This window comes from Mizuhopecten yessoensis, unplaced genomic scaffold (assembly GCF_002113885.1).
Source record: "Mizuhopecten yessoensis strain PY_sf001 unplaced genomic scaffold, ASM211388v2 scaffold8233, whole genome shotgun sequence".
Taxonomy (NCBI): Eukaryota; Metazoa; Mollusca; class Bivalvia; order Pectinida; family Pectinidae; genus Mizuhopecten; species Mizuhopecten yessoensis.
Genome location: NW_018407445.1, coordinates 145853 through 290031, shown reverse-complemented (window position 1 = coordinate 290031; position 144179 = coordinate 145853). Strand labels below are relative to the sequence as shown.

General features: G+C 36.8%; 7 protein-coding genes across 15 annotated transcripts in view; 3 read left to right on the top strand and 4 right to left on the bottom strand.

The window, feature by feature from the left end:
• Positions 1 to 5261, top strand: part of LOC110455492 — a 26735-nt gene extending 21474 nt beyond the window's left edge. For all 7 annotated transcript variants that reach the window (XM_021505660.1, XM_021505659.1, XM_021505662.1 and 4 more), the window contains one exon: positions 2294 to 5261. In XM_021505660.1, the coding sequence (XP_021361335.1) occupies positions 2512 to 4458 (1947 nt within the window). In that variant the 5' untranslated portion in view covers positions 2294 to 2511 and the 3' untranslated portion in view covers positions 4459 to 5261. The remainder of the gene's footprint in view (positions 1 to 2293) is intronic.
• A 17909-nt stretch (positions 5262 to 23170) lies between these two features.
• LOC110455500 (deleted in lung and esophageal cancer protein 1-like) lies at positions 23171 to 52356 on the bottom strand. 2 transcript variants are annotated; one of them, XM_021505671.1, is made up of 38 exons: positions 52213 to 52356; positions 49453 to 49671; positions 48868 to 49021; positions 48564 to 48674; positions 48228 to 48427; positions 47523 to 47740; positions 46864 to 46945; positions 46496 to 46583; positions 46209 to 46382; positions 45599 to 45732; positions 44913 to 45096; positions 44484 to 44646; positions 44057 to 44243; positions 42915 to 43101; positions 42468 to 42607; positions 41941 to 42034; positions 41251 to 41381; positions 40764 to 40922; positions 40371 to 40513; positions 39742 to 39895; positions 39429 to 39539; positions 38856 to 38986; positions 38504 to 38686; positions 38001 to 38080; positions 37656 to 37807; positions 36662 to 36768; positions 36186 to 36256; positions 35925 to 36056; positions 34623 to 34640; positions 33146 to 33375; positions 32624 to 32743; positions 32037 to 32131; positions 30292 to 30370; positions 29142 to 29330; positions 28650 to 28796; positions 28326 to 28479; positions 24667 to 24790; positions 23171 to 24102 (listed from the first exon to the last, which is right to left on the bottom strand). In XM_021505671.1, exons 2-38 carry the CDS (start codon positions 49666 to 49668, stop codon positions 23979 to 23981), a joined length of 5166 nt encoding a protein of 1721 aa, XP_021361346.1. In that variant the 5' UTR covers positions 49669 to 49671; positions 52213 to 52356; the 3' UTR covers positions 23171 to 23978. The 2 variants fall into 2 exon arrangements, with proteins under 2 accessions (XP_021361346.1, XP_021361347.1); XM_021505672.1 differs by lacking the exon at positions 34623 to 34640.
• A 6708-nt stretch (positions 52357 to 59064) lies between these two features.
• Positions 59065 to 66288, bottom strand: LOC110455493 (ras-related protein Rab-30-like). Its single transcript, XM_021505664.1, has 5 exons — positions 66143 to 66288; positions 64745 to 64852; positions 63926 to 64009; positions 60843 to 61026; positions 59065 to 59838 (listed from the first exon to the last, which is right to left on the bottom strand). The coding sequence occupies exons 2-5, from the start codon at positions 64829 to 64831 to the stop codon at positions 59585 to 59587; spliced, it is 609 nt and encodes a 202-aa protein (XP_021361339.1). The 5' UTR covers positions 64832 to 64852; positions 66143 to 66288; the 3' UTR covers positions 59065 to 59584.
• A 272-nt stretch (positions 66289 to 66560) lies between these two features.
• LOC110455499 lies at positions 66561 to 92960 on the top strand. 2 transcript variants are annotated; one of them, XM_021505670.1, is made up of 15 exons: positions 66561 to 66871; positions 74580 to 74708; positions 80122 to 80304; positions 81477 to 81665; positions 82010 to 83649; positions 84145 to 86474; positions 86962 to 87018; positions 87802 to 87998; positions 88157 to 88224; positions 88636 to 88819; positions 89232 to 89274; positions 89726 to 89868; positions 90177 to 90269; positions 90641 to 90676; positions 90971 to 92960. In XM_021505670.1, the coding sequence occupies exons 1-15, from the start codon at positions 66719 to 66721 to the stop codon at positions 91331 to 91333; spliced, it is 5808 nt and encodes a 1935-aa protein (XP_021361345.1). In that variant the 5' UTR covers positions 66561 to 66718; the 3' UTR covers positions 91334 to 92960. The 2 variants fall into 2 exon arrangements, with proteins under 2 accessions (XP_021361345.1, XP_021361344.1); XM_021505669.1 differs by having other exon boundaries at positions 81477 to 81677.
• A 15677-nt stretch (positions 92961 to 108637) lies between these two features.
• On the bottom strand, positions 108638 to 112528 carry LOC110455502 (ras-related protein Rab-33B-like). The gene is made up of 2 exons (XM_021505674.1): positions 112082 to 112528; positions 108638 to 109309 (listed from the first exon to the last, which is right to left on the bottom strand). Exons 1-2 carry the CDS (start codon positions 112328 to 112330, stop codon positions 108806 to 108808), a joined length of 753 nt encoding a protein of 250 aa, XP_021361349.1. The 5' UTR covers positions 112331 to 112528; the 3' UTR covers positions 108638 to 108805.
• A 187-nt stretch (positions 112529 to 112715) lies between these two features.
• LOC110455501 (N-alpha-acetyltransferase 15, NatA auxiliary subunit-like) lies at positions 112716 to 135691 on the top strand. Its single transcript, XM_021505673.1, has 22 exons — positions 112716 to 112893; positions 116402 to 116486; positions 117109 to 117213; positions 117618 to 117706; positions 117943 to 118011; positions 119249 to 119383; positions 119753 to 119900; positions 120133 to 120252; positions 121742 to 121837; positions 122268 to 122374; positions 123085 to 123157; positions 123626 to 123795; positions 125573 to 125725; positions 126279 to 126407; positions 126702 to 126851; positions 127506 to 127569; positions 127913 to 128100; positions 128387 to 128495; positions 128927 to 129025; positions 130595 to 130738; positions 131158 to 131261; positions 131583 to 135691. The coding sequence occupies exons 1-22, from the start codon at positions 112837 to 112839 to the stop codon at positions 131751 to 131753; spliced, it is 2565 nt and encodes an 854-aa protein (XP_021361348.1). The 5' UTR covers positions 112716 to 112836; the 3' UTR covers positions 131754 to 135691.
• A 2550-nt stretch (positions 135692 to 138241) lies between these two features.
• LOC110455515 (malate synthase-like) overlaps positions 138242 to 144179 on the bottom strand; it is a 37515-nt gene continuing 31577 nt past the window's right edge. Inside the window, exons 8-15 of the mRNA XM_021505694.1 lie at positions 143621 to 143680; positions 142685 to 142841; positions 142291 to 142492; positions 141455 to 141533; positions 140832 to 140924; positions 139462 to 139534; positions 138914 to 138981; positions 138242 to 138731 (exon numbers count right to left, since the gene is read on the bottom strand). Coding sequence (XP_021361369.1) covers positions 138447 to 138731; positions 138914 to 138981; positions 139462 to 139534; positions 140832 to 140924; positions 141455 to 141533; positions 142291 to 142492; positions 142685 to 142841; positions 143621 to 143680 — 1017 coding nt within the window. The 3' untranslated portion in view covers positions 138242 to 138446. The remainder of the gene's footprint in view (positions 138732 to 138913; positions 138982 to 139461; positions 139535 to 140831; positions 140925 to 141454; positions 141534 to 142290; positions 142493 to 142684; positions 142842 to 143620; positions 143681 to 144179) is intronic.

Sequence of the window (144179 nt, the reverse complement as noted above, 5' to 3'; positions counted from 1 at the left end):
ATCATTGATATTAAGATTAGTTAGCGAGTCTTTCCTTGATCAGCAATAGTTAAAGATTTTAATAACAAGCAGGCTGCTAGTACTGTACCTGGTATAATAACTGTAAAAAACATACTTATTTGAGGTAAAATAAATGTATCCTGTTCAATTTTTTCAATATTATTCATCTACTGCCACGTGTCATCACAATTCTTTACAAAGAAAATGGAATATTTCTCTGATTGAAGTAGACAAAAGTTGTTAATAATAATATGCATTACACTACCATCTACATCATTTTGAAACAGACTATAACCGAGTTGTTATTAGGTGTGAAAATGGAAATGTTCGCTAGTTGAGACTAGGTTATTCAAACTAGTGAATTATGCAAAGCTTATGCTTTTTCATTCACAAAGAACTGCCATCTTGTTTTTACGTTCCTTTAACACTGATATATGCTGTACCTGTCATTGTCATTTGGGTTCTAGTATGTTAATGATGCATGCCGTATACAATATATATTAACTTCAAGATTGCGTCATGCGTCATGCGTCATGCTCATCATCTTTAGATATATATCACTCGTATATGGTCCGCCCGTCTCCCGTCCTTAAACAATCTTGTTATCGCTATTTCCTAAATTGTACTCATTGGTTCTTTCTAAAATCTCAATTATTGGTGCAGGGTTCATTTTAAGACTGACCGGAAAACAAGATGGCAGTTATTATTAGATTTCCTTTGTGAATGAAAATTCATTAGCTTTGCATAATTCACTAGTTTGAATATATTGTTCTGAGATATAAGTAAGCTACTTGATTGACAGAACCATATGACTGCCAGGAATTTTGTTTATCAATATGCATTTCTTTTTTAGTAAAGAGCTCAAATGAGAACCTAACTTTAAAGGACGTTGTTAAACACAGTTTAAAGAATTTTTAACCAAAAGTTACCACAAGATGCATTAACTGCTTACACGACTATCAATCCAGAAAATCAGAGAAAAGAAATGAAAGAGATCACACCTACATAGACCTAATGGAGATCTTACAAACGGTGGGCACAAAGATACCTCTTGGATATCTTGTATTTAATTTTATGTCTTTTAGGTAACATTACTATCTTTGAAGTACATTTAGGATGAAGATGAAACACTTTCTGTATATTATTAATATGTCAGTGTTCCTGCACAAGTGCAAGTACGTTTAAACGATTAAAAATCAAATTCATAATGAGATCTCCTTTTACTATAGAGCTGACAACAGTTTCCGTATCGGCTGTTAATTAATTGCAAGGAAACAGAAATATAATTCGCTCACAAAGCCATATACACCACTGAAAGGTTAAGTGATATGTGTGACTTTGTGATTCTTCATGTTACCTTGACCTTGGTCGCACAGAAATTATCTTTTATTACCCCCCCCCCCCTCCCCGAAGTTAGGGGGGTATACTGGAATCAGCTTGTCTGTCCGTCCTTCCGTCTCTCTGTCTGTCCGTAGAAAAAGTTAGTCCGGACAACTCCCTCTAAAAATAATGGCCAATTTCAACGAAACTTTTCAGATATGATAACTACCACCTGAAATTGTGCATCCAGGTATTGTTTTTTTAATTCTGACCCTTTCTCACGAAGTAATGGCCCTTTGTTGAAAAAAATCCTGAAACTTTTTGTCCGGACAACTCCTTTTAAAGTTATGGATCAATTTCAACGAAAGTTTCCAGATATGATAACTACCACCTGCAGTTGTGCATCCAGATATTATTTTTTAATTCTGAACTTTTTTTTTTACAAAGTTATAGCCCTTTGTTGAAAAATCCATATTCCTAAAAACGACAAAAAAAGAGGAGTATCTTCTCGATTTCATTGAAAAGAGTGCTTTACTTTCCCAATGCTTGTAGGAACAGGCTAGTGTAAAATCTAATTCGAAAAAAACCATCGTCTTCACCATCCAACACAAACGTTTATTCACATATAACACGTATATTCTAGAGAAACCAATTACAAACACCATATATATAAGTACTGGACATTGCGATCATTGAACCAATCAAAGTAGTACTCTCATCGGCGAAAAAAAGTACCACAAAGATAACGAAACACAAAACAACTCCACATGCATATTTATTTTTAATAATAACACATATTCTCTTTGAAATTTATAAAATATTATTTTATAATTGATTGCCTAAAAATCAAGAACTTTACCTCAAATAATCATCGGCCCAATCGAGTTATTGGCGTCTAATGATGTTACTAAGGTTAGTGTTGGTCTGTCAGTGGTCTTTTGTATCTAACAGCATTTTTTGGTGTTTTTTTCAGGAACTCTTGGATGAGTTAACCGGCATGTAGTCTCCGAGACATGGCAGATCTATACATTATAAATTAGACCAACAACCTATTGTTACGAAATATCTGTAAAGGGAGAAAGATCGCATTGCATAACGACTGTCCATGGAGAGACATCTTTGTCCAAAACAAGATGCAAGACAAAATGAGGTAGCTCGGACACCGTACTTCCAACGTCGTCAGGACTCATCATGACTATGTCCATGTGCTCCAAGCTTGTGAGGTATTTTAAAGTCAACAAGAAGTCGATCGTAGTAGTGTTTCTTGTGTCGTTACTACTTTTCGCCAACTTTAGGTACAACCAGCCGTCTAAGTTTCGATTCAGTCATACCAATGTGAATGGCGTGTGTACTCTGCCAGATATAGACCCGTTTGACGAAGAGATCATGAAACTGAACTGGCATCCACATCCGGTAGTGTGTGACGATAGTCTTTCATTTGTGTATATAGATAGGAAAGGCTTTATTCAGTTAAACACTACAACATTAAGTTTTAAACAATTATCGAAATCGGATATAGACTGCACTTACCAACAGGTGGAACGCCAAGGCGATGATGAAGTTATCTTGAAACCGGAAGTACATATTCTTGAACCAGAATACATTAATTGTGATTTTGTTGTGGCCAGGTGTCGTGACCAGGCTGGGAATGTGATATACGAAGGTTTACTTATGAACACGGATTACCGTACAGTGCTTCATTCCAAGAAAATCCATAACGAAACTCAAGATCAATTAAGTGTATTAATTCTGGGAATAGATTCGGTGTCAAGAAATGCGGCTTTGCGTAAACTGCCTAAAACAATGAAGTACGTTCAGGATGTTTTAGGAGGTCTGTCATTTAAGGGTTATACAAAAGTTGGGGAGAATACGTTTCCAAATATGGTGCCTCTGTTGACTGGAAGAAAGGCAGATCCGCGGGAATTGTCGCATGTTGGTCAGCGTTACTTTGATGACTACCCGCTTATTTTCCACAACTTTTCCAGGGCGGGTTACGCGACCCTATATGCGGAGGACTGGCCAGCATTCTCCACGTTTAACTACGCAGCCAAAGGATTCAATGCGCAGCCGAGTGATCACTACATACGCCCATTGTATCTCGCTATGAAAAACCTTCAGCCCGTGACAACGTCGTTAGACCAGGTACTCCTCTACCTCGAGGACAAGGACATTCAATTAAAATATTCATCTTTGTGCTTTAGAAACCGACTTAAACATCACATGTTTCTCGAATATTTCAAAAGATTTATTGATGTTTATAGAAACAAAGCAAAGTTTGCTTTTACATGGATAAACGAAATAAGTCACGATTATGCTAATTTTCTCGAAATAGGCGATCAAGATTTTGTGGATTTTTTAACCTGGCTTAAAAAGGACGGTCATTTAGACAACACTGTTTTGTTGTTGATGAGTGATCACGGGAGCAGGTCTGATACGGTCAGAAATACAGTAGCAGGACGAATAGAGGTTCGAATGCCACTTCTGACGATAGTACTTCCGGAGCATTTTAAACAGCAACACCCTGACCTCGCGGAAACGATGATTCAGAACACAAAGGTCATAACAACGCCATTTGACGTTTACGCATTAATGGATGACATAGCACAGAAAAGATTTGACAATCGGGTGCAGTTAACAACAGATGGTAAACTTCCAAGAGGAATAAGTCTTTTTCGAAAAATACCAAAAGAGCGAACTTGTGCAGACGCAAGTATCCACGAGTTTTTCTGTGCTTGTTTTACCAGCATTCCTGTTAATAGAACTAGCAGACTCGTGCTACAAATAGCACGTGCCAGCATCACTAAAATTAACCTCATGTTGTCTGTTGTGAAAAACAAATGTGCTGAGTTGAGTTTGACCAAGATTGAAGACGCTCAATTAATTGAATCAAATTTCAAACGTGTTGAAGAAATGGAGGAATTCACTCTGAGAAATGTCTTTTTCAAACCCGTCAAAGACAGAAGAAAGTATCTGGTATTATTCAAAGCTTCACCAAGTGATGCTTTGTTTGAAGTGACTGCGAGTGTAGAGAACAATGAGGTAACAAAGCTAGGAGAAATCAATAGAACAAATAGGTACGGTAAACAGTCCCAATGTATCGTGGACCCTGTGTTACGGAATTATTGCCTCTGTATTTAAAAGGATATTCCAATCGTGTCTGCCATCATTTAATTGACCGGAAAAGCTGTGGTATAAAACGTTCATTATTCTTCCGTCCGTCCATCACATTTCTCTTTATAATTGACTCGAGAAGGATACTTAGATCCTAACCAGGGTTTATAGTGTGAAAATAGGTGTATCTGGTGCGTTGATTGTTACATCATTCATTTGTTATACGCATGTTCATATAGGGCAGCAATCTCCGTGTTTTTAACATTTGTATATGGAACTTACAGTTGCTAAGTACCTCAGGTGAGAGTAACACGTTTAGTGTATACTTTTGGTATGGAAAAGATCATTTATGTACAGGGTTTCTATATGACCTCATAAAATGTATGTACAGGGTTTCTGTATGACGTCATAAATTATATAGACGTCATAGTAAGGTATACCTCGAACGTCTGTGGTCATGCGAGAGCTAATGTATGACTTTACCTGACGAATAGCAATGAAGCCATACGTGTATGTTACAGTAACAGTATATTTTTATACTACAAACATAGCGTTTTACTTCGATCTGGTATTTTTACATTAATATTTTGTCATAAGTATCATGTATAAGCAGCACAACGAGATATACTGTGTTCTTAAACTATTTAATGACAGATTTTGAATCCATTTAATATGAAACATTCCATAAATACAGCTTGATATGAATGTTTAACTTATTCAAAAGAAAATGTGCAAGTAATCATCCAATCCGCCGTGGTCAAGTGTTGTTAAGTTTTGGACTTTTACATAATTAAACATGGCTATCCTTGTGTCTGATTGGCTAAAAACTCCATTCAGGTCTCTGTTATGAAATAATCCAGTCATAGTTCAGGATAATCGCCATGTTCCTGCCCCGGTACATCAAAGTGTGTGGTGTTGAAGGGATTGACCAGTCGAATAAAAGCCAAGCCTCTCCTCACTAAGTTGTAGATAGTGGTATCTGTGGATGGATACATAGTTTGAATTGTGCTTCAGCTTGTTAGCTTTAAGCATTTGGTGAATCCCTTTGTTAATATTTAATATGTACAAGGAGGTTCCACGTCGTGTGACCGTTAACATGTTTATATAATTTGATTAAGTAGATTTTTAAAGAAAACAAGTTTGAGCGGGTTTTTTCTGATACAGTTAACGACAGATAGATAAGCGTGATGAACAAAAGTTAAGAGTTGTGGAACTTTTTTGTTCATGACATTGTTTTACAATAGACAAGTTAGGACGCGTAGGAATATCACATTTTGTTATGAGTTTGCAAATTGATAAAAATAATACCTGCAGTTTGGTTACAGCTCTAAACACAAATTACATGTTACAATACTTTGTACTGTTTTGGTAAATTTTTCAATCTAAATTAAATTTTCTGAGTGTTCTAAAAGTTGACTTCATGCAGGTTTTAACATCCACTACGATACCTCATCGCGGAGAAATGTCTGTAATAGAGGGACAACACGTTAATGGGCGCCAATCGTTAAGCGCCACGCTCCGTCGCTTGTTATTTTAAACATTCAAAGTGTGTAAAAGATATAACAATCAGTTAATTAATACGTATGTTTAACAAATCTTTTTTTAAAAGCTTTATTTAACCAATACTTCGGTCATTTAATGACTGTTTGAGAGTTAAACATGTCATACAGTATAATTAGAATTGATGTTTGTACTGTAAGAATTAATTGATGATTATGCATATATAAGAAAAAAGTGCTGATGTTTTTTTTACCATAATTAGGGCTTTTCACCAACAGTACGGTAGCATATAACCTCTGCTCTAACACGAATCACAGGTATTATATGTATAGCGTGTACGGTAGCATATATCTTTCGTGCACCTGAAAAAGATATTTGACAATTTAGATGTAAAAATGCTTCACGTGCCTTACGTAGTGTTTCATTCTGGCTTCTGTCCTAAATACTAGAAAAAAAAATGTGTTTGCTAAGTTAGGGATATTTGTATAAGTACATACAATGCTGCTAATTCTCTACATGTGTATATAATACCACAAACTTAGCCATACATACTTGAGTCGAACTCATACGCATTGTTGTTAACGCTCTGACATTCCCAGGAAAAATATACAACGTCTTTTTCTGTGATACAGATCATCTCAATGCTTTTACTTGAAGGCCATGCACCCATTACCCTGAACATGGACAAACACGTATATCAGAGGATACATTTGGTACCAAGTCTCGTCTTTTCACACTTAAACATTTTCACATCATGCTCAGGGATTTACCCAGAATTAATCTATTCAGAATATGCTGTTTTATCGTGTAAATATTAATGTCTGTATGTATATTTTTATTCGCTGTAACTTGTACTTGAACTCACTATTTCAAGGAAAACTTCATCTCATTGGCGCTTAATAGACTTATTCCTTTAAGGGGAACATTCTTAGTTTTATAATTCGTAGTCTTGCTCAAGTCCATGATATTTTTCAGGAATGGCAGGGGTTGGGAAGAATTATTCTTAGAAATAATCTGTCATCTTAGCCAGTTATATTGATCATTTCTTTTATCAGTCAAAGCGTGTTTATTGCCAACAACCTATTAACTTGCACTACGTAACCACCCTCTACGATCTCTTCCTCATCTGTGACAGGTGACGCCTATACATTCCCTCTTTTACCTGTACTAGGTGGCTACTTCTACAAACGTTCCAAGGTGCTTACATATACAATCTCCCTGTTACTGTACAACATCTCCATTACTTGGTACAATGTCAATATAACCTGTACTATGTGACCCCTGACCTGTACAAACTCATTATAGCATGTACTAGATGACCTCTGACCTATATAATCTCTTTATAACATGTACTAGGTGACCCCTGACCTGTACAAACTCATTATAACATATACTATGTGACCCCTGACCTGTACAAACTCATTATAACATATACTATGTGACCCCTGACCTGTACAAACTCATTATAACATGTACTAGGTGACCCCTGACTTATATAAACTCTTTATAACATGTACTAGGTGACCCAAGACCTATTTAAACTCGTTATAACCTGTACTAGGTGACCCCTGACCTGTACAAACTCATTATAACATGTACTAGATGACTCCTGGCCTGTACAGAATGTTTACTACCTGACTACTAGGTGACCCCTGGCCTGTACAGAATGTTTACTACCTGACTACTAGGTGACCCATTACCTGTACAATCCCTCCATTACCCACGCTAGGTGAGTCCTAATCCGCTAAATATGACCATGCCTGCAGTCTCCAAAATTCTGATCGGTTGCCTGTAATTGGTCTATAAAGAGGCGAGCGATCAGAATTTAGGAGGCTGCGATTATGGTCAGTTTTAGCGGACTAGGTGAATCCTTACCTGCCTTAACTCTTTATTACTTGTGCTAAGCTCCCCCCTATCTGTACCACTCTCCGTTACATGGTGCTATATTGCTTAACCTGTATTGGCAATTGATCTTATTCTTTTGAAGGTGTTAATTTCCCAGTTAATAGACGTGAAATATATCGTTTAATATGTATGTGCCTTACAATGCAACTAGTTATCAATATGCTAATATTTGTGTAATAATGTTTTTGTGTATGAATAGAGTTTCGAAAATTATATTTCAGCAGTGTGCCTTAATGAAAAAGCTTGCCTTCAAAATTACATGATATTGTTCTTTTCTATGGTTCATGAAATTATTAAATAACATCAGGCCTATGAGTACTGTGGTACATGTTAACATACCACACATTATCGGATAGCTAGGGATATATTGCTGATAAATAATTCATTGGTCGTATGAGGGTGTCATTGTACGTACGTACATGCATGAAAGGGGCTTATTTCATTTTGATTTATGAGAAATGTTTCTTTTTATCCGAAATCGAAATTGCAAGGCTAAATCTAATTCACGGCCTCGATGTTTGATACGAGCTAATGCATGCTAACTCCGAGTCCTGACTGTCGCGATGACGTAAACCCCATACACATACCGATGTAAAACTTGTTTTAAAGTTTATTCAAAGCATTTTCTTTGGGAGAAATACACGCTGTTAACGGTCCTACGTCTGTAAACACTTTGTAGACCACGATTAAATAACGAATTTTTAAAATGCGAAATTTGCATAGCGTTTTCACGGAAGCCGACATCGTCTTAAACTTTAGCTACGACATACCACAACTCGTGGCTAGGTATTTCCCAGATTCACCTGACTAAAGAAAATAAAACACACAGTGGTACATGCTTTCTGTAGGTCCACATGAAAGGCCATCCTCGGTTCAAGGAGAAAATTGCACTTATTGTGATTTCCACCTGGTAAATTTTGAATAGGGTATTTCATTACAATTCATGAAGAAATGTAAACAAGGTATGTGTATTTAAAGGAATAGAACTTATTTCAGTGGAAATAATAAAAGATTTACTATTTTATGAGATGAACGATTTTAGCAGTTCCTAGCTCCTGAGTTTTTTTTGTCTAAAAATATGAAATGTTCACTTTATAAGACTTTTTTATTATTATATAACAATGCTTTTGTTCCATTATGACCTCATTACCTATTAAGTAAAACCAAACATTGTTGCAGGAACAGAAACATGGCTAAACTGGCACGTGATCTTATAAATAGTTGCCATCTCACATTATAAGCCTGATCTAAAAGGACGAAAGCATTCCCCGATCTCTCTACTTCAACTACCAAATACGTATCAGAACATAACCAGAATTTAAAACAAATGATGAATCTCTTTGAATTAGCTTCGAAATATCAACACTCCTATGAATAATCTCACAGTGGCTACATCGTATAGACCATATTCAGACAAAGGACCCACATTTACCTACCTTGAAAACTCCATGAATAGGAAACCGCAATATCACAATAGTATTTATAGTGGAGACTTCAATCGTCCATACCTAGACTGGACAATAGGCAACACTACCCGGAAACTCAAATTATATCCCTATATCAAACGACAGACAAATCTACAAATGTACAAGATAATACATTCTTGACCTGGCTCCCACAAACCAAAATCCATTATCAACAAATATAGCGATACCAAACGTTGTTTTATAGTATTGTTTGATAATTCTGTGCCTTAAATCGCTATAAAATTGACAAATCAAGGCATAATGGAACTCTCCTCTATATCTCTCAAATTACATCAGGTACAAAGCCTGGTTCTGTGCATGACGTTAAATGATATCGTCCTATTTCTGAAATATCGTCCTAAATCATGATAGACACGAACATTCCTATCAAGAAAGGAATTCACTACCGGAAGTCGAACGATTTTCTTTCTGTAATAAAATACAGAAAAAGTACTATAAACGCACGTTGTTGCACGCCATCCTTACCATCAATGGAGGATATACATATCAGATTGGTGAGACATGGGATTGTGGTGCTTTATGAAAAGCCTCGACACAGCGTTGTTTGTGACGGGCCACTAACAATCTCCTGCTGTTTCGGTACAATAAGAAAATTAGAAAGTTTCCTGTTGAAGATTATAATTATTTCACTGGGAGATCAGCTCTCAGAGTTTTCTCATATTTCCGCAAGTGTTTTGTATCGGTGGAAAAAAATATGATCGTCAAAATATATACATCCGGCAAATCTTTACCGGGAAACATAAATATGTGTTGATGTTAAGTCATATTTCTTTATTTATTTGATAAACTTCTAAAGAGCTTGGTTGTTAATTTGATGGCTTGTCTTTTACAGCTGTTACAGATCCTTCTAGTATTCGTCATAAATAACGTCGTTTTTCAGAGCATGCGTTTAATGTATTGGTTAGCCAAAACGTTTAATGTATGCTAACTGGTTAGCCCAAACGTTTAATGTCGCTACCTTTTTAGTCCAAACGTTTAATATCTGCTAACTGGTTAGCCCAAATGTTTAATGCCTGCTAACTGGTTAGCCCAAACGTTTAATGTCTGCTAACTGGTAAGCCCAAATGTTTAATGTTTGCTTACTGGTTAGCCCAAATGTTTAATTTCTGCTTACTGGTTAGCCAAAACGTTTAATGTCAGCTTACTGGTTAGCCCAAATGTTTAATGTCTGCTAACTGGTAAGCCCAAACGTTTAATGTCTGCTAACTCGTTAGCCCAAACGTTTAATGCCTGCTAACTGGTTAGCCCAAATGTTTAGAACTGGTTAAAACTTCTAGCTGTGTTATTTTGTTAGAGTTCAAGCAAAGGCGCAGCTGTCGTTTCAAATTATCCACTATCTAAATTACCGATTTTCTGAACATTGTAATATTCATGTTCAGGGGCTACATGGCTGAACTAGACCATTCCTGTGTAATTACTGCATAGGGAAGTTCGATCCATACACGGAAACGGAAGTTTTAGAGCATGCAACAATACAGATCTTTGGTATTGGACGAAACAACAGGAAAGTTACAGTAACAATCAAAGCTGCTTCCTTCCTGGTGTAAATAAACTTGTATTTGATGCAGATAGTACTACAGGTAGTGTAGTTTATTTGAAACAAGAGCAAATAGTGGAGCATTATTCTACCGGCCTCACAGATGCCATTCTTATCATTACCATGTATTGATATCCTAACGCAGCACAGGGACGTGCAATCTCGGTGTAGTATAATTCTACAGTTTTAATGGTTATGTGTAAATGGAAGTGTCAATTTATGATAAAGTTATCACCGCTGAATGCATTACTCAAAATTGCACATGGCATTACGAATTCAATAGTTTCACCGCAAGATACATTACAGAAAATTGATACCACACATGTTATTAAACAAGATTCTAACCCATTTACACGTTGTTGGCAACTACCAGCGTTTAACAACAAATAACCGTATGTTGTGGTAAGCATGTATGTCGTGTGACAGGTACATCTATGTGACAATAGAGAGGAAACGGACAAAATTAGGAAAAACTACACGAAACTGAACCGACGTGTAAGTACCGTATTGTCGTTGTTCAGATCATACAAAAGTATAGAGAAGTATTCAAGGAAGATCCTTATGCAAATTTGTAAGAAAGTATCAAGATATGCAAGGAATAATTAAACGATTATACATCACCTCTCAATCGTCCCGCTCCACAACTTTAAGTCGCAAGATATATTACCATACCATAAGTTTATTACTCGTAACCAGCGTGTTGCCAGTTATTACTCTCTTTTTTTTTTTTATTAAAAAAGCCAATTCCACCTGTTATGCTATCATAATGCCTACGATAATTTCAAATGCCCATTCCCATGCGAATATTTATAATATATATATTTATCTAATTGGGTCCCTGATATGTTATTGTAATGACGAATTGCGAACACTTTGTAAGAATCTCCGAGTTTGATTTTCAGACGCTGTAGTAGTCGACGTGTTCCAGTCTATTTTAAGGAGACTGGTTTTTATATGCTTGGCTGTAATCCTTGGTGCGAGCTCCGGAAATAATCTGGAGTCATATGTTTGCTTTGCAATTCAAAGCTTATCATTTTGTAATACACGCGCCTTACTGGCTGGATTTCCGTTATTCCTTTGATTGTAAAGTGACTAAATGGTAAGATCACGACTCTACGTCCATCACCATTGCTTCGGAAGCAATTGTAGTATTGCATGTTTCAAAAAGCTTCATGTATAGCGATGAGTCTTAGATGAGCATCGTAAGCCCTACAACGCCCCTTGAATTGTTATAAATTTTACTCTTTAGTTCCTTGAGGTAACTTGATGCAAGTGTATCAACATTATAAAAACATAAGGAGATTTCCCCATCTATAGTTCTATACGGTTGAAATCAGTATCATCTGGTAACTCTGACCTCCTACTTCGCGAGTCGATGTCATACCATTAGTCTACTAGTATTGACGCATCTGCAGGGTTGGTTGCAACAGGTCCATGGACATACATATTTGTACTGGGTAATCAAAATCAATCATTTGAAATGTATAAAACTGATACGGGTGTGTTTATATATAAAACCTCGGTAGCGGTCAATCACGTGATGACCAACCATTAAGTCGCCGTAATATTTGTACCTTCTTGGAACTTGAAAATCAGGAAAATTCAGGTTTGACTAGCGTGTAAACGCTTAATATAAGGTTTCCGTATTTTAAACTCGATTTTCAGCCGACAGCTTTAGGTAGAGTTTATGAAAAATATGACATAAATGGATTCACCTTCTAGCTTAAAGCTATTGGAGAGAGCTTACTTAAGGGCTCGGAATCGACGTCTGGCAAAAAGTCCCCCGCCCTAAAAGCACAGGCTATTATTGATATGACGACCTGGTAAAAATCTACATATGTATCGGGAAACATCAAATATTGCCATAAGAACGTTATATTGGTGGGTTGGTGTCACATTTTTTCAAATATTACGGATTTAAACTATAAGACCTGGGGTAGTAAATCGGAACGCCATATGAACAACTTGAAACAACTTGTGGAAGGTCCACGATAAGGATTAAAAAAGACGAATAATTCATATCACATGATGTTTCTCTTTGCCAACACTGCCACTGGAGATGCGCTTAGAATCAATCGATACCACTTAGAATTATACAAATCCTGGAGTAAAAACACCAATCTTTAGATTCAAGACACCATGTATTTGCTGAAGATGGTGCTAACAACAACATATTTCAGCTTATTGGCACCATCTATCAACATAGCCCGAGTTTCGTCAGGCCCCGACACCAGGCTCATACATACATACATACATACATACATACATACGAGTTTGATAAACATTACCAGCTTTTTCAAATCCCCATACCTCGCTCGAATACATCATAAAGGGTAATGCAAGTGAATCGAATAGTTTGAGTTGCTAATCAACTGGTAATGGATTATTTCTAATTTTACTATAAAGTGCATATAAAGCCTATTTTGCTTGTTCAGACATTTTTTTTCTGACGTTGCTAAATTGACCATTGTAACTGATTAGTACTCCTAAGTACAAAACTTTAACTGTTAAAAGTAAATGTATATGCTTTTTTACTTTCTCTTTTCTCAAAGATTACAATTTTAGTTTTTTTAGCTCACCTGGTCCGAAGGACCATAGTGAGCTTATGCCGTAGCGCAACGTCCGTCGTCCGTCGTCTTCGTCGTCGTCCGTCGTCCGTCGTCTTCGTCGTCGTCCGTCGTCCGTCGTCAACTTTTTCTTTAAAACCTATCTCCTCCTAAACGCCAAAGAGGATTTCAACCAAATTTAGTCTGAAGCATCACTAGGGAAGGGCAATCATTTCTTAAATAAATGAGGTTGGTTCGACCCCTGAGGCCAGGGGGCGGGGCCCTGAAGCCCTTAAAACGCATCTCCTTATAGACACCAGAGAGAATTTATGCGGAACAACCGGTTTGACCGTTTATAAATGTAACAATTTCGGGTATAAATCCTAGCGGACCTGCAAATGTTTAAGCAGGCCTTGCAAGGCTTTGTCAAGGCTCGCCTGAAAGCAGCAGCAGATTACTAGGTCCGACCTTATTTAATAAACGTGAACAACTGTGGTCCGACCGGTTTGGCCGTTTAAACGAAAACGGACCTGGTGCCCACAACTGTTAAATATGTTCTTTGTTACATTTAACGTTGACCTTGATTTCAAGAGCTTGTAGCTGTAACAGGGGTCATTGTGAGATATTTGTCCTTGTCCACAATATCAATATTATTAATTATTTTATATAGTTGTATAACATCTGCTCGTTTCTTCCGGTGTAACATGAGAAAGTGACCGGCGTAAAAAACCTACCCGGGGTCCAAATTTCACGTAGAAATCTTACCCGGGCATCTGTAGAAAACAGACCCATAATCGTTGAAAAATGACCCGAAATCCAGTTCAGATTTCTTTGGAATTATTTTTTTGTAACATTATGTAAATTTGAAATTGTACCTATAATCTTGTCCAGTCAGATCCAACGTATGTAAAAATACGAATTTTCGCCCAGAATGCTTAGTTTTATTCCAGGATGATCCAGGGAGCTGTCCGAATCCAAATATTTGGAAGTTATGTCTAAATACCGGTATATTGTTCGGGTTACACACACACAACTTCACATACCCTCACACACAACTCCTCCCCCGAAAACAAAATAGGAGCGCTCTGGTACGATCTGGGGCACATTGTTGGTGTATAATGATGCTTTACTATTGAATCAATTTTATGTATTATTCACTCGTTCTCAATAGAAAAACATATGAATCAGTTAAAACAAATTCCAGTATGAACAAGAGGCCCATGGGCCTTAACGGTCACCTGAGTCCTAGAGTATTTATTTTTGTTGCTGAAATATGTACCAATTTGAGTAAAAAATAGTTAAGTATAATGTTAACTTAACTTTGTCAGGACCATGAGCTGATTATTCCTAGACCGAAGTTTGAAATAGGTATTTACAAAATAGCGGCCATGGCAGCCAAATTTTATTTCTGATTGACCCGAAAAATAACAACACTTTGTCAGGACCATGATTCGAACATTCCTACAAAGTTTCAGTTCAATCAGCCAAGTAGAACTTTACTTTAAGTTTGAAATAGTTTTTCAAAATGGCGGCCGTGGCGGCCATATTGGATTTCTGATTGACCTGAAAAATAACAACACTTTGTCAGGACCATGAGTAGATCATTCCTACCATCTTTCAGTTCAATCGGCCCAGCAGAACTTGACTTTAAGTTTGAAATAGTTTTTCAAAATGGCGGCCGTGGCGGCCATATTGGATTTCTGATTGACCTGAAAAATAACAACACTTTGTCAGGACCATGAGTTGATCATTCCTACCAACTTTCAGTTCAATCGGCCCAGCAGAACTTGACTTTAAGTTTGAAATAGGTTTTCAAAATGGCGGCCGTGGCGGCCATATTGGATTTCTGATCGACCCGAAAAATAACAACACTTTGTCAGGACCATGAGGCGATCATTCCTACCAACTTTCAGTTCAATCGGCCCAGCAGAACTTGACTTTAAGTTTGAAATAGTTTTTCAAAATGGCGGTCGTGGCGGCCATATTGGATTTCTGATCGACCCGAAAAATAACAACACTTTGTCAGGACCATGAGGCGATCATTCCTATTATATGGCCTCTATAACGAACCTTACAAGAATTAAGGGTCATAATATGGAAGCGAACTTTGTGTAGTGTTTGAAATATAGATTTTCAGTTGAAAGGATGATATGTAATATGTTCTTATGATTTTTGCCTCAGCCTATTTATTTTTATTCCATTAAGCGAGTGGGTTCAGATTTTAAATATCCTGTACACCGTCAAATCTAAGATGGAATAAAAAAAAATATTATTTTCCTGCATATAGATACATGGTTTGACAATACGGCACTTCGTAATTATGTCACAGCGCGGGACCCCACGAATATGTACAGCGCGGGACCCCACGAATATGTACAGCCCGGGCCGGCGATTGTGTAACACTTGCTTTGTGCAAAAATAACATGCGAGAATGCAATAAAGCATCCGATCATTTTTTTGGCGCTATATCAAGGTTTGAGACTAGACATAGAACAAATGGAAGTCACGACAGAGGAAATAAGAGCATATCTGAAGAGAGGAAAATATCCTAAAAAGATGAAGAAGTCTGAAACGAAAATACGAAATCTAGGAGAAACTGCAGAACGTTCTGTTTGTAAGGCGAAGATCAAAAGTTATTCGAAAAGGTGAAAGGCAAACTTTTGAGAGTAGTTAGCAGGAAGGAAGATATATCTTACATCATTCGTGACGTGCACGTGGAACGTTGTTGATTTCTCACCCATAATATTGCCCGTTGCCATGAGTACGAACACTGGAATTGATTTTGGGGGATTGTGGTACAAACTTCAAACTTGTTGGAACTTGAATTTTTAGCTCACCCGGACCGAAGGACCATTGTGAGCTTATACCATACCGCAGCGTCCGTCGTCCGTCCGTCCGTCAACATTTCCTTTAAAAAGCCACTAGTCGGTTTGGCCTCCCTGGGTGCAAAGGGACGGGGGACAATAGGGTCAATAGAGGTAAAACCTTTGAAATCCTTCTTTTACCGTAAGGGATAAAAGGATTTCATCCCAATTTGGTCTGGAGCATCCTTGGGTCAAGGGGATTCAATTTTGTATAAACGGTGGGTGTTCCTCCCCCTTGGGCGGGCAGATGGTCGGGCCAAATAGGGGAAATAGAGGTTAACCCTTTGAAATCCTTCTTCTACCATAGGGATTAAGTGAATTCATCCCAATTCAGCCTGGAGCTTCCTTTGGTCAAGGGCACTAAATTTTGTATAAACGATGGGTNCCCCCCCCCCCCCCCCCCTCGGAGGCAGAGGGGTGGGGCCCCATAGTAGAAATAGAGGTGAAACCTTTGAAATCCTTCTTCTACCACAGGGATTTAGAGATTTCGTCCCAATTTGGTCGGAGCATCCTTGGACAAAGGGTACTCAATCTTGTTAAAATGGTGGGTTTGGACCCCATGGGTGGAGAGGGGCGGGCCCCAATAGAGGGGAAATAGAGGTAAAATCATTAAAACCCTACTTCTTCCGTAGGGATAAGGGGTTTTTATTCTTATTTGGTCTCGAGCATCCTTAGGCAAAAAGGACTTGATCTTGTATAGACGGTGGGTGGGGACCCTTTGGGTGCAGAGGGGCGGGGCTCAAAAGGGAAATTGAGGTTTTAATCTTTAAAATCCTTCTACTAATGTACCATTTGAGGGATTTTATCCGAATTTGGCCTGGAGTATCCTTAGGCAAAGGGGTCTTACTTTTGTATAGATGATGGGTGTGGCCCCTTTGGGTGCAGTGTTGTGTGGCTCAATGGGGGGAATTTGAGGTTTTGAGGGGGGNNNGGGGGGGGGCGTCCTTAAATAACCATAGCTGTTGATGGATGTTAAACAATACTAAACCAAACCAAACCAACACTATTCTCCCCTTTTTTCAAACCCCAACCACGTTCTTTGACTACCTTGAACGGTGAGGGTCAACGGCACCAATTTGTATTAGGACGAGGACAAGTGATAACGATAGTGCCGTCGCTGGGGCTCGAACCCGCGACCCTTGGCTCTCCAGCCCAAAGCTAAAGGGAAATTCCCTACAACTGACGCTTGTAGTCACTGATGATATTCGATGTTAAGTTTCCGAACAGATCTAAATCATGGACTATCATTTGCCCAGTCATTTTAGACTACACTAATTTCTGTTCTGGTTGATGGACCACAATAAAAGTTGTTTAATTGAATATAGCAATCGTGTTCTTGAAGATGGGGGAAATGACATCATCTTCCGCAAAATGGCTGCTGCAGACTGGCTTCTGATTAGTCGAAATGTATGCATTGTCCAATATCCCTATATAAAAGTGTGCAGTGTCACTACGAACACTACTGCAACCTGCGTTGATTTTTTTATTTGACAATGTGTCCTTGTTAGGTCGGGTCCTGATTGGTCGTCATTTATATATTAACCGATGTTATAAATTTGGTATGTAGATGTATTATGTAGGGTTGTCAACGGTTAGCCGGTTACTCGGGCTAAAGATCACGAACCGGTTACCAAAATCCTTAACCGAAAAGTCGGACATTTACTTACCCCTTTTGGGAGCCCCATGTTTCCCTGGCTTAGACTTACAAACTATCTGCATTTGTATAGATGCGACCAAAATAGGGAAGTTTTGTAATAAACACCGTGTCCAGGGATTGCATGGTAGTGTTAATTTTGTACTCTAATTTAAATACTGACAAAGAGATGTCGACAATACCATAAAAAAATCTAAACAGATTTTAAAAGGAAGCCAGAATACAAATCAACTGTCTGAGATAGAACGCGCCTTTACATGCGAGATGTAAAAATAATCAGAACAGTACACACTTAAATAAGCAAGCATGTCTTAAAACGTTTGTCAAGCAAATTTTGTTCTAAAGAATAATATTACCGCATATGATTTCGAGTACAGATAACTGTAATTGAATCCGTCTTACTGCAATCCGACATCCGTTGTCCATGACATATAATTACTGAGGTAACATGCAACTATTTCCCGTGTAAACCTCGAAATACACGAGTAAACTATCATGCTGATCAATATATACATGTATGTTTGTGGTGTAAATACGTTTTAGATAGAACATTTTCCAAACATATAATGTATTTGTTGCTGTTTATTATTTGACTACCAAATTGACCGATTAACCAGTTGCTCGATCGGTAGAAGAGTAACCGGTGACAAAAATAAGACCGGTTTGACAACCCTAGTATTATGGCATTGCGATAATTTTCTGATCCGTCACTTGGGACTACTTGGTTAGCGTCGGCACCTTATGGTGTAACGGTTCCTGTTACAAGTAGATATTGTTAAACTTTATAATAAAAAAAGGAAATGATTTCCAGAGCAATGATTTCACATCTGCTTTAGTAAGTTCATGTTGTGTAAAAATCCGTGTCCTTTGTTTCTTTGGCCAAAGGAGGTGTCCTTTGTTAGATATGACTTGCATATTATTTTATATACCGTATATCTCGGCAAATTGTCTTTTGAAAACGTCTCTATGTTTAGGATACTTAGTGGATTTAAAAGCATATGAATAATGGATAAATAGATAAATACAGGTACTGCCATCAAAAGAAGTGGTAGCATATGTGTTAATTCTCTAATAATAATAAATAATATACAATATATAAAAGTAGTTATAATTGTGAAACAAAAAACAAAGGCTAACTATCGGTTTTATACATTAAGCAAGCAGATAATCATCGCAATGTGCACATAAATGAATAAACAAAGGGTGGTATTTACATGACGTCTTTGCAAAGAACCAAAAATGCAGACATGAAGAGGTGAGTTTTGATGTTTATCCTGAATTATTTGACCTTCTAATAGCAGATGGTAAGCTGTTCCACAACGTGGCCGAAGGATCAAGGTGAGCTTATGTCATACCGTGTGATGGTATGTGGTAAGTGTGATTATATTGGTGTGTGGTATGTGGTAAGTATGATTGTATTGGTGTGTGGTATGTGTGATGGTATGTGTGTTTGTATTGGTGTGTGATGGTATGTGGTATGTGTGATGGTATGTGGTAAGTGTGATTGTATTGGTGTGTGGTATGTATGATGGTATGTGGTAAGTGTGTTTGTATTGGTGTGTGGTATGTGGTAAGTGTTTGTATTGGTGTGTGGTATGTGTGATGGTATGTGGTAAGTGTTTGTATTGGTGTGTGGTATGTGTGATGGTATGTGGTAAGTGTTTGTATTGGTGTGTGGTATGTGTGTTGGTATGTGGTAAGTGTGTTTGTATTGGTGTGTGGTATGTGTGATGGTATGTGGTAAGTGTGATTGTATTGGTGTGTGGTATGTGTGATGGTTTGTGGTAAGTGTGTTTGTATTGGTGTGTGGTATGTGTGATGGTATGTGGTAAGTGTGTTTGTATTGGTGTATGGAATGATAATATGGTATTTTATGGGTTTTGGTATGTGGTGGAGGTTGTGGTAGGTGTGGCATGACTGTGGTAATGTCTGGTTTGTTGTGGTGTGTGGCATGCATTGGTATGTCGTTGAGGTTGTGGTGTGTGTGGCATTACTATGTGGTAGTGTCTGGTTTGTAGTGGTGTGTGGTATGTATTGGTATATGGTCGAGTTTGTGGTTTGTGTGGCATGACTATGTGATAGCGTCTGGTTTGTTGTGGTTTATTGTGGTATGTGGTATGCATTGGTATGTGGTATGCATTGGTATGTGGTCGAGTTTGTGGTGTGTGTGGCATGACTTTGTGGTAGTGTCTGGTTTATTGTGGTATGTGGTATGCATTGGGATGTGGTCGAGTTTGTGGTGTGTGTGGCATGACTAGGTGGTAGTGTCTGGTTTATTGTGGTGTGTGGTATGTATTGGTATGTGGGCGAGTTTGTGGTTTGTGATGCATGACTCTGTGGTAGTGTCTGGTTTGTTTTGGTGTGTGGTATGCTTTGGTATATGGTCGAGGTTGTGGTGTGTGTGGCATGACTTTGTGGTAGTGTCTAGTTTGTAGTGGTGTGAGGTGTGTGGTCGAGGTTGTGGTGTGTGTGGCATAACTATGTGGTGTGTGGTATGCATTGGTATGTGGTTGAGTTTGTGGTGTGTGTGGCATGACTATGTGGTAGTGTCTGGTTTGTTTTGGTGTGTGGTATGTATTGGTATGTGGTCAAGTTTGTGGTTTGTGATGCATGACTCTGTGGTAGTGTCTGGTTTGTTGTGGTGTGTGGTATGCATTGGTATGTGGTTGAGTTTGTGGTGTGTGTGGCATGACTATGTGGTACTGTCTGGTTTGTTTTGGGGTGTGGTATGTATTGGGATGTGGTCAAGTTTGTGGTTTGTGTGGCATGACTATGTGGTAGTGTCTAGTTTGTGGTGGTGTGTGGTCGAGGTTGTGGTGTGTGTGGCATGACTATGTGGTGTGTGGTATGCATTGGTATGTGGTCCAGGTTGTGGTGTGTGTGTGGCATAACTATGTGGTAGTGTCTGGTTTGTGGTTGTGTGTGGTATGTGGTCAAGGTTGTGGTGTGCGTGGCATAACTATGTGGTAGTGTCTGGTTTGTTTTGGTGTGTGGTATGCATTGGTATGTGGTCGAGTTTGTGATGCATGACTATGTGGCAGTGTCTCGATTGTTGTGGTGTGTGGTATGTGGTCAAGTTTGTGGTAGTGTGGCATGACTATGATGTGGTGTGTGGTATGTGGTCGAGGTTGTGGTGTGTGTGGCATAACTATGTGGTAGTGTCTGGTTTGTTGTTGTGGTGTGTGGTATGCATTGGTATGTGGTCGTGGTTGTGGTGTGTGTGGCATGACTATGTGGTAGTGTCTGGTTTGTGGGGGTGTGTGGTATGCATTGGTATGTAGTCGAGGTTGTTGTGTGTGTGGCATGACTATGTGGTAGTGTCTGGTTTGTGGGGGTGTGTGGTATGCATTGGTATGTAGTCGAGGTTGTTGTGTGTGTGGCATGACTATGTGGTAGTGTCTGGGTTGTGGTGGTGTGTGGTATGCATTGGTATGTAGTCGTGGTTGTGGTGTGTGTGTGGCATGGCTATGTGGTTGTGTCTGGTTTGTGGTGGTGTGTGGTATGCATTGGTATGTAGTAGTGTCTGGTTTGTGGTCGAGGTTGTGGTGTGTGTGGCATGACTATGTGGTTGTGTCTGGTTTGTGGTCGAGTTTGTGGTGTGTGTGGCATGGATATGTGGTAGTGTCTGGTTTGTGGTGGTGTGTGGTATGCATTGGTATGTAGTCGAGGTTGGGGTGTGTGTGTGGCATGGCTATGTGGTTGTGTCTTGTTTGTGGTCGAGTTTGTGGTGTGTGTGGCATGGCTATGTGGTAGTGTCTGGTTTGTGGGGGGGTGTGGTATATGCATTGGTATGTGGTAGGGTCTGGTTTGTGGTGGTGTGTGGCATGCATGGTTTGTGGTCGAGGTTGTGGTGTGTGTGGCATGGCTATGTGGTAGTGTCTGGTGTGTGGTGGTGTGTGGCATGCATGGTATGTGGTCGAGGGTGTGGTGTGTGTGTGGCATGGCTATGTGGTTGTGTCTGGTTTGTGGTCGAGTTTGTAGTGTGTGTGGCATGGCTATGTGGTAGTGTCTGGTTTGTGGTGGGGTGTGGTATATGCATTGGTATGTGGTAGTGTCTGGTTTGTGGTGGGGTGTGGTATATGCATTGGTATGTGGTAGTGTCTGGTTTGTGGTGGGGTGTGGCATGCATGGTATGTGGTCGAGGTTGTGGTGTGGGTGGCATGACTATGTGGTAGTGTCTGGTTTGTGGTCGAGTTTGTGGTGTGTGTGGCATGGCTATGTGGTTTTGTCTGGTTTGTGGTCGAGTTTGTGGTGTGTGTGGCATGGATATGTGGTAGTGTCTGGTTTGTGGTGGTGTGTGGCATGCATGGTTTGTGGTCGAGGTTGTGGTGTGTGTGGCATGGCTATGTGGTAGTGTCTGGTGTGTGGTGGTGTGTGGTATATGCATTGGTATGTGGTAGTGTCTGGTTTGGGGTGGTGTGTGGCATGCATGGTGTGTGGTCGAGGTTGTGGTGTGTGTGGCATAACTATGTGGTAGTGTCTGGGTTGTTGTTGTGGTGTGTGGTATGCATTGGTATGTGGTCGAGGTTGTGGTGTGTGGGTGGCATGGCTATGTGGTTGTGTCTGGTTTGTGGTGGTGTGTGGTATGCATTGGTATGTAGTCGTGGTTGTGGTGTGTGTGTGGCATGGCTATGTGGTTGTGTCTTGTTTGTGGTCGAGTTTGTGGTGTGTGTGGCATGGCTATGTGGTTTTGTCTGGTTTGTGGTCGAGTTTGTGGTGTGTGTGGCATGGATATGTGGTAGTGTCTGGTTTGTGGTGGTGTGTGGTATGCATTGGTATGTGGTAGTGTCTGGTTTGTGGTGGTCTGTGGCATGCATGGTATGTGGTCGAGGTTGTGGGGTGTGTGGCATGACTATGTGGTGGTGTCTGGTTTGTGGTCGAGTTTGTGGTGTGTTTGGCATGGCTATGTGGTAGTGTCTGGTTTGTGGTGGTGTGTGTTATATGCATTGGTATGTGGTAGTGTCTGGTTTGTGGTGGTGTGTGTCATGCATGGTATGTGGTCGAGGTTGTGGTGTGTGTGGCATGACTATGTAGTAGTGTCTGGTTTGTGGTGGTTTGTGGTATGTGGTTTGTGGCTTTTATTGGTGTGTGTTATATTTGGTGATGTTAGTTGTGGCAATCAATCACATCAGCACTATCTATTGAAACTGACAACTGGACAACTATATCGTCTTATAAAAACATGTCAAAAACAAGGTACAATGGGCCCGAATCACTCGCCTGTTTTTTGTTTTATTTTCTAATATATGTAAGGATACTCATCCCTCAACATTCAAGCACTTTGTCCATATTGATTAAAAGTAAAATATAATAAAAACAAATTTAGTAATGTTGCTTTATTGGAAAGCATACAAACAAAATACTCTTATAGTTCATCCAATCACCTGAAATTGGTCAACATAAAATGGGGAAAACAAAATAGGATATGATGAGAGACCATTCGACTGATGAACATATATGGGTGAGATCAGCTCTCTTCTACACTGTTAATCACTTTATTTTTAAAATATTCTGCGACCTATACCTGTAGGTCTTATTCACTATACTTTAATTCACAGTGGAGGATGCTATTTCAATATTTATAGTTAATATCTATGGAATTAATAATGAAGATTTCCAGTAATTCCTGATAGCTATCCTATCAAGTGATTTCCAGTAATTCCTGATAGCTATCCTATCAAGTGATTTCCAGTGATTCCTGATAGCTATCCTATCAAGTGATTTCCAGTAATTCCTGATAGCTATCCTATCAAGTGATTTCCAGTAATTCCTGATAGCTATCCTATCAAGTGATTTCCAGTAGTTAATTTCAAGCGACAAAAGAGTGTCAAATGCACAAGGTCATCCATAGATGCTGAAAACGCTTTTTAAATATCTTGTATGTCAAAAAAGGTATAAAATATTTTGGACGGATGTGAATAAAATTCTACTTCTCACATTTAAACCAAAACTTAACATGAATAATGTCAATTCATGAAAATCAAAGTTATCAAAAAACAACGTCAAAGTCATCTTGTATCACAGTACATCCTATCAATAATAGCACAGGCTAAATCATACGTTAAGAATGGCCTCAAAACGGCCATCATACGATCCTTGACCCTTGATGGCCAGTCTCTGGGGCGTTTCTCCCAGCACGCCTTTGAAAACAAACATAGCCTCATAGTATTCTGCATGTCTGCAATTAAACAAAATAGAAATATTAAAGATAGGTTTATAATCCCTACTTACAATAGATACCAGAAATAATCACATATCAACATGGGCATATGATTACGGGTAAGACTATTCCCACACATTTATCAGGTTCATTCCATTTTTAGGTAGGTATTAGCATCGCCAGGATCAACTTAGGATTCAGAGGTGCCAGTTAGTATAACAGTAGAGGCCCGAGGTATATAAACAGTGTGAGAGGAAATAGTTACTACAAACCCCTGTGTGATGAAGACAAGGAAATATCAAGCCTCTGGATAGAATCTTTGATGTCAACAACTCGACACAGCCTCATTCTGGACTACAACACTTGGCTATTTAACTGATCTTCCTTTGTCTATATCACACAGGGGTGATGCATCCTATCGCTATTATCCCTAATATTCACTAATACTGGTTACAATTTGCTTCTTATTCCATTCCATTTGAGGGAAGGTGCAGTGTGAATTTATAAATCTAGCTACGTTAAATTGATTCTGAAATATTTGTAGAGGAAATTACAGGTGAATGTGCAGCTGCCATTACTTACTTTGCAGTGAAGAAAACATGGAGGAGAGTCTTGCTGTCACTGATATGGGTGATGTGTGCCTCTAGCTGGCCACTAGAGGGTGTAATCAGGAATGTGTCCTGACTGCAACCAGGCAACATGGATTCTGTAATATATAATTTCTAAAGTAAAGGGAAATTCAATGTCTTTTCATGAAAGTTATCAACCTCAAGATTTCAACAAAATTCTGTGTATAGAATTTTTTTTTATTGAGACATTATCCTAACAATTAATCAAGTGTGAGTGTCAGGCAAACAGAAAACTGTCAACAGGTAAATATACATTGCTATTATACATATTAAGAACCAGCATATTTAAACAGAACCAAGTAATTCTAGCAACTGTTCAATAAGTCAATCTTTTTGCTTTTTTGTCACACAACATACCTGTCTCTACGGTCCAGATCACACAACATACCTGTCTCTACGGTCCAGATCACACAACATACCTGTCTCTATAGTCCAGATCACACAACATACCTGTCTCTACAGTCCAGATCACACAACATACCTGTCTCTACAGTCCAGATCACACAACATACCTGTCTCTACAGTCCAGATCACACAACATACCTGTCTCTACAGTCCAGATCACACAACATACCTGTCTCTACAGTCCAGATCACACAACATACCTGTCTCTACAGTCCAGATCACACAACATACCTGTCTCTACAGTCCAGATCACACAACATACCTGTCTCTACAGTCCAGATCACACAACATACCTGTCTCTACAGTCCAGATCACACAACATACCTGTCTCTACAGTCCAGATCACACAACATACCTGTCTCTACAGTCCAGATCACACAACATACCTGTCTCTACAGTCCAGATCACACAACATACCTGTCTCTACAGTCCAGATCACACAACATACCTGTCTCTACAGTCCAGATCACACAACATACCTGTCTCTACAGTCCAGATCACACAACATACCTGTCTCTACAGTCCAGATCACACAACATACCTGTCTCTACAGTCCAGATCACACAACATACCTGTCTCTACAGTCCAGATCACACAACATACCTGTCTCTACAGTCCAGATCACACAACATACCTGTCTCTACAGTCCAGATCACACAACATACCTGTCTCTACAGTCCAGATCACACAACATACCTGTCTCTACAGTCCAGATCACACAACATACCTGTCTCTACAGTCCAGATCACACAACATACCTGTCTCTACAGTCCAGATCACACAACATACCTGTCTCTACAGTCCAGATCACACAACATACCTGTCTCTACAGTCCAGATCACACAACATACCTGTCTCTACAGTCCAGATCACACAACATACCTGTCTCTACAGTCCAGATCACACAACATACCTGTCTCTACAGTCCAGATCACACAACATACCTGTCTCTACAGTCCAGATCACACAACATACCTGTCTCTACAGTCCAGATCACACAACATACCTGTCTCTACAGTCCAGATCACACAACATACCTGTCTCTACAGTCCAGATCACACAACATACCTGTCTCTACAGTCCAGATCACACAACATACCTGTCTCTACAGTCCAGATCACACAACATACCTGTCTCTACAGTCCAGATCACACAACATACCTGTCTCTACGGTCCAGATCACACAACATACCTGTCTCTACAGTCCAGATCACACAACATACCTGTCTCTACAGTCCAGATCACACAACATACCTGTCTCTACAGTCCAGATCACACAACATACCTGTCTCTACAGTCCAGATCACACAACATACCTGTCTCTACAGTCCAGATCACACAACATACCTGTCTCTACAGTCCAGATCACACAACATACCTGTCTCTACAGTCCAGATCACACAACATACCTGTCTCTACAGTCCAGATCACACAACATACCTGTCTCTACAGTCCAGATCACACAACATACCTGTCTCTACAGTCCAGATCACACAACATACCTGTCTCTACAGTCCAGATCACACAACATACCTGTCTCTACAGTCCAGATCACACAACATACCTGTCTCTACAGTCCAGATCACACAACATACCTGTCTCTACAGTCCAGATCACACAACATACCTGTCTCTACAGTCCAGATCACACAACATACCTGTCTCTACAGTCCAGATCACACAACATACCTGTCTCTACAGTCCAGATCACACAACATACCTGTCTCTACAGTCCAGATCACACAACATACCTGTCTCTACAGTCCAGATCACACAACATACCTGTCTCTACAGTCCAGATCACACAACATACCTGTCTCTACAGTCCAGATCACACAACATACCTGTCTCTACAGTCCAGATCACACAACATACCTGTCTCTACAGTCCAGATCACACAACATACCTGTCTCTACAGTCCAGATCACACAACATACCTGTCTCTACAGTCCAGATCACACAACATACCTGTCTCTACAGTCCAGATCACACAACATACCTGTCTCTACAGTCCAGATCACACAACATACCTGTCTCTACAGTCCAGATCACACAACATACCTGTCTCTACAGTCCAGATCACACAACATACCTGTCTCTACAGTCCAGATCACACAACATACCTGTCTCTACAGTCCAGATCACACAACATACCTGTCTCTACAGTCCAGATCACACAACATACCTGTCTCTACAGTCCAGATCACACAACATACCTGTCTCTACAGTCCAGATCACACAACATACCTGTCTCTACAGTCCAGATCACACAACATACCTGTCTCTACAGTCCAGATCACACAACATACCTGTCTCTACAGTCCAGATCACACAACATACCTGTCTCTACAGTCCAGATCACACAACATACCTGTCTCTACGGTCCAGATCACACAACATACCTGTCTCTACAGTCCAGATCACACAACATACCTGTCTCTACGATCCAGATCACATATCATACCAGTCTCTACGGTCCAGATCACACAACATACCTGACTTTACAGTCCAGATCACACAACATACCTGTCTCTACGGTCCAGATCACTAAACATACCTGTCTCTATGGTCCAGATCACACAACATACCTGTCTCTACGGTCCAGATCACACAACATACCTGTCTCTACGGTCCAGATCAGACAACATACCTTTCTCTACAGTCCAGATCAGACAACATACCTTTCTCTACAGTCCAGATCACACAACATACCTGTTTCTACAGTCCAGATCACACAACATACCTGTCTCTACAGTCCAGATCACACAACATACCTGTCTCTATAGTCCAGATCACACAACACCCCTGTCTCTACAGTCCAGATCACACAACATCCCTGTCTCTACAGTCCAGATCACACAACATCCCTGTCTCTACGATCCAGATCACATATCATACCAGTCTCTACGGTCCAGATCACACAACATCCCTGTCTCTACAGTCCAAATCACATATCATACCAGTCTCTACGGTCCAGATCACACAACATACCTGTCTCTACGGTCCAGATCACACAACATCCCTGTCTCTACAGTCCAGATCACACAACATACCTGTCTCTACGATCCAGATCACATATCATACCAGTCTCTACGGTCCAGATCACACAACATACCTGTCTCTAGAGTCCAGATCACACAACATACCTGTCTCTACAGTCCAGATCACACAACATACATGTCTCTATAGTCCAGATCACACAACATACCTGTCTCTACGGTCCAGAAGCTGTGTGATGCTGTCACGTTGGAGATGAGAAGCTGGAGTTCCCGCTGTTGACCAACAAGACAGGTCCCAAAGTCGAGCTCTTGCTTGGACAGCTGTATTTGAGGCACAGACAGGGTAGCATAGAGAGGTACTTTCTGTACAGATACAAAATACAGCACTGTAGTATTCAATCAGAACAGCTAATGCATTGTATAAAGTGATCAATAGTGAAAAGCATACATTGTTTCTATCTAATCAGTTAGCAGAATGGCTCATTTGGCCAATGATTATAAACTATCAATATATGAATTTGTAGATAGCTTACCTGTACTGCAGAGTTGTTAAATTCAACCGTTAGGTGGTCGTTGATCTCAATCTTCTGGTTTCTCGTTACTTCGTCTGATTCACCATTTTCCTCTGTTTCCTCTCCAAGATCAAGGAGGTCAGTGGATGTTTGGAAAGCGACCTTTACCTACAAAACGTTCACAGAACACTTAGTGATTAACTACATATCACGGATAACAAAAGGCCCATCAAGCCTGAATTGCTTACCTGGCCTGTTATTACCTAGTATTTAATCATACTTGCATATTAATATTTGACTTTTTTTATGAAAAACAACGGTAGAATTCTTTATTTTGAATTACCTACAGTGAAACAGGGATCCTTACAACAGTATACTGGGTCCGTAAGAGTTACTCACCTAAATGAAATACATTGTACCTAAGTGCCTATTGTTAATCAACCTCAGAAACCTTGAAGTAATACATGGAGTCTCTAGGGCATTACACACCAGTGTTACTGAGAAATCACTAACCAACAAGTTGTGTTGGGGCCGTAAGGTCTGCATCTCAGTCTCCTGGATGGATGTGGCACCAGCGCGGTTGGTGGAGGGGTTGAGGTCCACCAGTACAAACGGAGGCTTGGTAATGAGTTTAAAGGTGAGGGGCGTTTCTGTGTGGTTGGCCAGGACAGCACTACATACCTTGGAGCTCTCCTCTTTTGTCTGAAGATGCAAAATAACAAAGTCAAAGACAAATATTCACAATGTCATATATTATATCACCACTTATTATCCCATTCAAATACAATGTAGGTCACTCAGGTATCCCAGAAAGTTTCATTGTAATTGGTCACACATATTTGGAAAATTTGTCTTGAAAGGAATTTAATATAGATATCAGACGCCTAAGTACATGATGTTCTGAGTATGCGTATAAAGTGTCGTTGAAATCAGCTTAATAGTTTCAGAGGAGTTGTCGAGAAAGACGAAGAAGCTGACTCCAGTACACTTCCCACACTCCGCTAACTTTGTTGCAGGGGGTATAATAATCGTTCATAATCTATAACTTTTCGAAGAATTTTTGGGACAACATCTGATAAAGAAATCCTTAAAGAACCACTACAGTACGGAAGATTTCTGGAAAAGTTACTTTCATAAATTTAGCGTCCATACGGCAAGTTCATACACAAAAATGTTGTAATTTATTTTGATCTCCTGATATCACACAGAGAAGTTCTTAATTACAACTTATGCTATCACATACAGAATTATCATTATAACACTGGGGTATCTTGAAATACTCTGTAAATCTTAAAGTTGTTACTTGCTCTACAGGTACATGTACTTTATTGCAATGTGCTTTATTGAAGTTTGACTGTCTAATAAAATACCAGCAGCTCCCTACTCACTTAGCTGGAGAGAACTTCTCTTTATTTCAGTCGGTTAAGCATCATACTAGTAAGCCAGAGGTCCAGGTTTGATCCCAATAGGAGCATTAAATACATTGACCTTTACTACATTGTTACCCACATCTGGACCTTTGCTATTTCCCTTGTAACAACTGGGGATGGGCTCTTTCCTAGGTGGAGATAATGTAATGACTTCAGTCTGGGAAAATATAAGCAACTTTCTGCCAACTTGGATTGGGACAATTGTGGGACAAAGTGTCAGACCTGCTACATACCCTGCCCCCTTCCAGGAGGAGATCACTCATGGCTGATCGGTACCTCATGCCCTCTTCATCGGTAGGCTCAATATTCAGTCTGAAGCACAATTACAACAGTTATATTTGATGTCTCAAATACACATATCACATTTAAACCCAATATCTCAAATACACGTACCACATTTAAACCCGATGTCTCAAATACACGTACCACATTTAAACCCGATATCTCAAATACACATACCACATTTAAACCTGATATCTCAAATACACGTACTACATTTAAACCTGATGTCTCAAATACACATACCACATTTAAACCTGATATCTCAAATAGACGTACTATATTTAAACCTGATATCTCAAATACACGAACCACATTTAAACCCGATATCTCAAATACACGTACCACATTTAAACCCGATATCTCAAATACACGTACCACATTTAAACCTGATGTCTCAAATACACATACTACATTTAAACCTGATGTCTCAAATACACGAACCACATTTAAACCTGGTATCTCAAATACACGTACCACATTTAAACCTGATGTCTCAAATACACATACTACATTTTAACCTGATGTCTCAAATACACTTACCACATTTAAACCTGATATCTCAAATACACGTACCACATTTAAACCTGATGTCTCAAATACACATACCACATTTAAACCTGATGTCTCAAATACACGTACCACATTTAAACCTGATGTCTCAAATACACATACTACATTTAAACCTGATGTCTCAAATACACGAACCACATTTAAACCTGGTATCTCAAATACACGTACCACATTTAAACCTGATGTCTCAAATACACATACCACATTTAAACCTGATGTCTCAAATACACATACCACATTTAAACCTGATGTCTCAAATACACATACCACATTTAAACCTGATGTCTCAAATACACATACCACATTTAAACCTGATGTCTCAAATACACATACCACATTTAAACCTGATGTCTCAAATACACATACCACATTTAAACCTGATGTCTCAAATACACATACCACATTTAAACCTGATGTCTCAAATACACATACCACATTTAAACCTGATGTCTCAAATACACATACCACATTTAAACCTGACATCTCAAATACACATACCACATTTAAATCTGATATCTCAAATACACGTACCACATTTAAACCTGATGTCTCAAATACACATACCACATTTAAACCTGACATCTCAAATACACATACCACATTTAAATCTGATATCTCAAATACACGTACCACATTTAAACCTGATGTCTCAAATACACATACCACATTTAAACCTGACATCTCAAATACACGTACCACATTTAAACCTGATGTCTCAAATACACATACCACATGTAAACCTGATGTCTCAAATACACATACCACATGTAAACCCGATGTCTCAAATACACGAACCACATTTAAACCTGATGTTTGAAATACACATACCACATTTAAACCTGATTTCTCAAATACTGCTTTTATTCTTAATGTCTCAAATACTAAATTGACATCCAACCTCAAATACCACTTTTATACAGATATACATTGATCTTGAAGTGATCTTTTTGTTCCCCTGACAGTTATTTTGTAAATATTGAAATGTATCATTTTGTTATATCCAAAGTGTACATGTACATCAAACTGTATTAAATAAGGTCTGGGAAACGTCCACATAATCAAGTTTTACTGTATTTGTTTGTGAAATAAACTGGAACACTTTGAAATGTTTTCTGGCTCGACTTACAGTGCTGGTTTGAGGTGAGCAGTCATGTCAAGTCTCAGATTGGACATGTTATAACCCTGGAGACGACTCACTTTGTTTTCTGTACATGCTTTATTCTGAAATACAAAAATATATATTTATTAAGGTACAGAGTTAATAATTTTACTTTTAAAAAAAGGTCAATATACCTTTTGTAACAACAGTAACTTCTACTTATTATCAATACCAATCAAATAATTTCCACATTTTTTTCCCCAAAAAAATCTTATCACATCGAAAAATTTATGATAAACTAAAAATTATGAAACCAAATTAATGGATATTAAGAAAAGGATTTTTTATTTTTGAATTTTTAATTCTTCTCTTCTAGAGATTAGATTACCAGTTTTCAGTTGCAGTTTAGACTTCCTGTATGTTATTTATTCAGCTTGACCTCAATCACTAAAGGTAGATAGGCAAATTATTTTCATATTACTGCATTTCTCTTTGCCCTGGAGGGGTTAACTCAGAATAAAATCTTGGAATCTTCCAGAAAATTTGGGTGACTATCAGTCTATGTTTAAAAGTTTGGATTCCTGCAATATTACCCTATTCCTAGGAGAACTCACATTGTCCAGGCTCATGAATCCCATAGCGTATCCAGTGCAGTCCGTTTCCTCAGACACCTGGCCTGTTGGGAATGGGGTAAAGTTAACACTGACACTGGCATTTCCTCTAGCTGGAATCATCTAAATTCAAAGACAAATGTTCGTTTCAGCATTGTACATGTCAGCCACCCGTGAAATTTCTCAACAATGAAAAATAGCATAAAAAGTAAGTTTTCTTATACATGTAGTATCACTTCATTCCATACAATATTCAATTTTCGGTTTGTACTGGTGTTGTATATGCATGGAAAGATGAACTACTTAATATTGAAAAGAAAGTGTTATCAAACGTACCTGTTGGACTAGCCTGGAAGAATTATCATATCAGTTTTTTTAGATATCTCAAATGGTTGAAAATGTTTGAATGCAAACTAGAATTAGAGCTATTCTTGAATTAACAAACTTAGATTGATGAGGGAACTATAAATATAGGATATTAATTCAATCAATCAATGGATTCTGTTGATACATAAATAAACATACCATTTGTTTGTTTTTGATATTGTATGGAGATTCACAGGGAACACCTTCATGTGAGCGGACAAAAACTGACGCAAACTTCATGAGGGGTTCTATAGGGACTGGCTCTACAACTGGGGCTGCAGGTGCTGTAGGTGTGCTGATCACTCGAGTTACCTCCCTTGTCAGAGGAGGCAGGGTGTCGGGAGAATTGGGTATAAACTCTGTAGGCATCCTCTTTGGCATCTCGGGCACTGGGGAGACATCATATGACGTCATGAAATCATTGACAGCATTAATACATTCGGTACTTGGATACCATGTAACAATCTTACTAGTAAGGCTTTGGTTTCAAACACTTGTAACACTCATTTAAATGATTTTTTTCCTTAACCCTTTCAACAATGTAGACCACAATGGACTTATCCAGATTAATGCATGGTAGAGTTTACTAAAGTTACATAGGGGTGAAAGGGTTAACTTAAATTTCACCGCACAGAGAATACATAACTGAAATTAAGGAAAGTTACTTGATAATGTTTTTTTATCAACATCATTAAAGTAACCCACAGTCTTTATTTATCCAAGATACAAATATAAACATTTACTATGAACATTTTAAATGACATCCATTTTTTAAACATTCACTGTAAAAAAAAATACATTGTTTATAAAACAAAGAAAAGAACAATTTAAAGAATAATTATACTCTGTCCACTATATTGGAGGGAGTTGTTTATTAACAAAACCTATTAAGATTATATTGATAACATATCTTATTCACTTATTTTACTTTTTTTTTCAATAATGAGTAAATAACATGGCGATAACTTCAAACATAAAGTCTGACATTTTCATCCCTGTAATAAATCAAAAATGTTTCCTGGTGGGAGAAACATAGGGGGAGATATTCAATGTAAGCTATCGGAACAAAAATAAAGTAACAAGTAAGGGCTGTTGGCCGCATGCAGTTAGTGAAGAAAGTAACGGTAAAAGGTAAGTTTAGTGTTATAGGACGGTCATCACAGGTGTATACATGCTGTCAAATCAGGGTGGCCATCTTGTAGCCATCTAAAATGGCCACTTATGGAAACAAAGCATACATTACCTATTCTTGAAACTTGAACAAATTCATTGTTGACCAATTGTTTTCGAATGGAATAATATTATTCATGCAAAAGTATTGATGTTAGTGAAAAAGGCTGGAAGGACTAAAATAACATGCAGTGCCATGGGAGAGATGGGCTGTTACTTATTTGGTTGTACATGCAGTGTCAAGGGAGAGATAGACTGTTACTTATTTGGTTGTACATGCAGTGTCAAGGGAGAGATGGACTGTTACTTATTTGGTTTTACATGCAGTAAATAAAAGGTAGACAAAGGTGAAAACAACTTTCATGATTAATCACATCAAATAGAGTGATACAAGTGTGAGATATATTTTCTACAGTGAGGAACATGTAAAATAGAATAAAAAAAACTCCAGTATGGGCATTCTTACCAACAGTTTGCTTCTCATCTACAGAGTAATAGGTTCATACACAAGTTACCATATATAAATTCATACCTAGTCTGGTTTCCTGATATATACCTAACTTGGTATGTGGTGTAGTGTTATAGCTAACCACGTGCACGGTGTAGGTTTGTCATACAGACATGTACAGGTCAGTTGATAATATGTGTCTGAACTGACTTATGGATCACAATAAACAGTTACATTAAAGTAGAAACTTTATACACAAAATTAATGGTAAAACTGCTGTGAACAAATGTTCTCTATGGGATACAGATAATTCAATTATGAAGATATTTTTTCATGAGCTGTTTGTACAAACTACATCCAGTAATGAGTGCAATTAATGAAAGCAATACATAAAATTAGCTATAATTATTAACTTTTCCTGAACTGAATACCAGACTACCTAATAAACAGTGAAATTATAATTTATATACTCATTTCTTGCAGTACACAGTAAAGTACAACAAATACATATGTACATTGTAAATGTATCATTACAAAGAAGTTACAAGGGATCATTTCGTGCAATATTTGTCCAAATTACATGGTGCATTTAGGAAACTAAACTAGGAAAAGCCCATAGGGCCTGTGTTATTCACCTGGAAATTTAAGCGTGAAATAATTGGTAGAAATGTTTATCAAGGTAATTTATTTGATCAAAATTAACTGCCCTTCTTCTCAGCAAGATACAAAACACCAGAACTCAAGGCCTCAAAGTTCATGAACTTGCTTTTAATGGTTTTAATGCAACTGACTCCTGTGACCTTGCATGTTCATAAAGGAAATACAGTTGAACATATATTTGGCATTTTTTTCCCTAAGCAAGCTACAGGCCAAATATCATGACTCTAGGCTTCAGGGTTTGTAAGAATATGTTGTCTGAAGGTTTTTGATCTTGAATTTGGGTTAAATGTGTTTATTTGAACAAACTTGATTGCCCTTCATCTAAGCAAGTTGTGGCCAAATACCATTACTCTAAACCTTATAGATTTGTAGAAGAATTTGTTTGAAGTTTTTACCATATATCATCCCGACCTTGAAAATGAGAAAAGGTCGATCATTCAATTAAACAAACTTGGTAGCCCTCCACCACAGAAAGCAATAATATTCCAAATATCATGACAATGCCTTACAGATCTGACGAAGTTGCTAAAGAGAAGTTGACCCAGTATAACCTGCCAATTAAACACAAGCTCACAGGCACTTAATTCATGGCATTTAATGGAGCTAAACCAAAACTCTCTGGAGATGATAGAGCTCATTATAATGCTTCTTTTTACTTACTTTTCCATGGTGGAATGACTTCCTTGCCATTTTCATCACGTTTAGGAAAGGCATCACCAAAGCCCACAATGAAATCCAGTAATTTTGTGTCGTCCTCCTCCAAGTTAAATAACTGCCAATCAAGGCGGATATCTGAAAGGACACAAATTCTGAATCATACGTTTGAAATGACACGAAAATCTGAGAAAGAGGTATCACTTGAGATAAACTGCTACTCAGTATTGACTATATTTCTATGGACAGTTTAGGATAACTCCTTACCCAGTGGACTAGTGTTGTTGATTCTCATGGTGCGACTAGTGGCGGCCACTCCTGATACGTGTGTCCCAAACCTGAGAAAAACATCATTTCAAATAAAATTCAAAAATTAAATGGCAGATCAATGTATTCATGAAATTATGTGTTTAATATATGTTAATTATATATAACTAGCTCTATGATAAATCTTTTAATATTATCAAGCTTTTAATTTGGATATGATTTATTAGTAGCACAGCAAGCTGAAGAAATTCTTGCGTACGTGCAAAATGGGTGTGGGATTGTTCAAAATTGTTAAAATAGTCCTAGGAATGAAGGAAAATAGATTTCCATTCCAATAAAAAATTAAATACACCAGAAAATTTCGGACAAATCTTGATACTGACAAACCAACATGATGATCACTGTCCTCTTGTCTCGTAGTAAATTTAAACTGGGGAACTATCCTATAGAAGAGAGTGTTACACCCTATCTCTTACCTCACGATGGGCTTTTGGTCCGGTTTCGCCGCCGTCATCTGGAAGCTAAGTGGACATCCGACAACGTTCATCTTGACCGGTATGGCTGACACCTCCAGGTCTCCAATCTAAATCAAATGTACCAGTAAGTGAATTAGCCTGTTTATGTAATACTAAATTTGTTCTTATCTTGCATCAGTAAAACTATTTGAAATTTCTAGGATGTCAACTTGTTTTATAGTTTATAGTTTAAAGTTTACAGTTTATAGTTTATAGTTCAAAAGTTTATAGTTTATAGTTTACCGATTATAGTTTGTCAACTTGTTTTATAGTATATAGTTTATAGTTTACAGTTTATAGTTTATAGTTTACAGTTTATAATATATAGTTTACAGTTTATAGTATATAGTTTAGTTTATAGTTTACAGTTTATAGTTTATAGTTTACAGTTTATAGTTTACAGTTGATAGTTTATAGTTTACAGTTTATAGTTTATAGTTTACAGTTTATAATTTATAGTTTACAGTTTATAGTATATAGTTTATAGTTTATAGTTTATAGGATATAGTTTACAGTTTATAGTATATAGTTTACAGTTTATAGTTTACAGTTTACAGTTTATAGTTTATAGTTTACAGTTTATAGTTTATAGTTTACAGTTTATAGTTTACAGTTTATAGTTTATAGTGTTTAGTTTATAGTTTTGCATAAACCATTTTTGAGGCATGATATTTCTAGATGGCAAATTTATTTTTCTCCGACTTAGTGAGAAGTTTAAACTTTTTGACAATTTTGTGAGTTTTAATTGGACAAATGATACAAATGAAGGATTCATTACAAGAGCACCTGTGGAAGGTAACTCCATATCAGGTCATGCTGTTGTCTTGATTGATCTCAAAAAAGTATTAAGTGACATCACACCAACAATACAAACTGCCATATGATATTTCAGACAATTGGGCTTTGTTGCCTCCTTCTGTTCACATTTTAACAAATAATCTGGTAGTGTACATACTTTACACATTAAGTTGTCAGTATAGAGGCCCCACATATCAGAGTAAGCTCCGAGCTCTATAATCTGCTCCCCGAATGGCTGTAAAACCCCAGATGCAGGGGTGGGCACGAAAGAGGCACCAAGGCCTAGTGATAGCATAGCTTTACATAAATCTGAAAAAGTAACACAAAATTACTACATGTACTATTACAAATATTTCATCAAATGTCATTGAAATAATATGCACATTCAAAATTGAAAAGATATTTTCATGAGTAAAATTTTTAAATAACAATCCTTACTGTCTTGTCTGAAGTAAGTTCTAAGTAAATTCTATTTGTAAGATGCCATTATAGGGACACTCACCCTGCTGTGCCTTAGACTGTGTCTTACTGAGAGGATCTGCCAGGTTGGGTGTCCGACTCAACATCACCCTCCTCTGCTGGCTATCAGGACAAAATAGTGTTAGATATACATTTTTAGAATACAACTTAACACTGGGCACATAAGAATTAATCACTGCCTCAGATTACAGCTAATGGGGGTAAGGATTGAAGAAGCCCTCAGCTCACCACTCATTTGACATAAATATCACCTATTTAAACATATTTAATAACAAATTTAACTGCTTTTCAACAAAGTAATTTTTCTTTACTGCATCAATCAGAAAAGACAGAGCCATTCGAGGATAAGAATCTTAACAGATTGTCTAAACATTTATAGTTTGTTATACAATGTAATGAAAATCTATTTCCTGTTTCCTTTGAATTTGAATCTCTTGCCAACACAAAGATGTAAAATTATTAGCTAGTGGTAGAGCAGTCATCACCCAGTACAAAACTGCTGTATCAAAAGAAAGTGTCTGGTACCTCCTTGAGGTGTTGGGATCCTTGTTGCCCGGTGGGGTTGGTGGCTTGGCCATGAAGTGTTCCATGTGGAGACTGTATGGGGCTGTGATCCCAGACAAATTCTGGATGTGTAGGTAGACTTTAGGTGTAGAACCAAGGTCCACCTTCTCCTCAAAGTCCAGGCAAACATCTTCAAAGTACTCACTGAAATATGTTAACATTCATTATCAGAAAAACGTCTGTAAATGAAACTTTTAAAATAATCAATTGGAAATTCTAAACACTTTCCCAACTGAATAAATCATGTCTGTCGAGTATGATGTTTACAGGTATATTAGGTTTAACAGCCCTGTCATTGCTAGAAACAGCCTACCTTGATAGTTGTCCCAAGGCTGAGGTCTTGTAAGTGACAGATAGACCTTTAGCATCACAGAACAAACCCAAAAACAATAGCTGTTCCATCCCGGCTACTTCACAGGGTATCCGGACATCCGAGATCTCTCCCTGTAGTTCAGGACAAAATTACCAGTTAGATTCCCAGTATATATAGTGTGTAACACATTCATAATATGAACCCATTTTCAGCCAGACAATGACTTTGTGTCCGACACCTTTTCCTATATACTCTCTTAAGATATTCTCATTTACAGATCAAGCTCTTCATGGAGGTTATCAGGGACAGTGTAAACATAAAACAATAAAAATTATAATTCTACATATTGCAATCAACATATACAGATTAATATGCCACCAAATATTGAATTGCAGAATTCACATGTGTTTACTTTTAATCCAAATGTAAGGGCCACTCCTTTAAAGTTTATCTGAATGAATTACTGAATGAAATTGTCATTGTGTATTTAGAGTTTTGGTCTCAGGACGGAGTCTAACAATACTCTTAGGATGGAGTCTACTCAAAACTTTCAGGATAGAAATAGGTTGTTACCTCTCTGTTGGCAATGAAGCGGATATCTATGGACCTTTCCTCCCGTGGTGCCAGCTCACCACACTGGGGGTCAAGCTCCACCACACAGTCTTCAGCATGACCTCCCTGGATCTGAAAGGAAATAAGTCAAGATAATTGAAGAAGTTTGTCAATGGAGATGATGGTATCCCGATAAATCTGTCCTAATGAAATATATACTGAGAAGTACAGTACAAGTGTATATGTATGCTTTATAATGCTGCTGTCATCACAAACCAGTCAACAGTCTGCTAAATAGTATGAATTGCTACCTATGTAACAAAAACTGAGTTACCTTTCCCCATGAGAAGGAGGTGGGTATCAGTGTCTGGTTGATGATGGTGGCCTGACAGAGTACTGGTACTCCTTTGTATACATCGTCCATACACACTTCACAGGAAGCTAGACACACCCGCGGCTCCTGTACCTCGGCAGTGGCACCAATGTTACTGAAACACAACAGCTAGGTCTTCAACACTACTACTATTCATATCTTAAAGCCATCTACATTTCATGTCTAATCTTTGTGATCCTTGTTAAACTGCAAATCTATAAATATTAATATAACATTTGTGTCTTACAAGAGTTATTTTCACCTGTGTTAAATTTGCCTTTCCATTTTTTCAGAATTTAAATGCTGTAAATATTTGACATTTTCTTTCAATGTTGTGTTCTGTTGAATTCATTTTGGTTCAAGAGCAAGAAAGCTTCCTGGTAAACACTTCCTGTTTTACGAAAGTCATCTACACAATGATTCATACATATATACAAAGTATATTTAAAGATATTGTTCTCTAAGCACCAACAAATTTTATCACAAACCAACATATCAAATCAAATTATACTGAATTTACTGCAGAACCAATAAGAGAGAAGAATGAAAATGTATGAATCCCTATATATCCTTGACTCTTCTATCCTTACCACTCACTGCCATCCACCACTTGGACGGTAAACACACGCTTGATGGTCTTCACCGCTGTTGGTATCAACTCTATGGAGATTGTCTTTTGCTCCAGGGGAGACAACTCCCCACTGGCCGGAGTGAAAACAAATTCACTGGGATCCTGATGGAATAGTTAGAAAAATGATTTGATGATTACCTATCCCAAGCATTGGACATTTTTATTAACAATCATGAGGTTGAGGATTGAGTGGGGTAAACTGTATAGTGCTAAAAATACAAAGGTAAGAAATGTACCCACTCAACTCAACCCTTAATCGTTCTTCAGCAAATGACCCATGAACTTGGAAAAGGACATTTTTTTATAAGCCAGACAAAAATCAAATTCAAAGCATCGTCAATGTGACACATACATCACCGTTGTCCAGGTCAATGAATTCCGGACTATCATGGATACTCCACTTGGTAATGATTTGTGCCAGGTTTGTCAGTGTGATCTGCTTGGTGGCCTGACTACCCAGACAAACAAGGCCGAAGCTGACATCTGGCTCCTCGATCATCAGTTCTGGACCCTGCACAAAAAATGATTAAATGGTCAGTTGGTCACCTCGGATCTTTATCAACTACATTTTCCTTAACCCTTTCACTACTGTTGACTCTAATAGACTCGTCCCAATCAATGCATGGTAGAGTCTACTAATGTTACATAAGGGTGAAAAGGTTAACTGCTCTCAAGGGCCTGTTAACCATCAATCTTTATACATCTTCAGAACATTGAAAGCTGTGAAAGTCTTTTGAACAATAAGCTCTTTGCCTACTAATTTTCTTCAAAATTTAACAACAAAATGTGGTCAAATGGTTTTTGTTCCACATAGCCATCTTTATCTTTTTCCCATTTACCTTAAACTCAGCTTCCACATGGAGATGGAGGGGCTCAGTCATGTTCATCACGTGACAGTAGAGGGTATGGTTGATCTTGCCTGGCATGGCCCCAGTGATACCCAGCTCCAGGTCCATGGCCATCCCAGGATCTGTGGTGACAGGGAAACCATTGCTTACCAATACCATAACAGAAACACTTCAGTACATACAAGGCTTGTCTTTACCAGACAACAAGTTTGTACTTGAAGGGGTAATTAAGATGAAGAATAAATAAGGTGGATGGAGACATAAATGTAATGACAGATACTTGGAAATATACACAAGATTGTAAATACATGTACATGAAATGGACAAATTTAACAATTGAGATAGACCATCATGCTATCATGTAAACAGCACGTGTATGCCTACAGGAAAACTTTTATTTGAAAAAAAAATGACAACAGCATCACTCCATTGAAACTTAGCATCCATTTGTTCCCCAAAAATGACAACAGCATCACTCCATTGAAACTTAGCATCCATTTGTTCCCCTTCACAGCATATTCTGGTGTAGATTTTTGTGGACATTTTGTCTGTTACATCAAAGATATCCATCATTGTGAACATTTGTTTTGATTACAATTAGATTGATGTTTAAGCATTGATTGTTTAGACTGTGATCTACAGGATGTGAAAGCTAGATGTGATATCACTTGTCTCTCTTACCTAGTTCACCAAACGGTGGCTCCATCTCCAGTATATAGCCCTCGCTGTATGGCTGCCATTGGAAGGTGATTGTAGAGCGACTGTGATTGGCCATCTAAATGAGATCACTATAGTCATGATCCCCATTCTAATTCAAGTATCAAAATACTTCCACAGTCAACATCGACAAGATCATCAGCCTAGCACAAGTGTCTGAACAATGCCATATTTGACATTACTTAATGTTCCTTATTCTAGCAGAAGAATCTCAAAAGTTTACATATAACCTGGTAAAGTATGACAATTAGCACATATACCAGGTAGTGTGAAATATTCTGGATATACTGATTTAACACAACACAATAAGGAATGCTTTAATGAAGATAAATTATTAAAGTGATATTAGTGAATTTAGGTTACATAGAAAATTACTGCTTCCAATATTTCCTATTCCTGTACATTACCAAAATGGTTCTGAATCACAATATGCTGATATATGAATATCTTTGCAAAATTATCAACTAGCTAGTGTAGGGTTAAGTACATACTGTTACTCTTTTCTTGATGGTGGTCTCCATAAGGCTGCGACCCGGGACGAACACAGCGTAGGGGTGAAGCACCACATTCAAGGGCACACTGTTACCTTTGACCTCTATCTCCATAGCAGTAAGGTCCCGCAGTCGTCTCACTATGAAAACAAACCAGACTTTGTTAACTTGTTACTTTATACAGCCTTGACTTTGTGCAGTTTCATTCTTCACGTTTAATTGGAATAATGTATTATGTAGTGTTGAATTTTTCATTTAAAAGTTGTTAGGTGTGCGGTGTAACTTGACTAGAAATGTTCCCTGTCGTGGTGAACTTTACAGATTCACTTCACCTTGGAAATTACAAAATAAGCACTGTACATCAGTAAGCTAGAAAAATCATAATAAGTCAGATTTTTTGTAGAAACAGTTGATTTTTATCTGTGGCCTTGACCTTAGGTCACTTACCACCACTTGACGGAGGAAAGATTTCTGTGGGTTCTTCTTCCTCATCTTCCTCATCCCCGCTATCACTGAGGTTTGACTTCTCACGGAGGGCGCGTCTATCCCGATTACGAAGTTTGGCCGAATCTCCTTCCTCATACTGAGGGATCTGCTTCAGTATCATGTGTAAAACACTGTGGAACTCATTCACCTGGAAAACAAAACACCAATCACATGACAACGGTGAACACAATGTACAATGTCTTCCTCCCTCAGTTCAAAAGCAGAGCTCCCTCACTCCCTACTACATATGTATCATAACTTTCCTGTGGTGGTGTCGACGTGTGGTAGTAATTGTACATAGTAATCCCCCAATGACTACGGTGGTGGTTAAGGTGGTAGGGGGAGTGTCAGGAAGGTCTGTGTTATCACCTCAATATTGAGGGTTCTCCTTCAAAGGAAGAACTTCTAGTACATATATACATGACACCTGTAACTTTGCCTAGGTAAACTAACACCCCCTTACACTTACCTATATAGAATATCTGTCTAGAGAGACATTTGATCACTTACAAAGCTTGATATCCATTCTTAAGATAACATATCCATCAATTAAGGAGCCTTGTATGTAAAAAACCCCATTTTCCTGTCCCTCTCATAGTTAACAAATAATTATTTGATACATCTACCATGTCAACAACAATAATTACAATCTTCTTATTTACCAAGGAATAATTTCATTCTTTGAAACATATCTACTCCAGTGGATCAGAATATAGTATTGTTTCATAAACTCAGCAATCACAAGTTGGATTGTTTCACATTAATATGGCAGTGTTCTTTCATTTTACCTGGGTTTCAGTTTTCATTGAAAGTGAACTTTTAACACAGGATGGAAGGAACACCCAGGCAAATTTAGCCCTGCATGCTACAGAGCAGGAGGTACAGACCGGGAGTGTGTACCAGTAACACCAGTAGATGCGTCAATAGTTGTCGTAGAATAATGATATGACGTTGACAACGGTGAGGTGAGTGAAGATAAGAAGTTGATAAAATATGCAAGTAAATCTGGTATCAAACAACATCTATATCCCTGACTAATGTAGACCCTTCTGTAAAATACGTAGTGCATCATCCTGACTTTAGTAGATTTAGGGGACAATTACCAATGGTGGTGCGAACGTGACACGGAACTCAATGTCTCCGGCTGGTGGTAGATTGCCTGTTGGAGGATGTACACTGAACACGGAGTCAACATCCTGGGCACGTACGACCTTTTTCTGTCCTTCAAGGTCAACCTCTTCCTTCATCTCAGGCTTGTAAATCATCCACTGGAATGGCATCTGTACGTTTCTATTGAGTAAAAAGTTGTTCTATGGTTTACAGCAAGCACAGTAAATTAACATATACATTTTGGTTATTTATATAATGTGTTCAAATTACATATATACATACAGTGTATAGATTTCAACTTAAATTATGTAATTGATTTAATTTAAGACATCATAATGTTTTATCAAGACAATGAGCCAGTAACTTTAAAGTTTAAAAGTTGAATCACTAGAATCACTATACACAATGAAAGTCACGTACGTGCAATTTTTCACCACAACTGTACGATCTGTGTATGTGAAAGGGTTTAGGTCATCAAATCGTATCATGTGTTCTGCAGTATTGTCAGTCATCTCTCCGGGAGCGATGTTGCCTTCTCCTCGCTCCACCAAGGTAAGATCCACGCCAGCCCTCTGAGCGACACCTATACAAGACATCACAATTAACATTTAGATAAAATCTTATTCCCTTGTATAATGACCATATTTGAGTTTAAGTATTCAAAGATCATGAAAGCTCCAGGCTTATAACTTATACCTTCTTTACCACTCAAGACAGGAGGAGAAAAACTGTATTTGAACATAAACACAACATAAGTCATAAAAGATGATATTTTCAGGAGTAAGGAAGAGGCAACTGTCTTCTATTATTACATATATTTCTTTGTTCGTTTGTCAATGAAATCTTTACCTTTAATGGTGAAGTGTTTGACATGACAATTGTCACAGACAAGAGTGACATCCTGGCTGTAACTCTTCACAGATGGAGGCGTGAAAATAATTTCAATCACCCCACTCTCCCCCTTCATCAATTCCAGAACAGATGGACGAATCTCAAAGGGCTGAATATGTACACTTCCATTCCTGACAACTGACTGTTGCACAACAAAATAATAATGGTATTAACATATAAAGTGTACACAGATGATTTAAAACATAGTAATGGATGGTGGCCATATTAAGATATCTCTCTTTAGTAACAATTACATTGCATTTCGAAATTTTCAAACAATACAAACTTTTACCGAGTAACTTTTACAATGTTAAAATTACTGGATGAGACTCAGAAAAAGAAATTAACTAGACATCACCAGTTAGGGAACCCTTTTCTCTCGTAAGTATATCTGAAAGCCTATAGAAAACATACCTCCAATATCAAACATGTCAAAGATTGCAAAGAATTACAATATAATGATAGCAACTACAGTAATAATGGTGTGACACATTATTGTTATTGCTTCAAGAATTTAAAGTAAAAGAGTGAGTTTGACAGTCATAAATATGGGTAATACAAATTTCTTTACAAATCTGGTGCCATATTGACCAATGAAACCTTATTTAAACTTAATGTTGGATGAAAGTCCTAGTCACATATACCTTGAAGTTGGTAGCTGGCCACAAAGATCTGGGCAGTATACAGAATCGGCCATTGCCACCAACGTTCTTCACAATGAACTGTACAACATGGCAGCCTCCGACCAGACAGTATCCTACGTCCAGGACTGGTGGCACTGTTACAAGGAAATACATCAAACATCTATAATATTATATAACAACTTGATCCTTGAAACTAATGCCTTTAACAATTACTGCTTTGAGTTATAAAAGCCAAATACTGAACACCTAGTGTCATTTCTATCATCATTAAATGAGTTGTCAGTCCTAATTAGCTAGAAATTCATACAGGTTTCTTATGTCATGAAGACTCAAACCAAAATTTCTTCGTTAAGGTCACAACAAGTTGTAGATATTTCAGATGAAATATGAACACCGCCCCCCCCCCCCCCCCCCCCCCCCCCCCCCCCCCCCCCCCTAGTTTATTTCATTGTTAACTGTTTACAGATACTTACATGTTATATAACGGGTGCCTGTAGTGGAAAGAGGTTGGAACTGGGCATGTACTAGATATTTACATGTTATATTTGGAGGCTGTCTGCGAACCTGTAGGGGAACTGAGATAGGGACAGGGTCTGTACTAGATACTTACATGTCAATCTTGGAGGCTGTCTGCGACCTTGTAGGGGGACAGAGATAGAGTTAGAAGACAGAGTCTGGACCTTTATCTCATCATCAAAGTCCCTGAGTGCGTCTGGTGCAAACCTGATTGCATAGTGACAACTCATCCCTGGGGCTACCAGGCCATGCTCGCCTGGGAACTGACCTGGAAAACAAAAATGTCAATGCATCAAGAGTTTTTCTAATGCTGTACAAGATAAACATAGGCTACAGCACTGTTGTTCACAATTCACAGAAAACTTTATAAAACAGACCTACCCAGTCCAACAGAGAAGAATTGTGTGGTTGTTGGTAGAATGGTACACTGCCTCATCACAGCCGACACGTTCTTCAGCTCCAATGTCAACTAAAACACAAACACATGCATGTTTTACAAAGGCAGGCATTGTTCTCAAGGTATACTGTTACTGCAGATTTTCCCACTTAGACAAAATTCCCAGCTGTTGAAATTGTTAACATCAAAATTCCTTTAGATACGACTGGTAAAACTATGCAAGCATATTGTTTGATTTAAGATGAAGTAGTGCAGGATATATCCGCATAAACCTGACCAACTTGGTAGTCAGAGAATTTAACCATCGGTGTAGAAACATTACAGCGTCATCTACAACTGTCCTATCACTTACCTCATAAACCTGACCAACTTTGTAGTCAGAGAATTTAACTATTGGTGGGGACACCAAGAATACAACAGATGGTTCCTTTGGTCTGAAATTTACAAAAAGATTAAAAAATAAAATTCATGCATTAATACGTCATATAAAGAATGTATTACAGGGGCTGGACCCCTGAGATAGGGGCTGGTGTAAATACTTGTATAAAGGTTGATAAAAAAATACAGCCTTACCTGATAGCTTATCAGTAACTGAGGCTGTTTCGCATCTCAATATAATTTGTTTACGATTAACTTGACATCATAAAATTCAGTAGAACATGTGTGCGTAATGCCCAGGTGAATGGTGAAAAGGTATTTTACATCTATCCAAAAATGCAAGTCAATTTTCCCTTTTCTATACATGTATGCATGTTTATACTACAATTCCTACTTATGCAAATATAGCAAAGCCAATATACCTCAGGAGTCTGGTACTTTCAGAATAAAGTGATCAAAGTTACTTTAATGGTAAGCTGTACTAGCTATGAGATTAAGACCAAAATTAATAATAGACCTTAATAGTATACATTGTGCATGTGGTAAGTCATTAAATCACTATCAGAGTGAAAATATTAGTAAATTAATTAAATGTGTTGATAAAACCAACCAGTATCAAGGAGCAGTACTTACCTCCCGGTATCAGGTTTACTTTGTATGCCGAATTCCTTTGGTTTTGGACGTGATGGCATTACAAGAGATTTTCCACCAGGTGGTGCCGATGGTGGTACAAATCTTGGATTACGCATATAATTCACACGTGCCTGAAGATTTGCAAGGTCTTTTCTATCAACTTCCCGCTGAGCCTCACTCATGTGGATTTTCCATCCCCCTCTCTTCGGAAACAAATCCTAAAAATATGAAATTTAGCTTAACATTGGAAAGTTACATTTTCCTCATACCCTCCAGCAGTCTCAGTCACTACCGGTATTTAGTGTTACAAGGAGTTTGTTTATAATAATCCTCATTCTCTTTTCAAAGATTTTAAGGAGCTCATAATAATTAAAACGTTTAGCAATGGTTTTGAAGAAATTAGAAACTGAAAAAACAGACAGCGAAAAGAAAACTGAATTGACTATTTTCCTTCTGAATTGTCCATAAACTATATCTCAATTCATGTGTGCGAAAGAATAAAAAAAAAAGTCAGATGCATATTGCTACCTCTCATAAATATATAAAGCGCATTAGAAATTTTAATTACATGTACCTCTGGTAAGAAAAGTTATTCAAAACCTTCAACTCCTTTTTATTTCTTTTAAAAAATCTGTTTTGAAAAAATCAATCACAAGATGCCTAGGAACTAAGTGATTCAGTGTATTAAAACACCCTTGAACTGACCGATTCTGTGATAGAGGAGGCAGCCTCAGACTCCAGAATTTCCTGCTCCACATTGATACTGTCCGACACATAACTTTGGTGGACAAGATCAGTTCGACTGTTAAAGATAAGTGGCTGGGGTGTTTCCTCTTCCTGGTCAAAGGGACGAGTCCGTTGCTGCGATGACACAGTCTCACGTGCATAGCTTGGCACTTTAGGACCTGATAAAAGCAATAGCAATAGTTAATTGACTGTCTTCAAATTTGCATCAAGTTCTTACAAACACATCTGTGTTAATATATGTGTATATCTTGATAGAGACATATCCTGTCTGTAAATATATGTGTAAAAACATACCATGTGGTAGAGGCACTGTTAATTGTTCCTCTGTGGCGTAATCCTCTGGGGACAGCAGTTTGTGTTTCTTCAACAAATCAGAGTCAATGCAGGATCGGAAATAAGAACGACCTGAAAAAGTAATGTTTCTTTTGTTTTTCATTAAGTTTCTTTAAAAAAACAATACATTACTCGTTAGAGTCTGAAGTCTTTTGAAAATAAGGAATACTGAAGAAAAACTGGATGCGATGACCAACGGAAAGTGAAGTTATCTTAGCAGTCGTTGGTACGTGACTTATATAGGGTTATGTTTGCCCTGACTTACCAGGTGGAAGTCCCAGCTCCGAGTAGTTGTCACAGCTCTTTGTGACTCTGTTGAGCTGGCGCTCATCTGCTGACATGGCTCTGGCCTGTGCTTGCATGATGTGACGCTCAAGTTTAGAAGCTTCTTCTAAACGTCGCTGCCGCTCCTCAAATACCTAAACAGAACAGAAAAGTTGATAAAATTGAAAACAAATATATTTTGAAGTCACATTGTTATTATATATATGACATATTATATCATCTATCATTCTGAGTAATAAAGAGGGCGTAATTAATAGGAATTTGTTCATTGTCTGACATTATATAGCAATATATTTTTACCAATCAAATATTTGCCTCTCACTGGTACAGTAAAACCTGTATATATGCTTATAGTGTTAACTTATCCCTTCATAGTGAGAATAAGCATATATGTATAGTGTGTTGTGTACAGTTTTAATATTATTGTAGAAAGAATAAATCTGACTTCATTAAGAAGGTGACATTAAACTGTGGTGAAAATTGTCTGGTATACAACTGCTTATAAATATTTAGCACAAGGTTTGACGTTCTACCAGGTAATTGATCTAAAAACACCACAGCTTACTTTTTGCAGCGCTTCCACATAACGTTCATGGTAAGGATCATCGCCATGTTTTGAAACACCCAGATTTGCTACAGTATCTGCCCCAATGGCGTCCCTAGTGTACAGTTCCCGAAAAGTCTTTGCTAGTATATGGCGGACATCTTGTGATTTTCCTGTGGATGGCCGCTGGAGGAACATGGGAGGTTCCTCCCCTCGCTGCACTGGCTGTGTCTTCATTTTCTGTGTTAATTTAAAAAAAGGGATGGTTTACAACACCTAGGAAAGTTAGAAAATCACCAAAAATTAAATAAGATTAATAAAAGCCACCACAAATTAAAACATCCGATATCTTATATCAGAAACATGATACTCTATATAAATTGTAGATAAACTGTATCTGGACATGGGTGATGCAATACAGATGTTACGGCAGTAACAGATCACTTTCGTAATATAAAATCATATAGACCAGAACAGAATTCTACATGTTGCTCAAGCTACCAACTGAATTGAACAGAACTGAACAGTGTTAGAGGTTAACACAGTGAGATGCTTTTGACAGGCACCATGTCGCAGTCGGCAAAATCATACTGGATAGAAAAAGGACAACCAGCGGTCTCTTATACATGTGGGAGTACCAACTGTTGAACTGATCATGTTTACGATTTTCACCAGTTTTGTATCAACTCGGCAAAGATCTTCCTTAACATTTCTCCATTTTCTGATTATTTATTTGCTCTGAAGACAACACAATCCTTTTACAGCAAACATGGATTTGCCCCGAGTTCCCCTTGGCCCTGACACAAGACTTTCTTTACAGATAGTTGGCTGGTGCCAATATCTATCTGTCAAAGTATCTAAGTTTGTCTGATTAAACTCGGGCTAGGTTAAACCCAGCCTTGGGAAAATGTAGCAAAGATGCAGGAATGCAACCTCATTGAAAATACTATGATTACCTTAAGTGTAGACTCATTCAAAAGCACGTCAGATAAACCAAGAGAGTCTGATTCCTGTGGCAATTGCTATTATTGCCAGGACTCTGACATAGCCTTATTAGCTTGTTGCATAGGGTATTTGATTTGATGCACATGAAATAATATCTCCCCCCCCCCCCCCCCCCCCCCCCCCCCCCCCCCTACTCTCTCTAGCTGTTGTATTTATGTCATTATTTAAGGAATGATTTTTATTTTTTCAACATTTATGAGGTCATAACAACAATGGGTTTTTGGTCATATTTTAAATGAATCGCTAACGCGATTCATTCAATATGTCGATAAACCCATTGTTGTTATGACCTCATAAATGTTGAAAAAATAAATATCATTCCTTATATTTACATTGACGAATCCTTTCAGTGGATCGATATCACAACGAATAAAACAAATAAACAGGGTTTGTTCCTGCTTATACACGGGTGCAACGCAGTGGCGAGAACAGTGTTTTTTCGCGGGGAAATGTGACACTATCGTGAGAGATCTTAGCAACCGTCCACAACAATAACACAACAAAATGTAGTTCCATATTCAATGTTTATTTGTAGCACAGGACACGTGAATACGTGGATATTTCACAAAGCACAGTTCAATAATGTTTTAAGTTGTAAGAATTAAGCATCTAGGTCGGTCGTTCCGAGTGAGTAGTTTTTGTAGTGGATTACTACGCAGTGTGATCAGGATACTATCAGTTCCCACGTGCTGAGATTCTATGAACACCTGTGTTATGCGGTTATGAATGTAATTTTTGTCAATGGGTCTAAGCATACAGAATGTAAATATTAAAAGATATAAGCATTTGTGTTCATCTGATGAATATGATGATGATTCGTTGTGGATGATGATGATGATGATGATGATGAAATGTTATGTTGTTGATGATGAAAGATGATGGTAGATAATGTTGAGGATGATCATACATGGTTGATGATGGTGATGATGGTGATGATGTCGATAAATGATAGGCAGTGATGATGATGATCACATATTGTAGAGGATGCCGATCAATATGTTATTGATGAGGATTTGAGATGATAGTTTATGATCATAATGACAATCATACAGTGTGGAGGATGATGATGTATTGTTGATGAGGATGTAAGATGATGATGTATGATGATGGTGATCATAAGTTGATGATAGTGTTTAATGATGATGATGACACCAACAATATGTCGCTATTGATGATGATGACAGTGATGTGATGACGATGATGTAAGAGTAGGGTGTATGATGATATTCATATATTATGGATGATGATGATGATGCTGATGATGATGATGATGATGATGATGATGATATCAGGTGAAGGATGATGACAGTGTTATTTTAAAACGTGTAGATGCGAGTGTGAGAGAACGTGCTATTTTTTTGTATATGTAAAAAACACTTATGAAAAATAAACAACACAATCCTTTCACAGCAAACATGGGTTGGCCCCGAGTTCCCCTTGGCCCTGACACAAGACTTTCTTTACAGATAGTTGGCTGGTGCCAATATCTATCTGTCAAAGTATCTAAGTTTGTCTGAGCAAACTTGGGCTAGGTTAAACCCAACATTGGGAAAATGTAGCAAAGATGCAGGAATGCAACCTCATTGAAAATACCATGATTACCTTAAGTGTAGACTCATTCAAAAGCACGTCAGATAAACCAAGAGAGTCCGATTCCTGTGGATAATCACAGGATAACGTGAATAGTCTGAATGGAAGCAAAATTTAAAGATCCTGTATATCAGCTAAAGTGCTTTGAAAAGCACGACGAATAAATCATTTCATGTAACAACTTACCTTATTGAGATAAATATCCTTCCCGAGTCGCCGAGTCTGTATTATGTATACTAACAGTTATATGGTTAAAACCAAATTATTTGCTTTTACACCGACGCCATTTTTGTTTCGGTGTTGCTAAGTTTAATTTACCTCCGACAGTAAAGAGCTCCGAAAAAAGTCTGGATACGAAAATCCGAGAGAAAAAACCCTGCCACAAATTGGGTAAATCATGAATTTTGTTTCATTTTTTACAGTAAAAAGGTACCTATGAACAACTACACTAGTTTTAGAATGGAATAACATTGAACGTTAATGACTTTTCGATTTTGACTTGAACAGGTGCTCCAAGGGAGGTAACCGTTGAACCAGATGGAAATAGGTCTGTTCAAAAACGCAACGGGACAGCCGCCCAGGGAGCACATTGGCAACACTATATCCCCCTCCCCCATTTTATGACCGGGACAATAATAAAAATTAATTGAAAATAATTTGTGACTTTGATATTAATAATGTGTCAATGAGTTTTATTAATAATTCTTTTAATAACGAGGAAAGATGTTTAAAGTCACAGACAATTTTTTTTTTTAACTTTTACTGCTATATAGTCTACAGATAATAATTGTAGTGTAAAGAAAGAATAAAAAGATTAAAGCAGAGTCTATGTTCTTTATTTTAATATTAATATGACATAAAACAAATCTCAATATCTGATAGTGCAAAGCAAACAAATTCAACGCATATTTCTGTCAATAAATCTTGGTACTCATACTCGGATGAATTAAAACTTCTATTGGATGAACTGAAATCAGATTTCTTTTTCTTTTCGTTGTTTTATTTGCTACCTGTGATCTTTACATATGTATAATATTCTACACAAGCACAGTTTAGTTGGTCCTATCTTTTTGTTTTCAGATTTTACTTACTTCATGAAAAAAATATGAAAAAAAGAAAGTTTTTTTTTATATAATAAAAGCTCTAATGAGTCTAATAAAAGTTCCATCAATCTGATTATAGAGGATATCAAGATCAGAAAAAAAGAACTAGTAATAATTACCATAACATTAAATGTTTATTGGTACTCGTGTGTTTTTATCCCATAAACTCTGTAACTTACATACATAAAACAACATGCTTTTATAGGAAGAGTTTAAAAATAATTGAAATAAAAAAATCCAGAAACATGCATGCTAACTTTTCCTGTTTTCTGTGGTGTCAGTTTTTTAAATCAAAACTCAATAAATTATGTATATTGCTCAAATTCAGTTAATTCAGTGTATTTTAAGTACAAGGAATTAGAATGACAATATCAGAGTTATTGCAAAAAAAAACAAAAAACTTTTTTTTTTTTAAGGAATTTAAGTCGATTTTAGAAAGTGTCACACAGTCTTTCCCAACGAAAATTGAAAGATTTGAAAAAAAATAATCTTATAAATAATTATCTCCACAATACCTCACTCATTACAGTAGGATAAAAAATAAGGATCTGAGTTTCAAAATTGTTTGCTTGATTGCAAACATGCTTGTATTTCTCGATAATAAATATCTGGGACTACAAGGAAGAAGATTGAAATAAACATGAAAAAATATAAAAACAAAATGTTAAAAGGTACATATTCACATAAAAAAATCAGAAAACCATGTTACAAATAACAGAGAGAAAATGGAGTATTGAGTATTCTGGAGGGAGTTATTGCCGGTTATATAAAGAACACAGAGTTCACCGACGAGGTACAGAAATGATACCTACTTTCCTGTTTAAATACCTTGGTATACAGACAATTCTGAAGGCTGTTGTGTCACCTGACACAGGATTCATATCATTACCAGTTAAAACTTATTCATGACAATTATTTTCTTACTCATAAAATTTGTATGGATTTCATGTGATACTTATGTAATTATTTCATATTTAAACACAAAGGAATGAAAAAGAAATCAATCATCAGTCAAAAACATTCAGTTTGACCTTCATCAAACCATACTGACCATGTATAGCAAATAATAAAAACAATCAACATGTCTGAAAGACAATATCTTCACAATAGCAAGGAGTTAATCTTAGCTGTGAAGACATAGACTAGAGAATACTTGTATATAGCAATACAAACCAATGAGACAGAGGTCTCTCATTTTATAGGATAATCTATATCTTAATGAGTCTATTGGTATGGAAGGTACAACAATAGCAATGATAGTTCTGGTTATCAATGCAACAGTTTATGTTCAAGTATGACTAGATTGTACACAATAATTATGATAATTTAAAACAAATAAAACAATATGGAACCATTCTCAACATCCATCCGTTACTTTGGAGGCAGTATGACAGAGGAACAGTGGCACTGAAATTGAACCTCATTTTTATCTGCATGATCCCACTTGAAGATGTTGATGTAGCAAGGAGCAGATAACACCTTACAACATAAAGCACAATTGCTCTAAGGTAAAGGGAATGGCTGCAGCAGAGAACATCGCAGAGATGAGACCATTTAGAGTTCCAGTTCAAGGCTAAAACAACAAAAAGGGTGGGGTGGGGGTGTTATGTCTTAGAGTTACCTCCCTTGTCAAGGTATTCATTTCTCATTTTGATGCTCTTCAATTATATTTTCTTGATAGCAACATGGGTTAAGCTTAGGATCAGCAGTGGATAAGTCCCAAGTTTGACCCATGCAGTATTAATTCTCACATTTCAAACTGCTATAATTCTGTAGAATGAATCAAAAGATGTGGAATACTTCTGTAGAAAATAACTTTAAATATTATATAATAGTAATTATGGCATTAGGCGGTTACTTATTTTTAAATCAAAGTCATCCTACAATGAATGTATAAGTCCCCAGTTTGACCCATGCAGTATTAATTCTCACATTTCAAACTGCTATAATTCTATAGAACGAATCAAAAGATGTGGAATACTTCTGTAAAATAACTTTAAATATTATATAATAGTAATTATGGCATTAGGCGGTTACTTATTTTTAAATCAAAGTCATCCTACAATGAATATATATAAGTCCCCAGTTTGACCCATGCAGTATTAATTCTCACATTTCAAACTGCTATAATTCTATAGAACGAATCAAAAGATGTGGAATACTTCTGTAGAAAATAACTTAAAAATATTTTATAATAGTGATTATGACATCAGGTAGTTACTTTTTTTTAAATTGAAGTCATCCTGCAATGAATGTATAAATAGTTCTTTGGAACTAATAACATAATAATGAAACACAATAAAAATACTAACTATCATAACATGTGTCATTATTTCAAATTTGAAAACAATGATACAGTTTTAGAACAGATAACAAATACCATCAAGGTATGGCTGAAAAATTGAACACTTTAAGGATGGCTGATAACTGAACACACTGAACAGCTAACAATTTGAACGCCTTTTGAAAGACATCTCTACAACAAATTAAAAGCTTACCTTTTTGAAAAGGTAAAGTATTAATACTTCTTTACTGCCATACTCATTGATAAGAACATGTACAGCAAATATATTTATTAGTTTACAATAAAAACTCGTCATTCAATTTGGGTACATTTTGGAACGTCTGTTGTTTTTAGGTATATACTATTCTCAAAATTCCAGGGTTTATGCTCAATCGAACGCAGGGGTAAGCTATTTGACTGGTTTCAGGTAAAAATCTTGCCAATCACTATGCTGTTACCTAGTTTTAAAAAATTACAAAAGATTAGCACATGACTTTAAAGCCGGTCAATTTTACCTATATGGTGCTGTGCAATTTTTTTGATGTACATCTAGGGATAAAATTTATCTATTTATGTCATCCACAAGGAAGCACATACAAAGCCATCAATTTCATCTGAAAATATTCCAAGGGAGCAGAGAATGTCAGAGAGCACAACCCTTGGAATTCCAAGGATGTTATATACATACCAATCAATTTCAATAACGCAAATTGATCAAAAAGCAGTAGTTCCTCCCTTACACACATACACCAAGTACTATTGCTGACCTCTGCAATGCACAATCTCAAACATCGTTCTACATATAGATGCACATTTAGACTTCACAAACAGTGACCAGTCGCTGGTTAGGATCCCTGTGCTACATAACTGTAAACACATACACAACCAAACTATGTATCTGATCAACACCCACTCTTGTACCAGTAGCCCTAAATCAAACCATTCCCAATTCTACGACATATTTCCACTATGAAGTCATATGCACCATACAGAAGGTTATTTTTATGAGAATTTATTTCAGTTATCTGGCAGATCTACATATTAAATTGCCAATAGATAAATAATTATCGACTACTTCAATTTAAATGCAGCAGAAATGGTTATCACCTGTTTATTCAACATGGTTATGCAACCTTACCACCAAAATAACAACTAATGGCATAATATTACATATTTGTTTCATAAAATCTGAATCTCAACATTTTCCAACTTTAGTTTGATGTTGAAATAAAGAAAAATTTGATCCCAAATATTTCTAGCCATAGAGTACATGTAAATCCCAATTCACAATGCCCTTTAAATGAACAACTAACAAATTGTTCAATGGATTACATCAGAATTATAAACAAGAGGCCCATGGGCCTTAACGGTCACCTGAGTCCTACAGTATTTATTTTTGTTGTTGAAATATGTACCAATTTGAGTAAAAAATAGTTAAGTATAATGTTAACTTAACTTTGTCAGGACCATGAGCTGATCTTTCTTGGACCGTTTTTAAGTGAGATCGGCCTATTAGAACTTGTTTTTAAGTTTGAAATAGGTATTTACAAAATAGCGGCCATGGCAGCCTAATTGTATTTCTGATTGACCCGAAAAATAACAACACTTTGTCAGGACCATGATTCGATCATTCCTACAAAGTTTCAGTTCAATCGGCCAAGTAGAACTTTACTTTAAGTTTGAAATAGTTTTTCAAAATGGCGGCCGTGGTGGCCATATTGGATTTCTGATCGACCCGAAAAATAACAACACTTTGTCAGGACCATGAGTCGATCATTCCTACAAACTTTCAGTTCAATCGGCCCAGCAGAACTTGACTTTAAGTTTGAAATAGGTTTTCAAAATGGCGGCCGTGGCGGCCATATTGGATTTCTGATCGACCCGAAAAATAACAACACTTTGTCAGGACCATGAGGCGATCATTCCTACCAACTTTCAGTTCAATCGGCCCAGCAGAACTTGACTTTAAGTTTGAAATGTAAAATGTTAACGGACGACGGACGACGGACGACGACGGACGAAAACGGATAGCAATAGGTCACTTGAGCTAAAGCTCAGGTGACCTAAAAAGGAAAACGAAAAACACAGATGAATAAAGTACAACCATAGCTAACACACTACGTCTGTCTAATTACCTGTGTAACACTACACCTGTCACATTACCTGTGTAACACCACACCTGCCCTGTTACCTGTGGAACACCACACACCTGTCATATAACCTGTGTAACACCACACCTGTCACATTACCTGTGTAACACCACACACCTGTCATATAACCTGTGTAACACCACACCTGTCCTGTTAACTGTGTAACACTACACCTGTCACATTACCTGTGTAACACCACACACCTGTTTAACACCACACCTATCACATTACTTGTGTAACACCACACCTGCCATGTAACCTGTGTAACACCACACCTGTCCTGTTACCTGTGTAACACTACACCTGTCACATTACCTGTGTAACACCACACACCTGTTTAACACCACACCTATCACATTACCTGTGTAACACCACACCTGTCACATTACCTGTGTAACAACACACCTGTCCTGTGACCTGTGTAACACTACACCTGTCACATTACCTGTGTAACACCACACACCTGTTTAACACCACACCTATCACATTACCTGTGTAACACCACACCTGTCACATTACCTGTGTAACAACACACCTGTCCTGTGACCTGTGTAACACTACACCTGTCACATTACCTGTGTAACACCACACACCTGTTTAACACCACACCTATCACATTACCTGTGTAACACCACACCTGAGACATGTTACCTGTGTAACGCGACACCTAGGTATGTTTTGACCTGGTATTCTTAATCCCAAACAAAGCTGCATTGTTATTTATCAAATAGAAATTTTGTATCACTTTCAGGAAGACACATGTATATGGCACAAATAACTTTTTGTCCTAGACTGAGAATAGCATTCTCAAAATTAAATGTGTTGTCAATATAAAATCAATAACTGAAAACCTTTTACATAAATATGACATCTTAAACTAACTAAGAGACGAGCCAATATTAGAACTCACCAGGCCCAAAATTAAACAAATGGAGGGAAACCAGTGACAGAACTAACTGATACCAGATCAAAAATCAAGGTTTAAAGTTTTAAACCCATGTCCAAGAGAAAATATCTGTTGTGTGGACAACTGAATTTGGACTTTAAAAGTCTAAATCTGTTTCATTTTCCCATTTTCAGGGGATCTTATACATTTTGTATAAATTTACATATATATGTCATTGAACAAATCAAGATTTTCACTTAAAATAATTCTCATTACATCTACTAAAATAACAAAATATTTGGCAATTTTTTTAAAACAATAAAAATGTAAACATTGAAATAAATGCAAATGGTAGACATGTTCCACTAAACTCATAGTCGTGCAATGGATTTATTTTTCATTTTTCACTTCATGCAAAGAAGCTTTGTATTGGTAACTTGCAAAATGATATAAAAACACAATTGAAATACCATGTACACATAGAAGAAAACTAATAGAAATGCTTTACAACAAACATGTGCTAATGATCTAAGAAGGGTACTAGGTAAAAAATATTTTGAAAAGATGCAAAACATTTGATAAATTAAAAATCAATAATACTGATAAAATCATTTAAAACAAATACCATTGTATAATTTGTATTCTATGATACTGTGTGTGTTTTATTGAAAAACTTTTATTTTGAAACATTATCTCTAGTGTTTTACTTATTCTTCAAAGGTCATAACAGGAATTTAACCAGCTCCTGCATCTCCTGAAGTTCCCATCAATAAATTTGCATAAAACTGCAGACAAAATGGATTTAATTCACGTAAATAAAATAATCTACAAGCACTGAATCACATGAAGTGCTTGCTACAATATTACAATGGCAACAAACGTTTCTCTGATGCTGGATCTCCAAACATCCGATGATGAAGAGAAATATTGGACAGCACTAAAGCTGATTACATAGACATGTGTACAGCTCAGACAACCAATACCTGCTGTTTAGTCTACTTCATGTAGACCCTTGACACTGATATGAGTGATATCTATACACTACAGCAGGATAAAGGGTCTATATGAATAAGACTATCAAACATTCAAAAATTCTGCTGAAGCAACCAATTTCTTAAGTCATTGAACAGGACTGTCAAAACTTTAAGCAGCCTGAACAGTTGGAGATATTTGTGGTGTTGTCGGCGTTGAAGTCGACTGGTTTGTCTATCTCCAGTTCCTGTTGTTTTGCCTGGGCAGTCAGCCGATGTGCAATATCAAAAAACAGTTTATCAACATTGTCAGCCTCTTTTGCAGATGTCTCCAAGAACTTCATCTCGTAACGATTTGCAAACTGCTGACCAATGGATTGTGGGATTTCAACTTGGTTGATCTGATCAATTTTGTTTCCTGTAAAAATGAAAGAAGTATAGAGTGGAATTAAAATCAAATATCACTTGGCTTTTTCATTTAATCTGAATGAACATTATCAAGATGGATGTGTCTTGATCAACATGGTGTTTCTTTGTCCTGAGAAGCTGCTCTGATGGGGTTCCAATGACGCCTCCTCCAGAACTAAAAATTACAGTGTAGAAACTTCATTTTTATTTACAGAAACAGTGATCTTGGCTTTTGACCTTCAGACCCTCATGTAAGATAAGAAGGTACTGTAGAGGAAACTACATGTAGATCATATGTACTGAAACCAATTTTCTATTTATAATAATGACCCTTGACCTTCAGTACTGAAAAGCATTATCAAGCAAGCACTTTCAGAGAGGAAGCAATGTTTCAAGTTTCGGGTTGATTGGTCCAAGGGAAGTTGAATTGTTGTATGAAAACAGTAGCAGTGACCTTCACTTTTTGACCTGAAAAGCAACCTCAAACAAGCACTTTTGGTAAAAAAGCGCTGTATGAAGTTTGAATTTAAATTTGATGAGTCCACAAGAACTCAAGTTACTAAGCAGAACTTTGTTTTCTACTTATATAAACACTGGAACTTTGGACCTTTGAACCTGAAAAGCAATCCTAGACATGTAATTTTGGTGAATAAGCACCATTTAATTTTCATGTTTGAAGGGCCCACAAAACCTTTAAGCTACTGTTTCAAGATTGGAGGTAGGAAAATTGAATGTGAGTCATTACAATATTCTGTCCATTATCAATTGGTAATAATCATCAATATAGATGGCTTATCGAAATATTCATTTTATTTGAAACTATCAATAAAATTATATGCAAGACAAGTCTCCTTTTGCCAACAACTTTAGGACAAGAAACAAGCTCTGATGCATATCAAATTTTAATACATGTATAATTTACAGAGAAGTATGCTGGTACCACGTTCAACAGGGTATTCAAGAGAACTTAGATATAAAATGCAGGAGAGTATGTAAGTTTTCAATAATACTGACCAACAAGATAGCTAAAGACTTGGGTACTGGCATATTTCTCTATCTCCTCTATCCACATTGGAAGACTGTCAAAGGACTGTTGGCAGCAGACGTCATACACCAGTATCAGGGCATTAGCCGAGTGGTAGTAACTCTGTGTGATGGAGCGGAACCGTTCCTGGCCTGCTGTATCCCAGATCTGCAGCTGTAATAGAAATATATACTGTAGCTGTGTCTGATAAAGTGGAATCATATCTGGCCCACTGTATCCCAATAAAACTGCTGTAACCTGTAGCCATGAAAAATAGAGTGGAACCAATTCTTTAAAGAGTGGTACTGATTCTGTAATAGAGTGGAACTGTTTCTTTGAGAGAGTGGAACCATTACTGTGAGATTGGATTCTGTGAAAGTTAAACTGATTCTGTATTGTGGAACCATTTCTGTGATAGAGTGGAATTGTTTCTGTGAAAGTTAAACTAATTCTGTGATAGAGTGGAACCGTTTTTGTGAGAGTTGTACTGATTCTGTGATAGAATGGAATCGTTTCTGTGAGAGTAGAACCAATTCTGTGATAGAGTGGAACTGTTTCTGTGATAGAGTGGAACCGTTTCTGTGAGAGTTATACCGATTCTGTGATAGAGTGGAACCATTTCTGTGATAGAGTGGAATCGTTTCTGTGAAAGTTAAACTGATTCTGTAATAGAGTGGAACCGTTTCTGTGATAGAGTGGAACCGTTACTGTGAGAGTTGTACTGATTCTGTGATAGAATGGAATCGTTTCTGTGAGAGTAGAACCAATTCTGTGATAGAGTGGAACTGTTTCTGTGATAGAGTGGAACCGTTTCTGTGAGAGTTATACCGATTCTGTGATAGAGCTGGTGGAACCGTTACTGTGAGAGTTGTACTGATTCTGTGATAGAATGGAATTGTTTCTGTGAGAGTAGAACCAATTCTGTGATAGAGTGGAACTGTTTCTGTGATAGAGTGGAACCATTTCTGTGAGAGTTATACCGATTCTGTGATAGAGCTGGTGGAACCGTTTTTGTGAGAGTTGTACGGATTCTGTGATAGAATGGAATTGTTTCTGTGAGAGTAGAACCAATTCTGTGATAGAGTGGAACTGTTTCTGTGATAGAGTGGAACCATTTCTGTGAGAGTTATACCGATTCTGTGATAGAGCTGGTGGAACCGTTACTGTGAGAGTGGACCCAATTCTGTGATAGAGTGGAACTGTTTCTGTGAGAGTTGTACTGATTCTGTGATAGAATGGAATCGTTTCTATGAGAGTAGAACCAATTCTGTGATAGAGTGGAATCGTTTCTGTGAGAGTGGTACCGTTTCTGTAATAGAATGGAACTGTTTATGTAATAGAGTGGAATTGTTTCTCTGATAGAGTGGAACCAATTTTGCAATAGAGTGGAACTGTTTTTGTAATAGAGTGGAACTATTTCTGTAATAGAGTGTAGCCAATTTTGTGATATAGTGGAACTGTTCCAGTGATAGGGTGTAACCAAGTTTGTGATAGAGTGGTACCGTTTATGTAATAGAGTGAAATTATTCTGTGATACATGCAGGTGGACCCATTTCTGATGTAATATATGCAAAATTTATCATTTATAGTCAAATAAGCTGAGTTCAGCTGGGATTCAACTTAAATCCTGCTACATCTATTATTTATATATCTGCAGAATGATTCCATACATCCAAAAACTGATTTTCAAGTTAGGAATATATTGAAATACATACTAGTCTGTAAATATCTTAATCTTGTGTAAAGAAAACTACTTCACATTATAGTCTTGTTAAATTTTGTTAATAGATGAATTGATATTTGAGGTGTGTTGTAGATTTCATAGTGTTAGGATTCTAGGTATTACATGTATTGACATATTGACAAAATGTGAATATTACTTCAAAAATCCTGATAGGTATTATATACATGTTCTGTCTCACTGTCCAATATACTGTGTCATGTAAAAATATAAGGGATATTTTATTTTGAAGGAACAATCGTTCAGAGGGTCAACTCTAGTTACATAAACAGAAGTACTGTTGTATTGAGAAGTTCATGTTGGAGGATTGAAATATACCTAGCTAGGCGAGGCCTGAGCTGTTTTGGTAAATGACAAGGGAGGTAATTTCATGAGATGTCAGCTAATAGCCTATATACAGATCAGAAACTTCAGCAATATATAGCTATCGAACATCTCATGCATGCTGCAGGACAGATGTGAGGATCTGAGCATGAGTAGTTAAATGGTAAGGGGGATAACCCACTATGGTATCAGCTAATAGCCTTACGGATCAGAGAAAGCTTCAGTGGTAATGCTATCGGAAGATTAGCAGAGGTTTCACCTGATTCCAAGCATAGCCCATGTACTACGGCTCAGTCAAGATTCAGGGGCAGTACCAGGTACGCGTTTGAACTGGTTTCAGCATCCGCATCTGATTACCCTTATGCCTTGCACTTGGCATTATGGGTTAAAGTACTAATAAAAAGTCTTATATAAACTGTAGGATAATGCAACCATTGGCAGTTTACTAGTCCTGCATTGATAACTGAGCTTGTTTTAAGGTGTCCCTATCTAAAGTGATGTAGCACCTGTAACAGTCTGAGCTCCATTTATTAAGTGGTCTTCCATGTGGTTGTTTGCACATGCTGTAGCTGCACCTTACCTGACCACTGTAAAGTTCTGAGTTCACACCTATCACCTCTAATACATGTTTGATAGAGTGTATGAAAAAGGTCTGAGATAAGGGTATGGCGCCCACTTTGTCCGTGATGATTAATGGGCTGATCGGTACTGCAGAACCTCTTGCACACAGAAAGGCTGACATGGCTGAAACAGGACAAGTGTGGGTGTTGTTTTTAAAGAGGATGAGTGGGACCCCTCTTCTACCTTGATCTGTCTTTGATGTTTTAAGTTGCAATAAAACAAAATCCCCATCCATCGACACATCCTCGTAAGAAAGGTTATAATCCGAAATAAACAAGAATGTCATTATTCACTAGTTAGTATGAGTACACAGTAATACACACAAGAAAAGCATTATTTTAAAACTTGGTGTATACATGTACGATCAAAATGAAATGACTTCCTCACCTTGACCTTCTCCCCATCTACTTCTACTGTTTTGATCATGAAATCCACTCCGATGGTTGCTCCTTGGCCAGGGGGAAATAAGCCCTGAAAGACGTGACAATCTTTAGTAAATTTGAGACATTCGACAGCAGGCAACATGCTCTAAAAGCGAGGACAAATATCCACTAAATTGGAAACATTATAGTCAACTGATAACAAACCAAGAAAATGATGACAAACTTAAGGTAAATATGACACACTGGCCAATGGGGGGAACTGGCTTTTAAAAGGATAACAAACTATGAGTAAACTAGAGAAGTTGGTCATGAAGGACAAACCACAGGGTTCATTTTTAGTGTGCATTCTTGGTAGAAACAACCTACAGGCAAATCATACACCACACGGAGTTGAATAGTGGCCACAATATGAGAGTTAGACATTTATAACATACAGTAAAACACAACACTATAAACAATTGTTGCATTGTTTGCTTACAACAATGAGTTTGCCTTTACAGTGACAGTGTTATATATATAGTGCAGTGAAATAAATGTTTGCCTTTACAGTGAGTGTTATATATATAGTGCAGTGAAATAAATGTTTGCCTTTACAGTGAGTGTTATATATATAGTGCAGTGAAATAAATGTTTGCCTTTACAGTGACAGTGTTATATATATAGTGCAGTAAAATAAATGTTTGCCTTTACAGTGACAGTGTTATATATATAGTGCAGTGAATCCTTTGTGATTCATTATGATTTTTTTACTGTACTAAAACTATTCAAATTGCTCAGTTAAAACATATATTACTTACATGAGAGTTTTGACTGAATTATTTACCTGAGTGAATCTGCGGACAAGACAAGTCTTTCCAACACCCGCCTCCCCAATAAGAACCACCTTGAATAGGTATTTATAGTCCTCCATTGTGTTGCTTAATGGAAATACCTGGAAAATAAATAAACCAACAGGATAAAATTTACAAAAGAAAACAAAATCCATATACATTAGTTCAGTTCATTGAAGTATCAATGAATTGTTATAAAGGTCTCAACTTAACAACTAAATTTGGGCTAAATTTTCAATGTCACAATTGAATGCTTTTTTTTGGTCATTTTTCTCTACAATTGTTCTCAAATTAATTAGAAACTGCAGAGGTTGTTTGCAGAGAGTTCAGGAGTCATATGTATTAGAAGAAGCTTATGAATCTTGATGCTTTTCTTGATATGGAATTTTCCTTTAGCCAAGTCATGATCAGAGTGGCAGACTGGCGATGGGAAGCTGCAGGTTTGATTCCTGGTGAAGCACACTACTCTCCTTCCTAGCCCAAGTTTCCTCTGGCCCTAACACCAGACCTAGACATTTTGACATATAGATGTCTGGTGTGGGGCCATAGCGCACTGCTATATGAAAACGTGGAATTCTCAGACACCGTTTGGAATTGGGGAGTGACTAATCAACAAAAAAAGAACAATAAATTCTGTTTTCGGTCCGGATGGATCAGTACAACTTGTTGATTTTTTGACCTAAAAAAAATTGGCATTCGCTCAGGTGGGAAATTTCGAAAATCGAAAATTAAGGACTCTTCTGACTGAATTTACAAGCTATTGGTGATAATATGAGCTGATTTGGATCAATAAATAATCGATTTATCGATATATGTTGTGTCATAGTAGATTATTGATGTCAACACCTCATAACTCTCTGACACAAAACGGTGTCGGAGAATTCCATTTTCATATGATATAGCAGTGTGGTCTGGCCCCACACCAGACATCTATGTGTCAAAATGTCTATGTCTGATGTTTTCCTCTGGCCTCTTCCCATTTCAAATGCTGTCGGTGGTCCTCCCTTCGTACCTGAGGTTCCCTTTAGCTCAATCACAAGAGCAGAGGAATTTTATGACTGGTTTATAAATTATTTAAACGGCGCGTGTTGTATGATTTTTTTCTCTATAACGATTGTACAGGAATGATCACATCATCATCTCGTTATTAAATGCAGAATATAGGTAGCATCCTAATGCTAATGTGTTCAAAACAGTGATTGTGAAACAAACGGTAAAATTATTGGATTGGATGTATGCGTTCTGCCCTCAACCCCCACACAATGGCCACTCTCCCCTTACCGGTTGGAATGGAAGTGGTTGATATTCTTGGGGTCTTGGCATGGGAGGGGGTCCCTATAATCTATTTCATGTTCAAACAAGGGGGTATAGACAGTATTTAAGTAAATCACCTGTATGTTGCAAGTCTGTTCGTTATGATTTCAACATGACTTCTTTTTCCTCACTTTCAATATTTTACAGTGTCTTTGGTCGATGGATAATGGATCTCAGCATTGCTCAATAACATGACAGGGAAAATTATCATCCACCCGGAAGTAAATATTATGCGTTCGGATGTTCTTTGACTTTATCCGTCGATTATTGCTGCGCTTCATATTACGGAGTTTATATTAACACAAACACAAATTAAAGCCACACATTTTTATTTGAAAATAGCGTAAAATATCGGAAAATCAATCGAAAGTAAAATGAACGGAATCGTGAAGAAATAAAATATTTTATTAAATATTTTAAACGCACGGACACTTTTTCCGAGAGATGAACCGAAGACGTTGATTCGTCAAAGGCTAACCAATCAAAAGTCATGTTACAAATATTGACGTCATCGCCTCAATTCTCGCCATTTGCAATGTACAGGGAAGAGAGAGGAAATACGGAACAGCAAACGGTTCCCAAATTATGAACATTATGGGCGTGTGATCATATCATTTATGTGAAAAGTGACTTTTTGTAATTCGTAAGTCAAGATGGAGAACGAAGTTATCAACGACTACCAGTCATCCCTTGTGGATCTGACGTGCAACAGCAAGCCATTGATCAACATGCTGACCATGCTGGCGGAAGAAAACGAGCAATATGCGACGCACATTGTTGAAGTGATCGAAACGCATATAAATCAGGTCTTCTATTATTTTTTGATCTCTTATACCACGATTATAAAAATATTTTAGTCGATTCGGTAATGTCAAACAATGTGTATTTAGAGTATCATCGTTCTCCTTGTTCACCCTTGTCTAGTCACGTGACCTCTCACGAGAACGTTATTAACAGCTGTTCATAAAATAACAATTTAGTTTTAGTCGTTCTGCTGTTTATAACAGCCTTTTAAATTGTAACTTTTATGTTTCTTAATTGTAACTTTTATGTTTATTCTAGATTATTATTCAGATTCCATCCCGATTTTATTTGCAGGCAATATGATGTAACGTTTATGAGACCATATCTTTAGCATTGTATGTTTATTGTGTACAAACTGCTGATATATGAATAAAAATGACGTAGTAGTGTCTGTATTTTGTTGAAAGTGACAACACAACAACAGTGCTTAATCTGTAGCAGTATTGAAAGGTTTATTAAGAATCCCAACGACTGAATATGTACGGGCCCTAGAATGGTTAACCGATTTTGCTATTAGGGTACAAAGTAATGTTCGGTTAGCAATTCAAGGTGACTTTTTAAATGGAAGTAAATATTTCTCGATGTTCTTTGTCAAAATGTGTCTTTGACTGCTGTTTGATTGACAAGAACAGCACTCATTTACAGACTAAATGTACCAATAAAATGCAGTGCCATCCGTAAAAACATTGCATTCATCAACATCTGTTGAACTCCCTGTAACCTATCGTTCAAAGCAGATCTGATTGCAAATGCAGACAAAATTATATATAACATGCAGAAATGAAACTATCAATGGTAATTAAAACACTTGTGAAGTACAGATTAGGCAGCTGGGTTTCCTTATTGACGAACTTTCCACAGGAAACTAATATAAGATGATTACAGGATAAGTGACATTTTCAACTTCATATACGAGACATAAGTATTCGGTTGCATATGTTAAAGATATATCAAATGACAATCTAAACAAAGGACAATCAGTATGTGTAATTTAGGATAAAAATCACTTTGATACCTAGTTGTAGAATCTACGGTTACCCAGCTGCCAAAATTTCTGTTTTCCATATAGAGGTTCTATACTAAAAAGTTGAAACCCTTGATTAAAGTAATAATCAAAACAGCACTTGCCCTTACACTGTCCAAATGATTTAATTGACATGAAACAGATGTGTTGTTATGCCTGTACGGTACAACACCCAACATGTCCAACAGCTGGAATTCAGTTACTTTCGATTGCAATTGTATAAAAAGAAAGTAGCTTCAACTCATTCACCCCTGAAATTTCATAAGGAACTTTTCCAGCCAATGAATTGGAGTTAAAATGTCTCTTCAGGGGTTATGGTGAATGAGTTGAACAATTTCATTTAAGAGGCTGTTGTATTATTTTGTCCAAGTGTAGATAAAAAGGATTTGTGCAAACTTGAGTGCTTACTAATTCTCCACTTGTGCTTTTGAAAGTCTGATGTTTCCAATTCCAGTTTTTCACTTCCTTCCCTTTTGGTTGGTTGATTGATTTTTCCAAAAACATGCACAAAGTTGAAAATGTGTCTCCACACTTATGATAGTAAGTTTTCCAGATTACAGTAATTTACTACAGATTTAATCCACCCTACCACCCTGAATGTTTGTGATGTAAAATCACTGATAAAGGTTAGACTGAAAAATGAAAGTAAGTGTAGCACAGACAATTAGCCTGACAACATGCACTAAAAGTCAAATCTTTTTAAAATCGAAAAAAAAAATTATGAATTAAATTGAAAGCAAACAAATCATATTAAGTATATCTCGACCACAGTCATCCATTAAGTCTTGACTGCTGACTGTAAAGTTGTTCCTACAAGGTCTGGGATTCATCTAGGATTTGGGGATTTAAAAAAAAAAAAAAATTAGGTGAATTTCCAGGTCTAATGTGTTCACTTGCACAGGCGCTGTATAACGCCTCCTCCACATTAGACCAAATAAAAAAATGTTGGTTTCCTGTTACCCTACCTTTTCTTTGTGCAATTTGAGCACTTCAAGTGAAAATCACTCCCATATAAAACTTAAAAACAAATGAAAAAAATATATTACTTTCAGACAGTCAGCTTCTTACCAAAGTGTGTTCAGGCATGTTACAGGAAACAAATATGAGTTTTTGTTGGGCCTTAGAATTTGCAAGTGAAATGTCTAAATAGCCTTCATTCTAACTTCAGCCACCATCTTTTCTGAGGGGTTTGTCTTTTATTCAAAAGGGGAAATAAGTTGGTTTACTAACCATTTTGGCAGAAAATTATATGCAATGTAGGCTTAGATTTATTCCTGAAGTTATCGTAAAAGACTTGTTCCAGAATTCTCATACTTGTTAAATAAATTGTAACCATTCTTCATATTAATGAAATGTTTGGTTTCACGGTTTGCAGCTGAATTAACAAAGGCAAAGCTCGTGTTCGAAATACGGGACAATTCACAATTCACAATGAACTAATGGACATTATCTAGTGCAGTAGTCTTACTACTAGTATATTTGAAGTATGGAACTATGAATTATAAAATCACACCTGGGTCAAACATGTAAAAAAAATAAGAAAACATATTGTATATAATTTCTGTCTGTGCGGACTGCTGGATATCATGGCCAATGTTCTCAAAACTAAGCTGAAAATCAACAATTTCAGATTTCGAAAATCATTTTGCAAAACAAAAATGAAAATCTATATTCAGGATAAGTCGACTCTAATAGTTTTTGGAGTTTAGAGGAATCCACATTGGTGACTTGCGTTGCAGAGATTGAATCAGGTAACTGATCCAAAGGGCCAGTTTAGTAAAAGTCCACTGGCACTGTTTGAAGTGTACTGGTCCCGATAATGAGGGCTGCAGGCCCAAGCGAGCTCAAAAAGCACTTGATACTCTTCTAATCATGCCCCCCCCCCCCAGAAATTTCCGGAAAACCACAGACCAGTGGACCAGCAGCTAACTCCATCCCTGTGTTGGTAATACCTGAAACTCTTGTATTATCAATACTGAATGGGATTTTGCAATACAAAATGATTCTTAACAGAACAGGAAGGGCTACATCCTAGGATCTGTAAATTAAATGCGTTGTGGTATTCCTGTAACAAATGTTCCAACTTTTCATGCTACCATTATGACTGGCATGTACTTGTGAAAACATTACTGGTTAAACATGTTTATGTTTTCTCACATGTTGAATGATTATGCTAACAGAACTACTGCAGTGTAATTTATATGCTGATGTTCCTTATTGAAAATGCTTCCTTTGAAGAACAAGAAGGTATGAAAAGAAGGTTTTCTGGAGATGGTGAAGACGGGATGCTATGGCGAAGACTGGTGAAGACCAAATCTATGCAGCAGTAGTGACAGGGTGACCAGAGCTGTGACAGGGTCTAGTGTTGAGGTGGTGGTGGTGAAGACGGGCCAGTCCATGATGTTCATTCCTGTCGACCTTTGATATCATTACTCATTTTATTGTTTCTTTTTATATTGAATGTATATATGGTCTGGTGGTGTATCCATGGAGCACTGCCCAGGCTTCAGTTCTCTGCAGTAGTTCTGACTGGCATGTCATCCTATTAAATAAGTTAAAAATATCATAATGTGACTAATGGAACTCGTGTATTTTCACAGTAAAAAACATTTTTGAAATCATTTATGCATACTCAGTGTCTATATTCTCTGCAAAACATCTTGGAACCTCTGACATTGGGATAAAAACTTTGTATCTGTTGAAGAATATTTACTCAATACCAATGTGCCCTCCATTGGGAATGTAATTCATTATAAAGAAAAACAACTATACTTTAAATTACAGCATCTAAAAGGCAGGTGTAATATTAGAAAAAACAAAAATGACATGAAATATTTGATTGGCATTGTACAGAATTATACACATACTTTTATAACGATGCAGCAACAGCTAAAATGGTGTGTTTCGATACATAATGGATAAAAATGACAGAGTTTGGTTCTTAGCAATTGCCCAGTAAATTAAAAAATTGAGCTACCGGGTATACTACGGAGTACTCAAATTAACTAGCTAAGTGGCATGACATGCTTTTAATATCAAACAATGGCAAAGTGGAATTGTCCTCTATAAAAGTAATGAATATTAGAAATTATATGCTGATTTATTCGGGAAATCCAAACATTGTATCATTCCCCTCCTACAACAGAATTTCATACTCTAAAACCCAAACAATTTTGGGCTAAGGACTGGAACCTGGCAAGACTACTTCCTCCTTTTCACACAAGCTACTGATAATCTCCGGTTGTAGTGCTGCTGGTTATAAGAGTCAAACCCTTAAATTGATGTCAGAGTAGCAAAAAAACTTGTGACTAATGTTTAGGAAGACATTAACTGTTTCTATATTATTCAATCGGAATTTTTTACAAGTCTCGTGTTACTTTTGAAACAATAAGACGTTCTAGTTGAATTGTTAATGCTGAATACCAAAATCAAGCAATTTTTAATGCCGTATGCATAAATCAAGCAAACAATTAACCTAAAAATCGATTGCAATGCAACTCCTTAACTAGGGGTTGCCGAGTGCAGTCATGTATGATGCGTCTTACAAGTTGCAAAAAAAACAACTAAAATTTGAAATACCAAGATCATGACCTTGCACAAGTCATGTTCAGTCATTCACAATATAAAGCGTGTTTATACAGCAACGTATGTATTAGTGCTTTTCATGGACTAGCGCTGTACATGCATACAACAGATCATTGATTTGATATAAGGAACATGTGCAAGAAAGCAGTCATCATGGATTGGCTATTCAAACAGATTCCGCATGTCGGTGGTTATTGCAATTTTTGACATCACAGTATTTTAGCCTTTAAGTTTGCAGTTGTGAAATTCAGTTTGAGGAAGAAGAAAAAAATGCTTGAATTATAATGCTTCTCCTTTATTTCAAATAATTTTGGAAGGAAAAACTAATGATATTTTGTGAATGGAATTTATATTTAACTGCTTTGATGTCTAAAAGATGCAAAAAACAACAACACTGGTCATGATGGAAAAACTGTAAACTAAAAATTTGCCCCATGAAGTTGTTGCCCTGGAAAATATGCTCGCATAACCTCATCAGTGATGCTGTATTTGGGTATGTCGAATTTGCTCACGCGATAAAGCGCAAAAGTTGTATACAACTATTCTGGACACACATATCAAAGTTTCCAGTATTTCCCAGCCCCGTGGCCGAAATGACTTTTAATAGTGTAAATACAATTTGAAAATAAAGATTTTTTGATGGATCATTTGTCAGAGTTTGATCTTTAGTGTCATTCAGTTATGGCCATCAAATTCAGCATGAATTGGAATGTGGTTGCAGAGTTTCAATTATATCTAATAATATTTGGTACATAAATAAACTGTATCAACATTTTCTCTGTTCATTTGCTCACTGTCTGATGTGCAACTTACGAAAATTTGTAGGGTATATTACAAGATATTTAATGCAACCATTTCAAGTTCATGACTGGCATTTCATTCATTAAAAGTTGTGAAGGTGCATGGTATATTTTCCTTGTCGTTCAAATACATTTTGATTTGAATTGTATTGCGTATACCTAAACCATTCTTCTGCACAAACAAATCAATCACATTTGGTCAATTTCTAAAAAATAAAATAGAATTTATTGATGTAACAGACACTACTTTGATGAAGAAACCTTCATTTCATGCCTGCAGAATTATTTGAGAACTTGGAAAAACCATGCAGTTTAACACATTCATGTAACTTGTATCATTTAATCAGATGTGGTGTATTCATTCTCCAAAATCATTTTAACTAAAGTTTAAAACCGTTTGTTCAGTAATACAGGGGCCCAGTTGCTCAAAAGGTGATTATTAGCTTAATCACAGTTTAACAAAAAATTTCAACCTTAATAATTTTGTTGATATACAAGGTAAAATCTCACAATTTTGCATGTAAATTCACTCTGCTAGATATTTGATATCTGGAAAGTTGTAACTAACTCAATGATTGTGTCTGAAACATACACAAACATTAAAATTTGCGCTTATCACCTTTTGAACAACTGAATCGAAAAATGTTCATGAGTAGGATTATTTAATTTCAATCAATATCTTAATCTGCATCCAGTATGCTGTATGAATGAATACATTATAGCGACATTTGATGATTCAAGTTTGACTCGCCTTCACAGGGGAAAGGTGGAGGCATTGATCTCATACTTGCACTATATGCTGCAGGAGATTGGGGGAACTATCAAACTGATGTACATTCCAAAGATGCAAATGTTAAGAAGTGGCGGATTTCTTAGTGATGCATTATTATCATACAAACTGATTTAATTTGGAAATATTAATGATAGTCCTAGAATAAACCTAGTCTCTTCAGTAAATACAAAAGTTAATATGACACACTTTGGAAGTATCAAGTTAAAATAAGACGTCCATGAAACTTTTCAAATCGTTTGAGCACAGAGTTAAATGAAATTAAGTTTTTGTGCCGAGATATTGTGCTGAAATAAATGAAATGCTTGATGGACATACAAAATTGAACATCTTGTGTATCCAGTGTGTACAGCAGACTTTAGACATGTTGACCTTACAAGACAGGTTGACCATTAACAATGAAATGAACAGACATGACAAAAACAATTAAAGCAGGGATGTGAAATTTCATTTGCTTCTCATTCTGGATTTGTAAATTTTATGCAAGAGCTTTTGAATAATAAAATTGTCTGAACAAATTTAGTAAATTGTGCAACAATGTAATTGTACATCCCTGCTATGTTGTGAAATATGATCAGGAGATCAACTAGTATATATGGGGACAATAGAATAAGATTTGGCTACTGTTTGGGGGTGGGGGAGAAAAACGTAATTGATATATTTAAAAAAAAAAAGATTTTGAGAGGAAATAAAAACTGTAAGACACGAGTCTGGATTGATCTCTTGATAACAGCATTCAGAATAAACATTGCTAGACATGACCTGACTGTCCTGTGTATGTATGACTGGAATTATATACCAAGTGTTGATAGATAATCCATTGGATTTACTAGTTCAGATTTGTTCAGGCTAAACAAGTGTACATACCGGTACTATCAAAGGATCCTATATCTGCAAATTCGAGACGATTTTGTCAAATATACCGGTATTTGACAAAGGTCATTATAATTATTTTTAGGTGATTGGTTTTCTCTTAATATGTGTTGGTTGTACCGATACTTTCTTTCAATTCATTTGGGGGGGGGGGGAGAATACATCACTTGTCTTTTCCAAATTGATCGGGAATGTGCCAAAGTTAAATATCCCAATTTTTGAAGTAATTAGTTTTTGAGAAGGGTGTCGCATATATATATATATGCAATTCCATAATAATAAAAGTCATCGGTAGTACCTATAGTGAGAAGTGTTGTGTTCAAGCTTTGGTAAGTATGAGGAATACTGATTTCAAATGGATCAATTTATAAAGCAGATAATTTCAAATCTTGGTCTTGTACAATCTGCATCAATATATCTGATGGCCTTCAATAAGGATGTACCATTTTAAGAATTTTCTACATGTACTCGCCAACACTTACGAAATGGGAATGCTGATTCCAGGGTATTGTTTGTTGTTAAATTTGTGTACTGGATGTGTTTTCTCGTTTCAGATATTCATGGCCTGGCCTGTTCACATATGGGGAAATGATCAACGGTTGTCAGCTATTCTTCATGTTTCTTTTTTGTATTAACAGGCGAGTGAAAAGAAGAAGCTGCCTTCACTGTATCTAATAGACTCCATTGTCAAGAATTTGCCCAAGACAACGTACCCAAGTCTTTTCTCTCACAACATTGTCTCAGTGTTCTGTGGCATGTTTGAAAAGGTTAGCATCCAGTGTCTTCCGTATCATAGACAACTTGTATAGATGGTTGTGTATGTCGATTAATTATTTAGTCTTAGTGCCAGAGTGTATTAATGAATCTGGAAAAGAATGAGTGAATAGATTGAAACTTTCAGTTAATAGATGTGATGAGAATATTCTGCCCAACAAATCTCTTTACATATTTATAGCAACAATCTACCTTACATCTTTGTGGTGTGCTATGAAGACTTACCATCCTATTAACCATTTTAATTATATCTAAGAATCTTGTTACCATTGCTTACCTTTTTGTGTACCTTTCAAATATGGTCATCAATTAACTAAGTTAAGTTCCATTCACCATTCATGTAAGCAGTATCTTGTGCTGAAATCTTTCGAAAATGAGGTGTTACTTGTTGATTGGTATTAATGATCCCAGTGTAGTAGAGATTGTGTGATATCTTGTTTTCGTGACTGATGTATGGTATGATGTGAAGTGAAGAACAATAATGGTACGTGTATAAGTGAAGAGGCTATTTCAGTGACTTAACTTGATCGATTAGGGGTGTGGAAGTGTAACTAAGTCTAGCAGTTAATGCATTTGACTGGAATGAAGATAAGGTTGCAAGTTTATTAGATCCTTTTACATTTTACATGTTAATAATTTATATTGAATGGTATGAGAAAAGAAATTGTTCTGCTGAAAATAAAATAAAAGTTATAAACATAAAATAAATTCAGCTTTGTAAATTAATTTTGCAAGCAAGGTATACAGCAGAAACAGTTTAGACAGCAAGTAGTTACAAAAATCTAGCATGACTACATCATGAGCATGTATGCTATACCATGTTGCACCATTGCTATAAATTACTTTGGCATCTTGAGAGAATAAAATAATGGATAATCTATCAGTATGTAGGAGTGTAGTCATAGCAGTTGCTANGGGGGGGAAGGAATATCCATGGACATTGTGAAACATTTTCTGTGAGCTGCTTAAAGTTTGCTGTAATAAGATGTGTAATTAATGATTGTTGAAAAGAGATTGCAAACCTGCAACTTCTGTTTGTGTTTCTCATATTTGTTTAATATTGGAGAGTAGAATATTCTACTTGTAGTTTAAAAAAAGGATTTCTTAATTAAAAACCAGAATAAACTATACAGCCATGGATGGATTTATAAATATGTTACTTATATATAAAATCTAGCAATTTACAAAAACAACGTTTAAGACTTTGTTCGGATGATTTGCCGCTATTCTGCTGACTGCTGGGAAAATGTTTGCTTTGACAAACAATCTTATAATGTTATTTTGATAAAAAAAAAAATCATCTTACACTTCCATTCATTATACCCAAGATTTGCAGATGAAGCTTTTAATTGTATCCTGAACTTATTGATCTCAAAATTAATGTTATACACATTATTAATAAGCAATCTGGGTAAGAGCTGTTTAATACCGAAAGAACTGATATAGTGATGAGCAAGTCCCCAGTTGGTATTTTGCATATCTATCATCAAGTCAACGTTAATATTATCGATAATGGTTACAACATGTTCCTGGTCACAGAAGATGATATTGAGAACTAGGACGGGAAAACACTGCTGTACAAAGTAAAGGGAGATCTCATTTATAAAGGAAACCTGCTTTGCATTTGTTATTCTTAAAAAAATGGTAATGATAATTATTATTGAGCAAGCCCTCCAAGTATAATATGACTTCAAGTTGAAAATAAATTAGACTGATGCTTGGAATACTCCTGCAGAATTAAAAAAAAAATAACATGGTTGAACATGTGTTTCGCGGTCATTGTCCCTTCCTCACATTTCAAAGTGACGATGGAGCTAGTACGTCTGTCAACTTCGTAATTAATTGACTTTGTGAAAGATAATGTTGATATGGAATAAATTTAACAATTTAATTTATTGTTTGATATACAACTTCATCTGAGACTGATATGGAATTAGTAAAGGAGTTAATTTTTATTGAAGTTTAATTGATAAAATAAAAAATAGATAAATGGATGTCCACTGTCGGTTGGTAAATTTGATATTATCCTTGCAAAACAGCACACTGTACTAAATTTGTGTTTCACAGAGTAAAATTCACATCTATTATAATTTACATGTACAGGATCTCCAGAACACATTTTCTGAACTTAGTGTATTTCCAGAAGATGGGAAGTGATACATGTCCGGAAAATATATTAAATTATCACTTTTCTTGTGAGCATTTTTGTTCACTTTGTTTTACCGTATATAAGGTATTTTCTGTGAGTATTTGCATTTCCCTTACTTTTGCAAGATGATAAAATAGTGCAAGTTAGACTGAACTTTTGATCATCTACACTCTTGTGCAATATCATGGACAAGTAATTATAAAACCTGAAGATTCAAAATTGGTAATCTGATTTCTGAACAAATCAAGGAAATGTTGATCACAAATAAATACCTTATATATGGTACCCTGGACTTACTGTTAAAGGCTATGAATCCTGACGATAATATGAAAACCATATACCCTGAACTTAAAAACGCAGAAGGTGGATGGTTCATACAAAGGATCTCTAATGCCAAAATATAACAGAAGTTAATGCTTTGAGTTCGTGAAGTATTAAGCCGTCTGACTAAAATTTCAAAGGATGCATTATTTTCAAGGAGCTTCATTACTAACATCCAAGAGCAAGCTGTGGAACTTTTTTCTCATGCGGATATTCAATTTGTTGACCAGTGTACTTTGCAATGTTTTGATTCTGGTCTATAAGGAAGACATTTCCTTGGGAGAAGAAATGACCAGAGGGGATACAAGTTTTAGATCACTGGTGGTATATTATATTGTAGTAAACATATCTGTACAATGTTCCTTCTTGCAGCCTTCCTCATGAGTTTCAAATCGTGAAATCTGTCTTTTTTTCACATCATCTACTCCTATTCATTTTTGAAGCTTTTGAAAGACATCTAAACACAATCATATTAACCACTCAAAAAGCCCCCCATAGCACATGACCTATAAATGGATACCATTCTTCAGTTCATGACCTTTAATAATTACATACACAATTTGGAGCAAGGCCCCGGATACTTGAGATATTGACTCGATATACACCATTTTACAGTACACAGCCATACAACACTATTTTTAGTGCAAGAATTTTCTGGTAATTACCTTGCTGAAGCAATATACACTTTACAACAAAATGCTTAATGTCCTTATGACAAAACTCAAATCACGACCAAAAATAGAAAGACTTCAGATATTTACTTAAGTTCATGACAGTATGCCTACAGCACAACATTCTTTATGTTCGAAGACTTCAGATGTATGACTAAAATATCAACGCCCTTCTGTCCATGTCATGAACACACCAGATCTTGACTTGTACAATGCTGTTCGGTTCATGGCCTTACAGCTTAACACATCAGGTTTTACTTGTACATTCTACTAACCTGGTCATTGCCTTAAAACACGACACTCCTCTGCAGTTTGTATCCATATTACATAACTCTTCAGGTCTTTACTTAGACTTAAATAGATTTTTTTTGTTCATGCAAAATAGTTGGTGATTAGACCTATAACACAACACTAGGTCTTGCACAATACAACAAATAATGTAGGTCATAGCAATACAATAGATCTCTGCAATTAATACAAACAAAACACTTGTGGTGTTATAGTATGTCACAAAATGCACTAATAAATAAACTTAATGTTCGAGAGTCGGTTATAGTTTACATCACATGCCCTTGATATACTTCCAGAGGGCTGAAATTCATGAAATTGCAGTACAGTATGTATTTAGTTCCTGACTTTGTATGCAATACTTAATCATCCAATTGCACAAACAAATTGGGTCTAGTCCTCAAGGACTTTATAGATTTGCCAATATGTTCACAGATTTTGATCAAATTTCATGTGTTAGTCGAGTATGAGAATGCCAAATTCACTTTTCAGGATGCCAAGGTCATCGTTACCTTTTTCCAAAAAAATCTTTTTCATTGCATAAAGTGGCTACATTTCTGAACAGATTTTGATGAAACTTCATATTATTGGTCAAGTATGAGATTTTGTGTTAGTTGGATTATTTTTAATGGATTTTTATTAAACTTCTTTCATAGTTCAGTATGAATATTCATGGGAAAGTTGGCATTCAAAGGTGCAAAATTCAATGTTAAGATTTCTATTTACAGCCAATCTTTCTCATCCCAGTAACAGCTTCATTTCTGTGTTTTGATCAAACTTGGTACACATTTAGTTGATGTCAAGGCCAAGGGGTTACTGATAAAGAAAGTCTTTCAAAAACCCTCCACTAGAAAAAGCTCATCTACATCTGCATTTCTTAAATAGAATGACATTCATCATCTGAAAATAACGTTGTTGGAGAGATCTATGACTTGGGCACAGTTGCTTAAGGTTTGTGTTCTCTCATTACTGACTAGTGTTTGTGAGGGAATTTGTATCACTTGCAATGCTTGGTTAAGTTCAGTTTATATTCTATCAGCACCCTTGCTTGGAAGATTTAGCATCTTTAAACATAATTCCAGGGTCCTATTGTGATTTTGCAGTATATACCACAAAAGTCGGTCTAAAACTACTTAGTGCCGAACAGTTAATGAGCTTTCAGCACAAGTTTTATGATAACCTGTAACCTGTTGCTATTGGTAATTTCAAACTTGTATAATACATGGTATTAGTAGAATATATGTTGGAAAGTAAATTCATTGAGTCGAATATAGCTACTAAAATGTGGTTTCAGCTCTGTACTGTTGCTTGATCAGAACAAGACCTGCATTTCATAATGCAGCTAGTTGGCAACACATCTGAATGTTGATAAATTGTGTTAAAACATCGAAAAATAAAGGACCAACACAATTTATATTTCAAGATTAGAATTTTTCACTACTAGGATCTGGACATGGATTGGAATGTTATTGTGCTGGTGTAAAACCATTACACCCGAATACTTTATGTTATGGTTTGAATATTGAATCATTTAAATTAGAAAGAGACATTATTTTAGGACTAAAATGTCCATTACTGCCTTACCTTTAAGGCTGTAATATTCACAACTTACAATAAGCTGAAAGTGGAAACCAATCAATTTAGAGGTTAAGTCAGTTTTGTGTTCAATTTAGCATTTTATGGAGAGCAACATCCTCAATGTACAATGAAAGGATAAACTATTCAGTTGGCAGAGCTGTGTGATATTATTTACAAAAGGATAGTAAAAAATACCTTTTTTGACTGAAAAGCAAAAAAATGATTTGGGGGTGGAGGGATAAATAAGAAAAAAACTGCATGCCTAGTCTGCACATTTTGAATTTCGTTAAACATTGATGTCAACTCTATACAGGATGACTGCTAAAGGGGTATGCAGAAACTGTTAATTGCATTGTTATCTATAATAACGCTATCTGGTGCTCTGGTTGCCTTCGCTAGGTGGATGAGAAAACCAGACAATGTATGTTCAAAGTACGACAGACCTGGAACGAAATATTTCCAAATAGGAAACTATATGCAGTAGATGTACGAGTGAATCTGGTGGACCCAGCCTGGCCAGTCACTGCCCAGCCCCCTGTCGAGTCCAGCATCCATGTCAACCCAAAGTTCCTGGCTGCAAAGGTAGGATTGGTGGATTTTGATGTTGTTGTTTCATGTAGGTATACACACTATGTTGTAAATACCTGAATGAAAGCTAGGTACTGATCCACTACACAAGAATGATAAATTTGAACTGAATGCACAAAGGAGAAAAAGTTTGCATAATCATAAATCACCAGATAATTTTTATCTCCAAATATTGCCATAAAGACTGGTTCAAATAAAAAGCTAATTATTTGCATTGCATAAGAAAAATTGTTGATGTAAGCCAACGTTTGAAAAGAAAAAAGTTGAAAACATTCAGTTTCCAGACAGACTCTTTGATTGATGATTTTCTTTGAAAGAAACAATCCTCCTGAAAAGCTGAAGCACTTTGAAAACGAATGTGGGCAATTAACACAAATGTTTTAATATAGAAATAAGCAGACAACATTCTAGAAAGCATTGGCTTCGTACTAAAGCATTGATCATTTGGAAATTTAAACTGAAAGGGTTGGGAGCATATGTCTACTGTAGATGAGTCAGGAGTTGCAGAGTTTTTTTGCAGGAGAAAGGAGGATTAATCATTAAATTTGATGGTTTAAATATATTCCCCAGAAGCACATTTACACTGAGCAAAATTAAAAGTACATGTGTACTGATGCAGCTTATATAAACTAGCAATAAAACAGATAAAGACATGGAAGTTTTGTAATATATAAAGAGGACCATAATAAAATCATTGTGGAGCTGTTGCAGAGATGAAAATTGCATGCTTGTACAATGAGTGTGTGGTTGTAGGGAAAGTACCATTTAACAAATTCAACCCTGTCGACACATTTGAACCCTTCCAATTCAAAGGTTGGAATGGTTCATTATGAAACTTCAGGGGTGAATGAGTTAAAACTAAAAATGTATCATAATTTAACACCAGTTAACTAAAAATGCCCTAGGACATGAATTTCATATTACACTGACAAATAACTATTAATATTGATTTTGGGAGAAAAATATCTGAGAATCGGAGATATTCAGATGTTAAAACGTGTTCATCTTTTAGCCAGTACAAAAGGATTTTAATGCTATTATAAATTATAGAGCTGAATCCTTATTGGAAGACAGATTAAGTGTTTATTTTTACCTCTGAATAAAAGGATTTGAACTTTTTTTGCACATGAAAGAAATTACAATAAAATATTAAATTGTGATTTCAGCAACAGAAAGAAGAAGAGGAGATCTTGGAGGACGATGATTTAATCATCCATGACACGGTAACTGAGGAACAAGAAGCTCTGATGCGACAACAACTAATAGCTAAGCAACAGGAGCTGCTCAAGCTTCAACAGCAGCGTCTGGAGCTAGAGCTGAAGGAGACAAAGGCCAAACTTGATCAGCAAAAACAGGTAGGCTCACAGGTAGGCACAAAAGTAACATAATGGGAAAGTTGTAAGCAAAAACATTCTACCTCATTGATTGTCAAGATAACTGATACCCTATATGACACATGTTCAGTGTACAGATAAATTTACTATATGTAGACAGGCTGAGAAACTAGACCGCAACAATGTCCATATTATAATACGGTAGATTAAATGTATGGTTAGAATTGTTCACTGGTCATGAAATGATTGAAAATTAATAACTGTCTATAATTGAATGCTTTGTAGTTAGTACCTGGAAAAAGCAATTAAATTTATGAAATATAGCTTACATTTAGTTTTTTTGACACATAATATTTTTTTCACAGCTCAATGCTGGTAAATCGAAGCATCTGGAGGCTGCAGACACCATGGATCCAGTTGATAATTTGAACCCACCAATCCATCCCACCCCAAAGTCTACACTTGAGACAACCAAACCCCTTGGGACAAGTGCCCCAAGTCGTCCAACCACTAGGGACCCACGTCTGGCGTCCAGGGATCCCCGCTCTGCCGGCAGAGACCCTCGCCTCAAAGGCAAGGGTGTTGCTGATTCTAAAACCTCCGAAGTTTCTCAGTCAGACAGTACCCCTGCTGTTGTTCAGAATTCCGAAGTTGTTTCAGTACCCACTTCAATAGTACCTACTTCTCTGATGGCATATCCGCCACCTCCCTTGCCCAGCATGATGGCGCCTGCTGGTATGATGCCACCTGGAATGATTCCAGGATACATGCCACCAGTTATGAATATGCCGCCACAGACAAACCTAGGACGACCCATAGTGCTGCCAGGCATGCTTCCCTTTCCCATGCCAACAGCTCAGATGGGTATGTCTATCCCTCCACCGCCTGTGGTCAATATCAACAATCAGGCCATCCCAAACAAGGACACTCAGGTTGCTAAATTTGGTCACCAAAAATCAAATCATGACAAATCTAATGGCAAAGTGAGCAAGAGCTCTTCATCACAACAAGCCTCTCAGAAATCCAGTACAGACCACAAGTCCAAGGATGTGAAGGAGAGTTCTAGGTCAAGCCGGGACATACGTGCTGACCGAAAACACAACGATAAACGTGATACCAGCAGTAGTACTAAAAGTAGTAGACATTCTGACTCAAAACGCTTGTCTGTGGAGAAAGATCGTGATCAAAAAGATAAAGATAACAAAGACAGGAAGTCATCTTCAAGTCGGCGAGAAAGTCCTAGAACAAGCTACAGTAGTGCTAGCAGTTCAAAAGAGGAAAAGTCAAAAACAAGAAGTGACTCAAAAAGTGAATCAAAGTCTAAAAAAAGTGACAAGGATGATACACGACATAAGAGGAGCAGTAGAGATTCTGATGAAGACAGCAGGAAGAGTAATCGCAGTGATGACTCTGATGACCGGAGACGTGAAAATACACGCTCTACACGAAGTTCGAAAGCTAGAACAAGATCTAGGTCACCAGTGAAATCAAAATCTCCTGAGGAAAGAAAGTCAAAAACTAAACCAAAGGAGAAAACTGAAAAATCAGAGAAAACAGAAAAAAAATCTACAAAGGAAGAAAGCAAAAGTAAAAAATCATCTCCTGTTAAAAACAGTAAAAAGACAGTGAAAGAAGAAAAAGGAAAGATGGCATTAGAGACTGAAAAATGTGAAAATGTGATAGTTAAGCAAGAGCCTGTGGAGTTGAATACAGATGATAACGTTTTGTCCAACGAAGAAAAGGCTGTGGAGATAAAAACTGAAAAGGTGGATGAAATGGCTGTGGAACCTCCAGAACAGGACATGCCAAAAGTGGCCCCAGTTGAGGACATGGACGTTGATGATAGACAGGTGCACCCTCAAGCTCAAGAGAGCCTGAAGCGTGAACACTCGAGAAAAATTGAGGAGAGTGATGTGACAGAGGAGGGGCAAAGTTCAAGTAAGAAACCTCGCCTGGAAGAGGAGCCAGATCAAAGTACTGCTAAAGTCATGGACGAGGATATCAGGTTTGTACTGTATAAACATTGATGCTAGGATCCTGCTCCAAAGTTTGGACAAAAGTTCAATGGTTATTCAGGCATAATTGTAATAGAAATTGGAAGTAGTAAATGAGATTACTTGTTATGCCTTGCATGTAATTAACATAGTCTAACAGATTAATGCTTTGCCTCTTCATAAAGTAATAAATGGTAACCCAGGGATATAACTGAAATAGGATACTATGAACAAATGAATGGTGACCTGAAGATGGTAATAAAATATTTGATATATGTATTCATGAAAGTGTTCGTTAGAAATTTAAAATATTGATTACTGGAAAGGAAATCTTTGAAATTTGTGGGCATGGCATTGCTATATCCACAGGTGTTCAAGGTAGTGGTTTGAGGTAAGGCAAGTAAATTGATTTACAGTGTTATTGCAATCAATTATGTTGGATTATGAAAATGGTGATGTTCATACACAAAAGAATAATAATATTGTAATATTTGCTTGTTTTTCAGTTCTTTGTTTGGGTCTGAAGACCAAGACTACAGAAGCCAAAGGGATGGTCCTGGTCCTCCCATGAAAAGTCCCTTTCATGATAAGTGGATGAAATTTCGGGAAAACCATCCTGGTGACTTTAAATATGAGCTTGATCTGGAAAAAGAGCGTGAAATAGCTGCCCATGATGTGGACCACCGAAGAGCAAGCTCAGAATCTGAATCTGTGAAGGATGTGGACCACAGATATAAAGGAGTTCCACAGGACATAGATCTACGGTCATCCTTTACTCACAAATCATTGGACCAGGATGCAAGAGATTACGACAGCCGAAATTCTGCCAAACCTGTCCATATACCTGCAGCCCTGCAACTCGACCATCGAGAAGAGATTCTTGAACAGATTGAGCATCGTCGGAGGTCCGGGGAATTAAGTCATGATATGCATCAAGAGTTGCTTCACCAGCTATCCAAGCTAGATAATGTACAACGCCAGCAAAACCGACTCAATCACCCCAATGATAGACGGGGGCCAGACAGTCCTGTCCTTGACACAGACCGCCGTGGCAGAGATACTTGGCAGTATAGGTCGCCACTCAAAGACCCACCCCAGGGCAGGTCTTATGATAGGCGACCAGATATCCAGAGAACCCATGGAAACAGAGAAGGACCTCTCAAGGACTTTGATGACAGATATGGACCTGAGCCAGATTTGGAGAGGAGACGAACACCTCCTTTAGATCATTCTGGTCCTCTCCGAGATAGAAATAACAGAGATATAGATAGTCGCCACGGTCGTGATCATGGCTTTGATGATAGGCGTAGACCACCTCATAATATGGATGGGCCCAACAGGGACTTTGACAATAGACTTGGACCTCCAAGGGATTATGATAGACGACGTGAGGCTCCAATGGACACCAACAGACCTCCTAGGGACTGGCAGGGACCAGATGACCGCCTGAGGGCTGGACCAGGCCGTGATCATAAGCGGGATTGGAATTATAATGAAAATAAAGGCAGGGGATGGCACAATCCGAACCACTGGAAAGATGATCCAGCCTTCAGGGAGGATGGTCCTCCAGGACGCTACAATGACCGTCCACCTAGGTATAACCCTGATGAAAGAGGTCCACCAGATGGGCCACATAGCATGAATGGGCCTTACAATGACAGAGGGCCACAGATGGGTCCACCTCGCCAGCAACCATTCATAAAGCAACAACAGTCCTCTGATCCCAGGTGGAAGAGGATTGTAGGCTATAAGGGACCTGAGGAGAATGAGGAGTTTGTGATTGATGGTCGACCATATGGAATTGCTGTGGGTCAACCAGCAAGGAAGATTAGGGTTGCGGGACGCACTATTGAAGTTTTCGCTGATCCAAATGAGCGGGCAATACGTGTTGATGGTGTTATCGTATACAGGTTTGGGGATATGGTCAGAGACGTTAAACTTGGTCGCTTGAATCACAAGATATTCTATCATGGCCTGCCCCGCTTTATCTGGATTGATGGCATTATGAGGGAGCTGCGTGTTGATGCACCACCTAAAATTCTCAGTATTAAGGACAAGGAGCACACAATGCGTATTGATGGGCGTGATCTTATGATCCTAGTAGACAATAAAGAAATGGGAGTAGTAGGAGGACCGCCTAGATATGTCTTTATTGACAATAACCGCTGTGAGTTCAGATTTGATCCTCCGCCTCGCAAGATCTTAATTGATGGCACGATGAGTGAACTGAAGCTAGACAGGGCTATTCCCTGTGTTGTGATCAACAACAAGAAGAGGGGAATACGCTTTGATGGGCCTCCTAGGGAGATCATTGTGGACAATATCAATTATGTTGTACCTGTTGATGACTGTGTTAAAATACGCATCAACAACAGACCGCATTACCTGGCATTTGGAGGGCCTGCTCATGAAGTGATATTAGATGGAAAGTGGTTTGAGGTGAAATTTGGCGGACCAGCCAAAGAGATCTCCTTGGGCAACCGTGTTATACATGTAAGATTAGAAGGGCCTCCACCAGAAGTTAAGATTTTAAATGAAATTATTGAAGAACCTGAATCTGCACCAACCCGATATGGGCCCCCTAAGGCAGTGCAAGATCTTAGACCGGATGGCCTTCCTCAACACCTGCAGCCTTCTGGGCCTGGACAACAAGGGCCACCAGCGCTGATGATGGGCGGCCCTATGGACCAACAGCCAATGATGCAAGGAATGATGCCGCCAGGACAGATGATGATGAACTCCATCCAATCGCAACCAGTGATGTCCCAGCCAGGGCAACCAACATACAGTGGCATGATGCCGCCACAGAACCCCATGCTTCCTACACAAATGCCAGGTAAGCAGTGATAAAGAACACAAAACCATACTCCTGACAATTTTCCAACTTGCGTTAATTTCATTGGGCTGGTTCTGATACACTGTATCTATTAATATTTCTCAAATGTTATTGACCATTTCAATTTTCCGTTTCACATAACTCCACAACCAGGGCCCCTTATCAGTTTAATATAGTAATATTCCCTCTAAGGGAATCTGCATCAGTATCAACTTTGAAGAAATTGACATTCTATTTAGGAACAGAAGATTTACCCTCAATGTGCAATATGACAAGAGGTGTTACTATTGTATTGAACAGTTTTACATAATAATACTTAACAAAAGACTTAAAAAAAACCTATAAAAAATCAATAAGAATAATGAAATCAAATACATTTTGTAGACTCATGAAAAAATCAAGTGAATATTGCACATTAATTATCTTATTTCCCCCAGTAAGGGCTCTTTGTGTTAACTGTGTGTATAAATAGTTTTATTTGATGTAGGTATGATGCCTGCTGTGTCTGGAGCAATGACCAATGTTTTCCCTGGTCAGGCACCAGGTAAGTGAAGTCACCAGTCAGCTCTCTTTTCCATCTTATTTGAGATAATACAAAAGGACTTCTGTTACTTTCCCAAGAAAAGCATTCTCCTTAAATGACTGGAGAGGTATCTAAGTGAAAGGACACAGTGTCTTATAATTGAAATATTGATCCTGCAAGACGAAAAAAAAATGTTGATCCTGCAAGACAAACAAAAAACATGGGCCTATTTATTAATTGCAGAGATCATTCTCATGCACAGCATGATTTCTGAGCTTAACCTTACTTTCTTGTAACTTGCTGATATCGTGTAACACAGTCAAAAAGATAAACATGTCTTCATATTTTAAGTTATAAGTTGTTTTTCTCAATGGGCCTCCACAATGTGGAAGAAATGTGAAATTTGAATTAATTCATCGCATCATAAGGAAGTCAGCACAGCATCCAAGTTTGAGCATAGGAACAGCTGTGGAGAAATTATCACAATCACTTTTTGCCACATTTTTGTTCTGAATAAGAATAGAATCTGGGAAAGGTTGGACCAATATCATAGAAATTTGTGATGAACAAAACTGCTCAACTGAATTTAAATAGAAATGGCATTTTGTGGACTTTATTACTCGGACACCATGTCATAAAGTCACTTTGGTTAATCTTTTACATATCTCAATTTGAAAGGTGATTGGTTTTGATACAATTATGTCTTTATTACTTGATAATTGGCAGGAAAGAAAACAGTTTTCTATATTTTCTTGACTTGATGATTGATGATTTTTTATTTTTTTTATTTGTTTCGCTTAATAGTCCAAGCACCAAATCCTCTGATGAATGTAAGCTCGCTGCTTCAGCGGCTAATGGCTACTGGTATTATCCCACCCAAGGACACTGAGAAAAACGACAACACCGAAACTACAGAAACACCTAAACCACCTGAGATAAAAACCAGCAAAAATGATAATACAAAGACTGGCAGCATAAATGAGAAAGATTTCATCAAACCGGTGAGTACTGCTTCTTGAATGTAGATAAGAAATGAAAGACTGACAGAAGAAGTCATTTTCCTCATTTTCGTTTGTTAAAAAAAAAAATTGACATCCTCTCTATTACACGATCTCTTTTGACATAGAACAATCTTAAGAAGTTAAATTTTGTTTTCTAGGTGTTTAAACAAGTCAAGATTAAAGATGTACCCGATCTGACAGAACTGAAGACAGAGAAACTGAAACAGTAAGTTTGACATTTGTCAGCAGAATTTAAAGACTTCTAGATTTAATGTTGGAGGAAATATTAAAAAAGGATAGATGATGCATTTAAATATTAAACCTATCAAAGGTATTTCTGTGTAGCAATTCGCTGTTAAGGGCAATGTTACTCCTTTGTTACTCCTTTGTTTTACTCCTTTGTTACTCCTTTGTTTATTGCATGTTAACCTTTGTATAATCGTGAATAACAGAACGTTTTGTTTCACTGTATTAAACTTGAACTGTATATACCAACCAAGTTTGAATTATAGAAATTAACTTTTACATTTAATTTTGAAGGAAAATATGCAAACTTTAGAATATTTATGTAACAAAATATTTTTTGCTGTTGTGTTTGGTTGACAAGTTTGTTATGCATACAATTTTGTATTAACAGGTTACATGAGGGTGTGATACAGAGCCTGTTTTCTGGTATCCAGTGCTCAGCATGTGGTCAGCGTTTCTCCGCCCAGCAGACTGAGAGATACAGGGAACATTTAGACTGGCATTTCCGACAGAACAGACGGGACAAAGATGATGCCAAGGTCACTAAGTACAGACGCTGGTATTATGATGTGTCGGTAAGTTTTGTGTTGAGAACATGTCCTTGAGGTTATTTAAAGGCAGATGTGTTTAAGGGTATTGAAATACAAGTAAATACAAAAGAAAAAGGTTACTTCTTATATATCATCTTTCTGTATGCTTTGACCAATAGATGAGGTGACCTAACATACTGCATATCGATAAATGTCTAGTCAGGTGGAGATTGTTTACTCTCCGACGTACATGTGAAGTTGCCCTTAGAGCATTGTTATTATCTATTTTAATTGAACTTTAAAAAGTATGGCATTCATATTAAAGATAAAATGACTTACAATAACATATCTATATGAGTAAATCCTGACTTTGATTCTGAAAATGGAACCATATTTTGTGTGTATTGTTGATATCTGACATATTGTGATATTTCTATTTTCGTTTATTTACTTGTAGGATTGGATAACATATGAAGAAATAGATGAATCTGAAGGAAAAGGTATTTATCTATGTATACATTATATCTTCTTGTCCAAATGTATTTTACAGATGACTGAAAAAAGTGTGTGAACCGCTGAATCACCCTTTTAAGGCTGTCATTAATGAAATGAAGATTGTTTACAGGAATATTGAAAAATCTGTTTCTGGGAAAGCCAGAGTTTTGTTCCTGGCAAGGGTTGATACTAATAAATATACACTATTTTTCCACAATTTTTTCCATGAAAGCATTCAGGGTTGATACTAGGCGTAAGTTTCCAGTGTGATACCCAAAATTAAAACATTCAGCAATCATGATATTGATATTAAGAACAACTGGCAAATATTTGAAATCAGATACTTATTGTTAAAACTATCATTCATGTGATTCTGCCTATGGCCTTTAAGATTGTTTGTCCCTTTAACATAGTTAATTTATTAAAAGTTGCTGTTTAACTTTTTGTTTTATTCAGGTCGCAGTTCCATATTTGAGAAGATGCTGGCTATAGCTACCACAGCAAATTTAGCAAACGTGCCCCAAGATACGGTTGTGAATGCCCCAGAGGGCTCTAACATCATCCACTGTCCTCCAGCAACGGGGGAGGACAAGGGAGATGTAAGTTGAATTAAACTATATTTATATCATTATCTTCTGTCGCGTTCATTTTGTGAATGGGAAAAGCAATGTTTCACCATATATGAAGGTGCAAGCCAACATATGCATTTATAAAACAAGATCTTTATAACTTTGTCTAAACTAAGACCTTCTTTTTCTAAATTCCAGTTTTGAAAAATCTTAAATTCCATATTCATTTGATTTCTGGTAGCAAAGATCTATATGATGAGGTTTGTGATTTCAGTTTGATTGAGATATTATATTGTCAGATTTAGGATTTTCAACTTATCAGTAAAATATATTTGCAGGTGTGTGAGATTTGTGGAGATCCATTTGAGCAGTTCTGGAATGAAGACCAGGAAGAGTGGCACCTGCGGGATGCCATTCGTGTCGAAAGCAAGGTGAGCCTCCCCTCCCACAAACTTATACAACTTTGATTAAGTTTGAAAGTGTTGGAGCCTTGATTCAGCCTGTAAAACACATATCTGCTTCTTTATTGTTATGATTGCAAAACAACATGAATACAAGTCCCATTTAATTTAAGTTCTTAAGATTTAGTGAATATTTTTTGTAATTGACTTGCAGTAGAATTTTAGCTGTCAAATATTTGATTGGATATTTGTCTGTAAAAGACGTAATACTGACCTAAACTTAAGATTACCAAATAGACTCGGCTTGTGGTGGACAGTGTTTATGAAGTTAGAGCCAATTGTTTGAGGTTACGTATACTCCTTTATCCATGTGACACTAACTCTTGTTTTCTGTTTTACAGACATACCATCCAATCTGTTACGAAGATGAGAAAGAGGTTAGTAGTCTACCTTTGTCATTTAATCACTAGATTAGTTTGAAATTATATTGTGCATGTACAAGTTTGAATAATGATCACAAGAAAAAAAGAAGAAAAAACCCAATATTAATTATATAAATACAAAGAGTCTTCAAAGCTATATTTATAAAAGTAATAAATACTGTTAACTAATAACAATAATTTTACCTTGCTGTTAGAGACATGTTTAATATTTAACAAAACGGTTTGAGAAGAAATTTATGATGAAATTGAATGACGATGTAATTGAAGTTTGTGTTGACATATTTTTAGGGCAGTATATTGGAGCCAACACCTACTCCCGTCAAGGCTCCCACAGAAAACCCTCTGGTAAAACAGATCAAGGAGGAGTCCAACCCGATCATCTTACAGATTAGACAGGAGCTGGGTGAGCTGCCTGTCTCTGCCATCGACATGAGCAAGGTCAAGGTAAACAAGACCAAGCTGTTTATTCCTGAAGATGATGATGAGGAAGAACCAGCACCAGCAGCAGAGATTGAGTCTGTCAAAACAAGGGACAGCGAGGAGGAGTCGGTCCCAGAAAGGGACAGCGTTATGGAGATCATCAAGTCCGTGGTGAAAACTGAGCCTCCCTCTGATGTCGATACTTCAGTGAAGACAGAATCAGGACTATGACGCATGCTGGCACCATAAACTTGTCATTATTCTACAGCGCTGATCAGCTTAAATATGTCACAATTATTGTGAGACTGAATTACAGCACAAGATTGTAAAGTAATCAAGGCTATTGTACTCTACAGTGGGTCGTCATTGCTGTGAAGTGCTGGCCAGTTGTGTCATCCTGCTAGTCTGTTAGTAATCATTGATCAGCTTCATCATTGCACCAACAGATTATGGTTTTGGACATGTTACTGTAGGCAAAAAGTCCATAATTAAAGTACACCTTTTTTTGTAAAATATTGTGTCCAATATGTGTACAAATGTCCCATTCTGTTGGTGTGATTTTCATCCACTCCATTCACTCCAAAGCATTATGTGATAAAATGGCCTTATTTCACTGTTGTACGGGTAAACATTCACAAGGTCATTCAAGGTTGCATGGACAGCAGTCTTTGTATTTTAGTCATTAATAATATGATAAATATATATTTTGATCACAAAGTGATCACAAACCTATCTTTACTAGTCCGTACTGATTCTGTATAAGTTCATAAGAAATTAGGATTTATACCGATGTAAGGCAGCCTTCATTTTCAGTACCGAAAACAAATGTGAGTTGTGAACTCTTTCATTAATTTATTCCTTTCCTGTTTTGTGAAATGTATTTTTATATTTGTAGTTATTCTTTGTAAATCAATTTGTAAATATACATAATGTATAAAAAAGATATCATTGAATTAAGTTTTTCCAACATAAGTGCTTTTAGCTATAAAGTGTACTACCTGCTGTGTCCATTTACAGTATATAAACTGACAAGCTCAGTGATTGCACACCTCACTCCGGAGGAAATGGCACAGATTTGAGTAAAAACAAACACACTTAAGTCTTAAAAAGCTCTCTGCTGTCCTAGATTCATAGATTTCTTTAGTTGCTTAGCAATATAAGTAGAATAAGATTGTTTTTTCTGTTTTGTTTTGATATATGATTATGGTTTTATCAGGACTGTAGAGAGCTTGCAAAAATTATCTTTTGTTGGTGTTCTACCTCCAGAAATATTGCAAATCGAGAATCATCTAGTTTGTTATAGTCAAATGAAAAACTTCAATGTATGAGCTACAGGTTTGTAAGTAAATTGTCACTAAGGAAGAATTGATGTTAGAAGGTCACCTAACTTGACCAACACATTGAATGTTAGGATTAATTGGCCACTAGATTGACCAACACAATGGTAGGACTGTGCATGATAATAGAGTATGATGGGCTTTTCCCTGTGTGTCTCAGGATTGTGTTGGTGACTAATCCAATGATGGTGAGTACCAACCAATCCAGTTGAGTGAGGGAACATATGGTCGTTAAGGTTGATGGAATATTGAAACAGTGCTTGATGTGTATGAAAAGGGTGTGTTTATACTTTATTTGTGATGTATGGAGATAGGAAGGAATGTTTGTTTTTAATTTAGAACGTGGCTAAATGAAGCATTTGTTTTATAGACTGAGTGCAATGCTTAAAAAATGTATCCAAATGTGGTTGATTGTAAGAATGTGTCTGAAGGCGGTTATTTTGAGGAACAAACAAATGTGTTGAGGAATCTTGAAGTTTTATACATGCAGAGAGAAAAAAATAAACTGGTATAAAAACAAAGTTGATTCTTGTGATGAATTTTATTGGCTAGCCTGCCATATAGGGCCTATGAGCTCATACAGTGGTGTGGCGTCTGTAGTCCTTCGCTCTCAAGGTCACCTGATCAAATGAGGTATTCAGATTGCTTTTTGACTGTTGTTATTTATATATTAATTTTTACTTTTTATTAAGATAACTGATAAGCAGATTTCTTAATAAGAATCATCTGTGATGGAAAAGGATATAATATTATAGAATAATGTTTCTTGCCCCATCCCCAATGGCACAGCCCCAAATTGAGCAGTGACCAATACTTTAAAAATCTTCTGCAGACTAAGATGTACCGTAAGGTGCTACATCAAAATAGGGAATTTCATTACCTAGGAGTGTTCTCTGATGGGTAGGGATAAATTTACTCTGGTATATATTGATCAATTTTCTGTAGAAAATAATTAAAATTTGTTAGAATTTTTATGTCGGATGAGATGGCATTGAAATGTAGAAAGTAAGATCCTGAACCACCGCTTGGGCTGAAGGGTTGGAGTCAAATAGGGGATAATTACATCTGAACAATGTAAAAGAACTTTAAAACCATTCAGGTGTCTTAAATCCTTTTTTTTTGACAGTCCGAGTACGATTGAGCCTGCTATATTTTGTTACTGTTTATGAGTCCATCAGCCAATTTCAGGAGATAAAACAGTTTTGATGGGTACAAATATAAAAATTACACTCCATTTGATTAGAAACGCAGATAAAGCATCACAAGCATTCAATCAGCATAAGTTCTACTTATAAGGACTAACTTTTAGCCCACCATCACCTTGGTCTGTAGTTGTGCATGTTTACTTTTGAGACTGATCGTATTAACAAAACGGCCCAAAGGCGGCCATCTTGGAGTTTAACAGTGAATGTCTGTTATCGCTATTTCTCATAACGTTTAAGAGGGATCTTTCTCAAGTCTGATACAGTGGTCCCCCTTGGGTGTTGTTTTGCTTGTTAACTTATGAGACTGATCGGATAAAACAAAATGGCCGTCAGTCGGCCATCTTTGATTTTGACAGTGAATGTTTGTTATCGCTATTTCCCAGGAAGTTCTGGGGTATATTTCACATTTTGATATGTAGGTTCCCCTTGGTCTGTTGTTGTGCATGTTTACTTTAGAGAGTGATCATAAAAGCAAGACAGCCACAGAAAGTACTAAAGAGATCATTCTGATATTGCAATGATTTGATCAATTTCTCTTACATTTAAAGAATTGTACTTGTAAATATATGAAATGGTGCATTTACTGTTTACATGCCTTGATCAAACAGACAAGAAAAAGGATCAAACTGACATAAACTAATGTCAATCTAAATTCAAGCCCCAATAGCTAAAAGTGACCACTCTGTCATACGATTTATAATGAATTTCTACAGAAAAGAAGAGATAAATGTACGAGAAAGGAGACTACGATTGAATGAAAGAAATGATGTCTATAAATTGGGATGAAGAACTACATCCACAAGCAGGGGACGTGAACCGGCAGTGGATACATTTTCGAGATTGATTAAAAACTCCCATTGATACCTGTATCCCTATTAGAAAATCAAGCAATGCACATCAGAAAACAAGACAGGTGATACACCTTGACAGGGAAATCATTACCAAAATAAAAGGGAAACTAGTTGCGGACCAAATTTCTAAATACAAGGAGCGATGAAACCTATCGAGAATATTGCCATGAACATGAATCAAGTGTGAAGATTTACCAGAAGGCTACAAATATCACAAAAAACAAATTGCTCAGGAAGTTAAAACTAACCCTGAACAATCTGGAGCTATGTCCAATCAAAAACCAGAAAAGAAAAAAAAAATATCAGATTATATAATCTGACAAGATAAACAAGTCACAACAACAGATTAAGAAAAAGCTGAAGTGTTTACAAACTACTTTACATCAGTATTTACTAAGGAAACAGACGAAAACTTGCCCCGGGTCGACTGTAAAACAGATTAAACTTTATATATGATTTAGTGATAAACCTCCATATTGTCTACGAAATATTTGAAAAGTTAATACATCAAAGTCACCAGATCCAGACAACCTTCATCTGCAAGTGCCCATAGGTAACTTTAATAGACTCTACCATACATTTATATGGATGAGTCCATTATGGTCTACAGTGGTGAAGGGGTTAAGGATTTGAGCTCTGTTATTAGTCTTCCACTGGCCATGATCTTCAACACTTCAATACAAACTGAATCAGTTCCCGAAGAATGGAAGGAAGCTAGTGTTACAGCCATTTCCAAAAAGGGAGACCACAAGTCATCCAGTAATTACAGACCTATCAGCTTAACTTGTATATGTTGTAAAGTACTAGAAACAATTGTAAGGGAAACCATAATTAATTACATGCAGATCAATAAATTATTCAGCGGGAGACAATTTGGATTCCTCCAAGGAAGGTCCACAGTTTAATCCAAGTTATTGATGACTGGATGGAAATTCTTGATAGAGGAGGTTTTATTGATGTACCGTATTGTGTCTTTATGGAGGCATTCGACAAAGTTCCCCACCAGCGACTCATTCATGAAAAGGGCATGTATATCAGAGGAGTGGGGCCTAATAGGGGAAATAGAGGTAAAACATTTTAAAGACTTCTACTACTGTAGGGATTAAAGGATTTCATCCCAACTTGGTCTGGAGCATCCTTAGGCCAAAGGGACTCAATTTTAAATTTACGGTGGGTGTGGCCCCCTAAGGGGCAGAGGGGTGGTGCCCAATAGGGAAAATAGAGGTAAACCTTTCAAATCCTTCTTCTACTTTAGGGATTATGTGATTTCATCCCAATTTGGTCTTGAGCATCCTTAAACCAATGGGACTCTATTTGGATAAAAGGTGGGTGTGCCCCCCTTAGGGCAAAGGAGAGGGGCCTAATAGGGGAAATAGAGGTAAAACATTTAAAATCTTTCTTCTAGCGAAGGGATTGAGGGATATCATCCCAACTTGGTCTGGAGCATCCTTTGGCCAAGGGGACTCAATTTTACATAAATGGTGGGTGTGGGCCCCCTTGGGGCAGAGGAGCATAGCCCAATAGGGGAAATAGAGGTAAAACTTTTAAAATACTTCTTCTAGCATAGAGACTGAGGGATTTCATCCCAACTTGGTCTGGAGCATCCTTAGGTCAAGGGGACTCAATTTTGCATAAATGGTGGGTGTTGGCCCCCTTAGGGGCAGAGGGGTGGTGCCCAATAGTGGAAATAGAGGTTAACCTTTAAAATCCTTCTTCTTCCATAGAGGTTTAGGGATTTTATCCTAATTTGGTCTGGAGGATCCTTGGGACAAGGGCACACAATTTTGATTAAATGGTGGGTGTGGCCCCCAGGGCAGAGGGGCAATGCCCAATAGGGAAAATAGAGGTAAAACCTTTGAAATCCTTCTTTTACCCTAGGGATTACAGGATTGTATCCCAATTTTGTCTCCATCAAGTTGTCTAGTAGTGCCTAGTACTATTAGGGTTATTCATTAAAACTTCTTGTATTTTGATATTTGAAGTTTAACTGTTGTCACTATATCTCCAGAAATACTGCATGGATCTTTCTGAAATTCATATGTACATACAGTACCTACCATGGAGTGCTATATCTATACGTCGTATCAAGTACTTTAAACATATCCAGGTGAGCAATACAGGCCCTCTGGGCCTCTTGTTCCTACTTGTACTAATCACTCTTGTTGGCCTGTGCAGATTGAAGCGTGTAGAGGGTGTTTATAATTTGGGATGAAACCAGAGTACCAAGAGAAAACCCACATGGTAAGGCAGGTGACCCAATACCTTTTCACATCCAATTTGGGAATTGAATCCAAGCCATCTTGGTGAAAATTAAGTGAGTGTGCTAGTATCCACTGCACCACCCAACCAAGGTATTGGCCATATGACTTTCGGTTCTTCAGAAGCAACTGTTTTAGTTTTTAAACAGATTTGACTCCTAGGATCTTGAAAATAGGTCAAGGTAATATATTTTTTTTAAATTTTGTAGCATTCATTCCTAACATGCCACTGGCTATAAATAACTCAAGGCCTCTTCGTGTTTCAGAAGATACTGAGTATTTCAACATACTTAATCTGTGTGACTTTTAATAAATTGAATGTCACTTCTATTGAAATTTTGTAGCACTTAATGTCAGTTTGATCTTTTCTCTTGTAAATCTGTTTTATCAAGTCATGTAAACAGTTAATGCACCGATTCACATATTTACTAGAACAGTCCTTTAAATGTAAGAGAAATAGATCCGATCATTACAATATCAGAAAGATCTCATTACTACTGACATTAGTACTTCCTTTGGCCATCCTTATAATAATTGTTTTTATGATCACTCTCCGAAGCAAACATGCACAACTACAGACCAAAGGGAACATACTTATCAAATTTGAAAAAGATCCCTCCAGAACTTTCCTGCATGGAAATAGTGATAACACGGTTAGGAGGCACGGCAGTCAAGTGGTAGGACGCCGGGCTCGTGAACGAAGGGTTGCGGGTTCGCGCCACGGCACGGCAATGTGTTGCATCTTTGAGCAAGATACTTTACCCCACTTGTTCCAGTCTACTCAGCTGTAAATGAGTACGTGGTTGGGCAGTGCTAGAATTGTTGAATGCTAGCTGTTAACATCGAAATGGCAGCTCCGGCGTAGCTCCCCAGGGAGTTGAGAAATGTATTGGCTGGTTGCTAAGGCCCTATAACCACGGATAATAATTTGTGAACCGCTTTGAGACTACTTACAAACTGGGTTGTGATAAAGCGGTATATAAGAACCTCAAATTATTATTATTATTATTATTTAACATTATCATTCACTGTCAAAATCAAAGATAAAAGCCGCCTTTCAACCATTTTGTTTATCTGATCAGTCTCAAAAGTATAAAGATGCACAACTAAAAACCAAACGGAACCTACATAATCAAAATTGAGAAAGATCCCTCCAAAACTTCCTGATCAGGAATAGCGATAACAAGACTAAGTCTCAAAAGTAAACATGCACAATAACGGACCAAGGGAACCCTCACATCAAATTTAAGAAAGATCCCTTCTGTACTTTTTGAGAAAGAGCGATAACAAATAAGAACTGATAAGGACGGACAGACCACTGGTGAAAGGTGATTTGAATAGCCCACCATCAGATGATGGTGGGCTTAAAACTGACTGACCTTATGCCAAAATCTTACACTTGGATTGAGACACAGTCATTAGATTCCATTAGTATATCTGATGGAGAGAGTTCAAAGTCTACCACCATGCATACACATGTATCAATACCAATGATTTATCACTCACAAAGAAAAACAAAAAGGCAAACACTGGTTACAAGAAAGTGTATTTTCACAACAGTTAAAATACAAGAGTTTGTAAAATTTCCAAATATTTACAATATGTTAGAATACAATCATCCTAACTATGTTTGCTATGCGACCAACAATTTTCATTCTACAGGTAACAAGTGAAACCATACAATAATATTGTGGACGATGTTAAATGATCCACAAATATTGCACTGTCTCCTTGCTCTATGGGTTCGAAATATAGGTTTGTAAATTACCTGACAGGTATTGTCAAAAAGAAGAATTTCAAAGAAATTACATGACAGTTTTGAGTTAACACTCGAGAATCTAACTCTGGCAAATACAGAATAAACTTATTAATATGATTTTCTTATGTAACAAAGATTATCTACCGGTAATGCATAATATTTTTTGCACAAAAGAAAACATAAAAAATTCTGTAAAGGCGAATTTATTCCCAACAAGTATTCAGCTTAATTGGAGCCTGGGTTAATTAATATATAGTGACACTGTTACCATACATCTGGCCTATTTTTGGAATTAATTACAAGTGCTGTTTTATGGAGCTAGATACCTGGTGATGTTTTGGCCGGTTCATAAAGGCCTGCTTTATTCTCAATCCTTTTCATCTTAAGAAAATATTTAAAATTGACGGATTTATTGATGGGGGCTTCACTTCTTTGTTCCACTAATAATATTATTATTTATAATCAAACTCCATGTACCATTTTAATAATTTAAGGTTACACATCTTGTCTAATAATCTGATAACAACTTGGATCATGTTTCCAAACGAGTTCCACAGTGCCCTAATAGAAACTCATAAAATATCTTTAACTAATGGTAGTTTTGGACAATGTAATAATACATGCATTAATAAATCTTAGTTACTGAATTAAATTCTTACATAATGGTAATTAGAATACTTTAAGGCAGGTAACTCCATAACAAATCACATGTGTTATGGATAATATTTACAATTCACCCTTTAGTGTGACATATCAGATCTAGTAAGACTAGACAAATCTGGAAGGTACTGCTGAGGATCTGTTGTAAACCAGCACCACACATATAATATATCTACCAGAACTAGGTTAGGTAATATTGTAATAGGACGAGGACTAGTGATAAAGATCATAGTGTCGTCGTTGGGGCTCGAACCCGCGACCCTTGGCTCTCCAGCCTGGTGCTCTACCAAAGGATAATTCCCTAATCAATGCACATCTTTTACAAAATGACACCTGCATGCTTATTTTTCAGAGAAATTTCTATCAGGTTAATAATGAATAACATGCTAAGTATAGATTTTGGTAAGTGTTAATAAAATATTACTGAATACAGTAATTAAATGGATATACATGTATACAATCAACTCATTTAAAAACAGGATAGACGGACACTGGATAAATCAGCAGGTCCTTTATGAGAACTTTAAGGATCCAATCAGAATTTGCACCAATGCATTCAAGTTTGCTGTCCAGAAGCATTAGGTCCTGCATCTGTAAAAGACAATTAAGTATACCTAAAACAAGAGGCCCAAGAGGGCCTGTATCGCTCACCTGATTATTTAAGCAGTCATAGCAAAATATTCTCATTAAATATTATATTGCACTAAAAATATTTCCCTCGCAAACTTTGTTGGCTCGATCTGTTAAAACTACCAGCAAAATATTATTACAAGATTCTATGCTTTTTGATTCTTCAGAAGTTGCTTGACATATTTACCCCTATGACCTTGTAAGTAGGTCAATATCATTTTCCTTCTCAAATTGGTAAGCTCTATTCCAAAAGCTACCAGTCAAATCTTATGAATCCATTCCTTTTAGTTCTTAAGAACAAATCCATTAAAATGTTGTTGACCTCTGTGACCTTGAAAGTAGGTCAAGGTCACTTTCATTCTTAAACTTTGTTGGGCTCCATCCCAGGAAACAATCAGCCAAATATGAAGATTCTATACCTTTTAGTTCTTCAGAAGAAGTCGTTTGAAGTTTTTGACATATTTGACCCCTGTGACCTTGAAAGTAGGTCGAAGTCATTTTCATTCTCAAACTTTGTTAAGCTCCGTCCTAGGAAGCCATCAGCCAAATATGAAGATTATATACCTTTCAGTTCTTCAGAAGAAGTCGTTTGAAGTATTTGACACATTTGACCCCTGTGACCTTGAAAGTAGGTCAAAGTCATTTTCATTCTGAAACTTTGGTTATGGAACCTAGAAATGATAAATATTTAATTATTTGATTTTGATTGAATGTAATAATAGTTAATTTTGGATTGTAGATCCAACAATCAAATCCTCTCCAGGGTTTAAAAAGCACCAAACAGCTTCCCAATGGAAGGATCAAGCAGCACCATGCTTTGAGAAAGACTCATAAAGGAATTAAACATACATCAAACTGTACAACCAATTACGATGTATACAACATTCAGACTCCTACTTCCTACAACATACGAGGACATTTGACATGATATTGTGGTTTTCCAGATTCAGTGATTCAATAATTGCACATAGCAAACTCCAGGTTTGTCTTCACATGGATTTAATTACCTATCTCACTTTCTGAAAACAGAAAATCTTGAGACTATAATGTAAGGATTTTTTTCCATCTCAGAATAATTTAAGTGTATCCATCACTGTTTAGACTCTCTGATACAGAATTACCTCCGATACAGAATAACATGACGCTGTGAAGAAACTGCTGCTTATTTTCACAAATCAAGACCTTAAACAATAATTTCTATTGAATACCGGTAAACTCCAACACCTTTGTTTTAAAAAAGCCTACCTAATGAGACTTACAGACATTCTTTTAAACTAAGAAACAAGACCACAATGATAAACAACTGCACTATGGTGACTATATATTACCAGAACCATACCAGACCCTTACAGTTACTGACCACAATGATAAACAACTGCACTATGATGACTATATATTACCACAACCATACCAGACCCTTACAGTTACTGTACCACAACCATACCACACAATGATAAACAACTGCACTATGGTGACTATATATTACCATAACCATACCAGACCCTTAAAGTTACTGACCACAACCATACCAGACCCTTACAGTTACTGACCACAATGATAAACAACTGCATTATGGTGACTATATATTACCACAACCATACCAGACCCTTACAGTTACTTTACCACAACCATACCAGACCCTTACAGTTACTGACCACAACGATAAACAACTGCACTATGGTGACTATATATTACCACAACCATACCAGACCCTTACAGTTACTGTACCACAATCATACCAGACCCTTACAGTTACTGTACCACAACCATACCAGACCCTTACAGTTACTGACCACAAACATACCAGACCCTTACAGTTACTGACCACAAACATACCAGACCCTTACAGTTACTGTCCACAACCATACCAGACCCTTACAGTTACTGTCCACAACCATACCAGACCCTTACAGTTACTGACCACAAACATACCAGACCCTTACAGTTACTGACCACAAACATACCAGACCCTTACAGTTACTGACCACAAACATACCAGACCCTTACAGTTACTGACCACAAACATACCAGACCCTTACAGTTACTGACCACAACCATCCCAGACCCTTACAGTTACTGTACCACAACCATCCCAGACCATTACAGTTACTGTACCACAACCATACCAGACTCTTACAGTTACTGTACGACAACCATACCAGACCCTTACAGTTACTGTACCGCAACCATACCAGACCCTTACAGTTACTGACCACAAACATACCAGACCCTTACAGTTACTGTCCACAACCATACCAGACCCTTACAGTTACTGTCCACAACCATACCAGACCCTTACAGTTACTGACAACAACGATAAACAACTGCACTATGGTGACTATATATTACCACAACTATACCAGACCCTTACAGTTACTGTACCACAACAATACCAGACACTTACAGTTACTGTACCACAACCATCCCAGACCATTACAGTTACTGTACCACAACCATACCAGACCATTACAGTTACTGTACCACAACCATACCAGACTCTTACAGTTACTGTACGACAACCATACCAGACCCTTACAGTTACTGACCACAAACATACCAGACCCTTACAGTTACTGTACCACATCCATACCAGACCCTTACAGTTTCTGTACCACAACCATACCAGACCCTTACAGTTTCTGTACCACAACCATACCAGACCCTTACAGTGACTGTACCACAACCATACCAGATCCTTACAGTTACTGTACCACAACCATACCAGGCCCTTACAGTTACTGTACCACAACCATACCAGATCCTTACAGTTACTGTACCACAACCATACCAGTCCCTTACAGTTACTGACCACAACCATACCAGACCTTTACAGTTACTGTACCACAACCATACCAGACTCTTACAGTTACTGTACCACAACCATACCAGACTCTTACAGTTACTGTACGACAACCATACCAGACCCTTACAGTTACTGACCCCAACCATACCACACCCTTACAGTTACTGTACCACAACCATACCAGATCCTTACAGTTACTGTACCACAACCATACCAGCCCCTTACAGTTACTTTACCACAACCATACCAGACACTTACAGTTACTGTACCACAACCATCCCAGACCCTTAAAGTTACTGACCACAACCATCCCAGACCCTTACAGTTACTGACCACAACGATGAACAACTGCACTATGGTGACTATATATTACCACAACTATACCAGACCCTTACAGTTACTGTACCACAATCATACCAGACCATTACAGTTACTGTACCACAACCATACCAGACCATTACAGTTACTGACCACAACCATACCAGACCTTTACAGTTACTGTACCACAACCATACCAGACCATTACAGTTACTGACCACAACCATACCAGACCTTTACAGTTACTGTACCACAACCATACCAGACTCTTACAGTTACTGTACGACAACCATACCAGACCCTTACAGTTACTGACCACAAACATACCAGACCCTTACAGTTACTGACCACAACCCTACCAGACCCTTACAGTTACTGTACCACAACCCTACCAGACCCTTAGTTACTGTACCACAACCATACCAGACCCTTACGGTTACTGACCACAACCATACCAGACCCTTACAGGTACTGTACCACAACCATACCAGACCCTGACAGTTACTGTACCACAACCATACCAGACCCTTACAGTTACTGACCACAGTCTGTACTAAACCTTCCCAAGTGACCTTGTAGCTTCCCTGTGTTTTGTCAAGCTGATTTAACTATCGTACCAGACAACTCTTTGTACTGCTAATTCCTTCATATAACACTACATTAAACATTTATAAAAAGGCCACAAAAAAACAAATTCTAAAAGCACACTGATGTAACTTGACAGACATAGTACATCACCATATTATCAGCAATACTGTAGGTTCCAGGTATCCTCAAACCTGTGTTACCAGTGAACAGACCCTCTGTCATTACATGTAGGGGTGTTGGCAGAGGAAATAAGATTAGAATGAAATTTTGTCAACTGTTAATACTGAAATTCAGACAATAAAACAATAACAAAGTTTAAACTTTATTTGATGGATACCATTATTCAACTGCAGATGTAAATGATTATAAATCACAAAGAAGTTACAAGATTAATTCTTTTACAAAATGCATTTGATACATCAGGGAGGCTCACCATTCATGTACAATATTTACTGTATCAAGATAAAAGCTGAAAAAAATCTGTTTATACCTGGTACTCAGCTACTAAAGATCAAGCAAACATCACTATAACAATAAAATGATTACACTTAAGTAGGCCTAATAGATCAACAAAGAAAAAATATCATGTTTAATAACAAATCTAAATCTCAACAACATATATGTAGGATCTTAAATGAGTTTTCATTTCATATGAGATTTTATGAAACGAGTGTTTTTATTTTTGCGAGCCTTGGCGAGCAAAAATTAAAACTTTGAGACGAGTTTCAGAAAAGCTCATATGAAATGAAAACAAATTTATGATACTTTTTATCACATAACTCAGAAAACTTACATTTTGACAGGTTTTAAAGCCAAAATGTAGAGGGCTTAATCAAACGGAGACAGCCATTTTGTTGTGCCATTCATAATTTATGACGTCACGTCATTGTCCATATTATGACGTCACCATTGATTTCTGACTGGCACAGCCAATGAGTGCAAGAAATTATCAAATCTAATTTTAATATCTATTATGTGAATAAGAAAAATTACCCTTCTACAGCGGTATAATGCAGCTTATATACATTAATATTTTGATATGGATGGCACATATATTGACAACATAATGGATTATATATACAGTAACTTTGAACTCTTCAAAATATGCATTTACTTGAAGAGTCAGCTCTGACAGGACTGAAAGGCCTTGTCAATATTTCTTTATTATTTTTGTTTATATTAATGTATTCTTACACAAACAGAAATGACTGATTTTTTAAATTCATGTATACCAGTATGTATATATCACATAAAAACATACCAAACAGAAAATACTTAAAACTGTACGATGAGCTTGTTAACAAATGTACAACCAAGTCTGATTCCACCTTTATCAAACATGTAATGCTTCAAAATAAAAACAGAAATAAATCTGTTTTTAAAGAAAGTTCAGCACATACATTAACAGTCTTATAATAATTATTCCACCTTCATTTTTTTTTATCAAATTCAGAAGTGTTAACATAAAATTCAGTATTGATTTTTCACACTCTTCATTTTATCACAAGACGTTAATTGGAAAATAAATATGAACATACAATAGGAATACGTGATTTTCAATCATTTATAAATAAAACATACACCAAATTAATACTACATAATTTACACATTCGTTTTATACATGAGTCAGTATACAAATGAAGGTTTGAACAGGAGACCTACCATACCTCCATCACTCATCATAATATAAAAAAAAAAAAAAAACTAGCTGAGGCAACAAGTTGAAACACCTTAATAACATGCTGACTATCTCAAGATCCCTTACTGACCCAAAGAAATAAAATATCAACACTTGGTTACGATTGGCTTGGACGAAGTGCGAAAAAGTTTTGAGTGTCTCAGCTAATCTGAGAACATTTGGACATCTATGATATGAACTGATTTGAAAAAGACAGCACTTGATCAGGATCAGGCCTTGTCCCTGAATGTAATATTTGTGTAAATTTTTGTCAAAATAGGCTAGATTGAAAATGAAAAAAAGGACATGTTCCCGGCAATCAGACTACTTTGAAACAGACTACCTGGATTTCAAATCAGTTTGTACCAATGTTTGCTAACATTTGCTTTTTGACCTGGATAAAAAACCTTGTTCCATTTCTCCTAGTGAATCCTGCCACTCTGCTCCTAAGGAGAGCTATGTATACACTCTTCATTTATACAATTATTGCTCCATGCAAAAAAAAAGGTCATAATCCACCCCTCCACACTTAACGGTTAGTCTTTTACAAATTATCCCAGGTTCCCCCTTTTGGGCACCACATCCAGGAGGGTCACACTCTACATTTTCACAAAACTAAATTCTCTTGGGTATGCTCTGTACCAACTCTGCTCAAAATCACTTCACTCACATCTAAAGAACAGTCTTCTAAAAATAATGTCCCTTTGTCCTATGGGTAGGAGACAAACCCTTCATACAAATTACATTTGTCTGGCCCAAAGATGATTGGGTGGGTATCCCTGCAAAATTATGTTTAATCCTTTCATCAGATTCAAGGATAACTCTTTTAAAAATAAACCCTTATTTCCTCTTTTGGACACTGGCCCTCTGCCCCAAGACAAGCCAAACCTTTTGTTTTAACAAAATTGAATTTTCTTGACTTTTGGATGCTCCATTCAAATCGGTCAAAATCCATTCATTCAGGAAGAGAAAAGAAGACTTTAAAAAGAAAGGTTGCCAGATGGATTCTGTAAGCTACAGTACAGCATAAACGTAAATGGCCCTTTGAGCCAGGTGAGCTAAAAACTTCACATTATGCTCAATAAAAAATTTGGTTCTTTACATTTGTGATGATAAAACTTTCACTAAATGCTGATAAATACATATTTAAATATTATGACAACATTTTTCACCATTATGTTCTGTTCACCATTACCATGACCATAAACCCTTACCACTACCGGTATACATCATGCCAATACCTACTGCAATAACAAAATATTTACAACAAAAATAATGTTTCATCATATTTTTGTTGAGTGAACAGCATAAATGTAAAACTATAACAACTTGAATTACTATAAAAAATACCACTGTGATTATTTACCAATATAGCTTATCTACCCAAAGCGATGTTACCTTAAGTGATCAGCCATGAAGACTGATCAGCAATGAAGATGCAGAAAACATATCTACCACCAACTTCAAAACTCCTACAATCTGATAGTCAAATGGCCATGATTCACTCCAAGTTTGATGTCATGGATACCACCAGTGATTAAAGATAATATTAAAGAGTATCCATGACAATCTGTACCAAGTGGTTGTAGATTCAACAGCAAATTGTAAGTCTGGACTATCACAGAATCACAGCCTAGTAGGTCAGGTACTCAAACAAACTTAACTTAAACAGATATACTAACTTAAACAGATATATGTATAGTGATTCCTAAATTAGTATATGGTGCCTGGCTGATTCCATTTGAAGAATGACTGATATAAATCCTTAAAAGATGGGTATTTTAACTTCTTGGTGTAAAACCATATATAAGACTCAGCAGTTTCTGATGTATTAAAAGTAATCCTCCAAATGATATAGAAAAGAAGTTATATATTGCTTTTGTGTTGAAATAATGTTCTCAAATTCAAAGTCTTATAAAAACAAAAAATGCAGACTGGTTTTATAAATATCACAGAAAAAAGAGAGTTTTATGTATTATTTATCCAAGACGGTTTATATATATATTCATATATGTCAGTGACACCGTATACAACCAGTGATACAAACAGACCAATGAAGGACAGTAAAGGACATCAATAACTCATTCACCCCTGAAATGTCATAATGAACTATTCAAACCTTTGAATTGGAAGAGTCCAAAAGTGTCTTCAGGGGTGAATTAGTTATCATTCAGAGGAGTTTAATTCCACTAGCTCGATGCCAGACTACCTGGTTTTCAATTTAACGTCAAAATGTCAAAATCAGTTAAAAGTTTCAATTTGAAATTATGGGTTAGGTATACTAAATAGTAGAATATTTTGAAAATAACATGTATCCACCACAGATTTCATTGGAATTCTTCAAGAATTACTACTTATACTAAGTTATAGGGACCTTGTGTCTCCTTCCCTCACCTTGAGTGATAAATGACAACAGGTCAACTTAAGAAATGAAATACATTATTTCACGTATCCATCATAACACAAATATGTTACTGATTTTTTTAATATATGTGAATAAAATATATACAATACTTAACTTTGTAATTTTCATTGAAAACCTTTTACATTTCCTATTGATACAAAAACAATGACATCCAAAATAATTGACTGTATCCTATATAAAACGTTCTTAAACAATAGACGCCCGTTACATGCAATAATCTAAACAATCAAAGAGGATACACTTTTTTTCCAAAAAATCAAATAAAAGATCAAAACATTACATTTCAGCTTAATATTTATGTAGCAAAGGTGACTGATGCCAAAACAAATATAGCTGTGTTTTCTTTTTTGGCAACAAAGAAAAATTGTAGGCAGGTAAGGAAAAAATTTACCTGTAATTTGTTCCAGACGATGGAAATTTCATTTTCTTAAATGAATATATGGGTTCTTTTTTACAAATAAATGTACACTTAAGTTTAAAGATATGTCATAAATACTTAGTTAAGTAATACAACTATTCTGCAGTTTGGGTGTAAAACTAGCTCTGTCATAACCCTGATTCAATTTCTTAAGAAAATATATCTCGGACTATAAAATGCACAAACAAGAGGCCCATGGGCCTTAACGGTCACCTGAGTCTACAGTATTTATTTTTGTTGTTGAAATATGTACCAATTTGAGTAAAAAATAGTATAATGTTAACTTAACTTTGTCAGGACCATGAGCTGATCATTCCTAGACCAATTTTAAGTGAGATCGGCCTATTAGAACTTAGTAGCAAAATAGCGGCCATGGCAGCCAAATTGTATTTCTGATTGACCCGAAAAATAACAACACTTTGTCAGGACCATGAGGCGATCATTCCTACCAACTTTCAGTTCAATCGGCCCAGCAGAACTTGACTTTAAGTTTGAAATGTAAAATGTTAACGGACGACGGACGACGGACGACGGACGACGGACGACGACGGACGAAAACGGATAGCAATAGGTCACTTGAGCTAAAGCTCAGGTGACCTAAAAAAACAGTTTAAGTACTGGTGAATTTAATTACAATGAGAGACAAAAACCTATTAAACGAAAATTAATGTAAGTTATATCTAATAATATTATTTTCTGTTTAAGTTTATCTGATGAAAAGCTTTTAGAAAAACAGATGTAAGATAAGCAATCACCCTTATATAAGAGATCATTTAACAAGCACAAGAATCCCTTTTCTCGTTTTCTACGCCCATCGATTGCAGTCCCTTTCCCTGGGAACTCTTTGCCAGGGAGATAACTTGAACATTACTTGGTAGGCCTGAATGCTCACCACTGATGTATGGAGACATTAAAGGTTTACTGCTCTTAAGCTTATGAGCGAGCGTCATGAAAATAGCATCCACATGGTTGGCACGCTCGTCATCTTTGGCTGATGTTTCAAATAGTGGCATGCTGTGGGAGTCAGCAAACTTCTGGGCCAGGTTTGTGTTTACAGCAATGCGCAGTTTCATGTCACACTTGTTTCCAACAAGAAGCCTGGGTATGTCTTTGTTCAAGTTGTGTCTGTCACATTCCTCGATCCAACTAGGCATGCTATCAAAGGAGCTCATCTTTGTGACATCGTAGACAAACACAACTGCATGTACATTCCTGTAGTAATGCTGGACCATTGACTTTCGGAACCTCTCTTGGCCCGCTGTGTCCCACAGTTGTAGCTGTAATACAAAATAAATCATAAAGCATAAAGGTAAACTGAGATACACACATAATACATGTACGTATCAAATGTTCTCACTTAGATTTGAAATAGGTGAATGACTACTGTTAATCGAATGTTCACAATTTATGATCTTTCCTTATGCATATTCTAAAAAATCATCAAAGTTGATGAAATAGCAGGCTACTTTTGCCACCACCTGACATGTAATGAGAACACTAGTCTTTGTCAGTTAACTATCAGTAACATCTATCAATAAAATATCCTTTAGACATTGTTAGCCATACCCAAGTCTCAACGGATATCCAACATAGATCATGTATGGACTAATTTAGAGTTGTATTATCTCTGTTGAGTATAACATATAACATATAGATTACACTGAATAAGTGATTTCCTGGTTTCATTTAATCTCTTTTTTTATCTTAAAATAAATTAATAGTATTTTAGTAGAATTTTGTTATCTTAAATCTTCAATTAAAAGAGTAAATATTGTAACAAGAATTAATTAAGTGTGACAGGTTCATGTTTATGATTACATCGAACGTTGGAAGCACATTATTCTCTTTCCTGTTACACAAAATTAGTCGGACCAAACTTTAAAAACTGGGTTTTCTTGGGAACTCTAGAGGAAAACTTTAACATCTGAGCTACATGTATTTTGGTACTAATATGCTTGTGGTAGGAAGGTTCAAGGCCATGGGTCAATTTTCACAATCAATATTGAATATGTATTGAAGAAAATAAATTTACTTTAAATAATAGGACAAGACACATGGCCTATTAAAATTCTAGAAAAGATGGAAAATAGTCCATTGCTTTGTGCATATAATCAATAATCAAGCACATGTCTTGGCTGTGGTAAGTTTTAACAGCGATCATTTAATAAGAAAAATTATACCTGTTCTATTGGTGATTTACCTAACTTTTGTTGATGTACAGAAATAAGGAAGCTATAAATGGATCAAAGAATCTCAAAGGAAGAAAATGTTGTAGATATCTGATCTTTGTCAGTGACCCTGTGTGAAGGTCCCTGAAAATACCCATAGTAGTATATGTATTATGCACGCACAATATAGAAGTGATGTCATCCCATTACTTTTATATATTTTAAGGATGTCTATTGGCAAGAATACCAGGTAATAATAGGAACAAGAAAATGCAGACAATTTATTGTTTGACATTTAGAATTCAATTGACCTCTATCTTGAGTGAAAAGCATTGCATGTTCTTATGAAAAGTTATGCAGGTCACACCATCTATTGATAATCATATTGTTATAGTGCATCTGTTTCTCTGAGTTTGTTTTGAGCAAAGCTTCCATTGACTTCCTTGTAATGTACATATCATGGGTCTGAAGATTTGTAACTCGAGTAAAAAGGTAGTTAAGGCTGACAAACAGCTGATGTTGTATGCAGACAGTGTTGTTGTTTGTCTGTTTCAATCCCTATGCAGGCTATGGGAAATAAGGATTTGCTCCCAATTTTGTCCACAAATTTACCACTTATACACAATGTCTGAGCATTTATTCTCCTAAACAGCCAGGTACATGTATATGTTTACCCAGTACATGTAAATTATAAGTAATGTACTAAAACAGGGCATTTTGCCAGAATAAGGACTGATTCGTATCCATGATTATTTAAAAAAAAATGAGTTGTCTTTGTTCGATTGTAATATTATGAATTCTAAATGAAGAATGATATTACCTGTTTCTAAAATATGACACACTTCCATTATAATTAGTTTTAGATTTTAATACCATCACTAGAGGCCTATTCACTAGCTAAAAAATATGGCCATAGTACAAGGGACTGTTCCTCTCATTATATGACATAAGATTTTGCTACAGGTATGCACAATTGTTTTCTTAAAAACTTACACATTGATAACTAGAAGAAAAAAATAATAATAATATGTTGCAGATCCAGAGGTCATTATTCTTTAATACCATTGCTAAGGATTGAAGCAGGGATATCTGGCTTAACAGTTTAACAATTATGGTAATTATGTACACCATTCCATGTAATAAAGACAGTGAGCAGGTCCAGTACACTCTGCCGATTGAGCTATATAGCTGTAATGACCTATAATAGCTCTATTGACCTATCTGAAATAGGTATTTAGAGCTATTTTCATGTGATTTTCTTTTTTAAGGAAAACGAATCAAAGTCGCTTTAGAAAGATTTTATCATTATGTTCATAACAAAAGACATTAAATAGAAGTTTTCTTTTTAAAAAATAATGACGTAAAAAAAACAGGAAATTTTACATTTATGAAAAATGAAAATAAACATCTAAATGTATGCTTTTTGTAGACAACATTACCATAAACTTTATTGTTTTATGCGACTGCTTTAATTAAATGAAAATTGAAATCGGAGAAAATATAGCTTAATACAGATATTATTTATAAATTATAGGTGAATATAGCTATATACACAGGTTGGGCACAACGGCATACAAATTTTTTATTTTTTATTTAGGATAGTGAAAGTAGATTCGAAGTGCATTCAACCATAACATACAAAGATGTTACCCAAATGCAGGATTATTACCCATATGCGCCGTTGTGCCCAACCTGATACATGTAGGTCTTTATAGCTGTATAGCTCAATCGGCAGAGTGTACTTGACCTGGTGAGAGCAATTCTATAGGTTAATGTATCATACTTGGGGAAAGGCTAAGCTGTCAAATTTCACACTTCAAGACTCTACTTTTTCAGTACATGACAGCCTTGAAAGTGGCAGCAAATTATTGCGAGCTGTACCTTGACTTGTTCTTTGTCGATTTCAATAGTTCTTTCTCGAAAATCGACACCAATGGTTGCTTCCGTTTTGTCAGGAAATTTCCCACTACAAAATCTGTATGTCAGACAAGTTTTCCCAACGTTTGAATCGCCGATTACTATAATCTTAAATATACGTCTTTGTGCTTGCTTTTCTATGACGGTAACAGACGATTCGAGTTCCTCTTTTTGTTCGGATTGTGAGCGATTTCTTGGGAGTTCTTCTGCCATCTTTCTTATTTGAAATTGAAATCCTCCGTAGACAATTTCAGTTTTGCAAAAGATATCGCTACAACAAGTTTTCACACGGTGTCATCATTGTGAAGTCAGCATTTTGAGGACAAATATGTGATATTTTCGGGAACCAGCTGTAAAATGTCGACTTGTTTTGATGGAAAATATATCCTCGTCATACACACGCTTGAATATAAGCGTTAAAAAACATGTGCGTGGAAGCGTATGAAGCACTCTTATAAAATCAAACAGAAAATTACAATTATATTTTTGATACGACTTTAAAACTCTAATGATTATATTTTTTACCTCAATAAAATAAAATAAATGCACCGTGAATTGTAAATGTAAAGATATCTTCCTTATGAAAAATCTCGTTCAATCGATATGTTAGCGGGGAATCCATTTCCTCCATATTGGAAATTCACCTCGTGGTTTGGGCTTGTTGATTCTATGGGATTTGTCACTTGCCGTTACGTTTAGGTCACCTAAACAATACCAAAATGCCTACCAACAACCCTTTACCTCCAAAAGAAAACAATTTCTTCAAGAGAATTTTGGTAAGCGTTTGAAAAGGAATTGAATATATGAGGGAAAATGTCAAGAGTGAGCTACCCAGTGGGTTGGGTGCCACAAATAGAAAACGGATGTCGTTCAACCAGGTTCATGTTGGGTGTGTTTGATTGCCATTGCTAAGAATGCAATGTCGAGCCGATACGCATTACCACTTATGATGATTAGAATTTGAATGTAAAAATGAGCTGCAGTTTTCTTTAAATGTGTACTCCGAGCTTACAAAATTGCCGGTTCCTTAGTTTCGTTTTTTCATTTTTTGACAAACGAGTAAAATGCCTGATTGCGTGACCTTCATTCCTTTTCTGGTATAAGATCTAATTCCTTTGACATTTCGTTTGTGATGAGTACAGTCTACTTGGACCATAAAACCGGTATTTTTTGAAGATGATCAATACAAAGTTGCTAAACAAAGTTGCCACTTTCTTTACAATCCTGAATTTTGTGTTACAGTATAAAAGGTTTAATTGAATGAATTTGTGGTTTCATTCTACTTCCGTCTGTAATAATTAACAATCTTATTGATGCATATTGAAACAATGATCAGATCCCAGATATTAAATTGATCACATTCTTATAGGGTAAGCTAACAAATATGTCAACCATTGTGGTAATTACCTAGTTCTCGGCCATTGTGCATAATACACAGAATTTTCCCCTAATCACTGTGCCAACAGGCCTGATAAGAATTTTAGCTGGTCAATTATGACCAATTTATATGCGTTTTTGAGGAAGCCAAAGTTATTTTTAAGACAGTCAATTTTCCTGCATGACATCTCATTGTGAATCCATCAAGCTTATCCAACATCATGCACATCCTGTACACCACTCTTCCCCCATCCTTTTCTGAGTCTTCAACCTAAAAGACAACACTATTTTCAACCCAGATTTAGTTCTAGTCTTGCCAAGCATACTTTAATATTACTTGAAACAAGCATTTGTCATAAGTACCTGTTTATACAGAATGGTTGGGTGGCGCAATAGATAACTCACTTGCCTTTCACCAAGGCGACCAGGGGTTTGATTCTCTGATCTGACGTGAAAAGGTATGGGGTCACCTGCCCAACCACATGGGTTTTCTCCGTGTTCTCTGGTTTCCTCCCACCATAAGACCCCTCACATGCACCGGTTTAAAGGAATAAATTTTACATTTACCTTTTTGTAATGCTGATAGAAAGGATTGCCATAGAGGATACATTTTTTCTGTTAGGACATTTTTCAGAGGTTACTCTCCAAGTCTCTAATGATTTCTATGTCAAAGTTATTTTATAAGTCAGTGCAGAGAGTGTAAATGAACATTACTCCTGGAATTTCCAGGATGCAGCCTTGCTGTTGGGACCCTAGACTTTCTTGAGCCCAATGCAAACTGTTACGATAGTACAGCAAATTTGAGATGATATGCATTGTGCATCAGTTGCAGTTTATTGACAAATAAAACTTTCCTTAGTGTGCTTCAAAAGAAAGATTTTAATAAAATCAATAATGAGTATGTTCACAACATTGACAGAACAAAACTGCATATCTTAATAACAATGTATCATTTTGAAAAAGTTTGATATGTATTCAGGGAAAATCCTGGAATTTAAGAGCAGTGGGCCATTTTCTGCAACTGTTAATCAATATCAAAATTAAGAGGGGCCATTCTATGTAAAATTAAAAGAAAATTGGAACATGGAGGGGTCAATTTCAGTTATCAGGGGTCAATCCATGGCTCCTCCAGGATTATCCCTGTGTATTTGGATAAATTGATAGTTATATGTATTGGGTTTATTTTTTAGATAATGGCTAAGGTTGTTGTGATAAATAGAACTCTTAGATCTTTTTGAAGTCATGTTGTGCTTGTGAACACAAAAGTCACAGATAATAAATACATATATCAATTTAATCAATATCCCTACTTATCCCATGGAGTTATACTTCTTAACAAATATATTGTTCAGCATTAGTTCAAAACAAACTCAATTTCTTCATATTTTTATACTGTTCTACTATGATGACAGGACATGACAGTCATTCATTTGATGTATTACCCTGTACCGGTATATGTAATCAGTCACAGCATTGAATATCGATCTGCAGGGCATTCTGGCAGAAAAGTGACTATGTTCAGGGTATGTGGTTGTCATCAACACAGCTACAGTACAGGCTGTGTGAAATCTGTATTGTACACATGTTTACTTTTTTAAAGCTTATAACGCATGTGACAATATTAATGTATCTTGAATTTGTTGATATTTTATAGATTATTTGTTAGGTCACCTGTGACCAGACCATTGGGTCAGGGTCATTATATTTGGCTAATAGCTTCCTGTGATGAAGCCAGACAAAATTTGAAAACAGAAATGTTTTCAAGGTGACAGGAGTCATAATTTGTTAAAATGCACAAATGACTTCTGCAAACTGAATGGCAGTCATATTTGCCAAAAAACATGGTTGCATGGTTTGAAGTAAAAGTTTGCGTACATAAAAAACATTGACCTTTATTGAAGGTGATAGGTCGAATATGTTAAAAAATCTTCAAATAACTGAATTTTTCTGAAGAACCCAAATTCCTAGTGCTGTGCTATTTCACAAGTAGTTTGCATTGTTGGCTTGGTTCATACTGCATTCGAAAGAACATTACTGTTACCTGAAACAAAAATATGGTGTGTATATATATAGTGTATATATGTACCCGGTAATGATTAATCTCCTTAAAGAATTTTTCATGTTTGTAGATTATAAATTATGTAAGGCCAAATAAAAATAATTACTTGGTTCTCAGGCCAATTTTTTTCAAAAGATATGCGTCAGGGTAGTAAAAAAAAAAAAAAACATTTTACATTGCAAAAATGAGACGAGGGCATTTTTTATTTTATTTTGTAGTTTGTAAAACGTTCATTGTGGGCATTACCTTGTCTTTTTTTAGTTGTGTAGAGACCCGTCATAGAGCAAGCATCCATAAATCCCCCCACAATGTTCCAGACGAGAATCACGAACCCCCTATTCCTTATTTGTACCGAAATGAGCGCCATTTGTACACAAGACTAATAAGTCATAATCATGTTAACGCTTGCCTGTATATCAATCCTTATCTTTATTCAAACGTTTTCGGGACTTAGGTGACTAACGAGTAAAAACGACATGCAGACCAATTTCTTCCGGATTTTTTTAAAGATGGCGGCTGGCGCATTCACAATTATTATTTTTTATTACTTTCACGATAAAATCAGCAATGAGGTGCCCTAAAAAAAAATCGCGCAGGCCTTTGAACCAAGTTTTTATTTTTTGGCCTAAGTAGGGTGCTGGTAAACTCGGTATATTCATTAAGTGATAGCCCTGTGGTAATTTCGGCCAGTATTTTTAACAGATGTGCTGTCAATCTTGCTTCGTCATAAACATGTTTTAAGTTGTTGCATTAATATAACAAAACAAAACAAATGAGAAATTTATTAAGAAACTGGCTAAAGAAGTGACTGATCCAGAACAACTTTCTCAATATTTCCTAATTTGCAGAAATGTTACGAGCAAAAGCAGTACAAGAATGGGCTGAAATTTGCCAAACAGATTCTGACAAATCCCAAGTATTCAGAACATGGAGGTTAGTATATTTATTCTTTTTAAACAACAATGTCATCTTCATATTCATAGAATTAAACGATTATCTATAAAGTGCTGATAGATAAAGTACATCTAATTATGTCTATAACGCATATGATGATCATAACAAGGGAAGTATTTTTATATTTATGCACAGAGTTTGCTTATGTTGGGACTTGGCCTGATCATGAGCATTATAGTTATGTAAGCATTCACCCGCCTTAACAGACAACTATTTTAGGAAAACAGGTTGTCAGGAATAATCGGCCAATCAGTAATCGGGAAATGCTTGTAGCATAATTCGAAAATATACTGGATAACTTGTTTCTTTGAACACGCTTTGTGTGTTGTCATTTAGCAAGCATACTCAAAGTTTGAATTAAATTCATAAATAATGAAGGAATCACTGTCTGGAATGTGTTAGCCAATGAGAGTTTAGGAAATACCTGTTACCTGTACGTGTAAGTATGTTTTGATATCGCTAACTTCAAACTTGATCAGAGCACTGCCATTATCTGATTATGGAAGCACACGGCAACGTGAGCTAAATTCTTAGAGTATTGACCTTTTTTGGTATAGTTGATAAACAAGCTTTAACTGAATATTTGTTTATTTGTCCACAGAGACCCTGGCCATGAAGGGCCTGACACTGAACTGTCTTGGTAGGAAGGAGGAGGCCTATGACCATGTGCGGCGGGGACTGAGGAACGACCTTCGCAGTCATGTCTGTATCCTTGTCAAGCAATTCCTTGTTCTTCATTGACTACAAACTGTCAGTCGTCACATGTGAACATGGGAGAGATCTTTATTTACTTGAAAGTCAATTTAAAATTGTCCTTTGAAGTTATTAAAGTCAATTTTATGTGAACTTGTAAATATGATGTGGTCATTAGTCAATCATTGATAAATTGACTAAAACTGATCATTCATAAAGTTTCAACCGATTCCTAGCATGACTTTTCATCACTGAAAAGGAGCTTCTGTCGCGACTTCTTAAATAAAATAAACAGTGTGTTGTGTTCTCTCCTCTAAATCATCTTGAAAACACTTAACAATTCTCACATATAAGTTGATCTGTATTATTTGTTTCACAAAATGGCATGTGTTTGTATTCCTTGACGCTGACCTCCAGGTTGGCATGTGTATGGTTTGCTACAGCGATCCGATCGGAAATATGATGAGGCCATCAAGGCTTACAGGAACGCACTCAAGTGGGACAAGGTGGGTAGTCCTGGCTACTACAGGGAATACAGTGAGACCATACACAGATCACTAAGAATTATATTAGTATTGAATACTTTGTAACGTATCAAAGACTTGTCAGTTTTCTAAATATTTCTTTTCCCTTTAAAAAAAGTATAGATACTTGATAACGCTTCCTAACAACCTGAGTTTTACAGATCAACCACTTTTTTGTAGGCTGTTTAAAATGTAGAATTGTGTTAAATGTTTTTCAGGATAACCTGCAGATCTTGCGAGATCTGTCCTTGTTACAGATACAGATGCGAGACTTGGAGGGCTACAGAGTAAGTAGTCTTCTAATGGGCAATCTTTACAAGTAATATGTGATTGATAATACTCTTCCCCACTACTATGTTCAAAGTCAGAGGGTTCCAACTTTCGCTCTCAATACACATTCCTTCTCTACACCCTTGGAATATGACAAAAATGAAGGCACCTTTTTAGCTGTTGTTCTCTTATATTAAAAAACTGAGCAGTCTCTAGGCTGTTAGCTGTCAGAGGATTAATGCCTAACTTAGAGGCTGTTCAATGTTACTCTTATGCTGGTGCGCAATTCTTTCGTAACAGTCTGAAACCCATGAATGATACTTGTATATCTCTACACAAAGATTGTATTTTTAGCTTGTCTATTCGAAGAATATGGCNGGGGGGGGGGCTATAGCAGTACCGTCGGCGTCCCACTTGGTTAAAGTTTTTGGGCAAGCTGTGTTTTGGTGTTTAACTCAACTTTTAATTAAATTTACGTTGTAATATGGTTACAGCAATTGCTTGGAGGTTCCTTAGCAACAAATTGGACCATATTTGCTCATTTTTGGTCAAAAACACAAGTCTTTTGGCATTGGTTAAAAGTTTTTGGGCAAGTTCTAGTTCTTTTGAAACTACTGGGCAGATTTCAACCAAATTTATCAGGAAGCATCCTTATGGTAGGGGGATTAAAGATTGTACAAATTAATTCCCTGACCCCCCAGGGGATGTGGGCAGGGCCAAAAGGAGTAAATTTGACAGTATGCCTTTAAACGATAATTCCTCCAATACTATTTGGCAGATTTCAACCAACTTTTACAGGGAGCATCTTTATGGGAAGGGGATTCAAGATTGTTAACATTTGAGACATGGTAGATTTATGTATGGAGAAGTGCACAGCGCACAACACTTTCGGATTATTTACATGACCCCGGGCTGGGGGGTGTCATGGGGATCAAATATTTAAAAAAAAAAGTCTTTTATCATATCAAATAAAACATTATTATGAGTTCTATATTTAACAGTAATTTAGTTTTGCATATGGTAATCGGGCGGCATGTTAGGGGTTACTTTGGAGGGATAGGAGGAGAGTGCCATTGACAATATAGTTCTAGTTTCCTGATCTATTATCTAAGATGTGACATTCCCAATTACTATTAGCACTTTTTACAAAAAATATTTTAATAGACGAGCTATGCTGTTCTCCTACAGCTGTTGTTTTACATGAACATATAATTTGTTGGGAGATTATTTATGATTTATACTTGATGTTTACAGGACACACGTTACCAACTGCTTGTTTTGCGGCCTGGACAGCGTGCATCCTGGATTGGCTATGCCATGTCTTATCATCTCCTGAAGGACTATGATATGGCCTTCAGTATCATTGAGGAGTTCCGCAAGACACAAATGGTACTCCTCCAGATATTGCATTTTGCCAGTGAATTTCAGTATATTTTTTCGTTGTACAAATTTAATAATTTGATGGCATGATGTTTCAGGGCTATTGCCTGAAATCTTATATTGTTTGACTCTGAAAATATGAAGAAGAGAACCTTATAAAAATATCTTGATGTCTAGTAAATTATACAGGAAGTTGAAACAACAATGGTTTTGCTTACTCCAGAACATTTGGAGGTTAAACTCCAACTTCACTCGAAGACCAAGAGATTTAGGGTTTGCAGGCTGGATCATGTAGAAATATTTTGATAAGAGCCAGTATCTTTGCAGAGTTGTATTGACATTTGTTTTATTGTACAACACATGGACTTCTCTTTTCAGCCAAAACCACTGGACTATGAGCACAGTGAACTCCTCATGTATCAGAATCTTGTACTGCGTGAATCGGGACTGAATTCAGAAGCATTTAGCCATTTAGAAAAATATGAAAAACAAATTGTAGACAAGTTAGCTGTTCAAGAAATTAGAGGTAAGAAAAGAAGCATTGCGATTACCGATGGGCGTAAAGAAATGTTGAACAGTTTTGATAATTTTGTATGTTTATATTTCATGATTGTTGATGTTGAAATAAGAGAAGAAAAATAAATAGATAACCACATATGTATTCTGAAAAAAAAACACCCAAGGAAGTTGAAACGACTCATAACTGAAGTGAATGTACCATATGTGGCAATAACGAAATGGTCTGACTCTGTTCTTAGGTGAACTGTACCAGAAGTTGGGCAGGCACGAAGAATCTGCTGAAGTATACAGAGATCTGATCAAGAGAAATCCAGAGAATTGGGGCCATTACAAGATGCATGAAGAGGCTGCGAAACCTAGTACAGTGTTTTTTTGGGTTTTTTTATTATCAGGATTATTTTTGTGCTTTGTTTGCCGCGACAAAAGTAGCAAAAGCGAGGCTATGGTGACTAAGGCGTCAACGTTAGTTTCACTGAAAGTATAAAAGCTTGACCAACCAAACTTGGACCATAGATGCATCTTACGTAGGACATCTTAACCCATGCATCAAATGCTAGATGCGGCCTACATTTCATGGTCCATTGACTTTGTTATTTCGGATATAGCAATCGGAATGGCTTGTTTTTGTAAAGCCTTATCCTCTTGCTATTCAGCAATACAATTAATTTGTTCTAGTTTTTCTACATTAATTATTTAGATAATATAGAGTGCAGTGGGACAGGGATCCTTAAATGGTAGACCATCATCTTGCTGTCAACTGCATATCATATTGTTTGCGGGGGATATTAAATTGGGCTCCGTCCGTCCCTCTGAGCGACCGTGCATAGGTCAGAGCTCTGTAACACTTCAAAATAACTACTCAAAACTTTGTACTGTTATTAAGCTAGTACTCTAGATAGTAGTGCCTTTTGCTATGTAGAAGTTCTCCATTTAAATACTTTTTTCTGTTACCATGGAAACAGATAGGCCAAATTATAAATTTCAGTTGTATGGATCATGCTACCAAAACCATTCAAGATAACTACCTGAAACTTTGTATAACTATCAAGCTAGCATTCTGGTAGTGCCTTTAGCTATGGAGAAGTTCTCATTTTTTTATTTTATTTTTTCAAATTGGTTACCATTGAAACAGATAGGCAAAACTACAAATATTGCTGTTTCCTGAGTAAAATGTCAAAACCTTTTAAGATAACTACATGTACCTGAAACTTTCCACTTATCATCCTATCACTCTAGTTAGGCAAAATTACAAATTTCGCGGTTTCAGAGCATGGCAACAAAATTGTTCAAGAACTGCCTGAAACTTTGTACACTTTGTTCAAGCTAGCACTCTCTTGGTGCATTTTGCTCCTCTAGGAGTTTCAATTGGGATAAAAAAAAATCTCTTTTTCTGTTGCCATGGAAAAAGGCAAAAAAAAAAGCTGAGGTTTCTGAAGCGTGATCTCAAAACTATTAAAAATAACAAATTGAAATTTAACTTGTACACTTATCAACCTAGCACTCTATTGGAGCCGTTTGCATTCAGGATGTATACAGGAAGTTTTTTTCACTTATGAAGCTAGTGCTCTTATCAAGCCTTTTTTGAATGGGAAGTCATCAGTGTTTTGTAAAAGATGATCTACATCAAAATATCAGTAACAGTGGTGGAATGTAGTTAATACCTGTTATTGTAATATTAACATATATACATATATTTATGATTGTGTGTCTTTCTTTTAAACAGCGGGGCGCGGGGATATTGTCTATCTTGTTTAGCAACGGTATAGTTTATGCATTAGTTCAGAGTTTTTTTTGCAAGTTCTGCATCAACCACTGGTATTGAAAGTATGTGTATTTTGTTTAATACAGAAAGTGTAGAAGAACGTCTCCAGTTGTATATGGATATAGAAAAAGATTTTCCACGCGCCTCCGCCCCAAAGAGGCTTCCACTGGCCTTTACCACAGGTAACTGGGTTAATATCTACATGAATCAATAACATTTCAGTTATTGGATATAAAGCTTGCTTGTTTTCCAATTCTGACTATTCACTGTGTATGTAACGATATAATAATGAGACATGATAAAGCAGCAGTATGATTAAGAACCTTCCAATTATTCCAACAGTGTACAAAATTGAAGTGACATTTCACTGTTATCAGTAGAATATTTTGGAATTTGAGTTTTAAAATACTCAACTTCTCGGGAGAAAATTAATTCAGATATGTTCTTATTTGCTTTCTTATCTCTTCCTTTTTTGATTTAAAATATTGTTCTTTATTTTCTTTTTAATTCAGTTAACCATAAATCTTCTCACTGATGTAAGCAAAGTCTGAATAATATTGTGTTTATAGAAAGAATCAGTTTGAAATTGACCGGAGATGATTTTCTTTGCAGGAAACACGTTTATTAGTTTATTGGATACCTATCTGAGAAAAGCTTTCCACAAAGGGGTACCGCCACTGTTTGTCACACTTAAATCTCTATACACAGACCCCAACAAGGTAAGTACAGTGTAAAAGGGCACCAACCCTGTCATATAATGACAATTAAATCTCTGTACACAGACCCCAGCAAGGTAAGTACAGTGTAAAAGGGCACCAACCCTGTCATATAATGACAATTTAATCTCTATACACAGACCCCAGCAGGGTAAGTACAGAATAAAGGGACACCTCTCTTTGTCAAAACTAAATTTCCATACACAGACCCAAGCAGAGTAGGTACAGTAAGACCTTTAAGATATTTTAGATATAGGCATTGTTACCTCAACATTGTTTAACATCCACTTTATTGAGAATTATTCCTTTTAAAATTAGACATGTCCAGACTGTTTTGTCCCAGTTGTAACCTATTGGCCTACTTGATGAATAGTTAAAGATTATGATGTCTTCTCATTCACTGATTGAGGTCTGTTGACATTGTGTAGCAGGGAGTTATTGTCTGGACATGGGAAGGGAGGGGCTGATGTCTGAACATTGTTAAGGGGGAGGTAGTTGACATGTGTGACAGAGAGAAGCTAGTTAACACATGGACATTGGGGGGGTGGGTGGGAATGATTTGAAATTCGGACATTAGCAAGGACTGATAATATAAAAGTTGTTTCTTCATCGACATCTGTAGACTTTGTGGAGGTTAATTGATGCGTGACTTGGTAATGTTGTCCCTGACATTTCTGGCTTATTGTTAATTAAATCCTGTTTGTTTTTTACAGGTGAAAGTGGTTGAGGAAATAGTATTGGGTTACATGGAGAGCCTAAAGAAGGTGGAAAAGTTTGATGAAACTGGTAGGTTAGAAAGACCAGAGGTCTCCTCTGGATAGTTGATGCCGACAAAAGAATTTTCTTCAGACTTCTTGTAAATTTCTGTTTTTAGATTGGTTTGGTTGCTTTTTTTTGTAAACCTTCTTACATCAGCACACCCGAGCATCCACCAATCTTCAAAAGTCTTAAAAAAATACTTACATCATGATTATAACAGACAGTGATTTTATATTTAGCTGTTATCATAATTTGGAGCTTTAGAATATGTGAAAAGAGCTAAAATAAGTACATTTATATTGTTTTGAATAAAAATGTTCTCAAAGGATGGAGATCTAAACCACTTGACTGCATATCTTGGTATGGAAACAAAATTTGCAGCAATGCTCCATGTTATCTTTCAAAAACGAAATGCAAAATATCTCAGAAATTGTATGTAAGAGCTGAACATTAGCTTTGATTCAGAAAAGAGATTGAATTTTGACTTTGTTGCAGATGAGGGTGAGTTGGAGCCACCCACTTCTTTGGTGTGGGTTTACTACTTCCTTGCCTCACATTTTGACCATCAGGGCAACACAACGCGGGCGATGGAAATTATCAACACAGCCCTAGAACACACGCCACTACTCATAGAGCTATACGCTCTGAAGGCAAAGATACATAAGGTAGTACACGTCAAATTTACTAAAATGATGTAATTCCTAAATATCATTATTTAATATGGATGGTGTCCCAGTAATAACTTTGTAACAAGTCACTGTCAGCTGTTTAGTGATTATTAGCTCACCTGGTCCAAAGGACCAAGGTGAGCTTATGCCATACCGTGGCGTCCGTCGTCCATCCGTCGTCCATCCGTCGTCCGTCCGTCCGTCAACAATTTCTTTAAACGACTTCTTCTTAACCACTGGTTGGAATTAAACCAAATTTGACTGGAAGCATCCATAGGTGGTGGGGATTCAAAATTGTACAAATGGTGGGGCTGACCCCCCAGGGGGCTGAGGGGCGGGGCCAAAAGGGGTCAATTTGCCCATATTGCTTTAAGCGACTTCTTCTCTGAAACTAAAAAGTGGATATCAACCATATTTGACAGGAAGCATCCCTAGGTGATGGGGATTCAAAATTGTACAAATGGTGGGGCTGACTCCCCAGGGGGCTAAGGGGCGGGGCCAAAAGGGGGCAATTTGGCTATATTGCTACAAACGACTTCTTCTGTAGAACTGTGCACTGGATATCAATCATATTTGATCAAAAGCATTCCTGGGAGGCAGGGATTTAAAATTGTACAAATGGTGTGGCTGACCCCCCAGGGGGCTGAGGGGCAGGGCCAAAAAGGGTATTTGGCTATACTGCTTTAAGCGACTTCTTCTCTGGAACTAAGAAGTGGATATCAACCATATTTGACTGGAAGCATCCCTAGGTGATGGTGATTAAAAATTGTACAAATGGTGGGGCTGACTCCCCAGGGGGCTAAGGGGCGGGGCCAAAAGGGGGCAATTTGGCTATATTGCTACAAACGACTTCTTCTGTAGAACTGTGCACTGGATATCAATCATATTTAATCAAAAGCATTCCTGGGAGGCAGGGATTTAAAATTGTACAAATGGTGTGGCTGACCCCCCGGGGGTTGAGGGGCAGGGCCATAAAGGGTATTTGGCTATACTGCTTTAAGTGTCTTCTTCCCTGGAACTAAGTGATGGATATCAACCTTATTTGACTGGAAGCATCTCTAGGTGGTGGAGATCGTACAAACGGTTGGGCTGACCCCCCAGAGGGCTGAGGGGCGGGGCCAAAATTGTTGGGCATAAAGAGACGAATGCAGTCATGATATTAGAATTGATCCCATGGCCTGCCCCACCCTTGCAGACTTGGCCCCTGGGTCATACCTTTGAAACGGTTGAGATCCCCACCCCAAATCTATATATACAAATGCTTGGCAAAAAGAGACAAATGCAGTCACGATATTAGAATCGATCCTAAGGTCTGGCCACAACTCTAGGGACCTAGTTTCTGAGTCAAAGCTTGGAAACAGTTGAGATCCCAACCCCATAACCATACATAAAATTGCTGGGCATGAAAAATCTTATATAGCTATGCTACAAGGATTGGCCTTGGGGTCTGGCATATTCCCTTGATCTCATTTGGAGAATAGTTTGCCATGATTGCTTAGGTATCCAGGTGAGCGATACAGGCCCTCTGGGCCTCTTGTTGTATTAAGGACCAGTGGGATTAGGGTTAAGAGAGATGTTTCATTCATTATACATGTATATACAGATGTAGTGACATTAGTTTAACTTTCTTTTATTCAAGTATTTCAATTATATACATATATATATGCAATATATATATATATTATATATATATATATATAACATTTTGTAACAAAACACAAAATAGGAAATAGAAACATTGATGGACTAGTTTTAATTGTCCTGTTTGTTGCAGCATGCGGGTGATATAGAGGAAGCAATGCGATTGATGGACGAGGCCCAATCCCTGGACACTGCCGACCGTTACATCAACTCCAAGTGTGCCAAGTACATGCTCAAGGCTAACCTCATCACTGAGGCCGCTGATATGTGCTCCAAATTCACACGTGTAAGTCTACTTTATGGTGGCTTCTCTGATGGGGAAGCTCTTGTATAATGTCGACTGCTATCTGTAAAATAGTGCATTTGAGGTACGTGATCAGGGTCACAGTGCTATGAATAGAATGTCAATTTATCTGTTCTTAACTAATCTCACCTAGCCCAACACCCTTAATCATTCATTGTTGAGTCATATGAAGCAAGTGTTTGAATAACAGTAGGATAAATGTCAAGGTTATAGTTATAATCTTGAGAGGGTTTATAAATTTTAGATTAAAGATATATACTGGATATTGTGAAACGTTGTTTGTAGATTAACATTTGTTTACAATTACAGTGGAAACCTCATTTTTATAACAGCAGGGAATTATTGTTGTGTTCAAATATGAAGGCTAATGAATGCATGTAAATAGATGCCCATGATAAAGTCGCATACAAATGGTTTTTTGATTATATACGTAATACAAAGCTTGAACATGATCAGCATTCTGAGCTTGTTCTAATATGTCTGAATCGATTGTAGATCGAATAACGTGTTACATATGAATGTTTTTTTGTAACAGGAGGGTGTGTCTGCTATGGACAACTTGAACGAGATGCAGTGCATGTGGTTCCAGACAGAATGTGCGGCCACACACCAACGCACAGGCAAGTGGGGAGAGTCTCTAAAGAAGTGTCATGAAATTGACAGGGTAAGTTTGTGAACAAGTTTCTAGTAATACTTGATAATTGGTCTTCCTATTGATATTTTAGATGAGCTTGAGACAATTAAGATGAACTAAGCACATTTTACACTCCTCCAAACACTCTTCCAATACCCAGTGGTGTTGTTGATGTTTGCTTGTTTCATGTTTCTGATATTGTCAACTGTGTTGATACTAACTCATCAAATATGTAGCTGTTTACTCATCACATGCTGTTGATTGTTGTCCAATATTTTGTCGATGTTAACTCCTCAAACATGCTGGTTGACTCGTGTTTTTCAGCACTTCACAGAGATAATTGAGGACCAGTTTGACTTCCATACATATTGCATGAGAAAGATGACGTTACGAGCCTACATAGGATTGCTGCGCCTTGAGGATGTGCTTCGCAATCATCCTTTCTACTACAAAGCAGCAAAAATAGCAATAGAGGTGAGAGGGCTCTTCAGATCAATTGTGTCATCTAGTACAGCCGCTGTTTCTTTCAAGTTTGACCAGCCAATTAGTGTTTATGTCACTAAAGAAGGGAACATGTAGATTTTTATCATCAGCTTGTCTTAAAAACTTTACTAAATGTCTGATAGTATAATCTTAGGTAACATGTTTTAATAGCATTGTTCTGAGGCTGAATTGCATATGTATCATTTGTTTGAATCTACGAAGTAGGGGATTGGCACATTATTCCCCGGACATTGCAGTGACAGTACAACTTTTAATACATCGAGATGGAATTCAGAAGTATATTAAAAATGTAATTAGATTATCCTGTGTATACATATATGTTATATTCTCTGTGTTAGATTTATGTTATTTTATTTCATAAGAAGCATGATATTACTGTTGGAATCTACATTGCACTAGGTGTTATCACAACATGTTAGTTAACTTTATCGGTACTTTTGTGTGGTGTGAGTTCAGCACATCTCAATAGAAGATAATGGTCTTCCTAAACTCTTTTCCACTCCAAGTCCACAACCTTGTTAGATTGAACAGCACCAATGATACATCCCTTGAATAAGTTTTAAATGTCTCATGTCGGGTGTTACTGGAATAAGCTTTAATATATGAATGTTTTGTTCCCTGCAGATATATCTTCACTTGAATGATCACCCGCTGGCTGAGAACGAAACAGACAATTCCTTAGACACGGGTAAAAAGCTATGTGGATAGAAAATATGCACAATTTCTGTGGAGATAATGTTTTAGTTTGCTGTTAATATTTTAATGCAGGCATATTAAAAACAATCTGTTGAAAAATATCTGAATTTTGATTCTCATAAAATCATAAAATTGAGATATTTATTATTGTGATTGTTAAGATTATAGGTTCAACTCGGTATTTAATGCTTAAATTATTAACATTTCTGAAATGTCTTCCCATTAACAAAGAGTTAGAACTTATTTCGGTGAGATTACATATTTGATATTCACTTCAATGACAATTGTTACTTTATCTTTTTATCATTGAATTTATTTGTTTCCTCTCAAAACAGAAAATCTTACACCAAGTGAATTGAAAAAATTACGAAATAAGCAGCGAAAAGCTGCAAAAAAGGCCCAACAGGCCAAGGAAAAACAGAAAGCAGAACAGGACAAAAAAGAGCAACAGAGCAAAAAGCAGCAGGATGGCGAGATGGATGGGCCTAAGGAGGAAGAATTGATCCCTGACAAACTGGCCAGGGTAGGTCGGAGGTTGATGATTTATGGTCGAATGTTAACAATATTGATATAAAACAAAAATCCCCTTAAATGCCTCAAAATTAATTGAGTGTTCAAGTTAACATGGAGTTTATGACCCAACTTTTAGCATTCTGTATTTGAGGCCAACACTGCAGTTGAAATGGGGTTGTTGAACAAGTTCAGGACCTTCCATTGTTCTATCAGAAAATTTCAAAAACTTTAACTAAATTTTCTGAAATAAAGTTAACAAGACCTGACTATTTAATCCATTTTTGTTTGAATTTCAGACTGAAGAACCACTGGAACAGGCCATCCGCTTCCTAAAGCCGCTACAGATGTTAGCAAAGGACAAAATACAAACCCATATATTTGCTTTTGAAATTTATAGTAGAAAGGGTAAGTATCATTATTATCCTTTCGTATAATCAAACAAGTAGAGTATAACTTTATATCTGTACTCGCAGGAACGTGGCAGTAGATATCTTGCCTGACCTTTCTGGTGATGAAATGATTGTGCCGTGAACTAATGGAGATTACTGTTCAAAGAAACGATTTTAGTAACTAGTATACAGAAATGAAAAGAATGTTGTCTTGGTATAAAATAAACAAAAATACATGTTATGTAATTAACAGTTATAGAACATCCCGAGTCCAACTGACATGCATTCAAAAATCAACAGTTACCTGTACAAATATTCCTTGTTCAACTGACGTATAAACAAAGATCAGTTGTTAAATGTACTGATATAATTTTTTTAAGTCACAATAAAAAGAAAATCAAATGTTAAGGATGAAGCTGCTAATTGGTCATTGTTTTTTATTTTCAGGTAAACACCTGTTAATGTTACAATCACTAAAACGAGGCCGCCGTATCGACTCTGACGACCCTCAGTTACATATTTGTTTACTGAGGTTTTTACAAAAAGGTGAGGAATGTTTTCTTTCCACAGACGTGCATTGGTATAGTGAAATGTTTATGTACAACCTGCAATGCTCAGTGGACTCTGTGATCCTGCTGGAATATCAAGACATTTTGTTTAGAAAAATAACTTTAGAGCAATAACATTAATTCATTCAGTCTCACAACTCAACCACATTAAGTTTCAAACAGAGTTCTGTCCCTTATAACACTATTTGGGTGTGATGGGAATTCAAAATTGTACAATTTCTTCTCTGGAACTATGAACTGGATATCAACTATATTATGAATTTTGGTTGAAGAAACAAAACATATCAATGCATTTGCTGACCTAGGGGCCCCCTAGGCCAAGGGTGGGGTCAAAAAGGTCATTAAGTTGGAAATTGTTGAGATCCAAACACAATCTCTGGGCATAGGAGACAATAAACAAAGTCTTACCAGGATTGGCTTTTGAGTCTGCCCCTCCCTTTGGGATAAAGTCCCTAGATCATAACTTCGATATGGCCAAGATCCACGCCCTGTAACCATATTTACAAATTTCTGGGCATGAAAAGAAATACAGATATGCTGGCAGGATTTGAGATCCCTATCCAATAACCATATGTGCAATAGCTAGGCATGAAGAATCAAACACAATCATGCTATAAGAATTAAGAAAACACTAATAAATACAGATATGCCATAGCAATTGGCCACACAGCCTGCCCCCACCCATAGGGACTTTGCCCCTGGGTCATAATTGTCCCAGGTCATATCATGGAAACAGTTGGAATCCCCACCCCTCAGCAATAATAACAATTGCTGCACATAAAGATTCAGATACTGGTAGGTTTGGTAAAGGAGTTCAGCCTCACCCCTGGAGACTGATGTGCAATGTTACTTTAAATAAGAATATTTGCCTTTATCGCTTATAATAATAATAATAATATACAACATTTGATATAGCGCCCTATCTAGCTAATATAAGCCACTCTAAAGCGCTTTACAGTACATAGATATACAATTTCATACAGTCAATACAATTAGCATATATATATTAATCAATACAATATTGAGGAATCCGCAGGAGCTGCCTTATCAGGCGCTAACTACTAGTCCTATGCCACCTGGCTAATATCTGCCTATGTGTGTATGCCTGTGTGTGTGCTGGAGATGTATTGTGTTCTGTTTGTAGTGGGACCGTGCTTCCAATGGTATCATTTGTAGTGCCACCTCACTTAAATGCTACAGCACAGATACAGCAACACCCACCCCAGACTATTTTATACTCCACCTGGTTTGTTGGAGTTGTGTGGGCAGGAGAAAAACACTTTCTCTAATATTCCATGCGTACGGCGACTTCAGGGATCAAACCCCGGGCGCCTGCTTGGAAGGCCAGAGCTTATGTGCAACACAGGCCCTCTGCACATCTTGTTTTGGAACTCTTATTGTAAAATTATCTTGTGTTACACGAAACTCTGAACTTCTTTCATCCCTTGGATTCATAAAAGTTATCGTATAAAATTTCAAGTCGGAACCATGATGTAAGGAGATGATTGAAACAGTGCAGTTATAGTTGATGTCTTGGATGTTTCAGTGACTAAGAAGGGAGCAATACCAGATGCTGTCAAAAAGGTGTTAGAAATGGAAACGTTACCACTTCATCAAGGAAAAGATGTAAAAACACTCAACATAGAGTACATCTCACGGAATAGCAGCTCGCTATTACACAGATTAGCAGGTAAAAATCCTATGACTCGTCTATAACCAAGAGTTGTCTGCCCTTACACTGGTATGACCAACATCACAGTGGCATATATATGCTGTCTTCCATATAATAACTAGACTCCATGGAAAGTGAAATGTTTAATGAAATTTTGTTGAATGATCAGCCAAGTTTTTCGCTGTGTAAAAAAAAAATAAGATAAACAAACCAGAATATTGCAAGTGTGACAATATAAATTCAGGTATATAGTTCATACACAGAATTTATTATTTATAGTCATTGAAATTTAAAGCAACCTTTAATACAATGATTCTAAACTTGATGATTCATATTCGATTAGTAAATTGGCAATAAAATCTCCCGAGTATAACAGCTATATCTATTGTTTTGTGATTAGTTTTGTGAACTTAAATGCTGAACTTTTCTGTCAACAGGTGCTAGGATGATGTATGAATTAGATTCCTCAGAAATAGTACAGAAAAAAGCATTAGAAATGGCCATAAGTCTTTCTGAGGATTTAAAAGGAATCAGTATAAAGGTAAGCATTGTATTGATGATATATTGCAAATTAATTATAATAACATACAGATATGGACGGAATCCCTATGTACATGATCAGTAGGTGTTATTCAGTCAAATATATAATTATATCTTCTGAAAATGTTTTGTATTCTACAAAATATTAATTGTTGATTATATTACTGCTGGTAAGCTTATGCTGAGTAAAGAGTTGAAACTTACTCTGTCAGATTTTTATGAACTAAGCAAAAAATAGAAAAAGTTTTGAAATTAAAAAAAAAAAATTGATCAGAATGACAAGTGAAAGTTGTTTGATGTATTTGAGTGTTTACCTCCACAGAATTGTATAGAAGTGTTGGAAGCAATGTGCCGAGGAGACTTTGGTGAGTGTGAGAGCGTTGCACAAGACTATCAGGCGCGGTGCCACAGCCTTTTCCCGCTCTCTCCTTCCTTTATTATTCCCGCCAGCAGTCAACCAGACCAGATTGTTGCCAATGGAGCCGCCTCCTAGAAAAGAGTTTTATCAAGGGGAATAATCCGCCTCATTTGTGCTGAATTAGGACAGCTTTCTTATAACAGAAAACTCCCAAATCATAGCAGGTAATTACTCTACAGGCATTTCACTTGAGTTAGGAGGACACATGATCAACACCACTATGTTTACCTTGTGATCAAACCATGGAAGTGGCCGCCCAGAACAGTGATGGCATTGAATCACATTACATTGTGGCACCGTTTGTTAGAAATGTGTCAACATCTACGATGACAGTGTCACAGAAAAATCCACAGGCATGCCACAAAGATACCTTGTGACCACTGTGCACATTTCTGTAGGGAACACTGTAGCTGCTTGTGTGTGGACACTGGTGTGATTGGGTGATGTTTGACAATAGCGTATGTGGATGAAAGTGTCGCCATACACAACGTCCAGGCTTCCAGGCTCAATGAACAAAGGCAGGATTAGCCAACAGTAAATGGCAAAAAACAGTTAACCATTTTCAAGTGTTATTTTTGTGCAAACCTTTTTTCCCCACACTAATGACTTCCCACTAAATTATTTGCTCAAGTGCGATCAGGGAAGATGCTGCATATTGCGTGCTGTGACTGTCACTCACTGGATCTGGGGACCATGCTCACTCGTCCAAACTGAGCACTAACATTAGGAGTGATGGCCTGAACCAGCACACACTCGTAAGCAAGAACTGAGCCAATCAGAACACACCTGTTAGCTTGCCACAGAAATTCCTCACCACATCAGCCACGTTGTTGATTTCCAAGGATAGACAAATCTTTTTTTTAAGTTATTTTATAGAAACTAGTATTATCCATGTGTTCGTTTTGCTACATTATATTAACAGTTGTCTGTGTGACTCGAAAACCTGACTGTGAAACTTTTTTAATGAACTTGACAGATATTTATGCTGTGGAGGTAATTATGATGATACAGAGTATCACTGTGATTGTCCAGCGTTTGTCTCATCCTGGCATCGGTCACTATGCTGAGTGTCCCATGTTGTAAGAATGTTTTTAGCTCACCTGGTCCGAAGGACCATGTTGAGCTTATGCCAAACTGCAGCGTCCGTCCGTCAACTTTTCCTTTAAAACGCTACTTGTCCTGAGCGGCCAAGTAGATTTTGACTACATTTGGTCTCGAGCATCCTTAGGCCTAGGGAACTTAATTTTGTATAAATGGTGGGTGTGGCCCCTCTGGGGGCAGAAGGGCGGCCCCAAATAGGGGAAATAGAGGTAAAACCTTTAAAAACCTTCTTTTACCATAGGGATAAAGGGATTTTATCATAATTTAGTCTGGAGCATCCTTTGGCCAAGGGGATATAGCATAAACATAGCAAATTCTTCAAAATCCTCCTTTTCCTGTAGAAATGACCGGATTTTGTCCAATTGCATATAAATATAACCCCTTACTAACCATGTAATACATGTTCACTACCGGCAACATCTCGCTATTCCAACTTCAATTTTGCTAACATTTCCAGGTGAGCGATACAGGCCCTTTGGGAGTCTTGTTTATTGAGTGTGATGATGAACAAAAGTGTGGCCTGAGTTGAAAGTGTTGGTACCACCACCTCTACATTAGTGTGCCATGTGATCATGTCAATGATATCACTGGTGTAGGGCTGTGATACTGATGGTACGCTTGTTATTTAGCCATCAACCGATTACTGACATATATATACTTTGGTCACTTACGTTGCCAAATCTCCATGTCATCGCTTTCAAATCATTTATCAAACAATTATGACTTTAATAGGAGAAGTGCATGCCAATATTTACCTGAAAATATCATGCTGCTCTTGCATGCAAAATATGGTCATTTGGGAAATTTCTTACTGCTTCAAGGGGTTTTTCCATTTTTTATTCTGACGAGGTAACTAGTTCTGATGTCTTCATACTTACATATCCATGAAAGCAGATTAAAATTAATTTCTGTCAAGATAAAACCAGTCTGCTTGCAGACAAAAATTATAGTACAGTACATTGTTGATTGGATTATAGTTTGTCAAGTGAAAGTATTGTGGAAAATTGTCCAGACATCTATACTTATTGTAGACATACAACAAGATAGGCATAAAACAAATGTCTGGCACAACAGGGTGATATATAATATGGAAATCAAATAAAACTGTTTAGTTGACAATGAAAACTCAAGGTGTTTTTTTTAAGTTATTAATTTCTCAAACATTGAAGTGTTCTCCGCTGTAAGAGGCCCGACACAAGTTGGTTTAATGTTGAAAAATGAGTTAAGTGGTGTAGCTTCTGCCAACTGGAGTTTGGTACAAGTCTTTCTAAATCATCAGACATCAGTCCTGATTATGAACAGACCACCGATAACTTGACCTATCTATAAAGACCATCACTAATTCAAAAACAAAATAAAAATTACTTGATTTATTCAACAGTAAATTGTGTGATAAATATTTTCATTTTGGGGATTGATCACGGATTCAAAAAAATTGCAATATTTATTCAAACACACTTAAGGTAGAGAGTTCCATCACTTCTCTGTGCTAAAGTTATTTTCCTAGTAAATTAATGTTATTTCCTCTATATTCTTTCAAAACAAGTTATAGATTTATAGGGAGCTAGAACAGTCTAAAATGTTGCTGAAATGTAAAAACATAAAGTATATCATAACTGATAACGCAGTGGAAAAGATTAATCTGCTTTAGAAATAAAAGAAATGTTTTTGGGGGAAGAAAGAAAAATATTTTTTTGGTACATAACCCTTTATATCAATTCAAGCAACTCAAAGTTAGAAAATGCAGATCATTGGAGATATAACAACAGTACTAAGATTCTCTAAGCAACGGCTATCTACCTGTTCACTAAGAAGTTATATGAAGTACAAATACGATAAATTAGAAGTGAATTACAGTATAGTAAAAGTTGTTGTATTCCAAACGGTTTGACCAGTTAGACCAGATTTATACGTTTATGAAACAGGAAAGGGCCTATTGGTCTAATGTTTTGTATGCGAGCCTTAAAAAACTTACAAGGCCACATCAGTAAACAGGCTTCACTCCAGAAAAATCTGCTTTTGGAAACAGATGAAGGTGTCTTTTCCCGTACATAAAAAACACCCAAGGTGGTTATTGTAGACTGGTGTTATACCGACGGTAATCATCAACAGGTGTTTTTATTATATATGCAAGTGTTCATTTTCAATATGTCTGACTTTACATAATGTTGATGTTATATAAAATCTCAAGCAGCCTTAAAACATATTTTTTCTGTCAGTGATATGTTGATGAGACTTAAATCAGTACTGTATTTACAATCTGCTGTCCATGGTAACCGAAGACTGGTGTGTGACCAGCAACAACCTCTGATGCAGTCTCCATGGTAACTAACAAACCAGTGTAGGTGATTACACAAGTATGTAGTCCAAGTGCTAATGAAATAAGGATTTATTTGACTATAAAATTAGTACTTCACTGATCTTCTATTCCGTCTTTGCGTATTGCAGTTATCTTCTCTTGTGAGCAGGTATTGATTGTTACGTCATTGGTTTGTGTGAGAAAATTACGTTGTTTTCTCAAAAATTGATGATACAATCAGTACCTGCTCACAAGTCCAGATAACTCTGCAATACGAAAAGACGGAATAGACTGATAGTCATTTGTCGGAAAATAACACAAAACACATTTGATCTAGCATACCACCATTAAGATTGTTGCCGATGACAGTATTTTACCATAGTGATATATGACTGGAACCAAGGGTGATAGTAAAACTACTGTTGATATAAGAAGTTGTATTTGGGTGAATATTTTGCTATGGCAACTACAATTTGCAATGCAGTTGCCATGAAGGCCCGATAAAGTGGTGTGGTTGCTATGGTGATGTATGGGTATGCAAGAGAGATTATACGGATGAATTTATCCTGGGATAGTTACATGAAATAAAACACACTTTCTATCTACAAACCTATATGTTGTTGACTTTCATTTTTACAATTCTGTAGTTGTGATCAAACCTAATAGATTTGAATCACTCTGTAATCTGTATCTTAATTCTAATTTCTTTCAAATATAACAAAGCCATTTGAATTCATTGTTATGACTCGACCGTCCTAATTTCTACAGAAGTCGAACATGAGAATACCTCAAATGAGTTTGTATTCAGGGTCCCAACGTCATTGTTTCTAATAACAGGTCAACCTACACTGGGCCTTGTGGGGACATTCATTTTTGAACCGATGTCTGGTTTTGCCAATGACATCTCAACCACCTAACTTTTGCTACTTAGCCTTGTAAGATTAAAACAACACTCTTCAAAAGATATTGTATCAACTTTTACTCCACCATCTGATGAATGTTGGCTATTTAAATAGCCTTTCGTCTGTTCCATTGTCAATCCTTCATCTTTTCTAGTCATTGTTATTTCTTTGAAAGTTATTTCCTTAAGATGTACCAGATGGATCTTTTTCAGACTATATATAAAGATTCTCATTGGTTCTTAGATGTGCATGCTTACGATTTTGAGACGGATCAGAAGAACAAGGTGGCTGCCTGAAGGCCATGATATATTATAACATTTGAAAGTTTGTTGTCACTATTTCTCAGGATTTATTGGAGGAAGCTTAATTTCTCCTTACTTTGGCTCCTTTCCTTTCTTGATTGGTAATGTTTCATAGTTAGCTTGATCGAAAAAAAGAAAATGGCCACCAGACAGATATGTCTTGAATTTAACCATTGAGTTTGTTCATCACAATTTCTCATCCAATACCAATCCTTCTCAAAATTCACAAGTATATTCCACCTGTTCCCTTGTTTAACATACTTCATTTTAATCTTGAAGCTGCTTCATCAGAAGAGGAAATTGGCTGCCAGAAACAGAAATCTCTCGCTGTATTATTCTAGTTAATAGGCCACTATGAAAGGAAGATGTCAACCACAGCAGTATAAAGGTTTGATCAAAATTTACCATGTGATGTGATGACTTGGCATGATATCAATCAACCAGATAACAGGAAATGAACTTGGAAAGAGTGGACCATCCAAAAGACCGAGCCTTTCTTACCTTGTGTTTTTCTGGAGAGTATATGAATTCCAAAGGCGTATATGGACCAACATTGATGATCGGATGATTATAGATGAATTTATTCATGGGTGTGTTAACATCAAAAGTGACATCAGTTCTGATGGCTCATCAATTTATCCATAATTATCTAATCATCCATGCTAGTCCATACTTCTTAGGATTTAATTTACTCATATACTACAAGTATCCATGGCAGTAATCATCTGAATTGCACATGACTTTCTACTTACTAGGAATGTTGTGTGTCTCCAACCCCCTAGAGTGAGATCACAGAAAAGACCAAACTTAACATAATAAAGTGAAGATCATATAATGGTGTACAACCAGATCCATAAGGGATCTCTTGTTTATTATTATCCTGGATACTTTGACATATTAACTAGTACAAATACAAAATCAGCATTATTATAACAATTAAAAATAAACAATGCCTGAATTATAACTATTGTTACAACAACAAAAAGATATGGCAAGGATTTCTTGATCCCATGTAAGCACCAATACATCTCAAACGGAAAAAGGGCAACAATACTGATAGAACATGTATGTGAACTTACCAACATTAACTAGGCTATTACCTTTGTCACTTAAAAAAATATTTGTCTCATGTCCTTTTCAAAATAAGTATTCCATAAAATTACATGCAATATATTTTACATATTTGAAAGTAGAAATGATTAAGAAACTTTAGGACCTTTCCATTGCAAAGCCTATGCTTTGCTAATGTCGCTGTCCAGGAATTAAAATGGCTTTTAAGCATCAAACTGAGTGTCCGATTTAAGGGCCGCAAAAGTAAGAAGAAAACAACGGACATAGGAAGTTACATAACTTGACCAGGGAAGTTCAAGGAACTCCCTTTTTGTTGCATCATCATAGTTTGACCCTTTCACCACTGTAGACCACAATGGACTCATCCAGATAAATGGATGGTAGAGTCTACTAAAGTTACCTAGGGGTGAAAGGGTTAGAAATATCTTGAGTGGAAGTTTTCTTTGCAATTCTAACTGATTTAGAGGTATCCTTTACCTTAGACTATGTTTAGAGGTACACCACATTTTGCCTCCATCAATGGGAGTTACATCTGCCTCTAATAGTACCCTGGGATATCAACACTATTTCTCGGGGCCAACCAGGGGTTTTATTTAAAGATTATTGTAACTGATTTTGTTTGAAATTCAATCTGACACTAAAATGATAGACAATCCAATCATTCAAAAAGTTGTTAATGGGAATTGTAATCTGAGTAAACCGTAGCTTTTCTAAGTGACCATCTATAAAAGTTCAACATCAAGCTGGTTCAAACATCAGCTTCTTTTTTCTGAACACAGTCGTGATTAATATATGTATAAAAATGTAAACTATATATATAATAAAAAGAACATAATGTATATTGAATATCAAAATTATCTAAATATATATAACAAATAACAATAGGTTATGTAAGTGTTCTGTGTCTCGATAACATATAACAATATATACATATATATATTCATCTGCTTAAAACAACATACCGTGTATAAGTTTTGTAAGGTATAATAACTCGACAGAGTCATTCACAAAGTAGAAGGAATACACTTTCAAAATAAGGTCACAAAGGACAACCAGTACTTGTATACCTTTAAAGAAGACAGCCAATTTTAAATCAATTCAGTTTCACAGAGTTTGTTTGATGGAAGCTGAGCCAAGTATGATTCAAACTCAGGTAGGTGGTGATGAATTCTGGGAATTCTCTCTTTGTGACGATTTCTAGGAACATCTGTGCTGCTGTCTGAAGTCTGCTGTAGTCGGCCTGGGATAGCTTGCCCCTGGCTCTCATCCCCGACAGCTCATCTCTGACAACTCCACCTGCGACAGACTGTACCATCACCAAGGTGATCACCTTGCCATCTTCTTCCAAAGTTGCCTGGTGACGGATACACTGCCAGACCTTGGAACAAACAAACATGTTCAGGACTAGGGTTACACAGTTGCCTCAGCAGTAATGCAAACAAGTACCAAGATTTTAAAGTAGTTTATATGTAGCAAGATTTAAAAGACACAAAATGTAAGAACCGTTCATGCTAATCTGTTATTAATGTACTGACATTGAGGCTTAAAAAGCTTTGGTACCTGTGACCTTGATATTTCTGCTGTGGCTGAGTCCTCTATTGCTCCCTTCAGCCTGAAGTGACCTTGACCTGTATCAACATGATGTAGAATATCATAGTACTATGAAAAGTATCAAATTGTTAAGTACTGTGGAAAATTATATAACCACACTAAATCCGTAGAACCATTGGGATAAACATTCAAGCAGGAAAGAAGGGACATGTACCCTCTAAACCTTCTATAACTTTGCCTCCAACTAATACACAATGTAATCAAATCAGGATTGAAAATAAACTACAGATGTGCAATTATTTTAAGATCCTCTTAAGCAGGAGTGAAACCTAGCAGCTTAGTAAGATTTATGTGTACATGTACAACTCCGATCAAAGGGGCTGAATCTCCACTGTGACTTAGAAGCACAGTGAAATACATTTATTCATTTCCTATTAAACTCTTTAGAACTCGGCTCAGACCAAAGTACATAGAATCATACCCAGTCATACACTATACTAGATTATAGTCAAGAATTTAACAGAAATGATCTATCTGCCTTTATAAGCTAGTCGTACCTTTCAGCCAGCTGTCAATGAAGAGTATCCCAACAGTAATGTTGTGCTTCAGTCCACTGCGTGTGACTCCACCCTGAAGAAAGAACAAACAGGTCCAGGTCTTTTTGTCTAAGATGCCAATTATCTCTACATGACTGTTCAAAAATAACTGCTATCTGAATATGATAACTGATCCCCTGCCTTGCATTTGGTAATTTACTGTCTAGATACGATTACTGATACCCCACCTTCTGATCACTGATCCCCCACCTTCTACTCAGTGACTTACTGTCTGGATATGATTACTGATCCCCCTCCTTCTACTCATTGACTTACTGTTTGGATATGATAACTGATCCCCCGCCTTGCATTTGGTAATTTACTGTCTAGATATGATTACTGATACCCCGCCTTCTGATTACTGATCCCCCACCTTCCACTCAGTGACTTACGGTCTGGATATGATTACTGATCCCCCGCCTTGCATTTGGTAATTTACTGTCTAGATATGATTACTGATACCCCACCTTCTGATTACTGATCCCCCACCTTCTACTCATTGACTTACTGTCTGGATATGATAACTGATCCCCTGCCTTGCATTTGGTAAGTTACTGTCTGGATACGATTACTGATCCCCCACCTTCCAATCAGTGAGTTACAGTCTGGATATGATAACTTATCCCCCCTTCCACTCCCGTGTCTTACTGTATACGGAATATGATCTTTATACAGACTGGATATGATAATTAATCCCCCACCTTCTGTTCAGTGACTTACAGACTGGATATGATCATTAATCACCCACCTTCTGTTCAGTGACTTACAGACTGGATATGATCATTAATCACCCACCTTCTGTTCAGTGACTTACAGACTGGATATGATCATTAATCACCCACCTTCTGTTCAGTGACTTACAGACTGGATATGATCATTAATCACCCACCTTCTGTTCAGTGACTTACAGACTGGATATGATCATTAATCACCCACCTTCTGTTCAGTGACTTACAGACTGGATATGATCATTAATCCCCCACCTTCTGTTCAGTGACTTACAGACTGGATATGATCATTAATCCCCCACCTAATGTTCAGTGACTTACAGACTGGATATGATCATTAATTCCCCACCTAATGTTCAGTGACTTACAGACTGGATATGATCAATAATCCCCCACCTTCTGTTCAGTGACTTACAGACTGGATATGATAAGTAATCCCCCACCTTCTGTTAAGTGACTTACAGACTGGATATGATCATTAATTCCCCACCTAATGTTCAGTGACTTACAGATTTGATATGATCATTAATCCCCCACCTAATGTTCAGTGACTTACAGACTGGATATGATCATTAATTCCCCACCTGATGTTCAGTGACTTACAGTGGGCATGAGGAGGAGATCTGTCGCTGTGATGGCCACCTCACCTCTCAACACATGATACTGATTCTCTCCAGGTGTTAGCTCCTTAAAAAGCTGCAAATATAACATAGGAATCCAAGCATACTCCTCCAAATACATTGATAGTACAGTAGCTGTGCCAATGTGACATCACAGGGGACTGAATATATGGCTAGGTATAACAGCATAAACCTTGCACAGACTTAAATCTCCACAAACCCCATATTTGGGGCCTTAAATCAGGTTTTACTGTACAGAGCTTTAAATCCTAGTTTTTTGAACTAGTATCCCACTATTTTGCAGCATCTTATTTACTTATTACTTACTACCACTTTGGAATAAAATACCTGGCCCAAGTTTTATTAAGATCAAGTTAGAGAAAATTACCTCTGCTGATGATGATTCCCTTACTCCAGCAATATTTTCTAATGTGAATACTTAAGTTATGAAATTTGTATCAGCAACATTTGTGAAACTGGGACCAGTAACTATACCAGTTTTATAACAGCCAAACAAAACATTTGATGATAGGTACAGAATATGGCCTTATAGGTGCTACATCTCTACTTAACATGACAGATCTCGGTACCTCACAGCTTTATTACCTTCTGCATGGGTTCGACAAGACGGACGTCGTACACCATGAATCCATCCACGCCCGCTCTGATCTCCTTCCCTTTTCCTCTGTGATATAAATTCAATAAAGTAAGCTATAATCTGTGTCACAATTAATCACGTTAACATTCTAGTTCATTTAAGACCTTGGATCGGACATTCTAGTTTATTTAAGAACTTGGATCGGACATTCTAGTTCATTTAAGACCTTGGATCGGTCAATCAAAATGATACACACAAGCAAGCTTCAAACATACAGTAGTAGGGTTATCTAATAATCAGCTATTAAATGAACACAATTTGGTATAGCCATATTTGACAAATAATAAAAGCTGACAATCAATTGCCTATTCAATTTATAGTTGTCAGTAAGACTGATTAAAATTTTAAAAATGTGAAAACAACAACAACAGAAGAGAAATAAACATTAACAGTATGAGGAATATGGAGGCCCTTGATATAATTCTCATTTTGCAGTATGTATTTTTCAAAATTGTTGCTTAGACACAAGAAGGAATATAAAGGGGAAATGAGGCAGCAAATCAGTCTGTTAATTGCTATTAGTGTACTAGAAAGAGAATAGGGAGGCCCTAGACATGGATCTCTTCTCAATATTTTCTTTCAGTGTCTTTAACTTACAAGAAAGAGAAAAGTGAGGCCAAAGGTAGAATATATTTACAATGCTTTCCTGTTCAGGGAATAAACTGTCATTAATTTGACACAGAGACTATATGCTATCTGTTTGTATAGGATGCTCCCTATATTAATATCATTACACTGGCATGTGGAGATAATGGAGAGAAGGTAAGGTAAAACTACAACACACTGTTTGACAGTTTGTAAAACATTTCCATATTCCACACTTGTAGCTGTCGAGTTGGGAAGCAAGGATGCAGCCATTCCCCCTGTTGCTGGGCAACCACGGCGATGACAGGTTTCAACTACCAAGTCCATGTAACTCTTGAGGAAGTGTCTGTCCATGGAAACATACTTGTTTCTGTCTGGCAGGAGAAAAGCCTTCCTGCATCCTGTAACACAGACCTGGGTGATCAACATTGAGGTCAAACTCCAGTTTTTTGTAAAAACAAAAAATCATGCCGTTGATCTGTGATCAAAATAGTTGCTGAATCTTTTGTTGTTATAGATATTCAAGTTGTAATAATAAAGTTTGTTTGTAAAAAAACAACAAAAAACGTTTAATAACATAAACAATATATTACCAAACTTGTTGATGAATGACGCTGAGTAATCCCAAATCCCACAGTTCAGTCCTGCACTGTGATCTTGTAATTCATAGAGAATCTCCTCCATCTCAAAGGAGGCCAGGACATTCTCAATCAGAACACAGGCCTTCACACATCCGTGGGGCAGTCCTAACTGTACAAGGTAACATATAAAATATCTTAGACCATTACACATCTGTGGGGCAGTCCTAACTGTACAAGGTAACACAACATATCTTAGACCATTACACATCCGTGGGACAGTCCTAACTGTACAAGATAACACAAAATATCTTAGACCATTACACATCCGTGGGGTAGTCCTAACTGTACAAGGTAACACAACATATCTTAGACCATTACACATCCGTGGGGCAGTCCTAACTGTACAAGGTAACACAACATATCTTAGACCATTACACATCCGTGGGGTAGTCCTAACTGTACAAGGTAACACAACATATCTTAGACCATTACACATCTGTGGGGCAGTCCTAACTGTACAAGGTAACACAACATATCTTAGACCATTACACATCCGTGGGGCAGTCCTAACTGTACAAGGTAACACAAAATATCTTAGACCTTTACACATTGTCTAGACCTTACTGAACAAGGTAACACAAAATATCTTAAATCATTGAAGTGTGTCATGCTTGAGGGCAAAATGTATCCAGTTTCTGAGAAGGCAATGCACGTTTGTATTTCATATTATATTGTGTAATCTAACCAATCGGAATGAAATATCTCTTTATGTGGAATAATAAAACACACATCCATGTACCCTAATTGGTAAAAAATGATAATTATTATTGAAAAATGTTATGCAGTAATGATGTCAAAAAACTTCCCCACTTAAAACTCAATATCCCTACTTCAAAACACAAATCCCCCTATGTTGTAATCTGTTGTCATCACATGTAGGTTGCTTGCCTGTTTTTCTGTCCAGGTGAATATTTGATTCCACACATGAGCTTCCTGTCTGCCTTCAAGCTGCGAATTAAAACTGTACAGCTGTACAAATGATAGTGGTTTTATAAAAAGACAACAGCTCTGAAATAGAAACCTTAATATTCCAGCATGTAGCTGTAAACAACACCTCATCATATCAATACCAACAGTACGTAGAACATCATTTTGATGGGCTGGTAGAAGCTATGACTTTTAAATTGACATCTATTTTTGACCTTTGACTACCAATTCGGTTCTGATGAAGCACATGATGCTTCATTACTTCAGTATGTAAGAAGCCATTGGCAGATATTACCTTTGACAAGTAAATCACCTGTAACGGCAGGTAATGATCCCTTATACAGGTAAATTGCAATACCTTAGACAGGTAAATAACACTACTTTGGACAGGTAAATCACACTACCTTATATAGGTGAATCACACTATATTGTACAGGTAAATTGCAGTACCTTCAGGACAGGTAAATCACACTACTTTGGACAGCAGGTAAATAACACTACCTTATACAGGTGAATCACA

Excerpts from the sequence above, each read along its gene's own strand:
- LOC110455493 (XM_021505664.1), bottom strand. The coding sequence starts at position 64,831 with ATGGAGGACTATAAATACCTATTCAAGGTGGTTCTTATTGGGGAGGCG. Across the intron at positions 64,010-64,744 it reads TTGTCCGCAGATTCACTCAG|GGCTTATTTCCCCCTGGCCA; the intron begins GTAAATAATTCA and ends CACGTCTTTCAG. Across the intron at positions 61,027-63,925 it reads TAGATGGGGAGAAGGTCAAG|CTGCAGATCTGGGATACAGC; the intron begins GTGAGGAAGTCA and ends TTTCTATTACAG.
- LOC110455499 (XM_021505669.1), top strand. The coding sequence starts at position 66,719 with ATGGAGAACGAAGTTATCAACGACTACCAGTCATCCCTTGTGGATCTG. Across the intron at positions 86,475-86,961 it reads GCTTCCTACACAAATGCCAG|GTATGATGCCTGCTGTGTCT; the intron begins GTAAGCAGTGAT and ends TATTTGATGTAG. Across the intron at positions 87,999-88,156 it reads AGAAAGATTTCATCAAACCG|GTGTTTAAACAAGTCAAGAT; the intron begins GTGAGTACTGCT and ends TTTGTTTTCTAG.
- LOC110455500 (XM_021505671.1), bottom strand. The coding sequence starts at position 49,668 with ATGAAGACACAGCCAGTGCAGCGAGGGGAGGAACCTCCCATGTTCCTC. Across the intron at positions 46,383-46,495 it reads ATTCTTCTCTGTTGGACTGG|GTCAGTTCCCAGGCGAGCAT; the intron begins GTAGGTCTGTTT and ends TTTGTTTTCCAG. Across the intron at positions 39,540-39,741 it reads CCTCCTTCTCATGGGGAAAG|ATCCAGGGAGGTCATGCTGA; the intron begins GTAACTCAGTTT and ends ATTTCCTTTCAG.
- LOC110455502 (XM_021505674.1), bottom strand. The coding sequence starts at position 112,330 with ATGGCAGAAGAACTCCCAAGAAATCGCTCACAATCCGAACAAAAAGAG. Across the intron at positions 109,310-112,081 it reads TCGACAAAGAACAAGTCAAG|CTACAACTGTGGGACACAGC; the intron begins GTACAGCTCGCA and ends TTTGTATTACAG.
- LOC110455501 (XM_021505673.1), top strand. The coding sequence starts at position 112,837 with ATGCCTACCAACAACCCTTTACCTCCAAAAGAAAACAATTTCTTCAAG. Across the intron at positions 118,012-119,248 it reads GAGACTTGGAGGGCTACAGA|GACACACGTTACCAACTGCT; the intron begins GTAAGTAGTCTT and ends TGATGTTTACAG. Across the intron at positions 131,262-131,582 it reads TAAAAGGAATCAGTATAAAG|AATTGTATAGAAGTGTTGGA; the intron begins GTAAGCATTGTA and ends TTACCTCCACAG.